This window comes from Schistocerca cancellata, chromosome 2 (genome assembly GCF_023864275.1).
Source record: "Schistocerca cancellata isolate TAMUIC-IGC-003103 chromosome 2, iqSchCanc2.1, whole genome shotgun sequence".
In the NCBI taxonomy this organism is placed as follows: domain Eukaryota; kingdom Metazoa; phylum Arthropoda; class Insecta; order Orthoptera; family Acrididae; genus Schistocerca; species Schistocerca cancellata.
Window position 1 is genome coordinate 138,250,975 of NC_064627.1, and position 144,179 is coordinate 138,395,153.

Consider the following 144,179-nt stretch of genomic DNA (forward strand, 5'->3'; position numbering starts at 1 on the left):
ATGGTGCATCGGAATCTAATACTGCTGTCCCAGGAAAGGCTCAAAGCACGAACTATTACAAGAGTTACTCCTCTTATAAATAAGTCGACATTTTCCCTTTATTATTCAATATCGATGCAATTTCTGTGTTGCATCGTTGAGTTGAATGTCCAAGGGATACAGTAAACCTGCAATGGTGCATCGGAATCCAATACTGCTGCCCAGGAAAGGCTCAAGGCACGAACTATTAGAAGAGTTACTGCTCTTGTAAATAAGTCGACATTTAGCCTTTTGTATTCAATATCGATGCAATTTCTGTGTTTCACCGTTGATTTTAAGATCCAAGGGATACAGTGAACCTGCAATGGTGCATCGGAATCTAATACTACTATCCCAGGAAAGGCTCAAAGCACGAACTATTAGAAGAGTTACTCCTCTGGTAATTAAGTCGACATTATGCCTTTGGAATCCAATATCGATGTCATTTCTGTGTTTCATCGTCGATTTGAAGGTCCAAGGGACACAGTAAGCCTGCAATGGTGCATCGGAATCTAATACTGCTCTCCCAGGAAAGCCTCAGACCACGAACTTTTAGAAGAGTTACTCCTCTTATAAATAAGTCGACATTTTGTCTTTTGTATTCAATATCGATGCAATTTCTGTGTTTCATCGTTGGTTTGAAGGTCCAAGGGATACAGTAAACCTGCAATGGTGCATCGGAATCTAATACTGCTGTCCCAGGAAAGGCTCAAACACGAACTATTATAAGGGTAACTCCTCTTATAAATAAGTCGACATTTTCCCTTTATTATTCAATATCGATGCAATTTCTGTGTTTCATCGTTGAGTTGAAGGTCCAAGAGATACAGTAAACCTGCAATGGTGCATCGGAGCCTAATACTGCTGTCCCAGGAAAGGCTCAAAGCACGAACTATTTGAAGAGTTACTCCTCTTGTAAATAAGCCGTCATATTGAATTTTTTATTCAATATAGGTGCAATTTCTGTGTTTCATCGTTGATTTGGAGGTCCAAGGGACACAGTAAGCCTGCAATGGTGCATCGGAATCTAATACTGCTGTCCCAGGAAAGCCTCAGACCACGTACTATTAGAAGAGTTACTCCTCTTATAAATAAGTCGACATTTTGCCTATTGTACTCAATATCGATGCAATTTCTGTGTTTCATCGTTGATTTGAAGGTCCAAGGGATACAGTAAAACTGCAATGGTGCATCGGAATCTAATACTGCTAACCCAGGAAAGGTTCAAAGCTCGAACTATTACAAGAGTTACTCCTCTTGTAAATACGTCGACATTTAGCCTTTTGTATTCAATATCGATGCAATTTCTGTGTTTCATCGTTGATTTCAAGGTCCAAGGGATACAGTAAACCTGCAATGGTGCATCGGAATCTAATACTGCTGTCCCAGGAATGGCTCAAAGCACGAACTATTAGAAGAGTTACTCCCCTTGTAAATAAGTCGACATTTTGCCTTTTGTGTTCAATATCGATGCAATTTCTGTGTTTCATCGTTGATTTGAAGGTCCAAGGGATACAGTAAACCTGCAATGGTGCATCGGAATCTAATACTGCCGTCCCAGGAAAGGCTCAAAGCACGAACTATTAGAAGAGTTACTCCTCTTATAAATAAGTCGACATTATGACTTTTGTATTCAATATCGATGCAATTTCTGTGTTTCATCGTTGATTTGACGGTCTAATGGATACAATAAACCTGCAATGGTGCATCGGAATCTAATACTGCTGTCCCAGGAAAGGCTCGAAGCACGAACTATTAGAAGAGTTACTGCTCTTGTAAATAAGTCGACATTTTACCTTTTGTATTCAATATCGACGCAATTTCTGTGTTTCATCGTTGATTTGAAGGTCCAAGAGATACAGCAAACCGGCAATGGTGGTTCGGAATCTAATACTGCTGTCCCAGGAAAGGCTCAAAGCACGAACTATTAGAAGACTTACTCCTCTTGTAATTAAGTTGACATTTTGTCTTTTGTATTCAATATCCATGCAATTTCTGTGTTTCATCGTTGATTTGAAGGTCCAAGGGACACAGTATACCTGCAATGGTGCATCGGAATCTAATACTGCTGCCCAGGAAACGCTCAAAGCACGAACTATTAGAAGAGTTACTCCTCTAGTAAATAAGTTGACTTTTTGCCTTCTGTATTCAATATCGATGCAATTTCTGTGTTTCATCGTTGATTTGAAGGTCCAAGGGATACAGTAAACCTGCAATGGCGCATCGGAATCTAACACTGGTGCCCCAGGAAAGGCTCAAAGCACGAACTATTGGAAGAGTTACTCCTCTTGTTAATAAGTCGACATTTTGCCTTTTGTATTCAATATCGATGCAATTTCTGTGTTTCATTGTTGATTTGAAGGTCCAAGGGATACAGTAAATCTGCAATGGTGCATCGGAATCTAATACTGCTGTCCCAGGAAAGGCTCAAAGCACGAACTTTTAGAAGAGTTACTCCTCTTGTAAATAAGTTGACATTTTACCTTTTGTATTCAATATCGATGCAATTTCTGTGTTTCATCGTTGATTTGAAGGTGTAAGGGATACAGTAAACCTGCAATGGTGCACCGGAATCTAATACTGCTGTCCCAGGAAAGGCTCAAATAGCGAACTTTTGGAAGGGTAACTCCTCTTATAAATAAGTCGACATATTGCCTTTTGTATTCAATATCGATGCAATTTCTGTGTTTCATCGTTGTTTTGAAGGTCGAAGGGATACAGTAAACCTGCAATGGTGCATCGGAATATAATACTGCTGTCCCAGGAAAGTGTCTCAGCACGAACTATTAGAAGAGTTACTCCTCTTGTAAATAAGTCGACATTTTGCCTTTTGTATTCAATATCGATGCAATTTCTGTGTTTCATCGTTGATGTGAAGGTCCAAGGGATACAGTAATCCTGCAATGGTGCATCGGAATCTAAAACTGCTGTCCCAGGAAAGGGTCAAATCACGAACTATTAGAAGAGTTACTCCTCAGGTAAATAAGTTGATATTATGAATTTTTAATTCAATATAGACGCAATTTCTGTGTTTCATCGTTGATTTGAAGTTCCAAGGGACACAGTAAACCTGCAATGGTGCATCGGAATCTAATACTGCTGTCCCAGGAATGCCTCAGACCACAAACTATTAGAAGAGTTACTCCTCTTATAAATAGGTCAACATTTTTTCTTTTGTATTCAATATCGATGCAATTTCTGTGTTTCATCGTTGATTTGACGGTCTAATGGATACAATAAACCTGCAATGGTGCATCGGAATCTAATACTGCTGTCCCAGGAAAGGCTCGAAGCACGAACTATTAGAAGAGTTACTGCTCTTGTAAATAAGTCGACATTTTACCTTTTGTATTCAATATCGACGCAATTTCTGTGTTTCATCGTTGATTTGAAGGTCCAAGAGATACAGCAAACCGGCAATGGTGGTTCGGAATCTAATACTGCTGTCCCAGGAAAGGCTCAAAGCACGAACTATTAGAAGACTTACTCCTCTTGTAATTAAGTTGACATTTTGTCTTTTGTATTCAATATCCATGCAATTTCTGTGTTTCATCGTTGATTTGAAGGTCCAAGGGACACAGTATACCTGCAATGGTGCATCGGAATCTAATACTGCTGCCCAGGAAACGCTCAAAGCACGAACTATTAGAAGAGTTACTCCTCTAGTAAATAAGTTGACTTTTTGCCTTCTGTATTCAATATCGATGCAATTTCTGTGTTTCATCGTTGATTTGAAGGTCCAAGGGATACAGTAAACCTGCAATGGCGCATCGGAATCTAACACTGGTGCCCCAGGAAAGGCTCAAAGCACGAACTATTGGAAGAGTTACTCCTCTTGTTAATAAGTCGACATTTTGCCTTTTGTATTCAATATCGATGCAATTTCTGTGTTTCATTGTTGATTTGAAGGTCCAAGGGATACAGTAAATCTGCAATGGTGCATCGGAATCTAATACTGCTGTCCCAGGAAAGGCTCAAAGCACGAACTTTTAGAAGAGTTACTCCTCTTGTAAATAAGTTGACATTTTACCTTTTGTATTCAATATCGATGCAATTTCTGTGTTTCATCGTTGATTTGAAGGTGTAAGGGATACAGTAAACCTGCAATGGTGCACCGGAATCTAATACTGCTGTCCCAGGAAAGGCTCAAATAGCGAACTTTTGGAAGGGTAACTCCTCTTATAAATAAGTCGACATATTGCCTTTTGTATTCAATATCGATGCAATTTCTGTGTTTCATCGTTGTTTTGAAGGTCGAAGGGATACAGTAAACCTGCAATGGTGCATCGGAATATAATACTGCTGTCCCAGGAAAGTGTCTCAGCACGAACTATTAGAAGAGTTACTCCTCTTGTAAATAAGTCGACATTTTGCCTTTTGTATTCAATATCGATGCAATTTCTGTGTTTCATCGTTGATGTGAAGGTCCAAGGGATACAGTAATCCTGCAATGGTGCATCGGAATCTAAAACTGCTGTCCCAGGAAAGGGTCAAATCACGAACTATTAGAAGAGTTACTCCTCAGGTAAATAAGTTGATATTATGAATTTTTAATTCAATATAGACGCAATTTCTGTGTTTCATCGTTGATTTGAAGTTCCAAGGGACACAGTAAACCTGCAATGGTGCATCGGAATCTAATACTGCTGTCCCAGGAATGCCTCAGACCACAAACTATTAGAAGAGTTACTCCTCTTATAAATAGGTCAACATTTTTTCTTTTGTATTCAATATCGATGCAATTTCTGTGTTTCATCGTTGATTTGAAGGCCCAAGGGATATAGTAAACCTGCAATGGTGCATCGGAATCTAATACTTCTGTCCCAGGAAAGGCTCAAAGCACGAACCATTAGAAGAGTTACTCCTCTTGTAAATAAGTCGACATTGTGCCTTTTGTATTCCATATCGATGCAATTTCTGTATTTCATCGTTGATTTGAAGGTCCAAGGGATACAGTTAACCTGCAATGGTGCATCGGAATCTAATACTGCTGTCCCAGGAAAGGTTCAAACACGAACTATTAGAAGAGTTACTCCTGTTATAAATAAGTCGACATTTTGCCTTTTGTATTCAATATCGATGCAATTTCTGTATTTCATCGTTGATTTGAAGGGCCAATGGATACAGTTAACCTGCAATGGTGCATCGGAAATCTAATACTGCTGTCCCAGGAAAGGCTCAAAGCACGAACTATTAGAAGAGTTACTCCTCTTGTAAATAAGTCGACATTTTGCCTTTTGTATTTAATATCGATGCAATTTCTGTGTCTCATCACTGATTTGAAGGTCCAAGGGATACAGTAAATCTGCTATGGTGCATCGGAATCTAATACTGCTGTCCCAGGAAACGCTCAAAGCACGAACTATTAGAAAAGTTACTCCTCTTTTAAATAAGTCGACATTTTGCTTTTGCATTCAATATCGATGCAATTTCTGTGTTTCATCGTTGATTTGAAGGTCCAAGCGATACAGTAAACCTGCAATGGTGCATCGGAATCTAATACTGCTTACCCAGGAAAGGCTCAAAGCACGAAATATTAGAAGAGTTACTCATCTTATAAATAAGTCGACATTTTGCTTTTTGTACTCAATATCGATGCAATTTCTGTGTTTCATCGTTGATGTGAAGGTCAAAGGGATACAGTTAACCTGCAGTGGTGCATCAGAATCTAATACTGCCTTCCCAGGAAAGGCTCAAAGCACGAAGTATTAGAAGAGTTACTCCTCTTGTAAATAAGTCGACATTTTGCCTTTTGTATTCAATATCGATGCGATTTCTGAGTTTCATCGTTGATTTGAAGGTCCAAGGGATACAGTAAACCTGCAATGGTGCATCGGAATCTAATACTGCTGTCCCAGCGAAGGGTCAAATCACGAACTATTAGAAGAGTTACTCCTCTGGTAAATAAGTCGACATTATGAATTTTTAATTCAATATAGACGCAATTTCTGTGTTTCATCGTTGATTTGAAGTTCCAAGGGACACAGTAAACCTGCAATGGTGCATCGGAATCTAATACTGCTGTCCCAGGAAAGCCTCAGACCACAAAATATTAGAAGAGTTACTCCTCTTATAAATAGGTCAACATTTTGTCTTTTGTATTCAATATCGATGCAATTTCTGTGTTTCATCGTTGATTTGAAGGTCCAAGGGATATAGTAAACCTGCAATGGTGCATCGGAATCTAATACTTCTGTCCCAGGAAAGGCTCAAAGCACGAACCATTAGAAGAGTTACTCCTCTTGTAAATAAGTCGACATTTTGCCTTTTGTATTCAATATCGATGCAATTTCTGTGTTTCATCGTTGATTTGAAGATCCAAGGGATACAGTAAACCTGCAATGGTGCATCGGAATCTAATACTGCTGTCCCAGGAGAGGCTTAAATCACGAACTATTAGAAGAGTTACTCCTCTTGTAAATAAGTCGACATTTTACATTTTGTATTCAATATCGATGCAATTTCAGTGTTTCATCGTTGATTTGAAGGTCCAAGAGATACAGCAAACCTGCAATGGTGCATGGGAATCTAATACTGCTGTCCCAGGAAAGGCTCAAAGCACGAACTATTAGAAGAGTTACTCCTCTTATAAATATGTCGACATTTTCCCTTTATTATTCAATATCGATGCAATTTCTGTGTTGCATCGTTGAGTTGAATGTCCAAGGGATACAGTAAACCTGCAATGGTGCATCGGAATCCAATACTGCTGCCCAGGAAAGGCTCAAGGCACGAACTATTAGAAGAGTTACTGCTCTTGTAAATAAGTCGACATTTAGCCTTTTGTATTCAATATCGATGCAATTTCTGTGTTTCACCGTTGATTTTAAGATCCAAGGGATACAGTGAACCTGCAATGGTGCATCGGAATCTAATACTGCTATCCCAGGAAAGGCTCAAAGCACGAACTATTAGAAGAGTTACTCCTCTGGTAATTAAGTCGAAATTATGCCTTTGGAATTCAATATCGATGTCATTTCTGTGTTTCATCGTCGATTTGAAGGTCCAAGGGACACAGTAAGCCTGCAATGGTGCATCGGAATCTAATACTGCTCTCCCAGGAAAGCCTCAGACCACGAACTTTTAGAAGAGTTACTCCTCTTATAAATAAGTCGACATTTTGTCTTTTGTATTCAATATCGATGCAATTTCTGTGTTTCATCGTTGGTTTGAAGGTCAAAGGGATACAGTAAACCTGCAATGGTGCATCGGAATCTAATACTGCTGTCCCAGGAAAGGCTCAAACACGAACTATTATAAGGGTAACTCCTCTTATAAATAAGTCGACATTTTCCCTTTATTATTCAATATCGATGCAATTTCTGTGTTTCATCGTTGATTTGAAGGTCCAAGAGATACAGTAAACCTGCAATGGTGCATCGGAACCTAATACTGCTGTCCCAGGAAAGGCTCAAAGCCCGAACTATTAGAAGAGTTACTCCTCTTGTAAATAAGTCGTCATATTGAATTTTTTATTCAATATAGGTGCAATTTCTGTGTTTCATCGTTGATTTGGAGGTCCAAGGGACACAGTAAGCCTGCAATGGTGCATCGGAATCTAATACTGCTGTCCCAGGAAAGCCTCAGACCACGTACTATTATAAGAGTTACTCCTCTTATAAATAAGTCGACATTTTGCCTATTGTACTCAATATCGATGCAATTTCTGTGTTTCATCGTTGATTTGAAGGTCCAAGGGATACAGTAAACCTGCAATGGTGCATCGGAATCTAATTCTGCTAACACAGGAAAGGCTCAAAGCTCGAACTATTACAAGAGTTACTCCTCTTGTAAATACGTCGACATTTAGCCTTTTGTATTCAATATCGATGCAATTTCTGTGTTTCATCGTTGATTTCAAGGTCCAAGGGATACAGTAAACCTGCAATGGTGCATCGGAATCTAATACTGCTGTCCCAGGAATGGCTCAAAGCACGAACTATTAGAAAGGTTACTCCCCTTGTAAATAAGTCGACATTTTGAATTTTGTGTTCAATATCGATGCAGTTTCTGTGATTCATCGTTGATTTGAAGGTCCAAGGGATACAGTAAACCTGCAATGGTGCATCGGAATCTAATACCGCCGTCCCAGGAAAGGCTCAAAGCACGAACTATTAGAAGAGTTACTCCTCTTATAAATAAGTCGACATTATGACTTTTGTATTCAATATCGATGCAATTTCTGTGTTTCATCGTTGATTTGACGGTCTAATGGATACAATAAACCTGCAATGGTGCATCGGAATCTAATACTGCTGTCCCAGGAAAGGCTCGAAGCACGAACTATTAGAAGAATTACTGCTCTTGTAAATAAGTCTACATTTTACCTTTTCTATTCAATATCGACGCAATTTCTGTGTTTCATCGTTGATTTGAAGGTCCAAGAGATACAGCAAACCGGCAATGGTGCTTCGGAATCTAATACTGCTGTCCCAGGAAAGGCTCAAAGCACGAACTATTAGAAGACTTACTCCTCTTGTAATTAAGTTGACATTTTGTCTTTTGTATTCAATATCGATGCAATTTCTGTGTTTCATCGTTGATTTGAAGGTCCAAGGGATACAGTAAACCTGCAATGGTGCATCGGAATCTAATACTGCTGCCCAGGAAAGGCTCAAAGCACGAACTATTAGAAGAGTTACTCCTCTAGTAAATAAGTTGACATTTTGCCTTTCGTATTCAATATCGATGCAATTTCTGTGTTTCATCGTTGATTTGAAGGTCCAAGGGATACAGTAAACCTGCAATGGTGCATCGGAATCTAACACTGCTGTCCCAGGAAAGACTCAAAGCACGAACTATTAGAAGAGTTACTCCTCTTGTTAATAAGTCGACATTTTGCCTTTTGTATTCAATATCGATGCAATTTCTGTGTTTCATCGTTGATTTGAAGGTCCAAGGGATACAGTAAACCTGCAATGGTGCATCGGAATCTAATACTGCTGTCCCAGGAAAGGCTCAAAGCACGAACTTTTAGAAGAGTTACTCCTCTTGTAAATAAGTTGACATTTTACCTTTTGTATTCAATATCGATGCAATTTCTGTGTTTCATCGTTGATTTGAAGGTGTAAGGGATACAGTAAACCTGCAATGGTGCACCGGAATCTAATACTGCTGTCCCAGGAAAGGCTCAAATAGCGAACTTTTGGAAGGGTAACTCCTCTTATAAATAAGTCGACATATTGCCTTTTGTATTCAATATCGATGCAATTTCTGTGTTTCATCTTTGTTTTGAAGGTCGAAGGGATACAGTAAACCTGCAATGGTGCATCGGAATATAATACTGCTGTCCCAGGAAAGTGTCTCAGCACGAACTATTAGAAGAGTTACTCCTCTTGTAAATAAGTCGACATTTTGCCTTTTGTATTCAATATCGATGCAATTTCTGTATTTCATCGCTGATTTGAAGGTCCAAGGGATACAGTAAACCTGCAATGGTGCATCGGAATCTAATACTGCTATCCCAGGAAAGGCTCAAAACACGAGCTATTAGAAGAGTTACTCCTCTTGTAAATAAGTCGACATTTTGTCTTTTGTATTCAGTATCGATGCAGTTTCTGTGTTTCATCGTTGATTTCAAGGTCCAAGGGATACAGTAAACCTGCAATGGTGCATCGGAATCTAATACTGCTGTCCCAGAAAAGGCTCAAAGCACGAGCTATTAGAAGAATTATTCCCCTTGGAAATAAGTCGACATTTTGCCTTTTGAATTCAATATCAATGCAATTTCTGTGTTTCATCGTTGAATGGAAGGTCCGAGGGATGCAGTAAACCTGCAATGGTGCATCGGAACCTAATACTGCTGTCCCAGGAAAGGCTCAAAGCACGAATTATTAGAAGGGTAAATCCTCTTATAAATAAGTCGACATTTTGCCTTTTGTATTCAATATCGATGCGATTTCTGTGTTTCATCGTTGATGTGAAGGTCCAAGGGATACAGTAATCCTGCAATGGTGCATCGGAATCTAATACTGCTGTCCCAGGAAAGGCTCAAAGCACGAACTATTAGAAGAGTTTCTCCCCTTATAAATAAGTCGACATTTTGCCTTTTGTATTCAATATCGATGCAATTTCTGTGTTTCATCGTTGATTTGAAGGTCAAAGGGATACAGTAAACCTGCAATGGTGCATCGGAATCTAATACTGCTGTCCCAGGAAAGGCTCAAAGCACGAAGTATTAGAAGAGTTACTCCTCTTGTAAATAAGTCGACATTTTGCCTTTTGTATTCAATATCGATGAGATTTCTGAGTTTCATCGTTGATTTGAAGGTCCAAGGGATACAGTAAACCTGCAATGGTGCATCGGAATCTAATACTGCTGTCCCAGGAAAGGGTCAAATCACGAACTATTAGAAGAGTTACTCCTCTGGTAAATAAGTCGACATTATGAATTTTTAATTCAATATAGACGCAATTTCTGTGTTTCATCGTTGATTTGAAGTTCCAAGGGACACAGTAAACCTGCAATGGTGCATCGGAATCTAATACTGCTGTCCCAGGAAAGCCTCAGACCACAAAATATTAGAAGAGTTACTCCTCTTATAAATAGGTCAACATTTTGTCTTTTGTATTCAATATCGATGCAATTTCTGTGTTTCATCGTTGATTTGAAGGTCCAAGGGATATAGTAAACCTGCAATGGTGCATCGGAATCTAATACTTCTGTCCCAGGAAAGGCTCAAAGCACGAACCATTAGAAGAGTTACTCCTCTTGTAAATAAGTCGACATTTTGCCTTTTGTATTTAATATCGATGCAATTTCTGTGTTTCATCGTTGATTTGAAGATCCAAGGGATACAGTAAACCTGCAATGGTGCATCGGAATCTAATACTGCTGTCCCAGGAGAGGCTCAAATCACGAACTATTAGAAGAGTTACTCCTCTTGTAAATAAGTCGACATTTTACATTTTGTATTCAATATCGATGCAATTTCAGTGTTTCATCGTTGATTTGAAGGTCCAAGAGATACAGCAAACCTGCAATGGTGCATGGGAATCTAATACTGCTGTCCCAGGAAAGGCTCAAAGCACGAACTATTAGAAGAGTTACTCCTCTTATAAATAAGCCGACATTTTCCCTTTATTATTCAATATCGATGCAATTTCTGTGTTGCATCGTTGAGTTGAATGTCCAAGGGATACAGTAAACCTGCAATGGTGCATCGGAATCCAATACTGCTGCCCAGGAAAGGCTCAAGGCACGAACTATTAGAAGAGTTACTGCTCTTGTAAATAAGTCGACATTTAGCCTTTTGTATTCAATATCGATGCAATTTCTGTGTTTCACCGTTGATTTTAAGATCCAAGGGATACAGTGAACCTGCAATGGTGCATCGGAATCTAATACTGCTATCCCAGGAAAGGCTCAAAGCACGAACTATTAGAAGAGTTACTCCTCTGGTAATTAAGTCGACATTATGCCTTTGGAATTCAATATCGATGTCATTTCTGTGTTTCATCGTCGATTTGAAGGTCCAAGGGACACAGTAAGCCTGCAATGGTGCATCGGAATCTAATACTGCTCTCCCAGGAAAGCCTCAGACCACGATCTTTTAGAAGAGTTACTCCTCTTATAAATAAGTCGACATTTTGTCTTTTGTATTCAATATCGATGCAATTTCTGTGTTTCATCGTTGGTTTGAAGGTCAAAGGGATACAGTAAACCTGCAATGGTGCATCGGAATCTAATACTGCTGTCCCAGGAAAGGCTCAAACACGAACTATTATAAGGGTAACTCCTCTTATAAATAAGTCGACATTTTCCCTTTATTATTCAATATCGATGCAATTTCTGTGTTTCATCGTTGATTTGAAGGTCCAAGAGATACAGTAAACCTGCAATGGTGCATCGGAACCTAATACTGCTGTCCCAGGAAAGGCTCAAAGCCCGAACTATTAGAAGAGTTACTCCTCTTGTAAATAAGTCGTCATATTGAATTTTTTATTCAATATAGGTGCAATTTCTGTGTTTCATCGTTGATTTGGAGGTCCAAGGGACACAGTAAGCCTGCAATGGTGCATCGGAATCTAATACTGCTGTCCCAGGAAAGCCTCAGACCACGTACTATTAGAAGAGTTACTCCTCTTATAAATAAGTCGACATTTTGCCTATTGTACTCAATATCGATGCAATTTCTGTGTTTCATCGTTGATTTGAAGGTCCAAGGGATACAGTAAACCTGCAATGGTGCATCGGAATCTAATTCTGCTAACACAGGAAAGGCTCAAAGCTCGAACTATTACAAGAGTTACTCCTCTTGTAAATACGTCGACATTGAGCCTTTTGTATTCAATATCGATGCAATTTCTGTGTTTCATCGTTGATTTCAAGGTCCAAGGGATACAGTAAACCTGCAATGGTGCATCGGAATCTAATACTGCTGTCCCAGGAATGGCTCAAAGCACGAACTATTAGAAGAGTTACTCCCCTTGTAAATAAGTCGACATTTTGCCTTTTGTGTTCAATATCGATGCAGTTTCTGTGATTCATCGTTGATTTGAAGGTCCAAGGGATACAGTAAACCTGCAATGGTGCATCGGAATCTAATACTGCTGTCCCAGGAAAGGCTCGAAGCACGAACTATTAGAAGAATTACTGCTCTTGTAAATAAGTTTACATTTTACCTTTTCTATTCAATATCGACGCAATTTCTGTGTTTCATCGTTGATTTGAAGGTCCAAGAGATACAGCAAACAGGCAATGGTGCTTCGGAATCTAATAATGCTGTCCCAGGAAAGGCTCAAAGCACGAACTATTAGAAGACTTACTCCTCTTGTAATTAAGTTGACATTTTGTCTTTTGTATTCAATATCGATGCAATTTCTGTGTTTCATCGTTGATTTGAAGGTCCAAGGGATACAGTAAACCTGCAATGGTGCATCGGAATCTAATACTGCTGCCCAGGAAAGGCTCAAAGCACGAACTATTAGAAGAGTTACTCCTCTAGTAAATAAGTTGACATTTTGCCTTTCGTATTCAATATCGATGCAATTTCTGTGTTTCATCGTTGATTTGAAGGTCCAAGGGATACAGTAAACCTGCAATGGTGCATCGGAATCTAACACTGCTGTCCCAGGAAAGACTCAAAGCACGAACTATTAGAAGAGTTACTCCTCTTGTTAATAAGTCGACATTTTGCCTTTTGTATTCAATATCGATGCAATTTCTGTGTTTCATCGTTGATTTGAAGGTCCAAGGGATAACAGTAAACCTGCAATGGTGCATCGGAATCTAATACTGCTGTCCCAGGAAAGGCTCAAAGCACGAACTTTTAGAAGAGTTACTCCTCTTGTAAATAAGTTGACATTTTACCTTTTGTATTCAGTATCGATGCAATTTCTGTGTTTCATCGTTGATTTGAAGGTGTAAGGGATACAGTAAACCTGCAATGGTGCACCGGAATCTAATACTGCTGTCCCAGGAAAGGCTCAAAGAGCGAACTTTTGGAAGGGTAACTCCTCTTATAAATAAGTCGACATATTGCCTTTTGTATTCAATATCGATGCAATTTCTGTGTTTCATCTTTGTTTTGAAGGTCGAAGGGATACAGTAAACCTGCAATGGTGCATCGGAATATAATACTGCTGTCCCAGGAAAGTGTCTCAGCACGAACTATTAGAAGAGTTACTCCTCTTGTAAATAAGTCGACATTTTGCCTTTTGTATTCAATATCGATGCAATTTCTGTATTTCATCGCTGATTTGAAGGTCCAAGGGATACAGTAAACCTGCAATGGTGCATCGGAATCTAATACTGCTATCCCAGGAAAGGCTCAAAACACGAACTATTAGAAGAGTTACTCCTCTTGTAAATAAGTCGATATTTTAAATTTTTTATTCAATATAGATGCAATTTCTGTGTTTCATCGTTGATTTGAAGGTCCAAGGGATACAGTAAACCTGCAATGGTGCATCGGAATCTAATACTGCTGTCCCAGGAAAGGCTCAAAGCACGAACTATTAGAATGGTAACTCCTCTTATGAATAAATCGACATTTTGCCTATTGTATTTATTTATCGATGCAATTTCTGTGTTTCATCGTTGATTTGAAGGTCCAAGGGATACAGTAAACCTGCAATGGTGCATCGGAATCTAATACTGCTGTCCCAGGAAAGGCTCAAAACACGAACTATTAGAAGAGTTACTCCTCTTATAAATAAGTCGACATTTTGCATTTTGTGTTCAATGTCGATGCAATTTCTGTGTTTCATCGTTTATTTGAAAGTCCAAGGGATACAGTAAACCTGCAATGGTGCATCGGAATCTAATACTGCTGTGCCAGGAAAGGTCAAATCTCGAACTATTACAATATTTACTCCTCTTGTAAATAAGTCGACATTTTGCCTTATGTATTTAATATCGATGCAATTTCTGTGTTTCATCGTTGATTTCAAGGTCCAAGGGATACAGTAAACCTGCAATGGTGCATCGGAATCTAATACTGCTGTCCCAGGAAAGGCTCAAAGCACGAACTATTAGAAGAGTTACTCCTCTTGTAAATAAGTCGACATTTTGTCTTTTGTATTCAGTATCGATGCAGTTTCTGTGTTTCATCGTTGATTTCAAGGTCCAAGGGATACAGTAAACCTGCAATGGTGCATCGGAATCTAATACTGCTGTCCCAGGAAAGGCTCAAAGCACGAACTATTAGAAGAGTTTCTCCCCTTATAAATAAGTCGACATTTTGCCTTTTGTATTCAATATCGATGCAATTTCTGTGTTTCATCGTTGATTTGAAGGTCAAAGGGATACAGTAAACCTGCAATGGTGCATCGGAATCTAATACTGCTGTCCCAGGAAAGGCCCAAAGCACGAACTATTAGAAGAGTTACTCCTCTTGTAAATAAGTCGACATTTTGCCTTTTGTTTTTAATATCGATGCAATTTCTGTGTTTCATCGTTGATTTGAAGGTCCAAGGGATACAGTAAACCTGCAATGGTGCATCGGAATCTAGTACTGCTGTCCCAGGAAAGGCTCAAAACACGAATTATTAGAAGAGTTACTCCCCTTGTAAATAAGTCGACATTTTGCATTTTGTATTCAATATCGATACAATATCTGTGTTTCATCAATGATTTGAAGGTCCAAGGGATACAGTAAACCTGCAATGGTGCATCGGAATCTAATACTGCTGTCCCTGGAAAGGCTCAAACACGAACTATTAGAAGAATTACTCCTCTTCTAATTAGGTCGACATTTTGCCTTTTGTACTCAATATCGATGCAATTTCTGTGTTTCATCGTTGATTTGAAGGTCCAAGGGATGCAGTAAACCTGCAATGGTGCATCGGAATCTAATACTGCTGTCCCAGGAAAGGCTCAAAGCACGAACTATTAGAAGAGTTACTCCTCTTGTAAATAAGTCGACATTTTGCCTTTTGTATTCAATATCGATGCAATTTCTGTGTTTCATCGCTGATTTGAAGGTCCAAGGGATACAGTAAACCTGCAACTGTGCATCGGAATCTAACACTGCTATCTCAGGAAAGGCTCAAAGCACGAACTATTAGAAGAGTTACACCTCTTGTAAATAAGTCGACATTTTGAATTTTTTATTCAATATAGATGCAATTTCTGTGTTTCATCGTTGATTTGAAGGTCCAAGGGATACAGTATACCTGCAATGCTGCATCGGAATCTAATACTGCTGTCCCAGGAAAGGCTCAAAACACGAACTATTAGAAGAGTTACTCCTCTTATAAATAAGTCGACATTATGCCTTTTGTATTCAATATCGATGCAATTTCTGTGTTTCGCCGTTGAGTTGAAGGTCCAAGGGATACAGTAAACCTACAATGGTGCATCGGAATCTAATACTGCTAACCCAGGAAAGGCTCAAATCTCGAACTATTACAAGAGTTACTCCTCTTGTAAATACGTCGACATTTAGCCTTTTGTATTCAATATCGATGCAATTTCTGTGTTTCATCGTTGATTTCAAGGTCCAAGGGATACAGTAAACCTGCAATGGTGCATCGGAATCTAATACTGCTGTCCCAGGAATGGCTCAAAGCACGAACTATTAGAAGAGTTACTCCCCTTGTAAATAAGTCGACATTTTGCCTTTTGTGTTCAATATCGATGCAATTTCTGTGTTTCATCGTTGATTTGAAGGTCCAAGGGATACAGTAAACCTGCAATGGTGCATCGGAATCTAATACTGCCGTCCCAGGAAAGGCTCAAAGCACGAACTATTAGAAGAGTTACTCCTCTTATAAATAAGTCGACATTATGCCTTTTGTATTCAATATCGATGCAATTTCTGTGTTTCGCCGTTGAGTTGAAGGTCCAAGAGATACAGCAAACCGGCAATGGTGCTTCGGAATCTAATACTGCTGTCCCAGGAAAGGCTCAAAGCACGAACTATTAGAAGACTTACTCCTCTTGTAATTAAGTTGACATTTTGTCTTTTGTATTCAATATCGATGCAATTTCTGTGTTTCATCGTTGATTTGAAGGTCCAAGGGATACAGTAAACCTGCAATGGTGCATCGGAATCTAATACTGCTGCCCAGGAAAGGCTCAAAGCACGAACTATTAGAAGAGTTACTCCTCTAGTAAATAAGTTGACATTTTGCCTTTTGTATTCAATATCGATGCAATTTCTGTGTTTCATCGTTGATTTGAAGGTCCAAGGGATACAGTAAACCTGCAATGGTGCATCGGAATCTAACACTGCTGTCCCAGGAAAGGCTCAAAGCACGAACTATTAGAAGAGTTACTCCTCTTGTTAATAAGTCGACATTTTGCCTTTTGCATTCAATATCGATGCAATTTCTGTGTTTCATCGTTGATTTGAAGGTCCAAGGGATACAGTAAACCTGCAATGGTGCATCGGAATCTAATACTGCTGTCGCAGGAAAGGCTCAAAGCACGAACTTTTAGAAGAGTTACTCCTCTTGTAAATAAGTTGACATTTTACCTTTTGCATTCAATATCGATGCAATTTCTGTGTTTCATCGTTGATTTGAAGGTGTAAGGGATACAGTAAACCTGCAATGGTGCACCGGAATCTAATACTGCTGTCCCAGGAAAGGCTCAAATAGCGAACTTTTGGAAGGGTAACTCCTCTTATAAATAAGTCGACATATTGCCTTTTGTATTCAATATCGATGCAATTTCTGTGTTTCATCTTTGTTTTGATGGTCGAAGGGATACAGTAAACCTGCAATGGTGCATCGGAATATAATACTGCTGTCCCAGGAAAGTGTCTCAGCACGAACTATTAGAAGAGTTACTCCTCTTGTAAATAAGTCGACATTTTGCCTTTTGTATTCAATATCGATGCAATTTCTGTGTTTCATCGTTGATTTGAAGGTCCAAGGGATACAGTAAACCTGCAATGGTGCATCGGAATCTAATACTGCTATCCCAGGAAAGGCTCAAAACACAAACTATTAGAAGAGTTACTCTTCTTGTAAATAAGTCGATATTTTAAATTTTTTATTCAATATAGGTGCAATTTTTGTGTTTCATCGTTGATTTGAAGGTCCAAGGGACACAGTAATCCTGCAATGGTGCATCGGAATCTAATACTGCTGTCCCAGGAAAGCCTCAGACCACGAACCATTAGAAGACTTACTCCTCTTATAAATAAGTCGACATTTTGTCTTTTGTATTCAATATCGATGCAATTTCTGTGTTTCATCGTTGATTTGAAGGTCCAAGGGATACAGTAAACCTGCAATGGTGCATCGGAATCTAATACTGCTGTCCCAGGAAAGGCTCAAAGCACGAACTATTAGAATGGTAACTCCTCTTATAAATAAATCGACATTTTGCCTATTGTATTCATTATCGATGCAATTTCTGTGTTTCATCGTTGATTTGAAGGTCCAAGGGATACAGTCAACCTGCAATGGTGCATCGGAATCTAATACTGCTGTCCCAGGAAAGGCTCAAAACACGAACTATTAGAAGAGTTACTCCTCTTATAAATAAGTCGACATTTTGCGTTTTGTGTTCAATGTCGATGCAATTTCTGTATTTCATCGCTGATTTGAAGGTCCAAGGGATACAGTAAACCTGCAATGGTGCATCGGAATCTAATACTGCTATCCCAGGAAAGGCTCAAAACACGAACCATTAGAAGAGTTACTCCTCTTGTAAATAAGTCGATATTTTAAATCTTTTATTCAATATAGATGCAATTTCTGTGTTTCATCGTTGATTTGAAGGTCCAAGGGATACAGTAAACCTGCAATGGTGCATCGGAATCTAATACTGCTGTCTCAGGAAAGGCTCAAAGAACGAACTATTAGATGAGTTACTCCTCTTGTAAATAAGTCGTCATTTTGCTTTTTGTATTCAATATCGATGCAATTTCTGTATTTCATCGCTGATTTGAAGGTCCAAGGGATACAGTAAACCTGCAATGGTGCATCGGAATCTAATACTGCTGCCCAGGAAAGGCTCAAAGCACGAACTATTAGAAGAGTTACTCCTCTAGTAAATAAGTTGACATTTTGCCTTTTGTATTCAATATCGATGCAATTTCTGTGTTTCATCGTTGATTTGAAGGTCCAAGGGATACAGTAAACCTGCAATGGTGCATCGGAATCTAACACTGCTGTCCCAGGAAAGGCTCAAAGCACGAACTATTAGAAGAGTTACTCCTCTTGTTAATAAGTCGACATTTTGCCTTTTGCATTCAATATCGATGCAATTTCTGTGTTTCATCGTTGATTTGAAGGTCCAAGGGATACAGTAAACCTGCAATGGTGCATCGGAATCTAATACTGCTGTCGCAGGAAAGGCTCAAAGCACGAACTTTTAGAAGAGTTACTCCTCTTGTAAATAAGTTGACATTTTACCTTTTGCATTCAATATCGATGCAATTTCTGTGTTTCATCGTTGATTTGAAGGTGTAAGGGATACAGTAAACCTGCAATGGTGCACCGGAATCTAATACTGCTGTCCCAGGAAAGGCTCAAATAGCGAACTTTTGGAAGGGTAACTCCTCTTATAAATAAGTCGACATATTGCCTTTTGTATTCAATATCGATGCAATTTCTGTGTTTCATCTTTGTTTTGATGGTCGAAGGGATACAGTAAACCTGCAATGGTGCATCGGAATATAATACTGCTGTCCCAGGAAAGTGTCTCAGCACGAACTATTAGAAGAGTTACTCCTCTTGTAAATAAGTCGACATTTTGCCTTTTGTATTCAATATCGATGCAAATTCTGTGTTTCATCGTTGATTTGAAGGTCCAAGGGATACAGTAAACCTGCAATGGTGCATCGGAATCTAATACTGCTATCCCAGGAAAGGCTCAAAACACAAACTATTAGAAGAGTTACTCTTCTTGTAAATAAGTCGATATTTTAAATTTTTTATTCAATATAGGTGCAATTTTTGTGTTTCATCGTTGATTTGAAGGTCCAAGGGACACAGTAATCCTGCAATGGTGCATCGGAATCTAATACTGCTGTCCCAGGAAAGCCTCAGACCACGAACTATTAGAAGACTTACTCCTCTTATAAATAAGTCGACATTTTGTCTTTTGTATTCAATATCGATGCAATTTCTGTGTTTCATCGTTGATTTGAAGGTCCAAGGGATACAGTAAACCTGCAATGGTGCATCGGAATCTAATACTGCTGTCCCAGGAAAGGCTCAAAGCACGAACTATTAGAATGGTAACTCCTCTTATAAATAAATCGACATTTTGCCTATTGTATTCATTATCGATGCAATTTCTGTGTTTCATCGTTGATTTGAAGGTCCAAGGGATACAGTCAACCTGCAATGGTGCATCGGAATCTAATACTGCTGTCTCAGGAAAGGCTCAAAGAACGAACTATTAGATGAGTTACTCCTCTTGTAAATAAGTCGTCATTTTGCTTTTTGTATTCAATATCGATGCAATTTCTGTATTTCATCGCTGATTTGAAGGTCCAAGGGATACAGTAAACCTGCAATGGTGCATCGGAATCTAATACTGCAGTCCCAGGAAAGCCTCAGACCACGAACTATTAGAAGACTTACTCCTCTTATAAATAAGTCGACATTTTGTCTTTTGTATTCAATATCGATGCAATTTCTGTGTTTCATCGTTTATTTGAAAGTCCAAGGGATACAGTAAACCTGCAATGGTGCATCGGTATCTAATACTGCTGGGCCAGGAAAGGCTCAAATCTCGAACTATTACAATATTTACTCCTCTTGTAAATAAGTCGACATTTTGCCTTTTGTATTCAATATCGATGCAATTTCTGTGTTTCATCGTTGATTTCAAGGTCCAAGGGATACAGTAAACCTGCAATGGTGCATCGGAATCTAATACTGCTGTCCCAGGAAAGGCTCAAAGCACGAACTATTAGAAGAGTTACTCCTCTTGTATATAAGTCGACATTTTGTCTTTTGTATTCAGTATCGATGCAGTTTCTGTGTTTCATCGTTGATTTCAAGGTCCAAGGGATACAGTAAACCTGCAATGGTGCATCGGAATCTAATACTGCTGTCCCAGAAAAGGCTCAATGCACGAGCTATTAGAAGAATTATTCCCCTTGGAAATAAGTCGACATTTTGCTTTTTGAATTCAATATCAATGCAATTTCTGTGATTCATCGTTGAATGGAAGGTCCGAGGGATGCAGTAAACCTGCAATGGTGCATCGGAATCTAATACTGCTGTCCCAGGAAAGGCTCAAAGCACGAATTATTAGAAGGGTAAATCCTCTTATAAATAAGTCGACATTTTGCCTTTTGTATTCAATATCGATGCGATTTCTGTGTTTCATCGTTGATGTGAAGGTCCAAGGGATACAGTAATCCTGCAATGGTGCATCGGAATCTAATACTGCTGTCCCAGGAAAGGCTCAAAGCACGAACTATTAGAAGAGTTTCTCCCCTTATAAATAAGTCGACATTTTGCCTTTTGTATTCAATATCGATGCAATTTCTGTGTTTCATCGTTGATTTGAAGGTCAAAGGGATACAGTAAACCTGCAATGGTGCATCGGAATCTAATACTGCTGTCCCAGGAAAGGCTCAAAGCACGAACTATTAGAAGAGTTTCTCCCCTTATAAATAAGTCGACATTTTGCCTTTTGTATTCAATATCGATGCAATTTCTGTGTTTCATCGTTGATTTGAAGGTCAAAGGGATACAGTAAACCTGCAATGGTGCATCGGAATCTAATACTGCTGTCCCAGGAAAGGCTCAAAGCACGAACTATTAGAAGAGTTACTCCTCTTGTAAATAAGTCGACATTTTGCCTTTTGTTTTTAATATCGATGCAATTTCTGTGTTTCATCGTTGATTTGAAGGTCCAAGGGATACAGTAAACCTGCAATGGTGCATCGGAATCTAGTACTGCTGTCCCAGGAAAGGCTCAAAACACGAATTATTAGAAGAGTTACTCCCCTTGTAAATAAGTCGACATTTTGCCTTTTGTATTCAATATCGATACAATATCTGTGTTTCATCAATGATTTGAAGGTCCAAGGGATACAGTAAACCTGCAATGGTGCATCGGAATCTAATACTGCTGTCCCTGGAAAGGCTCAAAGCACGAACTATTAGAAGAATTACTCCTCTTCTAAATAGGTCGACATTTTCCCTTTTGTACTCAATATCGATGCAATTTCTGTGTTTCATCGTTGATTTGAAGGTCCAAGGGATGCAGTAAACCTGCAATGGTGCATCGAAATCTCATACTGCTATCCCAGGAAAGGCTCAAAGCACGAACTATTAGAAGAGTTACTCCTCTTGTAAATAAGTCGACATTTTGCCTTTTGTATTCAATATCGATGCAATTTCTGTGTTTCATCGCTGATTTGAAGGTCCAAGGGATACAGTAAACCTGCAACTGTGCATAGGAATCTAACATTGCTATCCCAGGAAAGGCTCAAAGCACGAACTATTAGAAGAGTTACACCTCTTGTAAATAAGTTGACATTTTGAATTTTTTATTCAATATAGATGCAATTTCTGTGTTTCATCGTTGATTTGAAGGTCCAAGGGATACAGTATACCTGCAATGCTGCATCGGAATCTAATACTGCTTTCCCAGGAAAGGCTCAAAACACGAACTATTAGAAGAGTTACTCCTCTTATAAATAAGTCGACATTATGCCTTTTGTATTCAATATCGATGCAATTTCTGTGTTTCGCCGTTGAGTTGAAGGTCCAAGGGATACAGTAAACCTGCAATGGTGCATCGGAATCTAATACTGCTAACCCAGGAAAGGCTCAAATCTCGAACTATTACAAGAGTTACTCCTCTTGTAAATACGTCGACATTTAGCCTTTTGTATTCAATATCGATGCAATTTCTGTGTTTCATCGTTGATTTCAAGGTCCAAGGGATACAGTAAACCTGCAATGGTGCATCGGAATCTAATACTGCTGTCCCAGGAATGGCTCAAAGCACGAACTATTAGAAGAGTTACTCCCCTTGTAAATAAGTCGACATTTTGCCTTTTGTGTTCAATATCGATGCAATTTCTGTGTTTCATCGTTGATTTGAAGGTCCAAGGGATACAGTAAACCTGCAATGGTGCATCGGAATCTAATACTGCCGTCCCAGGAAAGGCTCAAAGCACGAACTATTAGAAGAGTTACTCCTCTTATAAATAAGTCGACATTATGCCTTTTGTATTCAATATCGATGCAATTTCTGTGTTTCGCCGTTGAGTTGAAGGTCCAAGAGATACAGCAAACCGGCAATGGTGCTTCGGAATCTAATACTGCTGTCCCAGGAAAGGCTCAAAGCACGAACTATTAGAAGACTTACTCCTCTTGTAATTAAGTTGACATTTTGTCTTTTGTATTCAATATCGATGCAATTTCTGTGTTTCATCGTTGATTTGAAGGTGTAAGGGATACAGTAAACCTGCAATGGTGCACCGGAATCTAATACTGCTGTCCCAGGAAAGGCTCAAATAGCGAACTTTTGGAAGGGTAACTCCTCTTATAAATAAGTCGACATATTGCCTTTTGTATTCAATATCGATGCAATTTCTGTGTTTCATCTTTGTTTTGAAGGTCGAAGGGATACAGTAAACCTGCAATGGTGCATCGGAATATAATACTGCTGTCCCAGGAAAGTGTCTCAGCACGAACTATTAGAAGAGTTACTCCTCTTGTAAATAAGTCGACATTTTGCCTTTTGTATTCAATATCGATGCAATTTCTGTGTTTCATCGTTGATTTGAAGGTCCAAGGGATACAGTAAACCTGCAATGGTGCATCGGAATCTAATACTGCTGTCTCAGGAAAGGCTCAAAGAACGAACTATTAGAAGAGTTACTCCTCTTGTAAATAAGTCGTCATTTTGCTTTTTGTATTCAATATCGATGCAATTTCTGTATTTCATCGCTGATTTGAAGGTCCAAGGGATACAGTAAACCTGCAATGGTGCATCGGAATCTAATACTGCTATCCCAGGAAAGGCTCAAAACACGAACTATTAGAAGAGTTACTCTTCTTGTAAATAAGTCGATATTTTAAATTTTTTATTCAATATAGATGCAATTTCTGTGTTTCATCGTTGATTTGAAGGTCCAAGGGACACAGTAATCCTGTAATGGTGCATCGGAATCTAATACTGCAGTCCCAGGAAAGCCTCAGACCACGAACTATTAGAAGACTTACTCCTCTTATAAATAAGTCGACATTTTGTCTTTTGTATTCAATATCGATGCAATTTCTGTGTTTCATCGTTGATTTGAAGGTCCAAGGGATACAGTAAACCTGCAATGGTGCATCGGAATCTAATACTGCTGTCCCAGGATAGGCTCAAAACACGAACTATTAGAAGAGTTACTCCTCTTATAAATAAGTCGACATTATGCGTTTTGTGTTCAATGTCGATGCAATTTCTGTGTTTCATCGTTTATTTGAAAGTCCAAGGGATACAGTAAACCTGCAATGGTGCATCGGTATCTAATACTGCTGTGCCAGGAAAGGCTCAAATCTCGAACTATTACAATATTTACTCCTCTTGTAAATAAGTCGACATTTTGCCTTTTGTATTCAATATCGATGCAATTTCTGTGTTTCATCGTTGATTTCAAGGTCCAAGGGATACAGTAAACCTGCAATGGTGCATCGGAATCTAATACTGCTGTCCCAGAAAAGGCTCAAAGCACGAGCTATTAGAAGAATTATTCCCCTTGGAAATAAGTCGATATTTTGCCTTTTGAATTCAATATCAATGCAATTTCTGTGTTTCATCGTTGAATGGAAGGTCCGAGGGATGCAGTAAACCTGCAATGGTGCATCGGAATCTAATACTGCTGTCCCAGGAAAGGCTCAAAGCACGAATTATTAGAAGGGTAAATCCTCTTATAAATAAGTCGACATTTTGCCTTTTGTATTCAATATCGATGCGATTTCTGTGTTTCATCGTTGATGTGAAGGTCCAAGGGATACAGTAATCCTGCAATGGTGCATCGGAATCTAATACTGCTGTCCCAGGAAAGGCTCAAAGCACGAACTATTAAAAGAGTTTCTCCCCTTATAAATAAGTCGACATTTTGCCTTTTGTATTCAATATCGATGCAATTTCTGTGTTTCATCGTTGATTTGAAGGTCAAAGGGATACAGTAAACCTGCAATGGTGCATCGGAATCTAATACTGCTGTCCCAGGAAAGGCTCAAAGCACGAACTATTAGAAGAGTTACTCCTCTTGTAAATAAGTCGAAATTTTGCCTTTTGTTTTTAATATCGATGCAATTTCTGTGTTTCATCGTTGATTTGAAGGTCCAAGGGATACAGTAAACCTGCAATGGTGCATCGGAATCTAGTACTGCTGTCCCAGGAAAGGCTCAAATCACGAAATATTAGAAGAGTTACTCCCCTTGTAAATAAGTCGACATTTTGCCTTTTGTATTCAATATCGATACAATATCTGTGTTTCATCAATGATTTGAAGGTCCAAGGGATACAGTAAACCTGCAATGGTGCATCGGAATCTAATACTGCTGTCCCTGGAAAGGCTCAAAGCACGAACTATTAGAAGAATTACTCCACTTCTAAATAGGTCGACATTTTGCCTTTTGTACTCAATATCGATGCAATTTCTGTGTTTCATCGTTGATTTGAAGGTCCAAGGGATGCAGTAAACCTGCAATGGTGCATCGGAATCTAATACTGCTATCCCAGGAAAGGCTCAAAGCACGAACTATTAGAAGAGTTACTCCTCTTGTAAATAAGTCGACATTTTGCCTTTTGTATTCAATATCGATGCAATTTCTGTGTTTCATCGCTGATTTGAAGGTCCAAGGGATACAGTAAACCTGCAACTGTGCATCGGAATCTAACACTGCTATCCCAGGAAAGGCTCAAAGCACGAACTATTAGAAGAGTTACACCTCTTGTAAATAAGTCGACATTTTGAATTTTTTATTCAATATAGATGCAATTTCTGTGTTTCATCGTTGATTTCAAGGTCCAAGGGATACAGTAAACCTGCAATGGTGCATCGGAATCTAATACTGCTGTCCCAGGAAAGGCTCAAAGCACGAACTATTAGAAGAGTTACTCCTCTTATAAATAAGTCGACATTATGCCTTTTGTATTCAATATCGATGCAATTTCTGTGTTTCATCGTTGATTTGACGGTCCAATGGATACAGTAAACCTGCAATGGTGCATCGGAATCTAATACTGCTGTCCCAGGAAAGGCTCAAAGCACGATCTATTAGAAGAGTTACTCCTCTTGTAAATAAGTTCACATTTTGCCTTTTGTATTCAATATAGATGCAATTTCTGTGTTTCATCGTTGATTTGAAGGTCCAAGGGATACGGTAAACCTGCAATGGTGCATCGGAATCTAATACTGCTGTCCCAGGAAAGGCTCAAAGCACGAACTATTAGAAGAGTTACTCCTCTTGTAAATAAGTTGACATTTTGTCTTTTGTATTCAATATCGATGCAATTTCTGTGTTTCATCGTTGATTTAAATGTCCAAGGGATACAGTAAACCTGCAATGGTGCATCGGAGTCTAATACTGCTGTCACAGGAAAGGCACAAAACACGAACTATTAGAAGAGTTACTCCTCTTGTTAATAAGTCGGTATTTTGCATTTGTATTCAATATCGATGCAATTTCTGCAATGGTGCATCGGAATCTAATACTGATGTCCCAGGAAAGGCTCAAAGCACGAACTATTAGAAGAGTTACTCCTCTTGCAAATAAGTTGACATTTGGCTTTTTGTATTCAATATCGATGCAATTTCAGTGTTTCATCGTTGATTTCAAACTTCAAGGGATACAGTTAACCTGCAATGGTGCATTGTAATCTAATACTGCTGTCCGAGGAGAGGCTCAAATCACGAACTATTAGAAGAGTTGCTCCCTTTGTAAATAAGTCGACATTTTGCCTTTTGTATTCAATATCGATGCAATATCTGTGTTTCATCGATGATTTGAAGGTCCAAGGGATACAGTTAACCTGCAATGGTGCATCGGAATCTAATACTGCTGTCCCAGGAAAGGCTCAAAGCACGAACTATTAGAAGGGTGATTCCTCTTATAAATAAGTCGATATTTTGCCTTTTGTATTCAATATCGATGCAATTTCTGTGTTTCATCGTTGATATGAAGGTCCAAGGGATACAGTAAACCTGCAATGGTGCATCGGAATCTAATACTGCTGTCCCAGGGAAGGCTCAAAGCACGAACTATTAGAAGAGTTACTCCCCTTGTAAATAAGTCGACATTTTGCCTTTTGTATTCAATATCGATGCAATTTCTGTGTTTCATCGTTGATCTGAAGGTCCAAGGGATACAGTAATTCTGCAATGGTGCATCGGAATCTAATACTGCTGTCCCAGGAAAGGCTCAGAGCACGAACTATTAAAAGAGTTACTCCTCTTGTAAATAAGTTGACATTTTGCCATTTGTATTCAATATCGATGCAATTTCTGTGTTTCATCGTTTATTTGAAGGTCCTAGGGATACAGTAAACCTGCAATGGTGCATCGAAATCTAATACTGCTGTCCCAGGAAAGGCTCAAAACACGAACTATTAGAAGAGTTACTCCTCTTGTATATAAGTCGACATTTTGCCTTTTGTATTCAATATCGTTGCAATATCTGTGTTTCATCGATGATTTGAAGGTGCAAGGGATACAGTAAACCTGCAATGGTGCATCGGAATCTAATACTGCTGTCCCAGGGAAGGCTCAAAGCACGAACTATTAAAAGGGTGACTCCTCTTATAAATAAGTCGACATTTTGCCTTTTGTATTCAATATCGATGCAATTTCTGTGTTTCATCGTTGATGTGAAGGTCCAAGGGATACGGTAAACCTGCAATGGTGCATCGGAATCTAATACTGCTGACCCAGGAAAGGCTCAAAGCACGACTTTTAGAAGAGTTAATCCCCTTGTAAATAAATCGACATTTTGCCTTTTGTATTCAATATCGATGCAATTTCTGTGTTTCATCGTTGTTTTGAAGGTCTAAGGGATACAGTAAACCTGCAATGGTGCATCGGAATCTAATACTGCTGTCCCAGGAAAGGCTCAAATCACGAACTATTAGAAGAGTTACTCCTCTTGTAAAAAAGTCGACATTTTGCTTTTGTACTCAATATCGAAGCAATTTCTGTGTTTCATCGTTGATTTGAAGGTCCAAGGGATACAGTAAACCTGCAATGGTGCATCGGAATCTAATACTGCTGTCCCAGGAAAGGCTCAAAGCACGAACTATTAGTAGAGTTACTCCTCTTGTAAATAAGTCGACATTTTGCCTTTTGTATTCAATATCGATGCAATTTCTGTGTTTTATCGTTCATTTGAAGTTCCAAGGGATACAGTAAACCTGCAATGGTGCATCGGAATCTAATAAGGCTGTCCCAGAAAGGGCTCAAAGAACGAACATTTAGAGGGGTATATCCTCTTATAAATAAGTCGACATTTTGCATTTTGTACTCAATATCGATGCAATTTCTGTGTTTCATCGCTGATTTGAAGGTCCAAGGGATACAGTAAACCTGCAATGGTGCATCAGAATCTAATACTGCTATCCCAGGAAAGGCTCAAAGCATGAACTATTAGAAGAGTTACTCCACTTGTAAATAAGTCTACATTTCGAATTTTCTATTCAATATAGATGCAATTTCTGTGTTTCATCGTTGATTTGAAGGTCCAAATGATACAGTAAACCTGCAATGGTGCATCGGAATCTAATACTGCTGTCACAGGAAAGGCTCAAAGCTCGATCTATTACAAGAGTTACTCCTCTTGTAAATAAGTCGACATTTTGCCTTTTGTATTCAATATCGATGCAATTTCTGTGTTTCATCGTTGATTTGACGGTCCAATGGATACAGTAAACCTGCAATGGTGCATCGGAATCTAATACTGCTGTCCCAGGAAAGGCTCAAAGCACGAATTATTAGTAGAGTTACTCATCTTATAAATAAGTCTACATTTTGCCTTTTGTATTCAATATCGATGCAATTTCTGTGTTTCATCGTTGATTTCAAGGTCCAAGGGATACAGTAAACTTGCAATGCTGCATCGGAATCTAATACTGCTGTCCCAGGAAAGGCTCAAAGCACGAACTATTAGAAGAGTTACTCCCCTTGTAAATAAGTCGACATTTTGCCTTTTGTATTCAATATCGATGCAATTTCTGTGTTTCATCGTTGATTTGAAGGTCCAAGGGATGCAGTAATCCTGCAATGGTGCATCGGAATCTAATACTGCTGTCCCAGGAAAGGCTCAAAGCACGAACTATTAAAAGAGTTACTCCTCTTGTAAGTAAGTTGACATTTTGCCATTTGTATTCAATATCGATGCAATTTCTGTGTTTCATCGTTGATTTGAAGGTCCTAGGGATACAGTAAACCTGCAATGGTGCATCGAAATCTAATACTGCTGTCCCAGGAAAGGCTCAAAGCACGAACTATTAGAAGAGTTACTCCCCTTGTATATAAGTCGACATTTTGCCTTTTGTATTCAATATCGATGCAATATCTGTGTTTCATCGATGATTTGAAGGTCCAAATGATACAGTAAACCTGCAATGGTGCATCGGAATCTAATACTGCTGTCCCAGGGAAGGCTCAAAGCATGAACTATTAGAAGGGTGACTCCTCTTATAAATAAGTCGACATTTTGCCTTTTGTATTCAATATCGATGCAATTTCTGTGTTTCATCGTTGATGTGAAGGTCCAAGGGATACAGTAAACCTGCAATGGTGCATCGGAATCTAATACTGCTGTCCCAGGAAAGGCTCAAAGCACGAACTATTAGAAGAGTTACTCCACTTGTAAATAAGTCGACATTTCGAATTTTCTATTCATATCGATGCAACTTCTGTGTTTCATCGTTGATTTGAAGGTCCAAATGATACAGTAAACCTGCAATGGTGCATCGGAATCTAATACTGCTGTCACAGGAAAGACTCAAAGCTCGAACTATTACAAGAGTTACTCCTCTTGTAAATAAGTCGACAATTTGCCTTTTGTATTCAATATCGATGCGATTTCTGTGTTTCATCGTTGATTTCAAGGTCCAAGGGATACAGTAAACCTGCAATGGTGCATCGGAATCTAATACTGCTGTCCCAGGAAAGGCTCAAAGCACGAAGTATTAGAAGAGTTACTCCCCTTGTAAATAAGTCGACTTTTTGCCTTTTGTATTCAATATCGATGCAATTTCTGTGTTTCATCGTTGATTTGAAGGTCCAAGGGATACAGTAAACCTGCAATGGTGCATCGTAATCTAATACTGCTGTCCCAGGAAAGGCTCAAAGCACGAACTATTAGAAGAGTTACTCCTCTTATAAATAAGTCGACATTATGCCTTTTGTATTCAATATCGATGCAATTTCTGTATTTCATCGTTGATTTGACGGTCCAATGGATACAGTAAACCTGCAATGGTGCATCGGAATCTAATACTGCTGTCCCAGGAAAGGCTCAAAGCACGAATTATTAGTAGAGTTACTCATCTTATAAATAAGTCTACATTTTGCCTTTTGTATTCAATATCGATGCAATTTCTGTGTTTCATCGTTGATGTGAAGGTCCAAGGGATACAGTAAACCTGCAATGGTGCATCTGAATCTAATACTGCTGTCACAGGAAAGGCTAAAATCACGAACTATTAGAAGCGTTACTCCTCTTGTTAATAAGTCGAAATTTTGCCTTTTGTATTCCATATCGATGCAATTTCTGTGTTTCATCGTTGATTTGAAGGTCCAAGGGATACAGTAAACCTGCAATGCTGCATCGGAATCTAATACTGCTGTCCCAGGATAGGCTCAAAGCACGAACTATTAGAAGAGTTACTCCTATTGTAAATAAGTTGACATTTGGCTTTTTGTATTCAATATCGATCCAATTTCTGTGTTTCATCGTTGATTTGAAGGTCCAAGGGATACAGTAAACCTGCAATGGTGTATCGGAATCTAATACTGCTGTCAGGAAAGTTTAAAAGCACGAACTATTAGAAGAGTTTCTCCTCTTATAAATAAGTCGACATTTTGCCTTTTGTATACAATATTGATGCAATTTCTGTGTTTCATCGTTGATTTGAAGGTCCAAGGGATACAGTCAACCTGCAATGGTGCATCGGAATCTAATACTGCTGTCAGGAAAGTTTCAAAGCACGAACTATTAGAAGAGTTTCTCCTCTTATAAATAAGTCGACATTTTGCCTTTTGTATTCAATATCGATGCAATTTCTGTGTTTCATCGTTGAGTTTAAGGTCCAAGGGATACAGTAAACCTGCAATGGTGCATCGGAATCTAATACTGCTGTCCCAGGAAAGGCTCAAAGCACGGTCTATTAGAAGAGTTACTGCTCTTGTAAATAAGTTGACAATTTGCCTTTTGTATTCAATATCGATGAGATTACTGTGTTTCATCGTTGATTTGAAGGTTCAAGGGATACAGTAAACCTGCAATGGTGCATCGGAATCTAATACTGCTGTCCAAGGAAAGGCTCAAAGCACGAACTATTATAAGAGTTAGTCCTCTTGTAAATAAGTCGAAATTTTGCCTTTTGTATTCAATATCGATGCAATTTACAGTGTTTCATCTTTCATTTGAAGGTGCAAGGGATACAGTAAACCTGCAATGGTGCATCGGACTCTAATACTGCTGTCCCAGGAAAGGCTCAAAGCACGAACTATTAGAAGGGTTACTCATCTTATAAATAAGTCTACATTTTGCATTTTGTATTCAATATCGATGCAATTTCTGTGTTTCATCGTTGATGTGAAGGTCCAAGCGATACAGTAAATCTGCTATGGTGCATCGGAATCTAATACTGCTGTCCCAGGAAAGGCTCAAAGCACTTACAATTAGAAGAGTTACTCCTCTTCTAAATAAACCGACAATTGGCATTTTGTATTCAATACCGATGCAATTTCTGTGTTTCATCGTTGAGTTCAAGGTCCAAGGGATACAGTAAACCTGCAATGGTGCATCGGAATCTAATACTGCTGTCCCAGGAAAGGCTCAAAGCACGAACTATTAGAAGAGTTACTCCTCTTGTAAATAAGTTCACATTTTGCGTTTTGTATTCAATATCGATGCAATTTCTGTGTTTCATCGTTGACTTGAAGGTCCAAGGGATACGGTAAACCTGCAATGGTGCATCGGAATCTAATACTGCTGTCCCAGAAAAGGCTCAAAGCACGAACTATTAGAAGAGTTACTCCTCTTGTTAATATGTCGACATTTTGCCTTTTTTATACAATATAGATGCAATTTCTGTGTTTCATCGTTGATTTGAAGGTCCCAGGGATACAGTAAACCTGCAATGGTGCATCGGAATCTAATACTGCTGTCCCGGGGAAGGCTCAAAGCACGAACTATTAGAAGGGTGACTCCTCTTATAAATAAGTCGACATTTTGCCTTTTATATTCAATATCGATGCAATTTCTGTGTTTCATCGTTGATGTGAAAGTCCAAGGGATACAGTAAACCTGCAATGGTGCATCGGAATCTAATACTGCTGTCCCAGGAAAGGCTCAAAGCACGAACTATTAGAAGAGTTGCTCCCCTTGTAAATAAGTCGACATTTTGCCTTTTGTATTCAATGTCGATGCAATATCCGTGTTTCATCGATGATTTGAAGGTCCAAGGGATACAGTTAACCTGCAATGGTGCATCGGAATCTAATACTGCTGTCCCAGGAAAGGCTCAAAGCATGAACAATTAGAAGGGTGACTCCCCTTATAAATAAGTCGACATTTTGCCTTTTGTATTCAATATCGATGCAATTTCTGTGTTTCATCGTTGATGTGAAGGTCCAAGGGATACAGTAAACCTGCAATGGTGCATCGGAATCTAATACTGCTGTCCCAGGAAAGGCTCAAAGCACGAACTATTAGAAGAGTTACTCCCCTTGTAAATAAGTCGACATTTTGCCTTTTGTATTCAATATCGATGCAATTTCTCTGTTTCATCGTTGATTGGAAGGTCCAAGGGATACAGTAAACCTGCAATGGTGCATCGGAATCTAATACTGCTGTCCCAGGAAAGGCTCAAAACACGAACTATTAAAAGAGTTACTCCTCTTGTAAATAAGTTGACATTTTGCCTATTGTATTCAATATCGATGCAATTTCTGTGTTTCATCGTTGATTTGAAGGTCCAAGGGATACAGTAAACCTGCAATGGTGCATCGAAATCTAATACTGCTGTCCCAGGAAAGGCTCAAAGCACGAACTATTAGAAGAGTTACTCCCCTTGTAAATAAGTCGACATTTTGCCTTTTGTATTCAATATCGATACAATATCTGTGTTTCATCAATGATTTGAAGGTCCAAGGGATACAGTAAATCTGCAATGGTGCATCGGAATCTAATACTGCTGTCCCAGGAAAGGCTCAAAGCACGAACTATTAGAAGAATTACTCCTCTTCTAAATAAGTCGACATTTTGCCTTTTGTACTCAATATCGATGCAATTTCTGTGTTTCATCGTTGATTTGAAGGTCCAAGGGATACAGTAAACCTGCAATGGTGCATCGGAATCTAATACTGCTATCCCAGGAAAGGCTCAAAACACGAACTATTAGAAGAGTTACTCCTCTTGTAAATAAGTCGACATTTTGCCTTTTGTATTCAATATCGATGCTATTTCTGTGTTTCATCGCTGATTTGAAGGTCCAAGGGATACAGTAAACCTGCAACTGTGCATCGGAATTTAACACTGCTATCCCAGGAAAGGCTCAAAGCACGAACTATTAGAAGAGTTACACCTCTTGTAAATAAGTCGACATTTTGAATTTTTTATTCAATATAGATGCAATTTCTGTGTTTCATCGTTGATTTGAAGGTCCAAGGGATACAGTATACCTGCAATGCTGCATCGGAATCTAATACTGCTGTCCCAGGAAAGGCTCAAAACACGAACTATTAGAAGAGTTACTCCTCTTATAAATAAGTCGACATTATGCCTTTTGTATTCAATATCGATGCAATTTCTGTGTTTCATCGTTGATTTGACGGTCCAATGGATACAGTAAACGTGCAATGGTGCATCGGAATCTTATACTGCTGTCCCAGGAAAGGCTCAAAGCACGAAATATTAGAAGAGTTACTCATCTTGTAAATAAGTTCACATTTTGCCTTTTGTATTCAATATCGATGCAATTTCTGTGTTTCATCGTTGATTTAAGGTCCAAGGGATACGGTAAACCTGCAATGGTGCATCGGAATCTAATACTGCTGTCCCAGGAAAGGCTCAAAGCACGATCTATTAGAAGAGTTACTCCTCTTGTAAATAAGTTGACATTTTGTCTTTTGTATTCAATATCGATGCAATTTCTGTGTTTCATCGTTGATTTAAATGTCCAAGGGATACAGTAAACCTGCAATGGTGCATCGGAGTCTAATACTGCTGTCACAGGAAAGGCACAAAGCACGAACTATTAGAAGAGTTACTCCTCTTGTTAATAAGTCGACATTTTGCATTTGTATTCAATATCGATGCAATTTCTGCAATGGTGCATCGGAATCTAATACTGCTGTCCCAGGATAGGCTCAAAGCACGAACTATTAGAAGAGTTACTCCTCTTGTAAATAAATTGACATTTGGCTTTTTGTATTCAATATCGATGCAATTTCTGTGTTTCATCGTTGATTTCAAAGTTCAAGGGATACAGTTAACCTGCAATGGTGCATTGTAATCTAATACTGCTGTCCCAGGAAAGGCTCAAATCACGAACTATTAGAAGAGTTGCTCCCTTTGTAAATAAGTCGACATTTTGCCTTTTGTATTCAATATCGATGCAATATCTGTGTTTCATCGATGATTTGAAGGTCCAAGGGATACAGTTAACCTGCAATGGTGCATCGGAATCTAATACTGCTGTCCCAGGAAAGGCTCAAAGCACGAACTATTAGAAGAGTTACTCCTCTTATAAATAAGTCGACATTTTGCCTTTTGTATTCAATATCGATGCAACTTCTGTGTTTCATCGTTGATTTGAAAGTCCAAATGATACAGTAAACCTGTAATGGTGCATCTGAATCTAATACTGCTGTCACAGGAAAGGCTCAAAGCTCGAACTATTACAAGAGTTACTCCTCTTGTAAATAAGTCGACATTTTGCATTTTGTATTCAATATCGATGCGATTTCTGTGTTTCATCGTTAATTTCAAGGTCCAAGGGATACAGTAAACCTGCAATGGTGCATCGGAATCTAATACTGCTGTCCCAGGAAAGGCTCAAAGCACGAACAATTAGAAGAGTTATTCCTCTTGTAAATAAGTCGACATTTTGCCTTTTATATTCAATATCGATGCAATTTCTGTGTTTTATCGTTCATTTGAAGTTCCAAGGGATACAGTAAACCTGCAATGGTGCATCGGAATCTAATACTGCTGTCCCAGAAAGATCTCAAAGAACGAACATTTAGAGGGATATATCCTCTTATAAATAAGTCGACATTTTGCATTTTGTACTCAATATCGATGCAATTTCTGTGTTTCATCGCTGATTTGAAGGTCCAAGGGATACAGTAAACCTGCAATGGTGCATCGGAATCTAATACTGCTATCCCAGGAAAGGCTCAAGCACGAACTATTAGAAGAGTTACTCCACTTGTAAATAAGTCGACATTTCGAATTTTTTATTCAATATAGATGCAATTTCTGTGTTTCATCGTTGATTTGAAGGTCCAAGGGACACAGTAAACCTGCAATGGTGCATAGGAATCTAATACTGCTGTCCCAGGAAAGGCTCAAAGCACGAACTATTAGAAGATTTACTCCTCTTATAAATAAGTCGATATTTTGGCTTTTGTATTCAATATCGATGCAACATCTGTGTTTCATCGTTGATTTGAAGGTCCAAATGATACAGTAAACCTGCGATGGTGCATCGGAATCTAATACTGCTGTCACAGGAAAGGCTCAAACACGAACTATTACAAGAGTTACTCCCCTTGTAAATGAGTCGACATTTTGCCTTTTGTATTCAATATCGATGCAATATCTGTGTTTCATCGTTGATTTGAAGGTCCAAGGGATACAGTAAATCTGCAATGGTGCATCGGAATCTAATACTGCTGTCCCAGGAAAGGCTCAAAGCACGACTATTAGAAGTGTTACTCCTCTTATAAATAAGTCGACATTATGCCTTTTGTATTCAATATCGAAACAATTTCTGTGTTTCAACGTTGATTTGACGGTCCAATGGATACAGTAAACCTGCAATGGTGCATCGGAATCTAATACTGCTGTCCCAGGAAAGGATCAAAGCACGAATTATTAGAAGAGTTACTCATCTTATAAATAAGTCTACATTTTGCCTTTTGTATTCAATATCGATGCAATTTCTGTGTTTCATCTTTGATGTGAAGGTCCAAGGGATACAGTAAACCTGCAATGGTGCATGTGAATCTAATACTGCTGTCACAGGAAAGGCTAAAAACACGAACTATTAGAAGAGGTACTCCTCTTGTTAATTAGTCGAAATTTTGCCTTTTGTATTCAATATCGATGCAATTTCTGTGTTTCATCGTTGATTTGAAGGTCCAAGGGATACAGTAAACCTGCAATGGTGCATCGGAATCTAATACTGCTGTCCCAGGATAGGCTCAAAGCACGAACTATTAGAATAGTTACTCCTATTGTAAATAAGTTGACATTTGGCTTTTTGTATTCAATGTCGATGCAACTTCTATTTTTCATCGTTGATTTCAAAGTCCAAGGGATACAGTTAACCTGCAATGGTGCATCGGAATCTAATACTGCTGTCCCAGGTAAGGCTCAAATCACGAACTATTAGAAGAGTTGCTCCCCTTGTAAATAAGTCGATATTTTGCCTTTTGTATTCAATATCGATGCAATATCTGTGTTTCATCGTGGATTTGAATGTCCAAGGGATACAGTTAACCTGCAATGGTACATCGGAATCTAATACTGCTGTCCCAGGAAAGGCTCAAAGCACGAACTATTAGAAGGGTGACTCCTCTTGTAAATAAGTCGACATTTTGCTTTTTGTACTCAATATCGATGCAATTTCTGTGTTTCATCGTTGATTTGAAGGTCCAAGGGATACAGTAAACCTGCAATGGTGCATCGGAATCTAATACTGCTATCCCAGGAAAGGCTCAAAGCACGAACAAATAGAAGAGTTACTCCACTTGTAAATAAGTCGACATTTCGAATTTTCTATTCAATATTGATGCAATTTCTGTGTTTCATCGTTGATTTGAAGGTCCAAGGGATACAGTAAACCTGCAATGGTGCATCGGAATCTAATACTGCTGTCCCAGGAAAGGCTCAAAGCACGAACTATTAGAAGAGTTACTCCTCTTATAAATAAGTCGACATTTTGCCTTTTGTATTCAATATCGATGCAACTTCTGTGTTTTATCGTTGATTTGAAAATCCAAATGATACAGTAAACCTGTAATGGTGCATCTGAATCTAATTCTGCTGTCACAGGAAAGGCTCAAAGCTCGAACTATTACAAGAGTTTCTCCTCTTGTAAATAAGTCGACATTTTGCATTTTGTATTCAATATCGATGCGATTTCTGTGTTTCATCGTTGATTTCAAGGTCCAAGGGATACAGTAAACCTGCAATGGTGCATCGGAATCTAATACCGCTGTCCCAGGAAAGGCTCAAAGCACGAACTATTAGAAGAGTTACTCCTCTTATAAATAAGTCGACATTTTGCCTTTTGTATTCAATATCGATGCAATTTCTGTGTTTCATCGTTGATTTCAAGGTCCAAGGGATACAGTAAACCTGCAATGGTGCATCGGAAACTAATACTGCTGTCCCAGGATAGGCTCAAAGCACGAACTATTAGAAGAGTTACTCCTATTGTAAATAAGTTGACATTTGGCTTTTTGTATTCAATATCGATGCAACTTCTATGTTTCATCGTTGATTTCAAAGTCCAAGGGATACAGTTAACCTGCAATGGTGCATCGGAATCTAATACTGCTGTCCCAGGAAAGGCTCAAATCACGAACTATTAGAAGAGTTGCTCCCCTTGTAAATAAGTCGATATTTTGCCTTTTGTATTCAATATCGATGCAATATCTGTGTTTCATCGATGATTTGAAGGTCCAAGGGATACAGTTAACCTGCAATGGTGCATCGGAATCTAATACTGCTGTCCCAGGAAAGGCTCAAAGCACGAACTATTAGAAGGGTGACTCCTCTTGTAAATAAGTCGACATTTTGCTTTTTGTACTCAATATCGATGCAATTTCTGTGTTTCATCGTTGATTTGAAGGTCCAAGGGATACAGTAAACCTGCAATGGTGCATCGGAATCTAATACTGCTATCCCAGGAAAGGCTCAAAGCACGAACTATTAGAAGAGTTACTCCACTTGTAAATAAGTCGACATTTCGAATTTTCTATTCAATATAGATGCAATTTCTGTGTTTCATCGTTGATTTGAAGGTCCAAGGGATACAGTAAACCTGCAATGGTGCATCGGAATCTAATACTGCTGTCCCAGGAAAGGCTCAAAGCACGAACTATTAGAAGAGTTACTCCTCTTATAAATAAGTCGACATTTTGCCTTTTGTATTCAATATCGATGCAACTTCTGTGTTTCATCGTTGATTTGAAAATCCAAATGATACAGTAAACCTGTAATGGTGCATCTGAATCTAATTCTGCTGTCACAGGAAAGGCTCAAAGCTCGAACTATTACAAGAGTTACTCCTCTTGTAAATAAGTCGACATTTTGCATTTTGTATTCAATATCGATGCGATTTCTGTGTTTCATCGTTGATTTCAAGGTCCAAGGGATACAGTAAACCTGCAATGGTGCATCGGAATCTAATACTGCTGTCCCAGGAAAGGCTCAAAGCACGAACTATTAGAAGAGTTACTCCTCTTATAAATAAGTCGACATTTTGCCTTTTGTATTCAATATCGATGCAATTTCTGTGTTTCATCGTTGATTTCAAGGTCCAAGGGATACAGTAAATCTGCAATGGTGCATCGGAATCTAATACTGCTGTCCCAGGATAGGCTCAAAGCACGAACTATTAGAAGAGTTACTCCTATTGTAAATAAGTTGACATTTTGCTTTTTGTATTCAATATCGATGCAACTTCTATGTTTCATCGTTGATTTCAAAGTCCAAGGGATACAGTTAACCTGCAATGGTGCATCGGAATCTAATACTGCTGTCCCAGGAAAGGCTCAAATCACGAACTATTAGAAGAGTTGCTCCCCTTGTAAATAAGTCGATATTTTGCCTTTTGTATTCAATATCGATGCAATATCTGTGTTTCATCGATCATTTGAAGGTCCAAGGGATACAGTTAACCTGCAATGGTGCATCTGAATCTAATACTGCTGTCCCAGGAAAGGCTCAAAGCACGAACTATTAGAAGGGTGACTCCTCTTGTAAATAAGTCGACATTTTGCTTTTTGTACTCAATATCGATGCAATTTCTGTGTTTCATCGTTGATTTGAAGGTCCAAGGGATACAGTAAACCTGCAATGGTGCATCGGAATCTAATACTGCTATCCCAGGAAAGGCTCAAAGCACGAACTATTAGAAGAGTTACTCCACTTGTAAATAAGTCGACATTTCGAATTTTCTATTCAATATAGATGCAATTTGTGTGTTTCGCGTTGATTTGAAGGTCCAAGGGATACAGTAAACCTGCAATGGTGCATCGGAATCTAATACTGCTGTCCCAGGAAAGGCTCGAAGCACGAACTATTAGAAGAGTTACTCCTCTTATAAATAAGTCAACATTTTGCCTTTTGTATTCAATATCGATGCAACTTCTGTGTTTCATCGTTGATTTGAAAGTCCAAATGATACAGTAAACCTGTAATGGTGCATCTGAATCTAATTCTGCTGTCACAGGAAAGGCTCAAAGCTCGAACTCTTACAAGAGTTACTCCTCTTGTAAATAAGTCGACATTTTGCATTTTGTATTCAATATCGATGCGATTTCTGTGTTTCATCATTGATTTCAAGGTCCAAGGGATACAGTAAACCTGCAATGGTGCATCGGAATCTAATACTGCTGTCCCAGGAAAGGCTCAAAGCACGAACTATTAGAAGAGTTACTCCCCTTGCAAATAAGTCGACATTTTGCCTTTTGTATTCAATATCGATGCAATTTCTGTGTTTCATCGTTGATTTGAAGGTCCAAGGGATACAGTAAACCTGCAATGGTGCATCGGAATCTAATACTGCTGTCCCAGGAAAGGCTCAAAGCACGAACTATTAGAAGAGTTACTCCTCTTATAAATAAGTCGACATTATGCCTTTTGTATTCAATATCGATGCAATTTCTGTGTTTCATCGTTGATTTGACGGTCCAATGGATACAGTAAACCTGCAATGGTGCATCGGAATCTAATACTGCTGTCCCAGGAAAGGCTCAAAGCACGAACTATTAGAAGTGTTCTCCTCTTGTAAATAAGTCGACATTTTAGCTTTTGAATTCAATATCGATGCAATTTCTGTGTTTCATCGTTGATTTGAAGGTCCAAGAGATACAGCAAACCTGCAATGGTGCATCGGAATCTAATACTGCTGTCCCAGGAAAGGCTCAAAGCACGAATTATTAGAAGAGTTACTCATCTTATAAATAAGTCTACATTTTGCCTTTTGTATTCAATATCGATGCAATTTCTGTGTTTCATCGTTGATGTGAAGGTCCAAGCGATACAGTAAATCTGCTATGGTGCATCGGAATCTAATTCTGCTGTCCCAGGAAAGGCTCAATGCACTAACAATTAGAAGAGGTACTCCTCTTGTAAATAAAACGACAATATGGCTTTTTGTATTCAAAATCGATGCAATTTCTGTGTTTCATCGTTGAGTTGAAGGTCCAAGGGATACAGTAAACCTGCAATGGTGCATCGGAATCTAATACTGCTGTCCCAGGAAAGGCTCAAAGCACTAACTATTAGAAGAGTTACTCCTCTTGTAAATAAGTTCACATTTTGCCTTATGTATTCAATATCGATGCCATTTCTGTGTTTCATCGTTGATTTGAAGGTCCAAGGGATACGGTAAACCTGCAATGGTGACTCGGAATCTAATACTGCTGTCCCAGGAAAGGCTCAAAGCACGAACTATTAGATGAGTTACTCCTCTTGTAAATAAGTTGACATTTTGCCTTTTGTATTCAATATCGATGCAATTTCTGTGTTTCATCGTGGATTTGAATGTCCAAGGGATACAGTAAACCTGCAATGGTGCATCTGAATCTAATACTGCTGTCGCAGGAAAGGCTCAAAACACGAACTATTAGAAGAGTTACTCCTGTTGTTAATAAGTCGAAATTTTGCCTTTTGTATTCAATATCGATGCAATTTCTGTGTTTCATCGTCGATTTGAAGGTCCAAGGGATACAGTAAACCTGCAATGGTGCATCGGAATCTAATACTGCTGTCCCAGGATAGGCTCAAAGCACGAACTATTAGAAGAGTTACTCCTATTGTAAATAAGTTGACATTTGGATTTTTGTATTCAATATCGATGCAATTTCTGTGTTTCATCGTTGATTTCAAAGTCCAAGGCATACAGTTAACCTGCAATGGTGCATCGGAATCTAATACTGCTGTCCCAGGAAAGGCTCAAAGCACGAACTATTAGAAGGGTGACTCCTCTTATAAATAAGTCGACATTTTGCCTTTTGTATTCAATATCGATGCAATTTCTGTGTTTCATCGTTGTTTTGAAGGTCGAAGTGATACAGTAAACCTGCAATGGTGCATCGGAATCTAATACTGCTGTCCCAGGAAAGGCTCAAAGCACGAACTATTAGAAGAGTTACTCCTCTTGTAAATAAGTCGACATTTTGCCTTTTGTATTCAATATCGATGCAATTTCTGTGTTTCATCGTTGATTTGAAGGTCCAAGGGGTACAGTAATCCTGCAATGGTGCATCGGAATCTAATACTGCTGTCCCAGGAAAGGCTCAATGCACGAACTATTAGAAGAGTTCTCCTCTTATAAATAAGTCGACATTTTAGCTTTTGAATTCAATGTCGATGAAATTTCTGTGTTTCATCGTTGATTTGAAGGTCCAAGAGATACAGCAAACCTGCAATGGTGCATAGGAATCTAATACTGCTGTCCCAGGAAAGGCTCAAAGCACGAATTATTAGAAGAGTTACTCATCTTATAAATAAGTCTACATTTTGCCTTTTGTATTCAATATCGATGCAATTTCTGTGTTTCATCGTTGATGTGAAGGTCCAAGCGATACAGTAAATCTGCTATGGTGCATCGGAATCTAATTCTGCTGTCCCAGGAAAGGCTAAATGCACTAACAATTAGAAGAGGTACTCCTCTTGTAAATAAAACGACAATTGGCTCTTTGTATTCAAAATCGATGCAATTTCTGTGTTTCATCGTTGAGTTGAAGGTCCAAGGGATACAGTAAACCTGCAATGGTGCATCGGAATCTAATACTGCTGTCCCAGGAAAGGCTCAAAGCACGAACTATTAGAAGAGTTACTCCTCTTATAAATAAGTTCACATTTTGCCTTTTGTATTCAATATCGATGCCATTTCTGTGTTTCATCGTTGATTTGAAGGTCCAAGGGATACGGTAAACCTGCAATGGTGCCTCGGAATCTAATACTGCTGTCCCAGGAAAGGCTCAAAGCACGAACTATTAGAAGAGTTACTCCTCTTGTAAATAAGTTGACATTTTGCCTTTTGTATTCAATATCGATGCAATTTCTGTGTTTCATCGTGGATTTGAATGTCCAAGGGATACAGTAAACCTGCAATGGTGCATCTGAATCTAATACTGCTGTCACAGGAAAGGCTCAAAACACGAACTATTAGAAGAGTTACTCCTGTTGTTAATAAGTCGAAATTTTGCCTTTTGTATTCAATATCGATGCAATTTCTGTGTTTCATCGTTGATTTGAATGTCCAAGGGATACAGTAAACCTGCAATGGTGCATCGGAATCTAATACTGCTGTCCCAGGATAGGCTCAAAGCACGAACCATTAGAAGAGTTACTCCTATTGTAAATAAGTTGACATTTGGATTTTTGTATTCAATATCGATGCAATTTCTGTGTTACATCGTTGATTTCAAAGTCCAAGGGATACAGTTAACCTGCAATGGTGCATCGGAATCTAATACTGCTGTCCCAGGAAAGGCTCAAAGCACGAACTATTAGAAGGGTGACTCCTCTTATAAATAAGTCGACATTTTGCCTTTTGTATTCAATATCGATGCAATTTCTGTGTTTCATCGTTGTTTTGAAGGTCGAAGCGATACAGTAAACCTGCAATGGTGCATCGGAATCTAATACTGCTGTCCCAGGAAAGGCTCAAAGCACGAACTATTAGAAGAGTTACTCCTCTTGTAAATAAGTCGACATTTTGCCTTTTGTATTCAATATCGATGCAATTTCTGTGTTTCATCGTTGATTTGAAGGTCCAAGGGATACAGTAATCCTGCTATGGTGCATCGGAATCTAATACTGCTGTCCCAGGAAAGGCTCAAAGCACGAACTATTAGAAGGGTGACTCCTCTTGTAAATAAGTCGACATTTTGCTTTTTGTACTCAATATCGATGCAATTTCTGTGTTTCATCGTTGATTTGAATGTCCAAGAGATACAGCAAACCTGCAATGGTGCATCGGAATCTAATACTGCTGTCCCAGGAAAGGCTCAAAGAACGAACTATTAGAAGAGTTACTCCTCTTCTAAATAAGTCGACATTTTGCCTATTGTATTCAATATCGATGCAATTTCTGTGTTTCATCGTTGATTTGTAGGTCCAAGGGATACAGTAATCCTGCAATGGTGCATCGGAATCTAACACTGCTGTCCCAGGAAAGGCTCAAAGCACGAACTATTAGAAAAGTTACTCCGCTTATAAATAAGTCGACATTTTGCCTTTTGTATTCAATATCGATGCAATTTCTGTGTTTCATCGTTGATTTGAAGGTCAAAGGGATGCAGTTAACCTGCAATGGTGCATCGGAATCTAATACTGCTGTCCAAGGAAAGGCTCAAAACACGAAATATTAGAAGAGGTGCTCCCCTTGTAAATAATTCGACAATTCTCTTTTTGTATTCAATATCGATGCAATTTCTGTGTTTCATCGTTGATTTGACGGTCCGAAGGATACAGTAAACCTGCATTGGTGCATCGGAATGTAATACTGATGGTCCCAGGAAAGGCTCACAGCACGAACTATTAGATGGGTAAATCCTCTTATAAAGAAGTCGACATTTTGCTTTTTGTATTCAATATCGTTGCAGTTTCTGTGCTTCATCGTTGATTTGAAGGTCCAAGGGATACAGTAAACCTGCAATGGTGCATCGGAATGTAATACTGCTGTCCCAGGAAAGGCTCAAAGCACGAAATATTAGAAGAGTTACTCCTCTTGTTAATAAGTCGACATTTCAACTTTTGTATTCAATATCGATGCAATTTCTGTGTTTCATCGTTGATTTGAAGGTCCAAGGGATATAGTAATCCTGCAATGGTGCATCGGAATCTAATACTGCTGTCCCATTAAAGGCTCAAAGCACGAACTATTAGAAGAGTTACTCCTCTTATAAATAAGTCGACATTTTGCCTTTTGTATTCAATATCGATGCAATTTCTATGTTTCATCGTTGATTTGAGGGTCCAAGGGATACAATAAACCTGCAATGGTGCATCGGAATCTAATACTGCTGTCCCAGGAAAGGCTCAAAGCACGAACTATTAGACGAGTTTCTCCTCTTATAAATAAGTCGTCATTTTGCCTTTTGTATTCAATATCGATGCAATTTCTGTGTTTCATCGATCATTTGAGGGTCCAAGGGATACAGTAAACCTGCAATGGTGCATCGGAATCTAATACTGCTGTCCCATGAAGGCTCAAAGCACGAACTATTAGAAGGGTTACTCATCTTATTAATAAGTGTACATTTTGCCTTTTGTATTCAATATCGATGCAATTTCTGTGTTTCATCGTTGATGTGAAGGTCCAAGCGATACAGTAAATCGGCTATGGTGCATCGGAATCTAATACTGCTGTCCCAGGATATGCTCAAAGCACTAACAATTAGAAGAGTTACTCCCCTTGTACATAAAACGACAATTGGCTTTTTCTATTCAATATCGATGCAATTTCTGTGTTTCATCGTTGAGTTGAAGGTCCAAGGGATACAGTAAACCTGCAATGGTGCATCGGAATCTAATACTGCTGTCCCAGAAAAGGCTCAAAGCACGAACTATTAGAAGAGTTACTCCTCTTGTAAATAAGTTCACATTTTGCGTTTTGAATTCAATATCGATGCAATTTCTGTGTTTCATCGTTGATTTGAAGGTCCAAGGGATACGGTAAACTTGCAATGGTGCATCGGAATCTAATACTGCTGTCCCAGGAAAGGCTCAAAACACGAACTATTAGAAGAGTTACTCCTCTTGCTAAGAAGTCGAAATTTTGCCTTTTGTATACAATATAGATGCAATTTTTGTGTTTCATCGTTGTTTTGAAAGTTCAAATGATACAGTAAACCTGTAATGGTGCATCTGAATCTAATACTGCTGTCACAGGAAAGGCCCAAAGCTCGAACTATTACAAGAGTTACTCCTCTTGTAAATAAGTCGACATTTTGCTTTTTGTACTCAATAGCGATGCAATTTCTGTGTTTCATCGTTGATTTGAAAGTTCAAATGATACAGTAAACCTGTAATGGTGCATCTGAATCTAATACTGCTGTCACAGGAAAGGCCCGAAGCTCGAACTATTACAAGAGTTACTCCTCTTGTAAATAAGTCGACATTTTGCAATTTGTACTCAATATCGATGCAATGTCTGTGTTTCATCGCTGATTTGAAGGTCCAAGGGATACAGTAAACCTGCAATGGTGCTTCGGAATCTAATACTGCTATCCCAGGAAAGGCTCAAAGCACGAACTACTAGAGGAGTTACTCCACTTGTAAATAAGTCGACATTTCGAATTTTCTATTCAATATAGATGAAATTTCTGTGTTTCATGGTTGATGTGAAGGTCCAAGCGATACAGTAAATCGGCTATGGTGCATCGGAATCTAATACTGCTGTCCCAGGAAATGCTCAAAGCACTAACAATTAGAAGAGTTACTCCTCTTGTACATAAAACGACAATTGGCTTTTTCTATTCAATATCGATGCAATTTCTGTGTTTCATCGTTGAGTTGAAGGTCCAAGGGATACAGTAAACCGGCAATGGTGCATCGGAATCTAATACTGCTGTCCCAGGATAGGCTCAAAGCACGAGCTATTAGAAGGGTGACTCCTCTTGTAAATAATTCGACATTTTGCATTTTGTACTCAATATCGATGCAATTTCTGTGTTTCATCGTTGATTTGAAAGTTCAAATGATACAGTAAACCTGTAATGGTGCATCTGAATCTAATACTGCTGTCACAGGAAAGGCCCAAAGCTCGAACTATTACAAGAGTTACTCCTCTTGTAAATAAGTCGACATTTTGCTTTTTGTACTCAATAGCGATGCAATTTCTGTGTTTCATCGTTGATTTGAAAGTTCAAATGATACAGTAAACCTGTAATGGTGCATCTGAATCTAATACTGCTGTCACAGGAAAGGCCCAAAGCTCGAACTATTACAAGAGTTACTCCTCTTGTAAATAAGTCGACATTTTGCAATTTGTACTCAATATCGATGCAATGTCTGTGTTTCATCGCTGATTTGAAGGTCCAAGGGATACAGTAAACCTGCAATGGTGCATCGGAATCTAATACTGCTGTCCCAGGAAAGGCTCAAAGCACGAACTATTAGAAGAGTTACTCCTCTTATAAATAAGTCGATATTTTGCCTTTTGTATTCAATATCGATGCAACTTCTGTGTTTCATCGTTGATTTGAAGGTCCAAATGATACAGTAAACCTGCGATGGTGCATCGGAATCTAATACTGCTGTCACAGGAAAGGCTCAAAGCACGAACTATTACAAGAGTTACTCCTCTTGTAAATAAGTCGACATTTTGCCTTTTGTATTCAATATCGATGCGATTTCTGTGTTTCATCGTTGATTTCAAGGTCCAAGGGGTACAGTAAACCTGCAATGGTGCATCGGAATCTAATACTGCTGTCCCAGGAAAGGCTCAAAACACGAACTATTAGAAGAGTTACTCCCCTTGTAAATAAGTCGACATTTTGCCATTTGTATTCAATATCGATGCAATTTCTGTGTTTCATCGTTGATTTGAAGGTCCAAGGGATACAGTAAACCTGCAATGGTGCATCGGAATCTAATACTGCTGTCCCAGGAAAGGCTCAAAGCACGAACTATTAGAAGAGTTACTCCTCTTATAAATAAGTCGACATTATGCCTTTTGTATTCAATATCGATGCAATTTCTGTGTTTCATCGTTGATTTGACGGTCCAATGGATACAGTAAACCTGCAATGGTGCAACGGAATCTAATACTGCTGTCCCAGGAAAGGCTCAAAGCACGAATTATTAGAAGAGTTACTCATCTTATAAATAAGTCTACATTTTGCCTTTTGTATTCAATATCGATGCAATTTCTGTGTTTCATCGTTGATGTGAAGGTCCAAGGGATACAGTAAACCTGCAATGGTGCATCTGAATCTAATACTGCTGTCACAGGAAAGGCTAAAAACACGAACTATTAGAAGAGTTACTCCTCTTGTTAATAACTCGAAATTTTGCTTTTTGTATTCCATATCGATGCAATTTCTGTGTTTCATCGTTGATTTGAAGGTCCAAGGGATACAGTAAACCTGCAATGGTGCATCGGAATCTAATACTGCTGTCCCAGGATAGGCTCAAAGCACGAACTATTAGAAGCGTTACTCCTATTGTAAATAAGTTGACATTTGGCTTTTTGTATTCAATATCGATGCAACTTCTATGTTTCATCGTTTATTTCAAAGTCCAAGGGATACAGTTAACCTGCAATGGTGCATCGGAATCTAATACTGCTGTCCCAGGAAAGGCTCAAATCACGAACTATTAGAAGAGTTGCTCCCTTTGTAAATAAGTCGATATTTTGCCTTTTGTATTCAATATCGATGCAATATCTGTGTTTCATCGATGATTTGAAGGTCCAAGGGATACAGTTAACCTGCAATGGTGCATCGGAATCTAATACTGCTGTCCCAGGAAAGGCTCAAAGTACGAACTATTAGAAGAGTTACTCCTCTTGTAAACAAGTCGACATTTTGCCTTTTGTATTCAATATCGATGCAATTTCTGTGTTTCATCGTTGTTTTGAAGGTCCAAGGGATACAGTAAACCTGCAATGGTGCATCGGAATCTAATACTGGTGTAACAGGAAAGGCTCAAAGCACGAACTATTAGAAGAGTTACTCCTGTTATAGATAAGTCGACATTTTGTCTTTTGTATTCGATATCGATGCAATTTCTGTGTTTCATCGTTGATTTGAAGGTCCAAGGATACAATAAAGCTGCAATGGTGCATCGGAATCTAATACTGCTGTCCCAGGAAAGGCTCAAAGCACGAAGTATTAGACGAGTTACTCCTCTTATAGATAAGTCGACATTTTGCCTTTTGTATTCAATATCGATGCAATTTCTGTGTTTCATCGTTGATTTGAAGGTCAAAGGGATGCAGTAATCCTGAAATGGTGCATCGGAATCTAATACTGCTGTCCCAGGATAGGCTCAAAGCACGAACTATTAGAAGAGTTACTCCTATTGTAAATAAGTTGACATTTGGCTTTTTGTATTCAATATCGATGCAACTTCTATGTTTCATCGTTGATTTCAAAGTCCTAGGGATACAGTTAACCTGCAATGGTGCATCGGAATCTAATACTGCTGTCCCAGGAAAGGCTCAAATCATGAACTATTAGAAGAGTTGCTCCCCTTGTAAATAAGTAGATATTTTGCCTTTTGTATTCAATATCGATGCAATATCTGTGTTTCATCGATGATTTGAAGGTCCAAGGGATACAGTTAACCTGCAATGGTGCATCGGAATCTAATACTGCTGTCCCAGGAAAGGCTCAAAGCACGAACTATTAGAAGGGTGACTCCTCTTGTAAATAAGTCGACATTTTGCTTTTTGTACTCAATATCGATGCAATTTCTGTGTTTCATCGTTGATTTGAAGGTCCAAGGGATACAGTAAACCTGCAATGGTGCATCGGAATCTAATACTGCTATCCCGGGAAAGGCTCAAAGCACGAACTATTAGAAGAGTTACTCCACTTGTAAATAAGTCGACATTTCGAATTTTCTATTCAATATAGATGCAATTTCTGTGTTTCATCGTTGATTTGAAGGTCCAAGGGATACAGTGAACCTGTAATGGTGCATCGGAATCTAATACTGCTGTCCCAGGAAAGGCTCAAAACACGAACTATTAGAAGAGTTACTCCTCTTATAAATAAGTCGACATTTTGCCTTTTGTATTCAATATCGATGCAATTTCTGTGTTTCATCGTTGATTTGAAGGTCCAAGGGATACAGTAATCCTACAATGGTGCATCGGAATCTAATACTGCTGTCCCAGGAAACGCTCAAAGAACGAACTATTAGAAGAGTTACTCCTCTTCTAAATAAGTCGACATTTTGCCTATTGTATTCAATATCGATGCAATTTTTGTGTTTCATCGTTGATTTGAAGGTCCAAGGGATACAGTAATCCTGCAATGGTGCATCGGAATCTAACACTGCTGTCCCAGGAAAGGCTCAAAGCACGAACTATTAGAAGACTTACTCCGCTTATAAATAAGTCGACATTTTGCCTTTTGTATTCAATATCGATGCAATTACTGTGTTTCATCGTTGATTTGAAGGTCAAAGGGATGCAGTAAACCTGAAATGGTGCATCGGAATCTAATACTGCTCTCCCAGGAAAGGCTCAAATCACGAACTATTGGAAGAGTTACTCCTCTTGGAAATAAGTCGACATTTTGCCTTTTGTATTCAATATCGATGCAATTTCTGTGTTTCATGGTTGATTTCAAGGTCCAAGGGATACAGTAAACCTGCAATGGTGCATCGGAATCTAATACTGCTGTCCAAGGAAAGGCTCAAAGCACGAAATATTAGAAGAGGTGCTCCCCTTCTAAATAATTCGACAATTCTCTTTTTGTATTCAATATCGATGCAATTTCTGTGTTTCATCGTGGATTTGACGGTCCGAAGGATACAGTAAACCTGCATTGGTGCATCGGAATGTAATACTGCTGGTCCCAGGAAAGGCTCACAGCACGAACTATTAGATGGGTAAATCCTCTTATAAAGAAGTCGACATTTTGCTTTTTGTATTCAATATCGTTGCAGTTTCTGTGCTTCATCGTTGATTTGAAGGTCCAAGGGATACAGTAAACCTGCATTGGTGCATCGGAATCTAATACTGCTGTCCCAGGAAAGGCTCAAAGCACGAAATATTAGAAGAGTTACTCCTCTTGTAAATAAGTCGACATTTCAACTTTTGTTTTCAATATCGATGCAATTTCTGTGTTTCATCGTTGATTTGAAGGTCCAAGGGATATAGTAATCCTGCAATGGTGCATCGGAATCTAATACTGCTGTCCCAGGAAAGGCTCAAAGCACGAACTATTAGAAGAGTTACTCCTCTTATAAATAAGTCGACATTTTGCCTTTTGTATTCAATATCGATGCAATTTCTAAGTTTCATCGTTGATTGGAGGGTCCAAGGGATACAATAAACCTGCAATGGTGCATCGGAATCTAATACTGCTGTCCCAGGAAAAGCTCAAAGCACGAACTATTAGAAGAGTTACTCCTCTTGTAAATAAGTCGACATTTTACCTTTTGTATTCAATATCGATGCAGTTTCTGTGTTTCATCGTTGATTTCAAGGTCCAAGGGATACAGTAAACCTGCAATGGTGCATCGGAATCTAATACTGCTGTCCCATGAAGGCTCAAAGCACGAACTATTAGAAGGGTTACTCATCTTATTAATAAGTGTACATTTTGCCTTTTGTATTCAATATCGATGCAATTTCTGTGTTTCATCGTTGATGTGAAGGTCCAAGCGATACAGTAAATCGGCTATGATGCATCGGAATCTAATACTGCTGTCCCAGGAAAGACTCAAAACACTAACAATTAGAAGAGTTACTCCTCTTGTACATAAAACGACAATTGGCTTTTTCTATTCAATATCGATGCAATTTCTGTGTTTCATCGTTGAGTTGAAGGTCCAAGGGATACAGTAAACCTGCAATGGTGCATCGGAATCTAATACTGCTGTCCCAGAAAAGGCTCAAAGCACGAACTATTAGAAGAGTTACTCCTCTTGTAAATAAGTTCACGTTTTGCGTTTTGTATTCAATATCGATGCAATTTCTCTGTTTCATCGTTGATTTGATGGTCCAAGGGATACGGTAAACCTGCAATGGTGCATCGGAATCTAATACTGCTGTCCCAGGAAAGGCTCAAAACACGAACTATTAGAAGAGTTACTCCTCTTGCTAAGAAGTCGAAATTTTGCGTTTTGTATACAATATAGATGCAATTTCTGTGTTTCATCGTTGATTTGAAGGTCCAAGGGATACAGTAAACCTGCAATGGTGCATCGGAATCTAATACTGCTGTCCCAGGATAGGCTCAAAGCACGAACTGTTAGAAGGGTGACTCCTCTTGTAAATAAGTCGACATTTTGCTTTTTGTACTCAATATCGATGCAATTTCTGTGTTTCATCGTTGATTTGAAAGTCCAAGGGATACAGTAAACCTGCAATGGTGCATCGGAATCTAATACTGCTATCCCAGGAAAGGCTCAAAGCACGAACTATTAGAAGAGTTACTCCACTTGTATATAAGTCGACATTTCGAATTTTCTATTCAATATAGATGCAATTTCTGTGTTTCATCGTTGATTTGAAGGTCCAAGGGATACAGTAAACCTGCAATGGTGCATCGGAATCTAATACTGCTGTCCCAGGAAAGGCTCAAAGCACGAACTATTAGAAGAGTTACTCCTCTTATAAATAAGTCGACATTTTGCCTTTTGAATTCAATATCGATGCAACTTCTGTGTTTCATCGTTGATTTGAAAGTCCAAATGATACAGTAAACCTGTAATGGTGCATCTGAATCTAATACTGCTGTCACAGGAAAGGCTCAAATCTCGAACTATTACAAGAGTTACTCCTCTTGTAAATAAGTCGACATTTTGCATTTTGTATTCAATATCGATGCGATTTCTGTGTTTCATCGTTGATTTCAAGGTCCAAGGGATACAGTAAACCTGCAATGGTGCATCGGAATCTAATACTGCTGTCCCAGGAAAGGTTCAAAGCACGAACTATTAGAAGAGTTACTCCTCTTATAAATAAGTCGACATTTTGCCTTTTGTATTCAATATCGATGCAATTTCTGTGTTTCATCGTTCATTTGAGGGTCCAAGGGATACAGTAAACCTGCAATGGTGCATCGGAATCTAATACTGCTGTCCCATGAAGGCTCAAAGCACGAACTATTAGAAGGATTACTCATCTTATTAATAAGTGTACATTTTGCCTTTTGTATTCAATATCGATGCAATTTCTATGTTTCATCGTTGATGTGAAGGTCAAGCGATACAGTAAATCGGCTATGATGCATCGGAATCTAATACCGCTGTCCCAGGAAAGGCTCAAAGCACTAACAATTAGAAGAGTTACTCCACTTGCACGTAAAACGACAATTGGCTTTTTCTATTCAATATCCATGCAATTTCTGTGTTTCATCGTTGAGTTGAAGGTCCAAGGGATACAGTAAACCTGCAATGGTGCATCGGAATCTAATACTGCTGTCCCAGAAAAGGCTCAAAGCACGAACTATTAGAAGAGTTACTCCTCTTGTAAATAAGTTCACATTTTGCGTTTTGTATTCAATATCGATGCAATTTCTGTGTTTCATCGTTGATTTGAAGGTCCAAGGGATACGTAAACCTGCAATGGTGCATCGGAATCTAATACTGCTGTCCCAGGAAAGGCTCAAAACACGAACTATTAGAAGAGTTCCTCCTCTTGCTAAGAAGTCGAAATTTTGCCTTTTGTATACAATATAGATGCAATTTCTGTGTTTCATCGTTGATTTGAAGGTCCAAGGGATACAGTAAATCTGCAATGGTGCATCGGAATCTAATACTGCTGTCCCAGGATAGGCTTAAAGCACGAACTATTAGAAGGGTGACTCCTCTTGTAAATAAGTCGACATTTTGCTTTTTGTACTCAATATCGATGCAATTTCTGTGTTTCATCGTTGATTTGAAGGTCCAAGGGATACAGTAAACCTGCAATGGTGCATCGGAATCTAATACTGCTGTCCCAGGAAAGGCTCAAAGCACGAACTATTAGAAGAGTTACTCCTCTTATAAATAAGTCGACATTTTGCCTTTTGTATTCAATATCGATGCAACTTCTGTGTTTCATCGTTGATTTGAAGGTCCAAATGATACAGTAAACCTGCGATGGTGCATCGGAATCTAATACTGCTGTCACAGGAAAGGCTCAAATCTCGAACTATTACAAGAGTTACTCCTTTTGTAAATAAGTCGACATTTTTCATTTTGTATTCTATATCGATGTGATTTCTGTGTTTCATCGTTGATTTCAAGGTCCAAGGGATACAGTAAACCTGCAATGGTTCATCTGAATCTAATACTGCTGTCCCAGAAAGGGCTCAAAAAATGAACATTTAGAGGGGTATATCCTCTTATAAATAAGTCGACATTTTGCAATTTGTACTCAATATCGATGCAATTTCTGTGTTTCATCGCTGATTTGAAGGTCCAAGGGATACAGTAAACCTGCAATGGTGCATCGGAATCTAATACTGCTATCCCAGGAAAGGCTCAAAGCACGAAATATTATAAGAGTTACTCCACTTGTAAATAAGTCGACATTTCGAATTTTCTATTCAATATAGATGCAATTTCTGTGTTTCATAGTTGATTTGAAGGTCCAAGGGATACAGTAAACCTGCAATGGTGCATCGGAATCTAATACTGCTGTCCCAGGAAAGGCTCAAAGCACGAACTATTAGAAGAGTTACTCCTCTTATAAATAAGTCGATATTTTGCCTTTTGTATTCAATATCGATGCAACTTCTGTGTTTCATCGTTGATTTGAAGGTCCAAATGATACAGTAAACCTGCGATGGTGCATCGGAATCTAATACTGCTGTCACAGGAAAGGCTCAAAGCACGAACTATTACAAGAGTTACTCCTCTTGTAAATAAGTCGACATTTTGCCTTTTGTATTTAATATCGATGCGATTTCTGTGTTTCATCGTTGAATTCAAGGTCCAAGGGATACAGTAAACCTGCAATGGTGCATTGGAATCTAATACTGCTGTCCCAGGAAAGGCTCAAAGCACGAACTACTAGAAGAGTTACTCCCCTTGTAAATAAGTCGACATTTTGCCTTTTGTATTCAATATCGATGCAATTTCTGTGTTTCATCGTTGATTTGAAGGTCCAAGGGATACAGTAAACCTGCAATGGTGCATCGGAATCTAATACTGCTGTCCCAGGAAAGGCTCAAAGCACGAACTATTAGAAGAGTTACTCCTCTTATAAATAAGTCGACATTATGCCTTTTGTATTCAATATCGATGCAATTTCTGTGTTTCATCGTTGATTTGACGGTCCAATGGATACAGTAAACCTGCAATGGTGCATCGGAATCTAATACTGCTGTCCCAGGAAAGGCTCAAAGCACGAATTATTAGAAGAGTTACTCATCTTATAAATAAGTCTACATTTTGCCTTTTGTATTCAATATCGATGCAATTTGTGTGTTTCATCGTTGATGTGAAGGTCCAAGGGATACAGTAAACCTGCAATGGTGCATCTGAATCTAATACCGCTGTCACAGGAAAGGCTAAAAACACGAACTATTAGAAGAGTTACTCCTCTTGTTAATAAGTCGAAATTTTGCCTTTTGTATTCCATATCGATGCAATTTCTGTGTTTCATCGTTGATTTGAAGGTCCAAAGGATACAGTAAACCTGCAATGGTGCATCGGAATCTAATACTGCTGTCCCAGGATAGGCTCAAAGCACGAACTATTAGAAGAGTTACTCCTATTGTAAATAAGTTGACATTTGGCTTTTTGTATTCAATATCGATGCAACTTCCATGTTTCATCGTTGATTTCAAAGTCCAAGGGATACAGTTAACCTGCAATGGTGCATCGGAATCTAATACTGCTGTCCCAGGAAAGGCTCAAATCACGAACTACTAGAAGAGTTGCTCCCCTTGTAAATAAGTCGATATTTTGCCTTTTGTATTCAATATCGATTCAATATCTGTGTTTCATCGATGATTTTAAGGTCCAAGGGATACAGTTAACCTGCAATGTTGCATCGGAATCTAATACTGCTGTCCCAGGAAATTCTCAAAGCACGAACTATTAGAAGGGTGACTCCTCTTGTAAATAAGTCGACATTTTGCTTTTTGTACTCAATATCGATGCAATTTCTGTGTTTCATCGTTGATTTGAAGGTCCAAGTGATACAGTAAACCTGCAATGGTGCTTCGGAATCTAATACTGCTATCCCAGGAAAGGCTCAAAGCACGAACTATTAGAAGAGTTAATCCACTTGTAAATAAGTCGACATTTCGAATTTTCTATTCAATATAGATGCAATTTCTGTGTTTCATCGTTGATTTGAAGGTCCAAGGGATACAGTAAACCTGCAATGGTGCATCGGAATCTAATACTGCTGTCCCAGGAAAGGCTCAAAGCACGAACTATTAGAAGAGTTACTCCTCTTATAAATAAGTCGACATTTTGCCTTTTCTATTCAATATCGATGCAACTTCTGAGTTTCATCGTTGATTTGAAAGTCCAAATGATACTGTAAACCTGTAATGGTGCATCTGAATCTATTTCTGCCGTCACAGGAAAGGCTCAAAGCTCGAACTATTACAAGAGTTACTCCACTTGTAAATAAGTCGACATTTTGCATTTTGTATTCAATATCGATGCGATTTCTGTGTTTCATCGTTGATTTCAAGGTCCAAGGGATACAGTAAACCTGCAATGGTGCATCGGAATCTAATACTGCTGTCCCAGGAAAGGCTCAAAGCACGAACTATTAGAAGAGTTACTCCCCTTGTAAATAAGTCGACATTTTGCCTTTTGTATTCAATATCGATGCAATTTCTGTGTTTCATCGTTGATTTGAAGGTCCAAGGGATACAGTAAACCTGCAATGGTGCATCGGAATCTAATACTGCTATCCCAGGAAAGGCTCAAAACACGAACTATTAGAAGAGTTCTCCTCTTGTAAATAAGTCGACATTTTAGCTTTTGTATTCAATATCGATGCAATTTCTGTGTTTCATCGTTGATTTGAAGGTCCAAGAGATACAGCAAACCTGCAATGGTGCATCGGAATCTAATACTGCTGTCCCGGGAAAGGCTCAAAGCACGAATTATTAGAAGAGTTTCTCATCTTATAAATAGGTCTACATTTTGCCTTTTGTATTCAATATCGATGCAATTTCTGTGTTTCATCGTTGATGCGAAGGTCCAAGCGATACAGTAAATCTGCTATGGTGCATCGGAATCTAATTCTGCTGTCCCAGGAAAGGCTCAATGCACTAACAATTAGAAGAGTTACTCCTCTTGTAAATAAAACGACAATTGGCTTTTTGTATTCAAAATCGATGCAATTTCTGTGTTTCATCGTTGAGTTGAAGGTCCAAGGGATACAGTAAACCTGCAATGGTGCACCGGAATCTAATACTGCTGTCCCAGGAAAGGCTCAAAGCACGAACTATTAGAAGAGTTACTCCTCCTGTAAATAAGTTAACATTTTGCCTTTTGCATTCAATATCGATGCCATTTGTGTTTCATCGTTGATTTGAAGGTCCAAGGGATACAGTAAACCTGCAATGGTGCATCTGAATCTAATACTGCTGTCACAGGAAAGGCTCAAAACACGAACTATTAGAAGAGTTACTCCTGTTGTTAATAAGTCGAAATTTTGCCTTTTGTGTTCAATATCGATGCAATTTCTGTGTTTCATCGTTGATTTGAAGGTCCAAGGGATACAGTAAACCTGCAATGGTGCATCGGAATCTAATACTGCTGTCCCAGGATAGGCTCAAAACACGAACTATTAGAAGAGTTACTCCTATTGTAAATAAGTTGACATTTGGCTTTTTGTATTCAATATCGATGCAATTTCTGTGTTTCATCGTTGATTTCAAAGTCCAAGGGATACTGTTAACTTGCAATGGTGCATCGGAATCTAATACTGCTGTCCCAGGAAAGGCTCAAATCACGAACTATTAGAAGAGTTGCTCCCCTTGTAAATAAGTCGACATTTTGCCTTTTGTATTCAATATCGATGCAATATCTGTGTTTCATCGATGATTTGAAGGTCCAAGGGATACAGTTAACCTGCAATGGTGCATCGGAATCTAATACTGCTGTCCCAGGAAAGGCTCAAAGCACGAACTATTAGAAGGGTGACTCCTCTTATAAATAAGTCGATATTTTGCCTTTTGTATTCAATATCGATGCAATTTCTGTGTTTCATCGTTGATGTTAAGGTCCAAGGGATACAGTAAACCTGCAATGGTGCATCGGAATCTAATACTGCTGTCCCAGGGAAGGCTCAAAGCACGAACTATTAGAAAAGTTACTCCCCTTGTAAATAAGTCGACATTTTGCCTTTTGCATTCAATATCGATGCAATTTCTGTGTTTCATCGTTGATGTGAAGGTCCAAGGGATACAGTAAACCTGCAATGGTGCATCGGAATCTAACACTGCTGTCCCAGGAAAGGCTCAAAGCACGAACTATTAGAAAAGTTACTCCCCTTGTAAATAAGTCGACATTTTGCATTTTGTATTCAATATCGATGCAATATATGTGTTTCATCGATGATTTGAAGGTCCAAGGGATACAGTAAACCTGCAATGGTGCATCGGAATCTAATACTGCTGTCCCAGGGAAGGCTCAAAGCACAAACTATTAGAAGGGTGACTCCTCTTATAAATAAGTCGACATTTTGCCTTTTGTATTCAATATCGATGCAATTTCTGTGTTTCATCGTTGTTTTGAAGGTCGAAGGGATACAGTTAACCTGCAATGGTGCATCGGAATCTAATACTGCTGTCCCAGGAAAGGCTCAAAGCACGAACTATTAGAAGAGTTACTCCTCTTGTAAATAAGTCGACATTTTGCCTTTTGTATTCAATGTCGATGCAATTTCTGTGTTTCATCGTTGATTTGAAGGTCCAAGGGATACAGTAATCCTGCAATGGTGCATCGGAATCTAATACTGCTGTCCAAGGAAAGGCTCGAATCACGAAATATTAGAAGAGGTGCTCCCTTTGTAAATAATTCGACAATTCTCTTATTGTATTCAATATCGATGCAATTTCTGTGTTTCATCGTTGATTTGACGGTCCGAAGGAAACAGTAAACCTGCATTGGTGCATCGGAATGTAATACTGCTGTCCCAGGAAAGGCTCAAAGCACGAAATATTAGAAGAGTTACTCCTCTTGTAAATAAGTCGACATTTCAACTTTTGTATTCAATATCGATTCAATTTCTGTGTTTCATCGTTGATTTGAAGGTCCAAGGGATATCGTAATCCTGCAATGGTGCATCGGAATCTAATACTGCTGTCCCAGGAAAAGCTCAAAGCACGAACTATTACAAGAGTTACTCCTCTTGTAAATAAGTCGACATTTTCCTTTTGTATTCAATATCTATGCAGTTTCTGTGTTTCATCGTTGATTTCAAGGTCCAAGGGATACAGTAAACCTGCAATGGTGCATCGGAATCTAATACTGCTGTCCCAGGAAAGGCTCAAAGCACGAACTATTAGAAGAGTTTCTCCTCTTATAAATAAGTCGACATTTTGCCTTTTGTATTCAATATCGATGCAATTTCTGTGTTTCATCGTTCATTTGAGGGTCCAAGGGATACAGTAAACCTGCAATGGTGCATCGGAATCTAATGCTGCTGTCCCATGAAAGGCTCAAAGCACGAACTATTAGAAGGGTTACTCATCTTATTAATAAGTGTACATTTTGCCTTTTGTATTCAATATCGATGCAATTTCTGTGTTTCATCGTTGATGTGAAGGTCCAAGCGATACAGTAAATCGGCTATGGTGCATCGGAATCTAATACTGCTGTCCCAGGAAAGGCTCAAAGCACTAACAATTAGAAGAGTTACTCCCCTTGTACATAAAACGACAATTGGCTTTTTCAATTCAATATCGATGCAATTTCTGTGTTTCATCGTTGAGTTGAAGGTCCAAGGGATACAGTAAACCTGCAATGGTGCATCGGAATCTAATACTGCTGTCCCAGAAAAGGCTCAAAGCACGAACTATTAGAAGAGTTACTCCTCTTGTAAATAAGTTCACATTTTGCGTTTTGTATTCAATATCGATGCAATTTCTGTGTTTCATCGTTGATTTGAAGGTCCAAGGGATACGGTAAACCTGCAATGGTGCATCGGAATCTAATACTGCTGTCCCAGGAAAGGCTCAAAACACGAACTATTAGAAGAGTTACTCCTCTTGCTAAGAAGTCGAAATTTTGCCTTTTGTATACAATATAGATGCAATTTCTGTGTTTCATCGTTGATTTGAAGGTCCAAGGGATACAGTAAACCTGCAATGGTGCATCGGAATCTAATACTGCTGTCCCAGGAAAGGCTCAAAACACGAACTATTAGAAGAGTTACTCCTCTTGCTAAGAAGTCGACATTTTGCCTTTTGTATTTAATATCGATGCGATTTCTGTGTTTCATCGTTGATTTCAAGGTCCAAGGGATACAGTAAACCTGCAATGGTGCATTGGAATCTAATACTGCTGTCCCAGGAAAGGCTCAAAGCACGAACTACTAGAAGAGTTACTCCCCTTGTAAATAAGTCGACATTTTGCCTTTTGTATTCAATATCGATGCAATTTCTGTGTTTCATCGTTGATTTGAAGGTCCAAGGGATACAGTAAACCTGCAATGGTGCATCGGAATCTAATACTGCTGTCCCAGGAAAGGCTCAAAGCACGAACTATTAGAAGAGTTACTCCTCTTATAAATAAGTCGATATTTTGCCTTTTGTATTCAATATCAATGCAATTTCTGTGTTTCATCGTTGATTTGACGGTCCAATGGATACAGTAAACCTGCAATGGTGCATCGGAATCTAATACTGCTGTCCCAGGAAAGGCTCAAAGCACGAATTATTAGAAGAGTTACTCATCTTATAAATAAGTCTACATTTTGCCTTTTGTATTCAATATCGATGCAATTTGTGTGTTTCATCGTTGATGTGAAGGTCCAAGGGATACAGTAAACCTGCAATGGTGCATCTGAATCTAATACCGCTGTCACAGGAAAGGCTAAAAACACGAACTATTAGAAGAGTTACTCCTCTTGTTAATAAGTCGAAATTTTGCCTTTTGTATTCCATATCGATGCAATTTCTGTGTTTCATCGTTGATTTGAAGGTCCAAGGGATACAGTAAACCTGCAATGGTGCATCGGAATCTAATACTGCTGTCCCAGGATAGGCTCAAAGCACGAACTATTAGAAGAGTTACTCCTATTGTAAATAAGTTGACATTTGGCTTTTTGTATTCAATATCGATGCAACTTCCATGTTTCATCGTTGATTTCAAAGTCCAAGGGATACAGTTAACCTGCAATGGTGCATCGGAATCTAATACTGCTGTCCCAGGAAAGGCTCAAATCACGAACTATTAGAAGAGTTGCTCCCCTTGTAAATAAGTCGATATTTTGCCTTTTGTATTCAATATCGATGCAATATCTGTGTTTCATCGATGATTTTAAGGTCCAAGGGATACAGTTAACCTGCAATGTTGCATCGGAATCTAATACTGCTGTCCCAGGAAATTCTCAAAGCACGAACTATTAGAAGGGTGACTCCTCTTGTAAATAAGTCGACATTTTGCTTTTTGTACTCAATATCGATGCAATTTCTGTGTTTCATCGTTGATTTGAAGGTCCAAGTGATACAGTAAACCTGCAATGGTGCTTCGGAATCTAATACTGCTATCCCAGGAAAGGCTCAAAGCACGAACTATTAGAAGAGTTAATCCACTTGTAAATAAGTCGACATTTCGAATTTTCTATTCAATATAGATGCAATTTCTGTGTTTCATCGTTGATTTGAAGGTCCAAGGGATACAGTAAACCTGCAATGGTGCATCGGAATCTAATACTGCTGTCCCAGGAAAGGCTCAAAGCACGAACTATTAGAAGAGTTACTCCTCTTATAAATAAGTCGACATTTTGCCTTTTCTATTCAATATCGATGCAACTTCTGAGTTTCATCGTTGATTTGAAAGTCCAAATGATACTGTAAACCTGTAATGGTGCATCTGAATCTATTTCTGCTGTCACAGGAAAGGCTCAAAGCTCGAACTATTACAAGAGTTACTCCACTTGTAAATAAGTCGACATTTTGCATTTTGTATTCAATATCGATGCGATTTCTGTGTTTCATCGTTGATTTCAAGGTCCAAGGGATACAGTAAACCTGCAATGGTGCATCGGAATCTAATACTGCTGTCCCAGGAAAGGCTCAAAGCACGAACTATTAGAAGAGTTACTCCCCTTGTAAATAAGTCGACATTTTGCCTTTTGTATTCAATATCGATGCAATTTCTGTGTTTCATCGTTGATTTGAAGGTCCAAGGGATACAGTAAACCTGCAATGGTGCATCGGAATCTAATACTGCTATCCCAGGAAAGGCTCAAAACACGAACTATTAGAAGAGTTCTCCTCTTGTAAATAAGTCGACATTTTAGCTTTTGTATTCAATATCGATGCAATTTCTGTGTTTCATCGTTGATTTGAAGGTCCAAGAGATACAGCAAACCTGCAATGGTGCATCGGAATCTAATACTGCTGTCCCGGGAAAGGCTCAAAGCACGAATTATTAGAAGAGTTACTCATCTTATAAATAGGTCTACATTTTGCCTTTTGTATTCAATATCGATGCAATTTCTGTGTTTCATCGTTGATGCGAAGGTCCAAGCGATACAGTAAATCTGCTATGGTGCATCGGAATCTAATTCTGCTGTCCCAGGAAAGGCTCAATGCACTAACAATTAGAAGAGTTACTCCTCTTGTAAATAAAACGACAATTGGCTTTTTGTATTCAAAATCGATGCAATTTCTGTGTTTCATCGTTGAGTTGAAGGTCCAAGGGATACAGTAAACCTGCAATGGTGCACCGGAATCTAATACTGCTGTCCCAGGAAAGGCTCAAAGCACGAACTATTAGAAGAGTTACTCCTCTTGTAAATAAGTTAACATTTTGCCTTTTGCATTCAATATCGATGCCATTTCTGTGTTTCATCGTTGATTTGAAGGTCCAAGGGATACAGTAAACCTGCAATGGTGCATCTGAATCTAATACTGCTGTCACAGGAACGGCTCAAAACACGAACTATTAGAAGAGTTACTCCTGTTGTTAATAAGTCGAAATTTTGCCTTTTGTGTTCAATATCGATGCAATTTCTGTGTTTCATCGTTGATTTGAAGGTCCAAGGGATACAGTAAACCTGCAATGGTGCATCGGAATCTAATACTGCTGTCCCAGGATAGGCTCAAAACACGAACTATTAGAAGAGTTACTCCTATTGTAAATAAGTTGACATTTGGCTTTTTGTATTCAATATCGATGCAATTTCTGTGTTTCATCGTTGATTTCAAAGTCCAAGGGATACTGTTAACTTGCAATGGTGCATCGGAATCTAATACTGCTGTCCCAGGAAAGGCTCAAATCACGAACTATTAGAAGAGTTGCTCCCCTTGTAAATAAGTCGACATTTTGCCTTTTGTATTCAATATCGATGCAATATCTGTGTTTCATCGATGATTTGAAGGTCCAAGGGATACAGTTAACCTGCAATGGTGCATCGGAATCTAATACTGCTGTCCCAGGAAAGGCTCAAAGCACGAACTATTAGAAGGGTGACTCCTCTTATAAATAAGTCGATATTTTGCCTTTTGTATTCAATATCGATGCAATTTCTGTGTTTCATCGTTGATGTTAAGGTCCAAGGGATACAGTAAACCTGCAATGGTGCATCGGAATCTAATACTGCTGTCCCAGGGAAGGCTCAAAGCACGAACTATTAGAAAAGTTACTCCCCTTGTAAATAAGTCGACATTTTGCCTTTTGCATTCAATATCGATGCAATTTCTGTGTTTCATCGTTGATGTGAAGGTCCAAGGGATACAGTAAACCTGCAATGGTGCATCGGAATCTAATACTGCTGTCCCAGGAAAGGCTCAAAGCACGAACTATTAGAAAAGTTACTCCCCTTGTAAATAAGTCGACATTTTGCATTTTGTATTCAATATCGATGCAATATATGTGTTTCATCGATGATTTGAAGGTCCAAGGGATACAGTAAACCTGCAATGGTGCATCGGAATCTAATACTGCTGTCCCAGGGAAGGCTCAAAGCACGAACTATTAGAAGAGTTTCTCCTCTTATAAATAAGTCGACATTTTGCCTTTTGTATTCAATATCGATGCAATTTCTGTGTTTCATCGTTCATTTGAGGGTCCAAGGGATACAGTAAACCTGCAATGGTGCATCGGAATCTAATACTGCTGTCCCATGAAAGGCTCAAAGCACGAACTATTAGAAGGGTTACTCATCTTATTAATAAGTGTACATTTTGCCTTTTGTATTCAATATCGATGCAATTTCTGTGTTTCATCGTTGATGTGAAGGTCCAAGCGATACAGTAAATCGGCTATGGTGCATCGGAATCTAATACTGCTGTCCCAGGAAAGGCTCAAAGCACTAACAATTAGAAGAGTTACTCCCCTTGTACATAAAACGACAATTGGCTTTTTCAATTCAATATCGATGCAATTTCTGTGTTTCATCGTTGAGTTGAAGTTCCAAGGGATACAGTAAACCTGCAATGGTGCATCGGAATCTAATACTGCTGTCCCAGAAAAGGCTCAAAGCACGAACTATTAGAAGAGTTACTCCTCTTGTAAATAAGTTCACATTTTGCGTTTTGTATTCAATATCGATGCAATTTCTGTGTTTCATCGTTGATTTGAAGGTCCAAGGGATACGGTAAACCTGCAATGGTGCATCGGAATCTAATACTGCTGTCCCAGGAAAGGCTCAAAACACGAACTATTAGAAGAGTTACTCCTCTTGCTAAGAAGTCGAAATTTTGCCTTTTGTATACAATATAGATGCAATTTCTGTGTTTCATCGTTGATTTGAAGGTCCAAGGGATACAGTAAACCTGCAATGGTGCATCGGAATCTAATACTGCTGTCCCAGGAAAGGCTCAAAGCACGAAATATTAGAAGAGTTACTCCTCTTGTAAATAAGTCGACATTTCAACTTTTGTATTCAATATCGATTCAATTTCTGTGTTTCATCGTTGATTTGAAGGTCCAAGGGATATCGTAATCCTGCAATGGTGCATCGGAATTTAATACTGCTGTCCCAGGAAAGGCTCAAAGCACGAACTATTAGAAGAGTTACTCCTCTTATAAATAAGTCGACATTTTGCCTTTTGTAAACAATATCGATGCAATTTCTATGTTTCATCGTTGATTTGAGGGTCCAAGGGATACAGTAAACCTGCAATGGTGCATCGGAATCTAATACTGCTGTCCCAGGAAAAGCTCAAAGCACGAACTATTACAAGAGTTACTCCTCTTGTAAATAAGTCGACATTTTCCTTTTGTATTCAATATCTATGCAGTTTCTGTGTTTCATCGTTGATTTCAAGGTCCAAGGGATACAGTAAACCTGCAATGGTGCATCGGAATCTAATACTGCTGTCCCAGGAAAGGCTCAAAGCACGAACTATTAGAAGAGTTTCTCCTCTTATAAATAAGTCGACATTTTGCCTTTTGTATTCAATATCGATGCAATTTCTGTGTTTCATCGTTCATTTGAGGGTCCAAGGGATACAGTAAACCTGCAATGGTGCATCGGAATCTAATACTGCTGTCCCATGAAAGGCTCAAAGCACGAACTATTAGAAGGGTTACTCATCTTATTAATAAGTGTACATTTTGCCTTTTGTATTCAATATCGATGCAATTTCTGTGTTTCATCGTTGATGTGAAGGTCCAAGCGATACAGTAAATCGGCTATGGTGCATCGGAATCTAATACTGCTGTCCCAGGAAAGGCTCAAAGCACTAACAATTAGAAGAGTTACTCCTCTTGTACATAAAACGACAATTGGCTTTTTCAATTCAATATCGATGCAATTTCTGTGTTTCATCGTTGAGTTGAAGGTCCAAGGGATACAGTAAACCTGCAATGGTGCATCGGAATCTAATACTGCTGTCCCAGAAAAGGCTCAAAGCACGAACTATTAGAAGAGTTACTCCTCTTGTAAATAAGTTCACATTTTGCGTTTTGTATTCAATATCGATGCAATTTCTGTGTTTCATCGTTGATTTGAAGGTCCAAGGGATACGGTAAACCTGCAATGGTGCATCGGAATCTAATACTGCTGTCCCAGGAAAGGCTCAAAACACGAACTATTAGAAGAGTTACTCCTCTTGCTAAGAAGTCGAAATTTTGCCTTTTGTATTCAATATCGATGCAATTTCTGTGTTTCATCGTTCATTTGAAGGTCCAAGGGATACAGTAAACCTGCAGTGGTGCATCGGAATCTAATACTGCTGTCCCAGGAGAGGCTCAAAGAACGAACTTTTAGAAGGGTATATCCTCTTATAAAGAAGTCGACATTTTGCCTTTTTTATTCAATATCGATGCAATTTCTGTGTTTCATCGCTTATTTGAAGGTCCAAGGGATACAGTAAACCTGCAATGGTGCATCGGAATCTAATACTGCTATCCCAGGAAAGGCTCAAAGCATGAACTGTTAGAAGAGTTACTCCTCTTGTAAATAAGTCGAAATTTTGAATTTTTTATTCAATATAGATGCAGTTTCTGTGTTTCATCGTTGATTTGAAGGTCCAAGGGATACAGTAAACCTGCAATGGTGCATCGGAATCTAATACTGCTGTCCCAGGAAAGGCTCAAAGCACGAAATATTAGAAGAGTTACTCCTCTTATAAATAAGTCGACATTTTGCCTTTTGTATTCAATATCGATGCTATTTCTGTAATTCATCGTTGATTTGAAGGTCCAAGGGATACAGTAAACCTGCAATGGTGCATCGGAATCTAATACTGCCGTCACAGGAAAGGCTCAAAGCTCGAACTATTACAAGAGTTACTCCTCTTGTAAATAAGTCGACATTTTGCCTTTTGTATTCAATATCGATGCAATTTCTGTTTCATCGTAGATTTCAAGGTCCAAGGGATACAGTAAACCTGCAATGGTGCATCGGAATCTAATACTGCTGTCCCAGGAAAGGCTCAAAGCACGAACTATTAGAAGAGTTACTCCCCTTGTAAATAAGTCGACATTTTGCCCTTTGTATTCAATATCGATGCAATTTCTGTGTTTCATCGTTGATTTGAAGGTCCAATTCATACAGTAAACCTGCAATGGTGCATCAGAATCTAATACTGCTGTCCCAGGAAAGGCTCAAAGCACGAACTATTAGAAGAGTTACTCCTCTTATAAAAAAGTCGACATTATGCCTTTTGTAGTCAATATCGATGCAATTTCTGTGTTTCATCGCTGATTTGACGGTCCAGTGGATACAGTAAACCTGCAATGGTGCATCGGAATCTAATACTGCTGTCCCAGGAAAGGCTCAAAGCACGAACTATTAGAAGAGTTACTCCTCTTATAAATAAGTGTACATTTTGCCTTTTGTATTCAATATCGATGCAATTTCTGTGTTTCATCGTTGATGTGAAGGTCCAAGCGATACAGTAAATCTGCTATGGTGCATCGGAATCTAATACTGCTGTCCCAGGAAAGGCTCAAAGCACTAACAATTAGAAGAGTTACTCCTCTTGTACATAAAACGACAATTGGCTTTTTGTATTCAATATCGATGCAATTTCTGTGTTTCATCGTTGAGTTGAAGGTCCAAGGGATACAGTAAACCTGCAATGGTGCATCGGAATCTAATACTGCTGTCCCAGGAAAGGCTCAAATCACGAACTATTAGAAGAGTTACTCCTCTTGTAAATTAGTTCACATTTTGCGTTTTGTATTCAATATCGATGCAAATTCTGTGATTCATCGTTGATTTGAAGGTCTAAGGGATACGGTAAACCTGCAATGGTGCATCGGAATCTAATACTGCTGTCCCAGGAAAGGCTCAAAGCAAGAACTATTAGAAGAGTTACTCCTCTTGCTAAGAAGTCGAAATTTTGCCTTTTGTATTCAATATCGATGCAATTTCTGTGTTTCATCGTTGATTTGAATGTCCAAGGGATACTGTAAACCTACAATGGTGCATCGGAATCTAATACTGCTGTCACAGGAATGGCTCAAAACACGAACTATTAGAAGAGTTACTCCTCTTGTTAATAAGTCGAAATTTTGCCTTTTGTATACAATATAGATGCAATTTCTGTGTTTCATCGTTGATTTGAAGGTCCAAGGGATACAGTAAATCTGCAATGGTGCATCGGAATGTAATACTGCTGTCCCAGGATAGGCTCAAAGCACGAACTATTAGAAGAGTAACTCCTCTTGTAAATAAGTTAACATTTGGCTTTTTGTATACTATATCGATGCAATTTCTGTGTTTCATCGTTGATGTGAAGGTCCAAGGGTACAGTAAACCTGCAATGGTGCATCGGAATCTTATACTGCTGTCCCAGGAAAGGCTCAAAGCACGACCTATTAGAAGAGTTGCTCCCCTTGTAAATAAGTCGACATTTTGCCTTTTGTATTCAATATCGATGCCATTTCTGTGTTTCATCGTAAATTGGAAGGTCCAAGGGACACAGTAAACCTGCAATGGTACATCGGAATCTAATACTGTTATCCCAGGAAAGGCTCAAAGCACGAACTATTAAAAGAGTTACTCCTCTTGTAAATAAGTTGACATTTTGCCTTTTGTATTCAATATCTATGCAAATTCTGTGTTTCATCGCTGATTTGAAGGTCCAAGGGATACAGTAAACCTGCAATGGTGCATCGAAATCTAATACTGCTGTCCCAGGAAAGGCTCAAAGCACGAATTATTAGAAGAGTTACTCCCCTTGTAAATAAGTCGACATTTTGCGTTTTGTATCCAATATCGATGCAATATCTGTGTTTCATCGATGATTTGAAGGTCCAAGGGATACAGTACACCTGCAATGGTGCATCGGAATCTAATACTGCTGTCCCAGGGAAGGCTCAGAGCACGAACTATTAGAAGGGTGACTCCTCTTATAAATAAGTCGACATTTAGCCTTTTGTATTCAATATCGATGCAATTTCTGTGTCTCATCGTTGATGTGAAGGTCCAAGGGATACAGTAAACCTGCAATGGTGCATCGGAATCTATTACTGCTGTCACAGGAAAGGCTCAAAGCACGAACTATTAGAAGAGTTACTCCCCTTGTAAATAAGTCGAAATTTTTCCTTTTGTATTCAATATCGATGCAATTTCTGTGTTTCGTCGTTGATGTGAAGGTCCAAGCGATACAGTAAATCTGCTATGGTGCATCGGAATCTAATACTGCTGTCCCAGGAAAGGCTCAAAGCACTATCAATTAGAAGAGTTACTCCTCTTGTAAATAAAACGACAATTGGCTTTTTGTATTCAATATCGATGCAATATCTGTGTTTCATCGTTGATGTGAAGGTCCAAGCGATACAGTAAATCTTCTATGGTGCATCGGAATCTAATACTGCTGTCCCAGGAAAGGCTCAAAGCACTAACAATTAGAAGAGTTACTCCTCTTGTAAATAAAACGACAATTGGCTTTTTGTATTCAATATCGATGCAATTTCTGTGTTTCATCGTTGAGTTGAAGGTCCAAGGGATACAGTTAACCTGCAATGGTGCATCGGAATCTAATACTGCTGTCCCAGGAAAGGCTCAAATCACGAACTATTAGAAGAGTTGCTCCCCTTGTAAAAAAGTTGACATTTTGCCTTTTGTATTCAATATCGATGCAATTTCTGTGTTTCATAGTTGATGTGAAGGTCCAAGGGATACAGTAAACCTGCAATGGTGCATCGGAATCTAATACTGCTGTCCCAGGAAAGGCTCAAAGCACGATCTATTAGAAGAGTTGCTCCCCTTGTAAAAAAGTTGACATTTTGCCTTTTGTATTCAATATCGATGCAATTTCTGTGTTTCATAGTTGATGTGAAGGTCCAAGGGATACAGTAAACCTGCAATGGTGCATCGGAATCTAATACTGCTGTCCCTGGAAAGGCTCAAAGCACGAACTATTAGAAGAGTTACTCCCCTTGTAAATAAGTCGACATTTTGCCTTTTGTATTCAATATCGATGCAATTTCTGTGTTTCTTCGTTGATTTGAAGGTTTAAGGGATACAGTAAACCTGCAATGGTGCATCGGAATCTAATACTTTTGTCCCAGGGAAGGCTCAAAACACGAACTATTAGAAGGGTGACTCCTCTTATAAATTAAGTGGACATTTTGCCTTTTGTATTCAATATCGATGCAATTTCTGTGTTTCATCGTTGATGTGAAGGTCCAAGGGATACAGTAAACCTGCAATGGTGCATCGGAATCAAATACTGCTGTCCCAGGAAAGGCTCAAAGCACGAACTATTAGAAGAGTTACTCCCCTTGTAAATAAGTCGACATTTTGCCTTTTGTATTCAATATCGATGCAATTTCTGTGTTTCATCGTTGAGTTGAAGGTCCAAGGGATACAGTTAACCTGCAATGGTGCATCGGAATCTAATACTGCCTTCCCAGGAAAGGCTCAAAGGACGAACTATTAGAAGAGTTGCTACCCTTGTAAAAAAATTGACATTTTGCCTTTTGTATTCAATATCGATGCAATATCTGTGTTTCATCGATGATTTGAAGGTCCAAGGGATACAGTTAACCTGCAATGGTGCATCGGAATCTAATACTGCCTTCCCAGGAAAGGCTCAAAGCACGCACTATTGGAAGGGTGACTCCTCTTATAAATAAGTCGATATTTTGCCTTTTGTATTCAATATCGATGCAATTTCTGTGTTTCATCGTTGATGTGAAGGTCCAAGGGATACAGTAAACCTGCAATGGTGCATCGGAATCTAATACTGCTGTCCCAGGAAAGGCTCAAAGCACGAACTATTAGAAGAGTTACTCCTCTTGTAAATAAGTTGACATTTTGCCTTTTGTATTCAATATCGATGCAATTTCTGTGTTTCATCGTTGATTTGAATGTCCAAGGGATACTGTAAACCTACAATGGTGCATCGGAATCTAATACTGCTGTCACAGGAATGGCTCAAAACACGAACTATTAGTAGAGTTACTCCTCTTGTTAATAAGTCGAAATTTTGCCTTTTGTATACAATATAGATGCAATTTCTGTGTTTCATCGTTGATTTGAAGGTCCAAGGGATACAGTAAATCTGCAATGGTGCATCGGAATGTAATACTGCTGTCCCAGGATAGGCTCAAAGCACGAACTATTAGAAGAGTTACTCCTCTTGTAAATAAGTTAACATTTGGCTTTTTGTATACTATATCGATGCAATATCTGTGTTTCATCGTTGATGTGAAGGTCCAAGGGTACAGTAAACCTGCAATGGTGCATCGGAAACTTATACTGCTGTCCCAGGAAAGGCTCAAAGCACGACCTATTAGAAGAGTTGCTCCCCTTGTAAATAAGTCGACATTTTGCATTTTGTATTCAATATCGATGCCATTTCTGTGTTTCATCGTTGATTTGAAGGTCCAAGGGATACAGTAAACCTGCAATGGTACATCGGAATCTAATACTGTTATCCCAGGAAAGGCTCAAAGCACGAACTATTAAAAGAGTTACTCCTCTTGTAAATAAGTTGACATTTTGCCTTTTGTATTCAATATCGATGCAATTTCTGTGTTTCATCGCTGATTTGAAGGTCCAAGGGATACAGTAAACCTGCAATGGTGCATCGAAATCTAATACTGCTGTCCCAGGAAAGGCTCAAAACACGAACTATTAGAAGAGTTACTCCCCTTGTAAATAAGTCGACATTTTGCCTTTTGTATCCAATATCGATGCAATATCTGTGTTTCATCGATGATTTGAAGGTCCAAGGGGTACAGTACACCTGCAATGGTGCATCGGAATCTAATACTGCTGTCCCAGGGAAGGCTCAGAGCACGAACTATTAGAAGGGTAACTCCTCTTATAAATAAGTCGACTTTTAGCCTTTTGTATTCAATATCGATGCAATTTCTGTGTCTCATCGTTGATGTGAAGGTCCAAGGGATACAGTAAACCTGCAATGGTGCATCGGAATCTATTACTGCTGTCACAGGAAAGGCTCAAAGCACGAACTATTAGAAGAGTTACTCCCCTTGTAAATAAGTCGAAATTTTGCCTTTTGTATTCAATATCGATGCAATTTCTGTGTTTCATCGTTGATGTGAAGGTCCAAGCGATACAGTAAATCTGCTATGGTGCATCGGAATCTAATACTGCTGTCCCAGGAAAGGCTCAAAGCACTATCAATTAGAAGAGTTACTCCTCTTGTAAATAAAACGACAATTGGCTTTTTGTATTCAATATCGATGCAATATCTGTGTTTCATCGTTGATGTGAAGGTCCAAGCGATACAGTTAACCTGCAATGGTGCATCGGAATCTAATACTGCTGTCCCAGGAAAGGCGCAAATCACGAACTATTAGAAGAGTTGCTCCCCTTGTAAAAAAGTTGACATTTTGCCTTTTGTATTCAATATCGATGCAATATCTGTGTTTCATCGATGATTTGAAGGTCCAAGGGATACAGTTAACCTGCAATGGTGCATCGGAATCTAATACTGCCTTCCCAGGAAAGGCTCAAAGCACGAACTATTGGAAGGGTGACTCCTCTTATAAATAAGTCGATATTTGGCCTTTTGTATTCAATATCGATGCAATTTCTGTGTTTCATAGTTGATGTGAAGGTCCAAGGGATACAGTAAACCTGCAATGGTGCATCGGAATCTAATACTGCTGTCCCAGGAAAGGCTCAAAGCACGATCTATTAGAAGAGTTACTCCCCTTGTAAATAAGTCGACATTTTGCCTTTTGTATTCAATATCGATGCAATTTCTGTGTTTCATCGTTGATGTGAAGGTCCAAGGGATACAGTAAACCTGCAATGGTGCATCGGAATCTAATACTGCTGTCCCTGGAAAGGCTCAAAGCACGAACTATTAGAAGAGTTACTCCCCTTGTAAATAAGTCGACATTTTGCCTTTAGTATTCAATATCGATGCAATTTCTGTGTTTCTTCGTTGATTTGAAGGTTTAAGGGATACAGTAAACCTGCAATGGTGCATCGGAATCTAATACTTTTGTCCCAGGGAAGGCTCAATGCACGAACTATTAGAAGGGTGACTCCTCTTATAAATTAAGTGGACATTTTGCCTTTTGTATTCAATATCGATGCAATTTCTCTGTTTCATCGTTGATGTGAAGGTCCAAGGGATACAGTAAACCTGCAATGGTGCATCGGAATCAAATACTGCTGTCCCAGGAAAGGCTCAAATCACGAACTATTAGAAGAGTTACTCCCCTTGTAAATAAGTCGACATTTTGCCTTTTGTATTCAATATCGATGCAATTTCTGTGTTTCATCGTTGAGTTGAAGGTCCAAGGGATACAGTTAACCTGCAATGGTGCATCGGAATCTAATACTGCCTTCCCAGGAAAGGCTCAAAGCACGAACTATTAGAAGAGTTGCTACCCTTGTAAAAAAATTGACATTTTGCCTTTTGTATTCAATATCGATGCAATATCTGTGTTTCATCGATGATTTGAAGGTCCAAGGGATACAGTTAACCTGCAATGGTGCATCGGAATCTAATACTGCCTTCCCAGGAAAGGCTCAAAGCACGCACTATTGGAAGGGTGACTCCTCTTATAAATAAGTCGATATTTTGCCTTTTGTATTCAATATCGATGCAATTTCTGTGTTTCATCGTTGATGTGAAGGTCCAAGGGATACAGTAAACCTGCAATGGTGCATCGGAATCTAATACTGCTGTCCCAGGAAAGGCTCAAAGCACGAACTATTAGAAGAGTTACTCCTCTTGTAAATAAGTTGACATTTTGCTTTTTGTATTCAATATCGATGCAATTTCTGTGTTTCATCGTTGATTTGAATGTCCAAGGGATACTGTAAACCTACAATGGTGCATCGGAATCTAATACTGCTGTCACAGGAATGGCTCAAAACACGAACTATTAGAAGAGTTACTCCTCTTGTTAATAAGTCGAAATTTTGCCTTTTGTATACAATATAGATGCAATTTCTGTGTTTCATCGTTGATTTGAAGGTCCAAGGGATACAGTAAATCTGCAATGGTGCATCGGAATGTAATACTGCTGTCCCAGGATAGGCTCAAAGCACGAACTATTAGAAGAGTTACTCCTCTTGTAAATAAGTTAACATTTGGCTTTTTGTATACTATATCGATGCAATTTCTGTGTTTCATCGTTGATGTGAAGGTCCAAGGGTACAGTAAACCTGCAATGGTGCATCGGAATCTTATACTGCTGTCCCAGGAAAGGCTCAAAGCACGACCTATTAGAAGAGTTGCTCCCCTTGTAAATAAGTCGACATTTTGCCTTTTGTATTCAATATCGATGCCATTTCTGTGTTTCATCGTTTATTTGAAGGTCCAAGGGACACAGTAAACCTGCAATGGTACATCGGAATCTAATACTGTTATCCCAGGAAAGGCTCAAAGCACGAACTATTAAAAGAGTTACTCCTCTTGTAAATAAGTTGACATTTTGCCTTTTGTATTCAATATCGATGCAATTTCTGTGTTTCATCGCTGATTTGAAGGTCCAAGGGATACAGTAAACCTGCAATGGTGCATCGAAATCTAATACTGCTGTCCCAGGAAAGGCTCAAACACGAACTATTAGAAGAGTTACTCCCCTTGTAAATAAGTCGACATTTTGCCTTTTGTATCCAATATCGATGCAATATCTGTGTTTCATCGATGATTTGAAGGTCCAAGGGATACAGTACACCTGCAATGGTGCATCGGAATCTAATACTGCTGTCCCAGGGAAGGCTCAGAGCACGAACTATTAGAAGGGTGACTCCTCTTATAAATAAGTCAACATTTTTCCTTTTGTATTCAATATCGATGCAATTTCTGTGTTTCTTCGTTGATTTGAAGGTTTAAGGGATACAGTAAACCTGCAATGGTGCATCGGAATCTAATACTTTTGTCCCAGGGAAGGCTCAATGCACGAACTATTAGAAGGGTGAATCCTCTTATAAATTAAGTGGACATTTTGCCTTTTGTATTCAATATCGATGCAATTTCTGTGTTTCATCGTTGATGTGAAGGTCCAAGGGATACAGTAAACCCGCAATGGTGCATCGGAATCAAATACTGCTGTCCCAGGAAAGGCTCAAAGCACGAACTATTAGAAGAGTTACTCCCCTTGTAAATAAGTCGACATTTTGCCTTTTGTATTCAATAAGAGTTACTCCCCTTGTAAATAAGTCGACATTTTGCCTTTTGTATTCAATATCGATGCAATTTCTGTGTTTCATCGTTGAGTTGAAGGTCCAAGGGATACAGTTAACCTGCAATGGTGCATCGGAATCTAATACTGCCTTCCCAGGAAAGGCTCAAAGCACGAACTATTAGAAGAGTTGCTACCCTTGTAAAAAAGTTGACATTTTGCCTTTTGTATTCAATATCGATGCAATATCTGTGTTTCATCGATGATTTGAAGGTCCAAGGGATACAGTTAACCTGCAATGGTGCATCGGAATCTAATACTGCCTTCCCAGGAAAGGCTCAAAGCACGCACTATTGGAAGGGTGACTCCTCTTATAAATAAGTCGATATTTTGCCTTTTGTATTCAATATCGATGCAATTTCTGTGTTTCATCGTTGATGTGAAGGTCCAAGGGATACAGTAAACCTGCAATGGTGCATCGGAATCTAATACTGCTGTCCCAGGAAAGGCTCAAAGCACGATCTATTAGAAGAGTTACTCCCCTTGTAAATAAGTCGACATTTTGCCTTTTGTATTCAATATCGATGCAATTTCTGTGTTTCATCGTTGATGTGAAGGTCCAAGGGATACAGTAAACCTGCAATGGTGCATCGGAATCTAATACTGCTGTCCCTGGAAAGGCTCAAAGCACGAACTATTAGAAGAGTTACTCCCCTTGTAAATAAGTCGACATTTTTCCTTTTGTATTCAATATCGATGCAATTTCTGTGTTTCATCGTTGAGTTGAAGGTCCAAGGGATACAGTTAACCTGCAATGGTGCATCGGAATCTAATACTGCCTTCCCAGGAAAGGCTCAAAGCACGAACTATTGGAAGGGTGACTCCTCTTATAAATAAGTCGATATTTTGCCTTTTGTATTCAATATCGATGCAATTTCTGTGTTTCATCGTTGATGTGAAGGTCCAAGGGATACAGTAAACCTGCAATGGTGCATCGGAATCTAATACTGCTGTCCCAGGAAAGGCTCAAAGCACGAACTATTAGAAGTGTTACTCTTCTTGTAAATAAGTCGACATTTTGCCTTTTGTACTCAATATCGTTGCAATTTCTGTGTTTCATCGTTGATTTCAAGGTCCAAGGGATACAGTAAACCTGCAATGGTGTATCGGAATCTAATACTGCTGTCCCAGGAAAGGCTCAAAGCACGAACTAATAGAAGAGTTACTCCTCTTGTAAATAAGTCGACATTTTACCTTTTGTAGTCAATATCGATTCAATTTCTGTGTTTCATCGTTGATTTGAAGGTCCAATTCATACAGTAAACCTGCAATGGTGTATCGGAATCTAATACTGCTGTCCCAGGAAAGGCTCAAAGCACGAACTATTAGAAGAGTTACTCCTCTTATAAATAAACCGACATTATGCCTTTTGTAGTCAATATCGATGCAATTTCTCTGTTTCATCGCTGATTTGACGGTCCAATGGATACAGTAAACCTGCAATTGTGCATCGGAATCTAATACTGCTGTCCCAGGAAAGGCTCAAAGCACGAACTATTAGAAGAGTTACTACTCTTATAAATAAGTGTACATTTTGCCTTTTGTATTCAATATCGATGCAATTTCTGTGTTTCATCGTTGATGTGAAGGTCCAAGGGATACAGTAAATCTGCTATGGTGCATCGGAATCTAATACTGTTGTCCCAGGAAAGGCTCAAAGCACTAACAATTAGAAGAGTTACTCCTCTTGTACATAAAACGACAATTGGCTTTTTGTATTCAATATCGATGCAATTTCTGTGTTTCATCGTTGAGTTGAAGGTCCAAGGGATACAGTAAACCTGCAATGGTGCATCGGAATCTAATACTGCTGTCCCAGGAAAGGCTCAAAGCACGAACTATTAGAAGAGTTACTCCTCTTGTAAATTAGTTCACATTTTGCGTTTTGTATTCAATATCGATGCAAATTCTGTGATTCATCGTTGATTTGAAGGTCTAAGGGATACGGTAAACCTGCAATGGTGCATCGGAATCTAATACTGCTGTCCCAGGAAAGGCTCAAAGCACGAACTATTAGAAGAGTTACTCCTCTTGTAAATAAGTTGACATTTTGCCTTTTGTATTCAATATCGATGCAATTTCTGTGTTTCATCGTTGATTTGAATGTCCAAGGGATACTGTAAACCTACAATGGTGCATCGGAATCTAATACTGCTGTCACAGGAATGGCTCAAAACACGAACTATTAGAAGAGTTACTCCTCTTGTTAATAAGTCGAAATTTTGCCATTTGTATACAATATAGATGCAATTTCTGTGTTTCATCGTTGATTTGAAGGTCCTAGGGATACAGTAAATCTGCAATGGTGCATCGGAATGTAATACTGCTGTCCCAGGATAGGCTCAAAGCACGAACTATTAGAAGAGTTACTCCTCTTGTAAATAAGTTAACATTTGGCTTTTTGTATACTATATCGATGCAATTTCTGTGTTTCATCGTTGATTTGAAGGTCCAAGGGATACAGTAAACCTGCAATGGTGCATCGAAATCTAATACTGCTGTCCCAGGAAAGGCTCAAAACACGAACTATTAGAAGAGTTACTCCCCTTGTAAATAAGTCGACATTTTGCCTTTTGTATTCAATATCGATGCAATATCTGTGTTTCATTGATGATTTGAAGGTCCAAGGGATACAGTAAACCTGCAATGGTGCATCGGAATCTAATACTGCTGTCCCAGGAAAGGCTCAAAGCACGAAATATTAGAAGAGTTACTCCTCTTGTAAATAAGTCGACATTTTAACTTTTGTATTCAATACCGATGCAATTTCTGTGTTTCATTGTTGATTTGAAGGTCCAAGGGATACAGTAATCCTGCAATGGTGCATCGGAATCTAATACTGCTGTCCCAGGAAAGGCTCAAAGCACGAACTATTAGAAGAGTTACTCCTCTTATAAATAAGTCGACCTTTTGCCTTTTGTATTCAATATCGATGCAATTTCTATGTTTCATCGTTGATTTGAGGGTCCAAGGGATACAGTAAACCTGCAATGGTGCATCGGAATCTAATACTGTTGTCCCAGGAAAAGCTCAAAGCACGAACTATTAGAAGAGTTACTCCTCTTGTAAATAAGTCGACATTTTCCTTTTGTATTCAATATCGATGCAGTTTCTGTGTTTCATCGTTGATTTCAAGGTCCAAGGGATACATAAAACCTGCAATGGTGCATCGGAATCTAATACTGCTGTCCCAGGAAAGGCTCAAAGCACGAACTATTAGAAGAGTTACTCCTCTTGTAAATAAGTCGACATTTTGCCTTTTGTATTCAATATCGATGCAATTTCTGTGTTTCATCGTTCATTTGAGGGTCCAAGGGATACAGTAAACCTGCAATGGTGCATCGGAATCTAATACTGCTGTCCCAGGAAAGGCTCAAACACGAACTATTAGAAGGGTTACTCATCTTATAAATAAGTGTACATTTTGCCTTTTGTATTCAATATCGATGCAATTTCTGTGTTTCATCGTTGATGTGAAGGTCCAAGCGATACAGTAAATCTGCTATGGTGCATCGGAATCTAATACTGCTGTCCCAGGAAAGTCTCAAAGCACTAACAATTAGAAGAGTTACTCCTCTTGTACATAAAACGACAATTGGTTTTTTCTATTAAATATCGATGCAATTTCTGTGTTTCATCGTTGAGTTGAAGTTCCAAGGGATACAGTAAACCTGCAATGGTGCATCGGAATCTAATACTGCTGTCCCAGAACATTCTCAAAGCACGAACTATTAGAAGAGTTACTCCTCTTGTAAATAAGTTCACATTTTGCGTTTTGTATTCAATATCGATGCAATTTCTGTGTTTCAACGTTGATTTGAAGGTCCAAGGGATACGGTAAAATTGCAATGATGCATCGGAATCTAATACTGCTGTCCCAGGAAAGGCTCAAAACACGAACTATTAGAAGAGTTACTCCTCTTGCTAAGAAGTCGAAATTTTGCCTTTTGTATACAATATAGATGCAATTTCTGTGTTTCATCTTTGATTTGAAGGTCCAAGGGATACAGTAAACCTGCAATGGTGCATCGAAATCTAATACTGCTGTCCCAGGATAGGCTCAAAGCACGAACTATTAGAAAAGTTACTCCTTTTGTATATAAGTTGACATTTGGCTTATTGTATTCTATATATATGCAATTTTTGTGTTTCATCGTTGATTTCAAAGTCCAAGGGTACAGTTAACCTTCAATGGTGCATCGGAATCTAATACTGCTGTCCCAGGAAAGGCTCAAAGCACGAACTATTAGAACAGTTGCTCCCCTTGTAAATAAGTCGACATTTTGCCTTTTGTATTCAATATCGATGCAATATCTGTGTTTCATCGATGATTTGAAGGTCCAAGGGATACAGTTAACCTGCAATGGTGAATCAGAATCTAATACTGCTGTCCCAGGGAAGGCTCAAAGCACGAACTATTAGAAGGTTGATTCCCCTTATAAATAAGTCGACATTTTGCCTTTTGTATTCAATATCGATGCAATTTCTGTGTTTCATCGTTGATGTGAAGGTCCAAGGGTACAGTAAACCTGCAATGGTGCATCGGAATCTAATACTGCTGTCCCAGGAAAGGCTCAAAGCACGAACTATTAGAAGAGTTGCTCCGCTTGTAAATAAGTCGACATTTTGCCTTTTGTATTCAATATCGATGCCATTTCTGTGTTTCATCGTTGATTTGAAGATCCAAGGGATACAGTAAACCTGCAATGGTGCATCGGAATCTAATACTGCTGTCCCAGGAAAGGCTCAAAGCACGAACTATTAAAAGAGTTACTCTTCTTGTAAATAAGTTGACATTTTGCCTTTTGTATTCAATATCGATGCAATTTCTGTGTTTCATCGTTGATTTGAAGGTCCAAGGGATACAGTAAACCTGCAATGGTGCATCGAAATCTAATACTGCTGTCCCAGGAAAGGCTCAAAGGACGAATTATTAGAAGAGTTACTCCCCTTGTAAATAAGTCGACATTTTGCCTTTTGTATTCAATATCGATGCAATATCTGTGTTTCATCGATGATTTGAAGGTCCAAGGGATACAGTAAACCTGCAATGGTGCATCGGAATCTAATACTGCTGTCCCAGGGAAGGCTCAAAGCACGAACTATTAGAAGGGTGACTCCTCTTATAAATAAGTCGACATTTTGCCTTTTGTATTCAATATCGATGCAATTTCTGTGTTTGATCGTTGATGTGAAGGTCCAAGGGATACAGTAAACCTGCAATGGTGCATCGGAATCTAATACTGCTGTCACAGGAAAGGCTCAAAGCACGAACTATTAGAAGAGTTACTCCCCTTGTAAATAAGTCGAAATTTTGTCTTTTGTATTCAATATCGATGCAATATCTGTGTTTCATCGTTGTTTTGAAGGTCGAAGGGATACAGTAAACCTGCAATGGTGCATCGGAATCTAATACTGCTGTCCCAGGAAAGGCTCAAATCACGAACTATTAGAAGAGTTACTCCTCTTGTAAATAAGTCGACATTTTGCCTTTTGTACTCAGTATCGATGCAATTTCTGTGTTTCATCGTTGATTTGAAGGTCCAAGGGATACAGTAAACCTGCAATGGTGCATCGGAATCTAATACTGCTGTCCCAGGAAAGGCTCAAACACGAACTATTAGAAGAGTTACTTCTCTTGTAAATAAGTCGACATTTTGCCTTTTGTATTCAATATCGATGCCATTTCTGTGTTTCATCGTTCATTTGAAGGTCCAAGGGATACAGTAAACCTGCAATGGTGCATCGGAATCTAATACTGCTGTCCCAGGAGAGGCTCAAAGAACGAACTTTTAGAAGGGTATATCCTCTTATAAAGAAGTCGACATTTTGCCTTTTTTATTCAATATCGATGCAATTTCTGTGTTTCATCGCTTATTTGAAGGTCCAAGGGATACAGTAAACCTGCAATGGTGCATCGGAATCTAATACTGCTATCCCAGGAAAGGCTGAAAGCATGAACTATTAGAAGAGTTACTCCTCTTGTAAATAAGTCGAAATTTTGAATTTTTTATTCAATATAGATGCAGTTTCTGTGTTTCATCGTTGATTTGAAGGTCCAAGGGATACAGTAAACCTGCAATGGTGCATCGGAATCTAATACTGCTGTCCCAGGAAAGGCTCAAAGCACGAAATATTAGAAGAGTTACTCCTCTTATAAATAAGTCGACATTTTGCCTTTTGTATTCAATATCGATGCTATTTCTGTAATTCATCGTTGATTTGAAGGTCCAAGGGATACAGTAAACCTGCAATGGTGCATCGGAATCTAATACTGCCGTCACAGGAAAGGCTCAAAGCTCGAACTATTACAAGAGTTACTCCTCTTGTAAATAAGTCGACATTTTGCCTTTTGTATTCAATATCGATGCAATTTCTGTTTCATCGTAGATTTCAAGGTCCAAGGGATACAGTAAACCTGCAATGGTGCATCGGAATCTAATACTGCTGTCCCAGGAAAGGCTCAAAGCACGAACTATTAGAAGAGTTACTCCCCTTGTAAATAAGTCGACATTTTGCCCTTTGTATTCAATATCGATGCAATTTCTGTGTTTCATCGTTGATTTGAAGGTCCAATTCATACAGTAAACCTGCAATGGTGCATCAGAATCTAATACTGCTGTCCCAGGAAAGGCTCAAAGCACGAACTATTAGAAGAGTTACTCCTCTTATAAAAAAGTCGACATTATGCCTTTTGTAGTCAATATCGATGCAATTTCTGTGTTTCATCGCTGATTTGACGGTCCAGTGGATACAGTAAACCTGCAATGGTGCATCGGAATCTAATACTGCTGTCCCAGGAAAGGCTCAAAGCACGAACTATTAGAGGGGTTACTCCTCTTATAAATAAGTGTACATTTTGCCTTTTGTATTCAATATCGATGCAATTTCTGTGTTTCATCGTTGATGTGAAGGTCCAAGCGATACAGTAAATCTGCTATGGTGCATCGGAATCTAATACTGCTGTCCCAGGAAAGGCTCAAAGCACTAACAATTAGAAGAGTTACTCCTCTTGTACATAAAACGACAATTGGCTTTTTGTATTCAATATCGATGCAATTTCTGTGTTTCATCGTTGAGTTGAAGGTCCAAGGGATACAGTAAACCTGCAATGGTGCATCGGAATCTAATACTGCTGTCCCAGGAAAGGCTCAAAGCACGAACTATTAGAAGAGTTACTCCTCTTGTAAATTAGTTCACATTTTGCGTTTTGTATTCAATATCGATGCAAATTCTGTGATTCATCGTTGATTTGAAGGTCTAAGGGATACGGTAAACCTGCAATGGTGCATCGGAATCTAATACTGCTGTCCCAGGAAAGGCTCAAAGCACGAACTATTAGAAGAGTTACTCCTCTTGTAAATAAGTTGACATTTTGCCTTTTGTATTCAATATCGATGCAATTTCTGTGTTTCATCGTTGATTTGAATGTCCAAGGGATACTGTAAACCTACAATGGTGCATCGGAATCTAATACTGCTGTCACAGGAATGGCTCAAAACACGAACTATTAGAAGAGTTACTCCTCTTGTTAATAAGTCGAAATTTTGCCTTTTGTATACAATATAGATGCAATTTCTGTGTTTCATCGTTGATTTGAAGGTCCAAGGGATACAGTAAATCTGCAATGGTGCATCGGAATGTAATACTGCTGTCCCAGGATAGGCTCAAAGCACGAACTATTAGAAGAGTTACTCCTCTTGTAAATAAGTTAACATTTGGCTTTTTGTATACTATATCGATGCAATTTCTGTGTTTCATCGTTGATGTGAAGGTCCAAGGGTACAGTAAACCTGCAATGGTGCATCGGAATCTTATACTGCTGTCCCAGGAAAGGCTCAAAGCACGAACTATTAGAAGAGTTGCTCCCCTTGTAAATAAGTCGACATTTTGCCTTTTGTATTCAATATCGATGCCATTTCTGTGTTTCATCGTTGATTTGAAGGTCCAAGGGACACAGTAAACCTGCAATGGTACATCGGAATCTAATACTGTTATCCCAGGAAAGGCTCAAAGCACGAACTATTAAAAGAGTTACTCCTCTTGTAAATAAGTTGACATTTTGCCTTTTGTATTCAATATCGATGCAATTTCTGTGTTTCATCGCTGATTTGAAGGTCCAAGGGATACAGTAAACCTGCAATGGTGCATCGAAATCTAATACTGCTGTCCCAGGAAAGGCTCAAAGCACGAACTATTAGAAGAGTTACTCCCCTTGTAAATAAGTCGACATTTTGCCTTTTGTATCCAATATCGATGCAATATCTGTGTTTCATCGATGATTTGAAGGTCCAAGGGATACAGTACACCTGCAATGGTGCATCGGAATCTAATACTGCTGTCCCAGGGAAGGCTCAGAGCACGAACTATTAGAAGGGTGACTCCTCTTATAAATAAGTCGACATTTAGCCTTTTGTATTCAATATCGATGCAATTTCTGTGTCTCATCGTTGATGTGAAGGTCCAAGGGATACAGTAAACCTGCAATGGTGCATCGGAATCTATTACTGCTGTCACAGGAAAGGCTCAAAGCACGAACTATTAGAAGAGTTACTCCCCTTGTAAATAAGTCGAAATTTTGCCTTTTGTATTCAATATCGATGCAATTTCTGTGTTTCATCGTTGATGTGAAGGTCCAAGCGATACAGTAAATCTGCTATGGTGCATCGGAATCTAATACTGCTGTCCCAGGAAAGGCTCAAAGCACTATCAATTAGAAGAGTTACTCCTCTTGTAAATAAAACGACAATTGGCTTTTTGTATTCAATATCGATGCAATATCTGTGTTTCATCGTTGATGTGAAGGTCCAAGCGATACAGTAAATCTTCTATGGTGCATCGGAATCTAATACTGCTGTCCCAGGAAAGGCTCAAAGCACTAACAATTAGAAGAGTTACTCCTCTTGTAAATAAAACGACAATTGGCTTTTTGTATTCAATATCGATGCAATTTCTGTGTTTCATCGTTGAGTTGAAGGTCCAAGGGATACAGTTAACCTGCAATGGTGCATCGGAATCTAATACTGCTGTCCCAGGAAAGGCTCAAATCACGAACTATTAGAAGAGTTGCTCCCCTTGTAAAAAAGTTGACATTTTGCCTTTTGTATTCAATATCGATGCAATATCTGTGTTTCATCGATGATTTGAAGGTCCAAGGGATACAGTTAACCTGCAATGGTGCATCGGAATCTAATACTGCCTTCCCAGGAAAGGCTCAAAGCACGAACTATTGGAAGGGTGACTCCTCTTATAAATAAGTCGATATTTTGCCTTTTGTATTCAATATCGATGCAATTTCTGTGTTTCATAGTTGATGTGAAGGTCCAAGGGATACAGTAAACCTGCAATGGTGCATCGGAATCTAATACTGCTGTCCCAGGAAAGGCTCAAAGCACGATCTATTAGAAGAGTTACTCCCCTTGTAAATAAGTCGACATTTTGCCTTTTGTATTCAATATCGATGCAATTTCTGTGTTTCATCGTTGATGTGAAGGTCCAAGGGATACAGTAAACCTGCAATGGTGCATCGGAATCTAATACTGCTGTCCCTGGAAAGGCTCAAAGCACGAACTATTAGAAGAGTTAGTCCCCTTGTAAATAAGTCGACATTTTGCCTTTTGTATTCAATATCGATGCAATTTCTGTGTTTCTTCGTTGATTTGAAGGTTTAAGGGATACAGTAAACCTGCAATGGTGCATCGGAATCTAATACTTTTGTCCCAGGGAAGGCTCAATGCACGAACTATTAGAAGGGTGACTCCTCTTATAAATTAAGTGGACATTTTGCCTTTTGTATTCAATATCGATGCAATTTCTGTGTTTCATCGTTGATGTGAAGGTCCAAGGGATACAGTAAACCTGCAATGGTGCATCGGAATCAAATACTGCTGTCCCAGGAAAGGCTCAAAGCACGAACTATTAGAAGAGTTACTCCCCTTGTAAATAAGTCGACATTTTGCCTTTTGTATTCAATATCGATGCAATTTCTGTGTTTCATCGTTGAGTTGAAGGTCCAAGGGATACAGTTAACCTGCAATGGTGCATCGGAATCTAATACTGCCTTCCCAGGAAAGGCTCAAAGCACGAACTATTAGAAGAGTTGCTACCCTTGTAAAAAAATTGACATTTTGCCTTTTGTATTCAATATCGATGCAATATCTGTGTTTCATCGATGATTTGAAGGTCCAAGGGATACAGTTAACCTGCAATGGTGAATCGGAATGTAATACTGCTGTCCCAGGATAGGCTCAAAGCACGAGCTATTAGAAGAGTTACTCCTCTTGTAAATAAGTTAACATTTGGCTTTTTGTATACTATATCGATGCAATTTCTGTGTTTCATCGTTGATGTGAAGGTCCAAGGGTACAGTAAACCTGCAATGGTGCATCGGAATCTTATACTGCTGTCCCAGGAAAGGCTCAAAGCACGACCTATTAGAAGAGTTGCTCCCCTTGTAAATAAGTCGACATTTTGCCTTTTGTATTCAATATCGATGCCATTTCTGTGTTTCATCGTTGATTTGAAGGTCCAAGGGACACAGTAAACCTGCAATGGTACATCGGAATCTAATACTGTTATCCCAGGAAAGGCTCAAAGCACGAACTATTAAAAGAGTTACTCCTCTTGTAAATAAGTTGACATTTTGCCTTTTGTATTCAATATCGATGCAATTTCTGTGTTTCATCGCTGATTTGAAGGTCCAAGGGATACAGTAAACCTGCAATGGTGCATCGAAATCTAATACTGCTGTCCCAGGAAAGGCTCAAAGCACGAACTATTAGAAGAGTTACTCCCCTTGTAAATAAGTCGACATTTTGCCTTTTGTATCCAATATCGATGCAATATCTGTGTTTCATCGATGATTTGAAGGTCCAAGGGATACAGTACACCTGCAATGGTGCATCGGAATCTAATACTGCTGTCCCAGGGAAGGCTCAGAGCACGAACTATTAGAAGGGTGACTCCTCTTATAAATAAGTCGACATTTAGCCTTTTGTATTCAATATCGATGCAATTTCTGTGTCTCATCGTTGATGTGAAGGTCCAAGGGATACAGTAAACCTGCAATGGTGCATCGGAATCTATTACTGCTGTCACAGGAAAGGCTCAAAGCACGAACTATTAGAAGAGTTTCTCCCCTTGTAAATAAGTCGAAATTTTGCCTTTTGTATTCAATATCGATGCAATTTCTGTGTTTCATCGTTGATGTGAAGGTCCAAGCGATACAGTAAATCTGCTATGGTGCATCGGAATCTAATACTGCTGTCCCAGGAAAGGCTCAAAGCACTATCAATTAGAAGAGTTACTCCTCTTGTAAATAAAACGACAATTGGCTTTTTGTATTCAATATCGATGCAATATCTGTGTTTTATCGTTGATGTGAAGGTCCAAGCGATACAGTAAATCTTCTATGGTGCATCGGAATCTAATACTGCTGTCCCAGGAAAGGCTCAAAGCACTAACAATTAGAAGAGTTACTCCTCTTGTAAATAAAACGACAATTGGCTTTTTGTATTCAATATCGATGCAATTTCTGTGTTTCATCGTTGAGTTGAAGGTCCAAGGGATACAGTAAACCTGCAATGGTGCATCGGAATCTAATACTGCTGTCCCAGGAAAGGCTCAAATCACGAACTATTAGAAGAGTTGCTCCCCTTGTAAAAAGTTGACATTTTGCCTTTTGTATTCAATATCAATGCAATATCTGTGTTTCATCGATGATTTGAAGGTCCAAGGGATACAGTTAACCTGCAATGGTGCATCGGAATGTAATACTGCCTTCCCAGGAAAGGCTCAAAGCACGAACTAGTGGAAGGGTGACTCCTCTTATAAATAAGTCGATATTTTGCCTTTTGTATTCAATATCGATGCAATTTCTGTGTTTCATCGTTGATGTGAAGGTCCAAGGGATACAGTAAACCTGCAATGGTGCATCGGAATCTAATACTGCTGTCCCAGGAAAGGCTCAAAGCACGATCTATTAGAAGAGTTACTCCCCTTGTAAATAAGTCGACATTTTGCCTTTTGTATTCAATATCGATGCAATTTCTGTGTTTCATCGTTGATGTGAAGGTCCAAGGGATACAGTAAACCTGCAATGGTGCATCGGAATCTAATACTGCCTTCCCTGGAAAGGCTCAAAGCACGAACTATTAGAAGAGTTACTCCCCTTGTAAATAAGTCGACATTTTGCCTTTTGTATTCAATATCGATGCAATTTCTGTGTTTCTTCGTTGATTTGAAGGTTTAAGGGATACAGTAAACCTGCAATGGTGCATCGGAATCTAATACTTTTGTCCCAGGGAAGGCTCAATGCACGAACTATTAGAAGGGTGACTCCTCTTATAAATTAAGTGGACATTTTGCCTTTTGTATTCAATATCGATGCAATTTCTGTGTTTCATCGTTGATGAGAAGGTCCAAGGGATACAGTAAACCTGCAATGGTGCATCGGAATCTAATACTGCCTTCCCAGGAAAGGCTCAAAGCACGAACTATTAGAAGAGTTGCTACCCTTGTAAAAAGGTTGATATTTTGCCTTTTGTATTCAATATCGATGCAATATCTGTGTTTCATCGATGATTTGAAGGTCCAAGGGATACAGTAAACCTGCAATGGTGCATCGGAATCAAATACTGCTGTCCCAGGAAAGGCTCAAAGCACGATCTATTAGAAGAGTTACTCCCCTTATAAATAAGTCGATATTTTGCCTTTTGTATTCAATATCGATGCAATTTCTGTGTTTCATCGTTGATGTGAAGGTCCAAGGGATACAGTAAACCTGCAATGGTGCATCGGAATCTAATACTGCTGTCCCAGGAAAGGCTCAATGCACGAACTATTAGAAGGGTGACTCCTCTTATAAATTAAGTGGACATTTTGCCTTTTGTATTCAATATCGATGCAATTTCTGTGTTTCATCGTTGATGTGAAGGTCCAAGGGATACAGTAAACCTGCAATGGTGCATCGGAATCAAATACTGCTGTCCCAGGAAAGGCTCAAAGCACGAACTATTAGAAGAGTTACTCCCCTTGTAAATAAGTCGACATTTTGCCTTTTGTATTCAATATCGATGCAATTTCTGTGTTTCATCGTTGAGTTGAAGGTCCAAGGGATACAGTTAACCTGCAATGGTGCATCGGAATCTAATACTGCCTTCCCAGGAAAGGCTCAAAGCACGAACTATTAGAAGAGTTGCTACCCTTGTAAAAAAGTTGACATTTTGCCTTTTGTATTCAATATCGATGCAATATCTGTGTTTCATCGATGATTTGAAGGTCCAAGGGATACAGTTAACCTGCAATGGTGCATCGGAATCTAATACTGCCTTCCCAGGAAAGGCTCAAAGCACGCACTATTGGAAGGGTGACTCCTCTTATAAATAAGTCGATATTTTGCCTTTTGTATTCAATATCGATGCAATTTCTGTGTTTCATCGTTGATGTGAAGGTCCAAGGGATACAGTAAACCTGCAATGGTGCATCGGAATCTAATACTGCTGTCCCAGGAAAGGCTCAAAGCACGATCTATTAGAAGAGTTACTCCCCTTGTAAATAAGTCGACATTTTGCCTTTTGTATTCAATATCGATGCAATTTCTGTGTTTCATCGTTGATGTGAAGGTCCAAGGGATACAGTAAACCTGCAATGGTGCATCGGAATCTAATACTGCTGTCCCTGGAAAGGCTCAAAGCACGAACTATTAGAAGAGTTACTCCCCTTGTAAATAAGTCGACATTTTTCCTTTTGTATTCAATATCGATGCAATTTCTGTGTTTCATCGTTGAGTTGAAGGTCCAAGGGATACAGTTAACCTGCAATGGTGCATCGGAATCTAATACTGCCTTCCCAGGAAAGGCTCAAAGCACGAACTATTGGAAGGGTGACTCCTCTTATAAATAAGTCGATATTTTGCCTTTTGTATTCAATATCGATGCAATTTCTGTGTTTCATCGTTGATGTGAAGGTCCAAGGGATACAGTAAACCTGCAATGGTGCATCGGAATCTAATACTGCTGTCCCAGGAAAGGCTCAAAGCACGAACTATTAGAAGTGTTACTCTTCTTGTAAATAAGTCGACATTTTGCCTTTTGTACTCAATATCGTTGCAATTTCTGTGTTTCATCGTTGATTTCAAGGTCCAAGGGATACAGTAAACCTGCAATGGTGTATCGGAATCTAATACTGCTGTCCCAGGAAAGGCTCAAAGCACGAACTAATAGAAGAGTTCCTCCTCTAGTAAATAAGTCGACATTTTACCTTTTGTATTCAATATCGATTCAATTTCTGTGTTTCATCGTTGATTTGAAGGTCCAATTCATACAGTAAACCTGCAATGGTGTATCGGAATCTAATACTGCTGTCCCAGGAAAGGCTCAAAGCACGAACTATTAGAAGAGTTACTCCTCTTATAAATAAACCGACATTATGCCTTTTGTAGTCAATATCGATGCAATTTCTCTGTTTCATCGCTGATTTGACGGTCCAATGGATACAGTAAACCTGCAATTGTGCATCGGAATCTAATACTGCTGTCCCAGGAAAGGCTCAAAGCACGAACTATTAGAAGAGTTACTACTCTTATAAATAAGTGTACATTTTGCCTTTTGTATTCAATATCGATGCAATTTCTGTGTTTCATCGTTGATGTGAAGGTCCAAGGGATACAGTAAATCTGCTATGGTGCATCGGAATCTAATACTGCTGTCCCAGGAAAGGCTCAAAGCACTAACAATTAGAAGAGTTACTCCTCTTGTACATAAAACGACAATTGGCTTTTTGTATTCAATATCGATGCAATTTCTGTGTTTCATCGTTGGGTTGAAGGTCCAAGGGATACAGTAAACCTGCAATGGTGCATCGGAATCTAATACTGCTGTCCCAGGAAAGGCTCAAAGCACGAACTATTAGAAGAGTTACTCCTCTTGTAAATTAGTTCACATTTTGCGTTTTGTATTCAATATCGATGCAAATTCTGTGATTCATCGTTGATTTGAAGGTCCAAGGGATACAGTAAATCTGCTATGGTGCATCGGAATCTAATACTGCTGTCCCAGGAAAGGCGCAAAGCACTAACAATTAGAAGAGTTACTCCTCTTGTACATAAAACGACAACTGGCTTTTTGTATTCAATATCGATGCAATTTCTGTGTTTCATCGTTGATTTGAATGTCCAAGGGATACTGTAAACCTACAATGGTGCATCGGAATCTAATACTGCTGTCACAGGAATGGCTCAAAACACGAACTATTAGAAGAGTTACTCCTCTTGTTAATAAGTCGAAATTTTGCCTTTTGTATACAATATAGATGCAATTTCTGTGTTTCATCGTTGATTTGAAGGTCCAAGGGATACAGTAAATCTGCAATGGTGCATCGGAATGTAATACTGCTGTCCCAGGATAGGCTCAAAGCACGAACTATTAGAAGAGTTACTCCTCTTGTAAATAAGTTAACATTTGGCTTTTTGTATACTATATCGATGCAATTTCTGTGTTTCATCGTTGATGTGAAGGTCCAAGGGTACAGTAAACCTGCAATGGTGCATCGGAATCTTATACTGCTGTCCCAGGAAAGGCTCAAAGCACGACCTATTAGAAGAGTTGCTCCCCTTGTAAATAAGTCGACATTTTGCCTTTTGTATTCAATATCGATGCCATTTCTGTGTTTCATCGTTGATTTGAAGGTCCAAGGGACACAGTAAACCTGCAATGGTACATCGGAATCTAATACTGTTATCCCAGGAAAGGCTCAAAGCACGAACTATTAAAAGAGTTACTCCTCTTGTAAATAAGTTGACATTTTGCCTTTTGCATTCAATATCGATGCCATTTCTGTGTTTCATCGCTGATTTGAAGGTCCAAGGGATACAGTAAACCTGCAATGGTGCATCGAAATCTAATACTGCTGTCCCAGGAAAGGCTCAAAGCACGAACTATTAGAAGAGTTACTCCCCTTGTAAATAAGTCGACATTTTGCCTTTTGTATCCAATATCGATGCAATATCTGTGTTTCATCGATGATTTGAAGGTCCAAGGGATACAGTACACTTGCAATGGTGCATCGGAATCTAATACTGCTGTCCCAGGGAAGGCTCAGAGCACGAACTATTAGAAGGGTGACTCCTCTTATAAATAAGTCGACATTTAGCCTTTTGTATTCAATATCGATGCAATTTCTGTGTTTCATCGTTGATGTGAAGGTCCAAGCGATACAGTAAATCTGCTATGGTGCATCGGAATCTAATACTGCTGTCCCAGGAAAGGCTCAAAGCACTATCAATTAGAAGAGTTACTCCTCTTGTAAATAAAACGACAATTGGCTTTTTGTATTCAATATCGATGCAATATCTGTGTTTCATCGTTGATGTGAAGGTCCAAGCGATACAGTAAATCTTCTATGGTGCATCGGAATCTAATACTGCTGTCCCAGGAAAGGCTCAAACTTTAACAATTAGAAGAGTTACTCCTCTTGTAAATAAAACGACAATTGGCCTTTTGTATTCAATATCGATGCAATTTCTGTGTTTCATCGTTGAGTTGAAGGTCCAAGGGATACAGTAAACCTGCAATGGTGCATCGGAATCTAATACTGCTGTCCCAGGAAAGGCTCAAATCACGAACTATTAGAAGAGTTACTCCCCTTGTAAAAAAGTTGACATTTTGCCTTTTGTATTCAATATCGATGCAATATCTGTGTTTCATCGATGATTTGAAGGTCCAAGGGATACAGTTAACCTGCAATGGTGCATCGGAATCTAATACTGCCTTCCCAGGAAAGGCTCAAAGCACGAACTATTGGAAGGGTGACTCCTCTTATAAATAAGTCGATATTTTGCCTTTTGTATTCAATATCGATGCAATTTCTGTGTTTCATCGTTGATGTGAAGGTCCAAGGGATACAGTAAACCTGCAATGGTGCATCGGAATCTAATACTGCTGTCCCAGGAAAGGCTCAAAGCACGATCTATTAGAAGAGTTACTCCCCTTGTAAATAAGTCGACATTTTGCCTTTTGTATTCAATATCGATGCAATTTCTGTGTTTCATCGTTGATGTGAAGGTCCAAGGGATACAGTAAACCTGCAATGGTGCATCGGAATCAAATACTGCTGTCCCAGGAAAGGCTCAAAGCACGAACTATTAGAAGAGTTACTCCCCTTGTAAATAAGTCGACATTTTGCCTTTTGTATTCAATATCGATGCAATTTCTGTGTTTCATCGTTGAGTTGAAGGTCCAAGGGATACAGTTAACCTGCAATGGTGCATCGGAATCTAATACTGCCTTCCCAGGAAAGGCTCAAAGCACGAACTATTAGAAGAGTTGCTACCCTTGTAAAAAAGTTGACATTTTGCCTTTTGTATTCAATATCGATACAATATCTGTGTTTCATCGATGATTTGAAGGTCCAAGGGATACAGTTAACCTGCAATGGTGCATCGGAATCTAATACTGCCTTCCCAGGAAAGGCTCAAAGCACGCACTATTGGAAGGGTGACTCCTCTTATAAATAAGTCGATATTTTGATTTTTGTATTCAATATCGATGCAATTTCTGTGTTTCATCGTTGATGTGAAGGTCCAAGGGATACAGTAAACCTGCAATGGTGCATCGGAATCTAATACTGCTGTCCCAGGAAAGGCTCAAAGCACGATCTATTAGAAGAGTTACTCCCCTTGTAAATAAGTCGACATTTTGCCTTTTGTATTCAATATCGATGCAATTTCTGTGTTTCATCGATGATTTGAAGGTCCAAGGGATACAGTACACCTGCAATGGTGCATCGGAATCTAATACTGCTGTCCCAGGGAAGGCTCAGAGCACGAACTATTAGAAGGGTGACTCCTCTTATAAATAAGTCGACATTTAGCCTTTTGTATTCAATATCGATGCAATTTCTGTGTTTCATCGTTGATGTGAAGGTCCAAGCGATACAGTAAATCTGCTATGGTGCATCGGAATCTAATACTGCTGTCCCAGGAAAGGCTCAAAGCACTATCAATTAGAAGAGTTACTCCTCTTGTAAATAAAACGACAATTGGCTTTTTGTATTCAATATCGATGCAATATCTGTGTTTCATCGTTGATGTGAAGGTCCAAGCGATACAGTAAATCTTCTATGGTGCATCGGAATCTAATACTGCTGTCCCAGGAAAGGCTCAAAGCTTTAACAATTAGAAGAGTTACTCCTCTTGTAAATAAAACGACAATTGGCCTTTTGTATTCAATATCGATGCAATTTCTGTGTTTCATCGTTGAGTTGAAGGTCCAAGGGATACAGTAAACCTGCAATGGTGCATCGGAATCTAATACTGCTGTCCCAGGAAAGGCTCAAATCACGAACTATTAGAAGAGTTGCTCCCCTTGTAAAAAAGTTGACATTTTGCCTTTTGTATTCAATATCGATGCAATATCTGTGTTTCATCGATGATTTGAAGGTCCAAGGGATACAGTTAACCTGCAATGGTGCATCGGAATCTAATACTGCCTTCCCAGGAAAGGCTCAAAGCACGAACTATTGGAAGGGTGACTCATCTTATAAATAAGTCGATATTTTGCCTTTTGTATTCAATATCGATGCAATTTCTGTGTTTCATCGTTGATGTGAAGGTCCAAGGGATACAGTAAACCTGCAATGGTGCATCGGAATCTAATACTGCTGTCCCAGGAAAGGCTCAAAGCACGATCTATTAGAAGAGTTACTCCCCTTGTAAATAAGTCGACATTTTGCCTTTTGTATTCAATATCGATGCAATTTCTGTGTTTCATCGTTGATGTGAAGGTCCAAGGGATACAGTAAACCTGCAATGGTGCATCGGAATCAAATACTGCTGTCCCAGGAAAGGCTCAAAGCACGAACTATTAGAAGAGTTACTCCCCTTGTAAATAAGTCGACATTTTGCCTTTTGTATTCAATATCGATGCAATTTCTGTGTTTCATCGTTGAGTTGAAGGTCCAAGGGATACAGTTAACCTGCAATGGTGCATCGGAATCTAATACTGCCTTCCCAGGAAAGGCTCAAAGCACGAACTATTAGAAGAGTTGCTACCCTTGTAAAAAAGTTGACATTTTGCCTTTTGTATTCAATATCGATACAATATCTGTGTTTCATCGATGATTTGAAGGTCCAAGGGATACAGTTAACCTGCAATGGTGCATCGGAATCTAATACTGCCTTCCCAGGAAAGGCTCAAAGCACGCACTATTGGAAGGGTGACTCCTCTTATAAATAAGTCGATATTTTGCCTTTTGTATTCAATATCGATGCAATTTCTGTGTTTCATCGTTGATGTGAAGGTCCAAGGGATACAGTAAACCTGCAATGGTGCATCGGAATCTAATACTGCTGTCCCAGGAAAGGCTCAAAGCACGATCTATTAGAAGAGTTACTCCCCTTGTAAATAAGTCGACATTTTGCCTTTTGTATTCAATATCGATGCAATTTCTGTGTTTCATCGTTGATGTGAAGGTCCAAGGGATACAGTAAACCTGCAATGGTGCATCGGAATCTAATACTGCTGTCCCTGGAAAGGCTCAAAGCACGAACTATTAGAAGAGTTACTCCCCTTGTAAATAAGTCGACATTTTTCCTTTTGTATTCAATATCGATGCAATTTCTGTGTTTCATCGTTGAGTTGAAGGTCCAAGGGATACAGTTAACCTGCAATGGTGCATCGGAATCTAATACTGCCTTCCCAGGAAAGGCTCAAAGCACGAACTATTGGAAGGGTGACTCCTCTTATAAATAAGTCGATATTTTGCCTTTTGTATTCAATATCGATGCAATTTCTGTGTTTCATCGTTGATGTGAAGGTCCAAGGGATACAGTAAACCTGCAATGGTGCATCGGAATCTAATACTGCTGTCCCAGGAAAGGCTCAAAGCACGAACTATTAGAAGTGTTACTCTTCTTGTTAATAAGTCGACATTTTGCCTTTTGTACTCAATATCGTTGCAATTTCTGTGTTTCATCGTTGATTTCAAGGTCCAAGGGATACAGTAAACCTGCAATGGTGTATCGGAATCTAATACTGCTGTCCCAGGAAAGGCTCAAAGCACGAACTAATAGAAGAGTTACTCCTCTTGTAAATAAGTCGACATTTTACCTTTTGTATTCAATATCGATTCAATTTCTGTGTTTCATCGTTGATTTGAAGGTCCAATTCATACAGTAAACCTGCAATGCTGTATCGGAATCTAATACTGCTGTCCCAGGAAAGGCTCAAAGCACGTACTATTAGAAGAGTTACTCCTCTTATAAATAAACCGACATTATGCCTTTTGTAGTCAATATCGATGCAATTTCTCTGTTTCATCGCTGATTTGACGGTCCAATGGATACAGTAAACCTGCAATTGTGCATCGGAATCTAATACTGCTGTCCCAGGAAAGGCTCAAAGCACGAACTATTAGAAGAGTTACTACTCTTATAAATAAGTGTACATTTTGCCTTTTGTATTCAATATCGATGCAATTTCTGTGTTTCATCGTTGATGTGAAGGTCCAAGGGATACAGTAAATCTGCTATGGTGCATCGGAATCTAATACTGCTGTCCCAGGAAAGGCTCAAAGCACTAACAATTAGAAGAGTTACTCCTCTTGTACATAAAACGACAATTGGCTTTTTGTATTCAATATCGATGCAATTTCTGTGTTTCATCGTTGAGTTGAAGGTCCAAGGGATACAGTAAACCTGCAATGGTGCATCGGAATCTAATACTGCTGTCCCAGGAAAGGCTCAAAGCACGAACTATTAGAAGAGTTACTCCTCTTGTAAATTAGTTCACATTTTGCGTTTTGTATTCAATATCGATGCAAATTCTGTGATTCATCGTTGATTTGAAGGTCTAAGGGATACGGTAAACCTGCAATGGTGCATCGGAATCTAATACTGCTGTCCCAGGAAAGGCTCAAAGCACGAACTATTAGAAGAGTTACTCCTCTTGTAATTAAGTTGACATTTTGCCTTTTGTATTCAATATCGATGCAATTTCTGTGTTTCATCGTTGATTTGAATGTCCAAGGGATACAGTACACCTGCAATGGTGCATCGGAATCTAATACTGCTGTCCCAGGGAAGGCTCAGAGCACGAACTATTAGAAGGGTGACTCCTCTTATAAATAAGTCGACATTTAGCCTTTTGTATTCAATATCGATGCAATTTCTGTGTCTCATCGTTGATGTGAAGGTCCAAGGGATACAGTTAACCTGCAATGGTGCATCGGAATCTATTACTGCTGTCACAGGAAAGGCTCAAAGCACGAACTATTAGAAGAGTTACTCCCCTTGTAAATAAGTCGAAATTTTGCCTTTTGTATTCAATATCGATGCAATTTCTGTGTTTCATCGTTGATGTGAAGGTCCAAGCGATACAGTAAATCTGCTATGGTGCATCGGAATCTAATACTGCTGTCCCAGGAAAGGCTCAAAGCACTATCAATTAGAAGAGTTACTCCTCTTGTAAATGAAACGACAATTGGCTTTTTGTATTCAATATCGATGCAATATCTGTGTTTCATCGTTGATGTGAAGGTCCAAGCGATACAGTAAATCTTCTATGGTGCATCGGAATCTAATACTGCTGTCCCAGGAAAGGCTCAAAGCACTAACAATTAGAAGAGTTACTCCTCTTGTAAATAAAACGACAATTGGCTTTTTGTATTCAATATCGATGCAATTTCTGTGTTTCATCGTTGAGTTGAAGGTCCAAGGGATACAGTTAACCTGCAATGGTGCATCGGAATCTAATACTGCTGTCCCAGGAAAGGCTCAAATCACGAACTATTAGAAGAGTTGCTCCCCTTGTAAAAAAGTTGACATTTTGCCTTTTGTATTCAATAACGATGCAATATCTGTGTTTCATCGATGATTTGAAGATCCAAGGGATACAGTTAACCTGCAATGGTGCATCGGAATCTAATACTGCCTTCCCAGGAAAGGCTCAAAGCACGAACTATTGGAAGGGTGACTCCTCTTATAAATAAGTCGATATTTTGCCTTTTGTATTCAATATCGATGCAATTTCTGTGTTTCATCGTTGATGTGAAGGTCCAAGGGATACAGTAAACCTGCAATGGTGCATCGGAATCTAATACTGCAGTCCCAGGAAAGGCTCAAAGCACGATCTATTAGAAGAGTTACTCCCCTTGTAAATAAGTCGACATTTTGCCTTTTGTATTCAATATCGATGCAATTTCTGTGTTTCATCGTTGATGTGAAGGTCCAAGGGATACAGTAAACCTGCAATGGTGCATCGGAATCTAATACTGCTGTCCCTGGAAAGGCTCAAAGCACGAACTATTAGAAGAGTTACTCCCCTTGTAAATAAGTCGACATTTTGCCTTTTGTATTCAATATCGATCGAATTTCTGTGTTTCTTCGTTGATTTGAAGGTTTAAGGGATACAGTAAACCTGCAATGGTGCATCGGAATCCAATACTTTTGTCCCAGGGAAGGCTCAATGCACGAACTATTAGAAGGGTGACTCCTCTTATAAATTAAGTGGACATTTTGCCTTTTGTATTCAATATCGATGCAATTTCTGTGTTTCATCGTTGATGTGAAGGTCCAAGGGATACAGTAAACCTGCAATGGTGCATCGGAATCAAATACTGCTGTCCCAGGAAAGGCTCAAAGCACGAACTATTAGAAGAGTTACTCCCCTTGTAAGTAAGTCGACATTTTGCCTTTTGTATTCAATATCGATGCAATTTCTGTGTTTCATCGTTGAGTTGAAGGTCCAAGGGATACAGTTAACCTGCAATGGTGCATCGGAATCTAATACTGCCTTCCCAGGAAAGGCTCAAAGCACGAACTATTAGAAGAGTTGCTACCCTTGTAAAAAAGTTGACATTTTGCCTTTTGTATTCAATATCGATGCAATATCTGTGTTTCATCGATGATTTGAAGGTCCAAGGGATACAGTTAACCTGCAATGGTGCATCGGAATCTAATACTGCCTTCCCAGGAAAGGCTCAAAGCACGCACTATTGGAAGGGTGACTCCTCTTATAAATAAGTCGATATTTTGCCTTTTGTATTCAATATCGATGCAATTTCTGTGTTTCATCGTTGATGTGAAGGTCCAAGGGATACAGTAAACCTGCAATGGTGCATCGGAATCTAATACTGCTGTCCCAGGAAAGGCTCAAAGCACGATCTATTAGAAGAGTTACTCGCCTTGTAAATAAGTCGACATTTTGCCTTTTGTATTCAATATCGATGCAATTTCTGTGTTTCATCGTTGATGTGAAGGTCCAAGGGATACAGTAAACCTGCAATGGTGCATCGGAATCTAATACTGCTGTCCCTGGAAAGGCTCAAAGCACGAACTATTAGAAGGGTTACTCCCCTTGTAAATAAGTCGACATTTTTCCTTTTGTATTCAATATCGATGCAATTTCTGTGTTTCATCGTTGAGTTGAAGGTCCAAGGGATACAGTTAACCTGCAATGGTGCATCGGAATCTAATACTGCCTTCCCAGGAAAGGCTCAAAGCATGAACTATTGGAAGGGTGACTCCTCTTATAAATAAGTCGATATTTTGCCTTTTGTATTCAATATCGATGCAATTTCTGTGTCTCATCGTTGATGTGAAGGTCCAAGGGATACAGTAAACCTGCAATGGTGCATCGGAATCTAATACTGCTGTCCCAGGAAAGGCTCAAAGCACGAACTATTAGAAGTGTTACTCTTCTTGTAAATAAGTCGACATTTTGCCTTTTGTACTCAATATCGTTGCAATTTCTGTGTTTCATCGTTGATTTCAAGGTCCAAGGGATACAGTAAACCTGCAATGGTGTATCGGAATCCAATACTGCTGTCCCAGGAAAGGCTCAAAGCACGAACTAATAGAAGAGTTACTCCTCTTGTAAATAAGTCGACATTTTACCTTTTGTATTCATTATCGATTCAATTTCTGTGTTTCATCGTTGATTTGAAGGTCCAATTCATACAGTAAACCTGCAATGGTGTATCGGAATCTAATACTGCTGTCCCAGGAAAGGCTCAAAGCACGACCTATTAGAAGAGTTACTCCTCTTATAAATAAACCGACATTATGCCTTTTGTAGTCAATATCGATGCAATTTCTGTGTTTCATCGCTGATTTGACGGTCCAATGGATACAGTAAACCTGCAATTGTGCATCGGAATCTAATACTGCTGTCCCAGGAAAGGCTCAAAGCACGAACTATTAGAAGAGTTACTACTCTTATAAATAAGTGTACATTTTGCCTTTTGTATTCAATATCGATGCAATTTCTGTGTTTCATCGTTGATGTGAAGGTCCAAGGGATACAGTAAATCTGCTATGGTGCATCGGAATCTAATACTGCTGTCCCAGGAAAGGCTCAAAGCACTAACAATTAGAAGAGTTACTCCTCTTGTACATAAAACGACAATTGGCTTTTTGTATTCAATATCGATGCAATTTCTGTGTTTCATCGTTGAGTTGAAGGTCCAAGGGATACAGTAAACCTGCAATGGTGCATCGGAATCTAATACTGCTGTCCCAGGAAAGGCTCAAAGCACGAACTATTAGAAGAGTTACTCCTCTTGTAAATAAGTTCACATTTTGCGTTTTGTATTCAATATCGATGCAAATTCTGTGATTCATCGTTGATTTGAAGGTCTAAGGGATACGGTAAACCTGCAATGGTGCATCGGAATCTAATACTGCTGTCCCAGGAAAGGCTCAAAGCACGAACTATTAGAAGAGTTACTCCTCTTGTAATTAAGTTGACATTTGGCTTTTTGTATTCTATATCGATGCAATTTCTGTGTTTCATCGTTGATGTGAAGGTCCAAGGGTACAGTAAACCTGCAATGGTGCATCGGAATCTTATACTGCTGTCCCAGGAAATGCTCAAAGCACGAACTATTAGAAGAGTTACTCCCCTTGTAAGTAAGTCGACATTTTGCCTTTTGTATTCAATATCGATGCAATTTCTGTGTTTCATCGTTGAGTTGAAGGTCCAAGGGATACAGTTAACCTGCAATGGTGCATCGGAATCTAATACTGCCTTCCCAGGAAAGGCTCAAAGCACGAACTATTAGAAGAGTTGCTACCCTTGTAAAAAAGTTGACATTTTGCCTTTTGTATTCAATATCGATGCAATATCTGTGTTTCATCGATGATTTGAAGGTCCAAGGGATACAGTTAACCTGCAATGGTGCATCGGAATCTAATACTGCCTTCCCAGGAAAGGCTCAAAGCACGCACTATTGGAAGGGTGACTCCTCTTATAAATAAGTCGATATTTTGCCTTTTGTATTCAATATCGATGCAATTTCTGTGTTTCATCGTTGATGTGAAGGTCTAAGGGATACAGTAAACCTGCAATGGTGCATCGGAATCTAATACTGCTGTCCCAGGAAAGGCTCAAAGCACGATCTATTAGAAGAGTTACTCGCCTTGTAAATAAGTCGACATTTTGCCTTTTGTATTCAATATCGATGCAATTTCTGTGTTTCATCGTTGATGTGAAGGTCCAAGGGATACAGTAAACCTGCAATGGTGCATCGGAATCTAATACTGCTGTCCCTGGAAAGGCTCAAAGCACGAACTATTAGAAGAGTTACTCCCCTTGTAAATAAGTCGACATTTTTCCTTTTGTATTCAATATCGATGCAATTTCTGTGTTTCATCGTTGAGTTGAAGGTCCAAGGGATACAGTTAACCTGCAATGGTGCATCGGAATCTAATACTGCCTTCCCAGGAAAGGCTCAAAGCACGAACTATTGGAAGGGTGACTCCTCTTATAAATAAGTCGATATTTTGCCTTTTGTATTCAATATCGATGCAATTTCTGTGTCTCATCGTTGATGTGAAGGTCCAAGGGATACAGTAAACCTGCAATGGTGCATCGGAATCTAATACTGCTGTCCCAGGAAAGGCTCAAAGCACGAACTATTAGAAGTGTTACTCTTCTTGTAAATAAGTCGACATTTTGCCTTTTGTACTCAATATCGTTGCAATTTCTGTGTTTCATCGTTGATTTCAAGGTCCAAGGGATACAGTAAACCTGCAATGGTGTATCGGAATCTAATACTGCTGTCCCAGGAAAGGCTCAAAGCACGAACTAATAGAAGAGTTACTCCTCTTGTAAATAAGTCGACATTTTACCTTTTGTATTCAATATCGATTCAATTTCTGTGTTTCATCGTTGATTTGAAGGTCCAATTCATACAGTAAACCTGCAATGGTGTATCGGAATCTAATACTGCTGTCCCAGGAAAGGCTCAAAGCGCGACCTATTAGAAGAGTTACTCCTCTTATAAATAAACCGACATTATGCCTTTTGTAGTCAGTATCGATGCAATTTCTGTGTTTCATCGCTGATTTGACGGTCCAATGGATACAGTAAACCTGCAATTGTGCATCGGAATCTAATACTGCTGTCCCAGGAATGGCTCAAAGCACGAACTATTAGAAGAGTTACTACTCTTATAAATAAGTGTACATTTTGCCTTTTGTATTCAATATCGATGCAATTTCTGTGTTTCATCGTTGATGTGAAGGTCCAAGGGATACAGTAAATCTGCTATGGTGCATCGGAATCTAATACTGCTGTCCCAGGAAAGGCTCAAAGCACTAACAATTAGAAGAGTTACTCCTCTTGTACATAAAACGACAATTGGCTTTTTGTATTCAATATCGATGCAATTTCTGTGTTTCATCGTTGAGTTGAAGGTCCAAGGGATACAGTAAACCTGCAATGGTGCATCGGAATCTAATACTGCTGTCCCAGGAAAGGCTCAAAGCACGAACTATTAGAAGAGTTACTCCTCTTGTAAATAAGTTCACATTTTGCGTTTTGTATTCAATATCGATGCAAATTCTGTGATTCATCGTTGATTTGAAGGTCTAAGGGATACGGTAAACCTGCAATGGTGCATCGGAATCTAATACTGCTGTCCCAGGAAAGGCTCAAAGCACGAACTATTAGAAGAGTTACTCCTCTTGTAATTAAGTTGACATTTGGCTTTTTGTATTCTATATCGATGCAATTTCTGTGTTTCATCGTTGATGTGAAGGTCCAAGGGTACAGTAAACCTGCAATGGTGCATCGGAATCTTATACTGCTGTCCCAGGAAATGCTCAAAGCACGAACTATTAGAAGAGGTACTCCCCTTGTAAATAAGTCGACATTTTTCCTTTTGTATTCAATATCGATGCAATTTCTGTGTTTCATCGTTGAGTTGAAGGTCCAAGGGATACAGTTAACCTGCAATGGTGCATCGGAATCTAATACTGCCTTCCCAGGGAAGGCTCAAAGCACGAACTATTGGAAGGGTGACTCCTCTTATAAATAAGTCGATATTTTGCCTTTTGTATTCAATATCGATGCAATTTCTGTGTTTCATCGTTGATGTGAAGGTCCAAGGGATACAGTAAACCTGCAATGGTGCATCGGAATCTAATACTGCTGTCCCAGGAAAGGCTCAAAGCACGATCTATTAGAAGAGTTACTCCCCTTGTAAATAAGTCGACATTTTGCCTTTTGTATTCAATATCGATGCAATTTCTGTGTTTCATCGTTGATGTGAAGGTCCAAGGGATACAGTAAACCTGCAATGGTGCATCGGAATCTAATACTGCTGTCCCTGGAAAGGGTCAAAGCACGAACTATTAGAAGAGTTACTCCCCTTGTAAATAAGTCGACATTTTTCCTTTTGTATTCAATATCGATGCAATTTCTGTGTTTCATCGTTGAGTTGAAGGTCCAAGGGATACAGTTAACCTGCAATGGTGCATCGGAATCTAATACTGCCTTCCCAGGAAAGGCTCAAAGCACGAACTATTGGAAGGGTGACTCCTCTTATAAATAAGTCGATATTTTGCCTTTTGTATTCAATATCGATGCAATTTCTGTGTTTCATCGTTGATGTGAAGGTCCAAGGGATACAGTAAACCTGCAATGGTGCATCGGAATCTAATACTGCTGTCCCAGGAAAGGCTCAAAGCACGAACTATTAGAAGTGTTACTCTTCTTGTTAATAAGTCGACATTTTGCCTTTTGTACTCAATATCGTTGCAATTTCTGTGTTTCATCGTTGATTTCAAGGTCCAAGGGATACAGTAAACCTGCAATGGTGTATCGGAATCTAATACTGCTGTCCCAGGAAAGGCTCAAAGCACGAACTAATAGAAGAGTTACTCCTCTTGTAAATAAGTCGACATTTTACCTTTTGTATTCAATATCGATTCAATTTCTGTGTTTCATCGTTGATTTGAAGGTCCAATTCATACAGTAAACCTGCAATGGTGTATCGGAATCTAATACTGCTGTCCCAGGAAAGGCTCAAAGCACGTACTATTAGAAGAGTTACTCCTCTTATAAATAAACCGACATTATGCCTTTTGTAGTCAATATCGATGCAATTTCTCTGTTTCATCGCTGATTTGACGGTCCAATGGATACAGTAAACCTGCAATTGTGCATCGGAATCTAATACTGCTGTCCCAGGAAAGGCTCAAAGCACGAACTATTAGAAGAGTTACTACTCTTATAAATAAGTGTACATTTTGCCTTTTGTATTCAATATCGATGCAATTTCTGTGTTTCATCGTTGATGTGAAGGTCCAAGGGATACAGTAAATCTGCTATGGTGCATCGGAATCTAATACTGCTGTCCCAGGAAAGGCTCAAAGCACTAACAATTAGAAGAGTTACTCCTCTTGTACATGAAAAGACAATTGGCTTTTTGTATTCAATATCGATGCAATTTCTGTGTTTCATCGTTGAGTTGAAGGTCCAAGGGATACAGTAAACCTGCAATGGTGCATCGGAATCTAATACTGCTGTCCCAGGAAAGGCTCAAAGCACGAACTATTAGAAGAGTTACTCCCCTTGTAAATAAGTCGACATTTTTCCTTTTGTATTCAATATCGATGCAATTTCTGTGTTTCATCGTTGAGTTGAAGGTCCAAGGGATACAGTTAACCTGCAATGGTGCATCGGAATCTAATACTGCCTTCCCAGGAAAGGCTCAAAGCACGAACTATTGGAAGGGTGACTCCTCTTATAAATAAGTCGATATTTTGCCTTTTGTATTCAATATCGATGCAATTTCTGTGTCTCATCGTTGATGTGAAGGTCCAAGGGATACAGTAAACCTGCAATGGTGCATCGGAATCTAATACTGCTGTCCCAGGAAAGGCTCAAAGCACGAACTATTAGAAGTGTTACTCTTCTTGTAAATAAGTCGACATTTTGCCTTTTGTACTCAATATCGTTGCAATTTCTGTGTTTCATCGTTGATTTCAAGGTCCAAGGGATACAGTAAACCTGCAATGGTGTATCGGAATCTAATACTGCTGTCCCAGGAAAGGCTCAAAGCACGAACTAATAGAAGAGTTACTCCTCTTGTAAATAAGTCGACATTTTACCTTTTGTATTCAATATCGATTCAATTTCTGTGTTTCATCGTTGATTTGAAGGTCCAATTCATACAGTAAACCTGCAATGGTGTATCGGAATCTAATACTGCTGTCCCAGGAAAGGCTCAAAGCACGACCTATTAGAAGAGTTACTCCTCTTATAAATAAACCGACATTATGCCTTTTGTAGTCAGTATCGATGCAATTTCTGTGTTTCATCGCTGATTTGACGGTCCAATGGATACAGTAAACCTGCAATTGTGCATCGGAATCTAATACTGCTGTCCCAGGAATGGCTCAAAGCACGAACTATTAGAAGAGTTACTACTCTTATAAATAAGTGTACATTTTGCCTTTTGTATTCAATATCGATGCAATTTCTGTGTTTCATCGTTGATGTGAAGGTCCAAGGGATACAGTAAATCTGCTATGGTGCATCGGAATCTAATACTGCTGTCCCAGGAAAGGCTCAAAGCACTAACAATTAGAAGAGTTACTCCTCTTGTACATAAAACGACAATTGGCTTTTTGTATTCAATATCGATGCAATTTCTGTGTTTCATCGTTGAGTTGAAGGTCCAAGGGATACAGTAAACCTGCAATGGTGCATCGGAATCTAATACTGCTGTCCCAGGAAAGGCTCAAAGCACGAACTATTAGAAGAGTTACTCCTCTTGTAAATAAGTTCACATTTTGCGTTTTGTATTCAATATCGATGCAAATTCTGTGATTCATCGTTGATTTGAAGGTCTAAGGGATACGGTAAACCTGCAATGGTGCATCGGAATCTAATACTGCTGTCCCAGGAAAGGCTCAAAGCACGAACTATTAGAAGAGTTACTCCTCTTGTAATTAAGTTGACATTTGGCTTTTTGTATTCTATATCGATGCAATTTCTGTGTTTCATCGTTGATGTGAAGGTCCAAGGGTACAGTAAACCTGCAATGGTGCATCGGAATCTTATACTGCTGTCCCAGGAAATGCTCAAAGCACGAACTATTAGAAGAGGTACTCCCCTTGTAAATAAGTCGACATTTTTCCTTTTGTATTCAATATCGATGCAATTTCTGTGTTTCATCGTTGAGTTGAAGGTCCAAGGGATACAGTTAACCTGCAATGGTGCATCGGAATCTAATACTGCCTTCCCAGGGAAGGCTCAAAGCACGAACTATTGGAAGGGTGACTCCTCTTATAAATAAGTCGATATTTTGCCTTTTGTATTCAATATCGATGCAATTTCTGTGTTTCATCGTTGATGTGAAGGTCCAAGGGATACAGTAAACCTGCAATGGTGCATCGGAATCTAATACTGCTGTCCCAGGAAAGGCTCAAAGCACGATCTATTAGAAGAGTTACTCCCCTTGTAAATAAGTCGACATTTTGCCTTTTGTATTCAATATCGATGCAATTTCTGTGTTTCATCGTTGATGTGAAGGTCCAAGGGATACAGTAAACCTGCAATGGTGCATCGGAATCTAATACTGCTGTCCCTGGAAAGGCTCAAAGCACGAACTATTAGAAGAGTTACTCCCCTTGTAAATAAGTCGACATTTTTCCTTTTGTATTCAATATCGATGCAATTTCTGTGTTTCATCGTTGAGTTGAAGGTCCAAGGGATACAGTTAACCTGCAATGGTGCATCGGAATCTAATACTGCCTTCCCAGGAAAGGCTCAAAGCACGAACTATTGGAAGGGTGACTCCTCTTATAAATAAGTCGATATTTTGCCTTTTGTATTCAATATCGATGCAATTTCTGTGTTTCATCGTTGATGTGAAGGTCCAAGGGATACAGTAAACCTGCAATGGTGCATCGGAATCTAATACTGCTGTCCCAGGAAAGGCTCAAAGCACGAACTATTAGAAGTGTTACTCTTCTTGTTAATAAGTCGACATTTTGCCTTTTGTACTCAATATCGTTGCAATTTCTGTGTTTCATCGTTGATTTCAAGGTCCAAGGGATACAGTAAACCTGCAATGGTGTATCGGAATCTAATACTGCTGTCCCAGGAAAGGCTCAAAGCACGAACTAATAGAAGAGTTACTCCTCTTGTAAATAAGTCGACATTTTACCTTTTGTATTCAATATCGATTCAATTTCTGTGTTTCATCGTTGATTTGAAGGTCCAATTCATACAGTAAACCTGCAATGGTGTATCGGAATCTAATACTGCTGTCCCAGGAAAGGCTCAAAGCACGTACTATTAGAAGAGTTACTCCTCTTATAAATAAACCGACATTATGCCTTTTGTAGTCAATATCGATGCAATTTCTCTGTTTCATCGCTGATTTGACGGTCCAATGGATACAGTAAACCTGCAATTGTGCATCGGAATCTAATACTGCTGTCCCAGGAAAGGCTCAAAGCACGAACTATTAGAAGAGTTACTACTCTTATAAATAAGTGTACATTTTGCCTTTTGTATTCAATATCGATGCAATTTCTGTGTTTCATCGTTGATGTGAAGGTCCAAGGGATACAGTAAATCTGCTATGGTGCATCTGAATCTAATACTGCTGTCCCAGGAAAGGCTCAAAGCACTAACAATTAGAAGAGTTACTCCTCTTGTACATGAAAAGACAATTGGCTTTTTGTATTCAATATCGATGCAATTTCTGTGTTTCATCGTTGAGTTGAAGGTCCAAGGGATACAGTAAACCTGCAATGGTGCATCGGAATCTAATACTGCTGTCCCAGGAAAGGCTCAAAGCACGAACTATTAGAAGAGTTACTCCTCTTGTAAATTAGTTCACATTTTGCGTTTTGTATTCAATATCGATGCAAATTCTGTGATTCATCGTTGATTTGAAGGTCTAAGGGATACGGTAAACCTGCAATGGTGCATCGGAATCTAATACTGCTGTCCCAGGAAAGGCTCAAAGCACGAACTATTAGAAGAGTTACTCCTCTTGTAAATAAGTTGACATTTTGCCTTTTGTATTCAATATCGATACAATTTCTGTGTTTCATCGTTGATTTGAATGTCCAAGGGATACTGTAAACCTACAATGGTGCATCGGAATCTAATACTGCTGTCACAGGAATGGCTCAAAACACGAACTATTAGAAGAGTTACTCCTCTTGTTAATAAGTCGAAATTTTGCCATTTGTATACAATATAGATGCAATTTCTGTGTTTCATCGTTGATTTGAAGGTCCAAGGGATACAGTAAATCTGCAATGGTGCATCGGAATGTAATACTGCTGTCCCAGGATAGGCTCAAAGCACGAACTATTAGAAGAGTTACTCCTCTTGTAAATAAGTTAACATTTGGCTTTTTGTATACTATATCGATGCAATTTCTGTGTTTCATCGTTGATGTGAAGGTCCAAGGGTACAGTAAACCTGCAATGGTGCATCGGAATCTTATACTGCTGTCCCAGGAAAGGCTCAAAGCACGACCTATTAGAAGAGTTGCTCCCCTTGTAAATAAGTCGACATTTTGCCTTTTGTATTCAATATCGATGCCATTTCTGTGATTCATCGTTGATTTGAAGGTCCAAGGGACACAGTAAACCTGCAATGGTACATCGGAATCTAATACTGTTATCCCAGGAAAGGCTCAAAGCACGAACTATTAGAAGAGTTACTCCCCTTGTAAATAAGTCGACATTTTGCCTTTTGTATCCAATATCGATGCAATATCTGTGTTTCATCGATGATTTGAAGGTCCAAGGGATACAGAACACCTGCAATGGTGCATCGGAATCTAACACTGCTGTCCCAGGGAAGGCTCAGAGCACGAACTATTAGAAGGGTGACTCCTCTTATAAATAAGTCGACATTTAGCCTTTTGTATTCAATATCGATGCAATTTCTGTGTCTCATCGTTGATGTGAAGGTCCAAGGGATACAGTAAACCTGCAATGGTGCATCGGAATCTATTACTGCTGTCACAGGAAAGGCTCAAAGCACGAACTATTAGAAGAGTTACTCCCCTTGTAAATAAGTCGAAATTTTGCCTTTTGTATTCAATATCGATGCAATTTCTGTGTTTCATCGTTGATGTGAAGGTCCAAGCGATACAGTAAATCTGCTATGGTGCATCGGAATCTAATACTGCTGTCCCAGGAAAGGCTCAAAGTACTATCAATTAGAAGAGTTACTCCTCTTGTAAATAAAACGACAATTGGCTTTTTGTATTCAATATCGATGCAATATCTGTGTTTCATCGTTGATGTGAAGGTCCAAGCGATACAGTAAATCTTCTATGGTGCATCGGAATCTAATACTGCTGTCCCAGGAAAGGCTCAAAGCACTAACAATTAGAAGAGTTACTCCTCTTGTAAATAAAACGACAATTGGCTTTTTGTATTCAATATCGATGCAATTTCTGTGTTTCATCGTTGAGTTGAAGGTCCAAGGGATACAGTTAACCTGCAATGGTGCATCGGAATCTAATACTGCTGTCCCAGGAAAGGCTCAAATCACGAACTATTAGAAGAGTTGCTCCCCTTGTAAAAAAGTTGACATTTTGCCTTTTGTATTCAATATCGATGCAATATCTGTGTTTCATCGATGATTTGAAGATCCAAGGGATACAGTTAACCTGCAATGGTGCATCGGAATCTAATACTGCCTTCCCAGGAAAGGGTCAAAGCACGAACTATTGGAAGGGTGACTCCTCTTATAAATAAGTCGATATTTTGCCTTTTGTATTCAATATCGATGCAATTTCTGTGTTTCATCGTTGATGTGAAGGTCCAAGGGATACAGTAAACCTGCAATGGTGCATCGGAATCTAATACTGCTGTCCCAGGAAAGGCTCAAAGCACGATCTATTAGAAGAGTTACTCCCCTTGTAAATAAGTCGACATTTTGCCTTTTGTATTCAATATCGATGCAATTTCTGTGTTTCATCGTTGATGTGAAGGTCCAAGGGATACAGTAAACCTGCAATGGTGCATCGGAATCTAATACTGCTGTCCCTGGAAAGGCTCAAAGCACGAACTATTAGAAGAGTTACTCCCCTTGTAAATAAGTCGACATTTTGCCTTTTGTATTCAATATCGATGCAATTTCTGTGTTTCTTCGTTGATTTGAAGGTTTAAGAGATACAGTAAACCTGCAATGGTGCATCGGAATCTAATACTTTTGTCCCAGGGAAGGCTCAATGCACGAACTATTAGAAGGGTGACTCCTCTTATAAATTAAGTGGACATTTTGCCTTTTGTATTCAATATCGATGCAATTTCTGTGTTTCATCGTTGATGTGAAGGTCCAAGGGATACAGTAAACCTGCAATGGTGCATCGGAATCAAATACTGCTGTCCCAGGAAAGGCTCAAAGCACGAACTATTAGAAGAGTTACTCCCCTTGTAAGTAAGTCGACATTTTGCCTTTTGTATTCAATATCGATGCAATTTCTGTGTTTCATCGTTGAGTTGAAGGTCCAAGGGATACAGTTAACCTGCAATGGTGCATCGGAATCTAATACTGCCTTCCCAGGAAAGGCTCAAAGCACGAACTATTAGAAGAGTTGCTACCCTTGTAAAAAAGTTGACATTTTGCCTTTTGTATTCAATATCGATGCAATATCTGTGTTTCATCGATGATTTGAAGGTCCAAGGGATACAGTTAACCTGCAATGGTGCATCGGAATCTAATACTGCCTTCCCAGGAAAGGCTCAAAGCACGCACTATTGGAAGGGTGACTCCTCTTATAAATAAGTCGATATTTTGCCTTTTGTATTCAATATCGATGCAATTTCTGTGTTTCATCGTTGATGTGAAGGTCCAAGGGATACAGTAAACCTGCAATGGTGCATCGGAATCTAATACTGCTGTCCCAGGAAAGGCTCAAAGCACGATCTATTAGAAGAGTTACTCGCCCTGTAAATAAGTCGACATTTTGCCTTTTGTATTCAATATCGATGCAATTTCTGTGTTTCATCGTTGATGTGAAGGTCCAAGGGATACAGTAAACCTGCAATGGTGCATCGGAATCTAATACTGCTGTCCCTGGAAAGGCTCAAAGCACGAACTATTAGAAGAGTTACTCCCCTTGTAAATAAGTCGACATTTTTCCTTTTGTATTCAATATCGATGCAATTTCTGTGTTTCATCGTTGAGTTGAAGGTCCAAGGGATACAGTTAACCTGCAATGGTGCATCGGAATCTAATACTGCCTTCCCAGGAAAGGCTCAAAGCACGAACTATTGGAAGGGTGACTCCTCTTATAAATAAGTCGATATTTTGCCTTTTGTATTCAATATCGATGCAATTTCTGTGTCTCATCGTTGATGTGAAGGTCCAAGGGATACAGTAAACCTGCAATGGTGCATCGGAATCTAATACTGCTGTCCCAGGAAAGGCTCAAAGCACGAACTATTAGAAGTGTTACTCTTCTTGTAAATAAGTCGACATTTTGCCTTTTGTACTCAATATCGTTGCAATTTCTGTGTTTCATCGTTGATTTCAAGGTCCAAGGGATACAGTAAACCTGCAATGGTGTATCGGAATCTAATACTGCTGTCCCAGGAAAGGCTCAAAGCACGAACTAATAGAAGAGTTACTCCTCTTGTAAATAAGTCGACATTTTACCTTTTGTATTCAATATCGATTCAATTTCTGTGTTTCATCGTTGATTTGAAGGTCCAATTCATACAGTAAACCTGCAATGGTGTATCGGAATCTAATACTGCTGTCCCAGGAAAGGCTCAAAGCACGAACTATTAGAAGAGTTACTCCTCTTATAAATAAACCGACATTATGCCTTTTGTAGTCAATATCGATGCAATTTCTGTGTTTCATCGCTGATTTGACGGTCCAATGGATACAGTAAACCTGCAATTGTGCATCGGAATCTAATACTGCTGTCCCAGGAAAGGCTCAAAGCACGAACTATTAGAAGAGTTACTACTCTTATAAATAAGTGTACATTTTGCCTTTTGTATCCAATATCGATGAAATATCTGTGTTTCATCGATGATTTGAAGGTCCAAGGGATACAGTACACCTGCAATGGTGCATCGGAATCTAATACTGCTGTCCCAGGGAAGGCTCAGAGCACGAACTATTAGAAGGGTGACTCCTCTTATAAATAAGTCGACATTTAGCCTTTTGTATTCAATATCGATGCAATTTCTGTGTCTCATCGTTGATGTGAAGGTCCAAGGGATACAGTAAACCTGCAATGGTGCATCGGAATCTATTACTGCTGTCACAGGAAAGGCTCAAAGCACGAACTATTAGAAGAGTTACTCCCCTTGTAAATAAGTCGAAATTTTGCCTTTTGTATTCAATATCGATGCAATTTCTGTGTTTCATCGTTGATGTGAAGGTCCAAGCGATACAGTAAATCTGCTATGGTGCATCGGAATCTAATACTGCTGTCCCAGGAAAGGCTCAAAGCACTATCAATTAGAAGAGTTACTCCTCTTGTAAATAAAACGACAATTGGCTTTTTGTATTCAATATCGATGCAATATCTGTGTTTCATCGTTGATGTGAAGGTCCAAGCGATACAGTAAATCTTCTACGGTGCATCGGAATCTAATACTGCTGTCCCAGGAAAGGCTCAAAGCACTAACAATTAGAAGAGTTACTCCTCTTGTAAATAAAACGACAATTGGCTTTTTGTATTCAATATCGATTTAATTTCTGTGTTTCATCGTTGAGTTGAAGGTCCAAGGGATACAGTTAACCTGCAATGGTGCATCGGAATCTAATACTGCTGTCCCAGGAAAGGCTCAAATCACGAACTATTAGAAGAGTTGCTCCCCTTGTAAAAAAGTTGACATTTTGCCTTTTGTATTCAATATCGATGCAATATCTGTGTTTCATCGATGATTTGAAGGTCCAAGGGATACAGTTAACCTGCAATGGTGCATCGGAATCTAATACTGCTGTCCCAGGAAAGGCTCAAAGCACGAACTATTAGAAGAGTTACTCCTCTTATAAATAAACCGACATTATGCCTTTTGTAGTCAATATCGATGCAATTTCTGTGTTTCATCGCTGATTTGACGGTCCAATGGATACAGTAAACCTGCAATTGTGCATCGGAATCTAATACTGCTGTCCCAGGAAAGGCTCAAAGCACGAACTATTAGAAGAGTTACTACTCTTATAAATAAGTGTACATTTTGCCTTTTGTATTCAATATCGATGCAATTTCTGTGTTTCATCGTTGATGTGAAGGTCCAAGGGATACAGTAAATCTGCTATGGTGCATCGGAATCTAATACTGCTGTCCCAGGAAAGGCTCAAAGCACTAACAATTAGAAGAGTTACTCCTCTTGTACATAAAACGACAATTGGCTTTTTGTATTCAATATCGATGCAATTTCTGTGTTTCATCGTTGAGTTGAAGGTCCAAGGGATACAGTAAACCTGCAATGGTGCATCGGAATCTAATACTGCTGTCCCAGGAAAGGCTCAAAGCACGAACTATTAGAAGAGTTACTCCTCTTGTAAATAAGTTCACATTTTGCGTTTTGTATTCAATATCGATGCAAATTCTGTGATTCATCGTTGATTTGAAGGTCTAAGGGATACGGTAAACCTGCAATGGTGCATCGGAATCTAATACTGCTGTCCCAGGAAAGGCTCAAAGCACGAACTATTAGAAGAGTTACTCCTCTTGTAATTAAGTTGACATTTGGCTTTTTGTATTCTATATCGATGCAATTTCTGTGTTTCATCGTTGATGTGAAGGTCCAAGGGTACAGTAAACTTGCAATGGTGCATCGGAATCTTATACTGCTGTCCCAGGAAATGCTCAAAGCACGAACTATTAGAAGAGTTGCTCCCCTTGTAAATAAGTCGACATTTTGCCTTTTGTATTCAATATCGATGCCATTTCTGTGTTTCATTTCAGATTTGAAGGTCCAAGGGATACAGTAAACCTGCAATGGTGCATCGAAATCTAATACTGCTGTCCCAGGAAAGGCTCAAAGCACGAACTATTAGAAGAGTTACTCCCCTTGTAAATAAGTCGACATTTTGCCTTTTGTATCCAATATCGATGCAATATCTGTGTTTCATCGATGATTTGAAGGTCCAAGGGATACAGTACACCTGCAATGGTGCATCGGAATCTAATACTGCTGTCCCAGGGAAGGCTCAGAGCACGAACTATTAGAAGGGTGACTCCTCTTATAAATAAGTCGACATTTAGCCTTTTGTATTCAATATCGATGTAATTTCTGTGTCTCATCGTTGATGTGAAGGGCCAAGGGATACAGTAAACCTGCAATGGTGCATCGGAATCTATTACTGCTGTCACAGGAAAGGCTCAAAGCACGAACTATTAGAAGAGTTACTCCCCTTGTAAATAAGTCGAAATTTTGCCTTTTGTATTCAATATCGATGCAATTTCTGTGTTTCATCGTTGATGTGAAGGTCCAAGCGATACAGTAAATCTGCTATGGTGCATCGGAATCTAATACTGCTGTCCCAGGAAAGGCTCAAAGCACTATCAATTAGAAGAGTTACTCCTCTTGTAAATAAAACGACAATTGGCTTTTTGTATTCAATATCGATGCAATATCTGTGTTTCATCGTTGATGTGAAGGTCCAAGCGATACAGTAAATCTTCTATGGTGCATCGGAATCTAATACTGCTGTCCCAGGAAAGGCTCAAAGCACTAACAATTAGAAGAGTTACTCCTCTTGTAAATAAAACGACAATTGGCTTTTTGTATTCAATATCGATGCAATTTCTGTGTTTCATCGTTGAGTTGAAGGTCCAAGGGATACAGTTAACCTGCAATGGTGCATCGGAATCTAATACTGCTGTCCCAGGAAAGGCTCAAATCACGAACTATTAGAAGAGTTGCTATCCTTGTAAAAAAGTTGACATTTTGCCTTTTGTATTCAATATCGATGCAATATCTGTGTTTCATCGATGATTTGAAGGTCCAAGGGATACAGTTAACCTGCAATGGTGCATCGGAATCTAATACTGCCTTCCCAGGAAAGGCTCAAAGCACGAACTATTGGAAGGGTGACTCCTCTTATAAATAAGTCGATATTTTGCCTTTTGTATTCAATATCGATGCAATTTCTGTGTTTCATCGTTGATGTGAAGGTCCAAGGGATACAGTAAACCTGCAATGGTGCATCGGAATCTAATACTGCTGTCCCAGGAAAGGCTCAAAGCACGATCTATTAGAAGAGTTACTCCCCTTGTACATAAGTCGACATTTTGCCTTTTGTATTCAATATCGATGCAATTTCTGTGTTTCATCGTTGATGTGAAGGTCCAAGGGATACAGTAAACCTGCAATGGTGCATCGGAATCTAATACTGCTGTCCCTGGAAAGGCTCAAAGCACGAACTATTAGAAGAGTTACTCCCCTTGTAAATAAGTCGACATTTTGCCTTTTGTATTCAATATCGATGCAATTTCTGTGTTTCTTCGTTGATTTGAAGGTTTAAGGGATACAGTAAACCTGCAATGGTGCATCGGAATCTAATACTTTTGTCCCAGGGAAGGCTCAATGCACTAACTATTAGAAGGGTGACTCCTCTTATAAATTAAGTGGACATTTTGCCTTTTGTATTCAATATCGATGCAATTTCTGTGTTTCATCGTTGATGTGAAGGTCCAAGGGATACAGTAAACCTGCAATGGTGCATCGGAATCAAATACTGCTGTCCCAGGAAAGGCTCAAAGCACGAACTATTAGAAGAGTTACTCCCCTTGTAAATAAGTCGACATTTTGCCTTTTGTATTCAATATCGATGCAATTTCTGTGTTTCATCGTTGAGTTGAAGGTCCAAGGGATACAGTTAACCTGCAATGGTGCATCGGAATCTAATACTGCCTTCCCAGGAAAGGCTCAAAGCACGAACTATTAGAAGAGTTGCTACCCTTGTAAAAAAGTTGACATTTTGCCTTTTGTATTCAATATCGATGCAATATCTGTGTTTCATCGATGATTTGAAGGTCCAAGGGATACAGTTAACCTGCAATGGTGCATCGGAATCTAATACTGCCTTCCCAGGAAAGGCTCAAAGCACGCACTATTGGAAGGGTGACTCCTCTTATAAATAAGTCGATATTTTGCCTTTTGTATTCAATATCGATGCAATTTCTGTGTTTCATCGTTGATGTGAAGGTCCAAGGGATACAGTAAACCTGCAATGGTGCATCGGAATCTAATACTGCTGTCCCAGGAAAGGCTCAAAGCACGATCTATTAGAAGAGTTACTCCCCTTGTAAATAAGTCGACATTTTGCCTTTTGTATTCAATATCGATGCAATTTCTGTGTTTCATCGTTGATGTGAAGGTCCAAGGGATACAGTAAACCTGCAATGGTGCATCGGAATTACTGCTGTCCCTGGAAAGGCTCAAAGCACGAACTATTAGAAGAGTTACTCCCCTTGTAAATAAGTCGACATTTTTCCTTTTGTATTCAATATCGAAGCAATTTCTGTGTTTCATCGTTGAGTTGAAGGTCCAAGGGATACAGTTAACCTGCAATGGTGCATCGGAATCTAATACTGCCTTCCCAGGAAAGGCTCAAAGCACGAACTATTGGAAGGGTGACTCCTCTTATAAATAAGTCGATATTTTGCCTTTTGTATTCATTATCGATGCAATTTCTGTGTTTCATCGTTGATGTGAAGGTCCAAGGGATACAGTAAACCTGCAATGGTGCATCGGAATCTAATACTGCTGTCCCAGGAAAGGCTCAAAGCACGAACTATTAGAAGTGTTACTCTTCTTGTAAATAAGTCGACATTTTGCCTTTTGTACTCAATATCGTTGCAATTTCTGTGTTTCATCGTTGATTTCAAGGTCCAAGGGATACAGTAAACCTGCAATGGTGTATCGGAATCTAATACTGCTGTCCCAGGAAAGGCTCAAAGCACGAACTAATAGAAGAGTTACTCCTCTTGTAAATAAGTCGACATTTTACCTTTTGTATTCAATATCGATTCAATTTCTGTGTTTCATCGTTGATTTGAAGGTCCAATTCATACAGTAAACCTGCAATGGTGTATCGGAATCTAATACTGCTGTCCCAGGAAAGGCTCAAAGCACGAACTATTAGAAGAGTTACTCCTCTTATAAATAAACCGACATTATGCCTTTTGTAGTCAATATCGATGCAATTTCTGTGTTTCATCGTTGAGTTGAAGGTCCAAGGGATACAGTTAACCTGCAATTGTGCATCGTAATCTAATACTGCTGTCCCAGGAAAGGCTCAAAGCACGAACTATTAGAAGAGTTACTACTCTTATAAATAAGTGTACATTTTGCCTTTTGTATTCAATATCGATGCAATTTCTGTGTTTCATCGTTGATGTGAAGGTCCAAGGGATACAGTAAATCTGCTATGGTGCATCGGAATCTAATACTGCTGTCCCAGGAAAGGCTCAAAGCACTAACAATTAGAAGAGTTACTCCTCTTGTACATAAAACGACAATTGGCTTTTTGTATTCAATATCGATGCAATTTCTGTGTTTCATCGTTGAGTTGAAGGTCCAAGGGATACAGTAAACCTGCAATGGTGCATCGGAATCTAATACTGCTGTCCCAGGAAAGGCTCAAAGCACGAACTATTACAAGAGTTGCTCCCCTTGTAAATAAGTCGACATTTTGCCTTTTTTATTCAATATCGATGCCATTTCTGTGTTTCATCGTTGATTTGAAGGTCCAAGGGATACAGTAAACCTGCAATGGTACATCGGAATCTAATACTGCTGTCCCAGGAAAGGCTCAAAGCACGAACTATTAAAAGAGTTACTCCTCTTGTAAATAAGTCGACATTTTGCCTTTTGTATTCAATATCGATGCAATTACTGTGTTTCATCGTTCATTTGAAGGTCCAAGGGATACAGTAAACCTGCAATGGTGCATCGGAATCTAATACTGCTGTCCCAGGAGAGGCTCAAAGAACGAACATTTAGAAGGGTATATCCTCTTATAAAGAAGACGATATTTTGCCTTTTTTATTCAATATCGATGCAATTTCTGTGTTTCATCGCTTATTTGAAGGTCAAAGGGATACAGTAAACCTGCAATGGTGCATCGGAATCTAATACTGCTATCCCAGGAAAGGCTCAAAGCACGAACTATTAGAAGAGTTACTCCCCTTGTAAATAAGTCGACATTTTGCCTTTTGTATTCAATATCGATGCAATTTCTGTGTTTCATCGTTGAGTTGAAGGTCCAAGGGATACAGTTAACCTGCAATGGTGCATCGGAATCTAATACTGCCTTCCCAGGAAAGGCTCAAAGCACGAACTATTAGAAGAGTTGCTACCCTTGTAAAAAAGTTGACATTTTGCCTTTTGTATTCAATATCGATGCAATATCTGTGTTTCATCGATGATTTGAAGGTCCAAGGGATACAGTTAACCTGCAATGGTGCATCGGAATCTAATACTGCCTTCCCAGGAAAGGCTCAAAGCACGCACTATTGGAAGGGTGACTCCTCTTATAAATAAGTCGATATTTTGCCTTTTGTATTCAATATCGATGCAATTTCTGTGTTTCATCGTTGATGTGAAGGTCCAAGGGATACAGTAAACCTGCAATGGTGCATCGGAATCTAATACTGCTGTCCCAGGAAAGGCTCAAAGCACGATCTATTAGAAGAGTTACTCCCCTTGTAAATAAGTCGACATTTTGCCTTTTGTATTCAATATCGATGCAATTTCTGTGTTTCATCGTTGATGTGAAGGTCCAAGGGATACAGTAAACCTGCAATGGTGCATCGGAATCTAATACTGCTGTCCCTGGAAAGGCTCAAAGCACGAACTATTAGAAGAGTTACTCCCCTTGTAAATAAGTCGACATTTTTCCTTTTGCATTCAATATCGAAGCAATTTCTGTGTTTCATCGTTGAGTTGAAGGTCCAAGGGATACAGTTAACCTGCAATGGTGCATCGGAATCTAATACTGCCTTCCCAGGAAAGGCTCAAATTACAAAATATTAGAAGAGTTACTCCTCTTATAAATAAGTCGACATTTTGCCTTTTGTATTCAATATCGATGCAATTTCTGTGTTTCATCGTTGATGTGAAGGTCCAAGGGATACAGTAAACCTGCAATGGTGCATCGGAATCTAATACTGCTGTCCCTGGAAAGGCTCAAAGCACGAACTATTAGAAGAGTTACTCCCCTTGTAAATAAGTCGACATTTTGCCTTTTGTATTCAATATCGATGCAATTTCTGTGTTTCTTCGTTGATTTGAAGGTTTAAGGGATACAGTAAACCTGCAATGGTGCATCGGAATCTAATACTTTTGTCCCAGGGAAGGCTCAATGCACTAACTATTAGAAGGGTGACTCCTCTTATAAATTAAGTGGACATTTTGCCTTTTGTATTCAATATCGATGCAATTTCTGTGTTTCATCGTTGATGTGAAGGTCCAAGGGATACAGTAAACCTGCAATGGTGCATCGGAATCAAATACTGCTGTCCCAGGAAAGGCTCAAAGCACGAACTATTAGAAGAGTTACTCCCCTTGTAAATAAGTCGACATTTTGCCTTTTGTATTCAATATCGATGCAATTTCTGTGTTTCATCGTTGAGTTGAAGGTCCAAGGGATACAGTTAACCTGCAATGGTGCATCGGAATCTAATACTGCCTTCCCAGGAAAGGCTCAAAGCACGAACTATTAGAAGAGTTGCTACCCTTGTATAAAAGTTGACATTTTGCCTTTTGTATTCAATATCGATGCAATATCTGTGTTTCATCGATGATTTGAAGGTCCAAGGGATACAGTTAACCTGCAATGGTGCATCGGAATCTAATACTGCCTTCCCAGGAAAGGCTCAAAGCACGCACTATTGGAAGGGTGACTCCTCTTATAAATAAGTCGATATTTTGCCTTTTGTATTCAATATCGATGCAATTTCTGTGTTTCATCGTTGATGTGAAGGTCCAAGGGATACAGTAAACCTGCAATGGTGCATCGGGATCTAATACTGCTGTCCCAGGAAAGGCTCAAAGCACGATCTATTAGAAGAGTTACTCCCCTTGTAAATAAGTCGACATTTTGCCTTTTGTATTCAATATCGATTCAATTTCTGTGTTTCATCGTTGATGTGAAGGTCCAAGGGATACAGTAAACCTGCAATGGTGCATCGGAATCTAATACTGCTGTCCCTGGAAAGGCTCAAAGCACGAACTATTAGAAGAGTTACTCCCCTTGTAAATAAGTCGACATTTTTCCTTTTGTATTCAATATCGAAGCAATTTCTGTGTTTCATCGTTGAGTTGAAGGTCCAAGGGATACAGTTAACCTGCAATGGTGCATCGGAATCTAATACTGCCTTCCCAGGAAAGGCTCAAAGCACGAACTATTGGAAGGGTGACTCCTCTTATAAATAAGTCGATATTTTGCCTTTTGTATTCAATATCGATGAAATTTCTGTGTTTCATCGTTGATGTGAAGGTCCAAGGGATACAGTAAACCTGCAATGGTGCATCGGAATCTAATACTGCTGTCCCAGGAAAGGCTCAAAGCACGAACTAATAGAAGAGTTACTCCTCTTGTAAATAAGTCGACATTTTACCTTTTGTATTCAATATCGATTCAATTTCTGTGTTTCATCGTTGATTTGAAGGTCCAATTCATACAGTAAACCTGCAATGGTGTATCGGAATCTAATACTGCTGTCCCAGGAAAGGCTCAAAGCTCGAACTATTAGAAGAGTTACTCCTCTTATAAATAAACCGACATTATGCCTTTTGTAGTCAATATCGATGCAATTTCTGTGTTTCATCGCTGATTTGACGGTCCAATGGATGCAGTAAACCTGCAATTGTGCATCGTAATCTAATACTGCTGTCCCAGGAAAGGCTCAAAGCACGAACTATTAGAAGAGTTACTACTCTTATAAATAAGTGTACATTTTGCCTTTTGTATTCAATATCGATGCAATTTCTGTGTTTCATCGTTGATGTGAAGGTCCAAGGGATACAGTAAATCTGCTATGGTGCATCGGAATCTAATACTGCTGTCCCAGGAAAGGCTCAAAGCACTAACAATTAGAAGAGTTACTCCTCTTGTACATAAAACGACAATTGGCTTTTTGTATTCAATATCGATGCAATTTCTGTGTTTCATCGTTGAGTTGAAGGTCCAAGGGATACAGTAAACCTGCAATGGTGCATCGGAATCTAATACTGCTGTCCCAGGAAAGGCTCAAAGCACGAACTATTAGAAGAGTTACTCCTCTTGTAAATAAGTTCACATTTTGCGTTTTGTATTCAATATCGATGCAAATTCTGTGATTCATCGTTGATTTGAAGGTCTAAGGGATACGGTAAACCTGCAATGGTGCATCGGAATCTAATACTGCTGTCCCAGGAAAGGCTCAAAGCACGAACTATTAGAAGAGTTACTCCTCTTGTAATTAAGTTGACATTTGGCTTTTTGTATTCTATATCGATGCAATTTCTGTGTTTCATCGTTGATGTGAAGGTCCAAGGGATACAGTACACCTGCAATGGTGCATCGGAATCTTATACTGCTGTCCCAGGAAATGCTCAAAGCACGAACTATTAGAAGAGTTGCTCCCCTTGTAAATAAGTCGACATTTTGCCTTTTGTATTCAATATCGATGCCATTTCTGTGTTTCATCGTTGATTTGAAGGTCCAAGGGATACAGTAAACCTGCAATGGTACATCGGAATCTAATACTGCTGTCCCAGGAAAGGCTCAAAGCACGAACTATTAAAAGAGTTACTCCTCTTGTAAATAAGTCGACATTTTGCCTTTTGTATTCAATATCGATGCAATTTCTGTGTTTCATCGTTCATTTGAAGGTCCAAGGGATACAGTAAACCTGCAATGGTGCATCGGAATCTAATACTGCTGTCCCAGGAGAGGCTCAAAGAACGAACTTTTAGAAGGGTATATCCTCTTATAAAGAAGTCGATATTTTGCCTTTTTTATTCAATATCGATGCAATTTCTGTGTTTCATCGCTTATTTGAAGGTCAAAGGGATACAGTAAACCTGCAATGGTGCATCGGAATCTAATACTGCTATCCCAGGAAAGGCTCAAAGCATGAACTATTAGAAGAGTTACTCCTCTTGTAAATAAGTCAAAAATTTTGAATTTTTTATTCAATATAGATGCAGTTTCTGTGTTTCATCGTTGATTTGAAGGTCCAAGGGATACAGTAAACCTGCAATGGTGCATCGGAATCTAATACTGCTGTCCCAGGAAAGGCTCAAAGCACAAAATATTAGAAGAGTTACTCCTCTTATAAATAAGTCGACATTTTGCCTTTTGTATTCAATATCGATGCTATTTCTGTGTTTCATCGTTGATTTGAAGGTCCAAGGGATACAGTAAACCTGCAATGGTGCATCGGAATCTAATACTGCCGTCACAGGAAAGGCTCAAAGCTCGAACTATTACAAGAGTTACTCCTCTTGTAAATAAGTCGACATTTTGCCTTTTGTAGTCAATATTGATGCAATTTCTGTGTTTCATCGCTGATTTGACGGTCCAGTGGATACAGTAAACCTGCAATGGTGCATCGGAATCTAATACTGCTGTCCCAGGAAAGGCTCAAAGCACGAACTATTAGAAGAGTTACTCCTCTTATATATAAGTGTACATTTTGCCTTTTGTATTCAATATCGATGCAATTTCTGTGTTTCATCGTTGATGTGAAGGTCCAAGCGATACAGTAAATGTGCTATGGTGCATCGGAATCTAATACTGCTGTCCCAGGAAAGGCTCAAAGCACTAACAATTAGAAGAGTTACTCCTCTTGTACATAAAACGACAATTGGCTTTTTCTATTCAATATCGATGCAATTTCTGTGTTTCATCGTTGAGTTGAAGGTCCAAGGGATACAGTAAACCTGCAATGGTGCATCGGAATCTAATACTGCTGTCCCAGGAAAGGCTCAAAGCACGAACTATTAGAAGAGTTACTCCTCTTGTAAATAAGTTCACATTTTGCGTTTTGTATTCAATATCGATGCAAATTCTGTGATTCATCGTTGATTTGAAGGTCTAAGGGATACGGTAAACCTGCAATGGTGCATCGGAATCTAATACTGCTGTCCCAGGAAAGGCTCAAAGCACGAACTATTAGAAGAGTTACTCCTCTTGTAAATAAGTTGACATTTTGCGTTTTGTATTCAATATCGATGCAATTTCTGTGTTTCATCGTTGATTTGAATGTCCAAGGGATACAGTAAACCTACAATGGTGCATCGGAATCTAATACTGCTGTCACAGGAATGGCTCAAAACACGAACTATTAGAAGAGTTACTCCTCTTGTTAATAAGTCGAAATTTTGCCTTTTGTATACAATATAGATGCAATTTCTGTGTTTCATCTTTGATTTGAAGGTCCAAGGGATACAGTAAATCTGCAATGGTGCATCGGAATGTAATACTGCTGTCCCAGGATAGGCTCAAATCACGAACTATTAGAAGATTTACTCCTCTTGTAAATAAGTTGACATTTGGCTTTTTGTATTCTATATCGATGCAATTTCTGTGTTTCATCGTTGATGTGAAGGTCCAAGGGTACAGTAAACCTGCAATGGTGCATCGGAATCTTATACTGCTGTCCCAGGAAAGGCTCAAAGCACGAACTAATAGAAGAGTTACTCCTCTTGTAAATAAGTCGACATTTTACCTTTTGTATTCAATATCGATTCAATTTCTGTGTTTCATCGTTGATTTGAAGGTCCAATTCATACAGTAAACCTGCAATGGTGTATCGGAATCTAATACTGCTGTCCCAGGAAAGGCTCAAAGCACGACCTATTAGAAGAGTTACTCCTCTTATAAATAAACCAACATTATGCCTTTTGTATTCAATATCGATGCAATTTCTGTGTTTCATCGTTGATTTGAAGGTCCAAGGGATACAGTAAACCTGCAATGGTGCATCGAAATCTAATACTGCTGTCCCAGGAAAGGCTCAAAGCACGAACTATTAGAAGAGTTACTCCCCTTGTAAATAAGTCGACATTTTGCCTTTTGTATCCAATATCGATGCAATATCTGTGTTTCATCGATGATTTGAAGGTCCAAGGGATACAGTACACCTGCAATGGTGCATCGGAATCTAATACTGCTGTCCCAGGGAAGGCTCAGAGCACGAACTATTAGAAGGGTGACTCCTCTTATAAATAAGTCGACATTTAGCCTTTTGTATTCAATATCGATGCAATTTCTGTGTTTCATCGTTGATGTGAAGGTCCAAGGGATACAGTAAACCTGCAATGGTGCATCGGAATCTATTACTGCTGTCACAGGAAAGGCTCAAAGCACGAACTATTAGAAGAGTTACTCCCCTTGTAAATAAGTCGAAATTTTGCCTTTTGTATTCAATATCGATGCAATTTCTGTGTTTCATCGTTGATGTGAAGGTCCAAGCGATACAGTAAATCTGCTATGGTGCATCGGAATCTAATACTGCTGTCCCAGGAAAGGCTCAAAGCACTAACAATTAGAAGAGTTACTCCTCTTGTAAATAAAACGACAATTGGCTTTTTGTATTCAATATCGATGCAATATCTGTGTTTCATCGTTGAGTTGAAGGTCCAAGAGATACAGTAAACCCTCAATGGTGCATCGGAATCTAATACTGCTGTCCCAGGAAAGGCTCAAACACGAACTATTGGAAGAGTTATTCCTCTTGTAAATAAGTTCACATTTTGCCTTTTGTATTCAATATCGATGCAATTTCTGTGTTTCATCGTTGATTTGAAGGTCCAAGGGATACGGTAAACCTGCAATGGTGCATCGGAATCTAATACTGCTGTCCCAGGAAAGGCTCAAAGCACGAACTATTAGAAGAGTTACTCCTCTTGTAAATAAGTTGAAATTTTGCCTTTTGTATTCAATATCGATGCAATTTCTGTGTTTCATCGTTGATTTGAATGTCCAAGGGATACAGTAAACCTGCAATGGTGCATCGGAATCTAATACTGCTGTCACAGGAAAGGCTCAAAACACGAACTATTAGAAGAGTTACTCCTCTTGTTAATAAGTCGATATTTTGTCTTTTGTATTCAATATCGATGCAATTTCTCTGTTTCATCGTTGATTTGAAGGTCCAAGGGATACAGTAAACCTCCAATGGTGCATCGGAATTTGATACTGCTGTCCCAGGATAGGCTCAAAGCACGAACTATTAGAAGAGTTACTCCTCTTGTAAATAAGTTGACATTTGGCTTTTTGTATTCAATATCGATGCAATATCTGTGTTTCATCGATGATGTGAAGGTCCAAGCGATACAGTAAATCTGCTATGGTGTATCGGAATCTAATACTGCTGTCCCAGGAAAGGCTCAAAGCACTAACAATTAGAAGAGTTACTCCTCTTGTAAATAAAACGACAATTGGCTTTTTGTATTCAATATCGATGCACTATCTGTGTTTCATCGTTGATGTGAAGGTCCAAGCGATACAGTAAATCTGCTATGGTGCATCGGAATCTAATACTGCTGTCCCAGGAAAGGCTCAAAGCACTAACAATTAGAAGAGTTACTCCTCTTGTAAATAAAACGACAATTGGCTTTTTGTATTCAATATCGATGCAATTTCTGTGTTTCATCGTTGAGTTGAAGGTCCAAGGGATACAGTTAACCTGCAATGGTGCATCGGAATCTAATACTGCCTTCCCAGGAAAGGCTCAAAGCACGAATTATTGGAGGGTGACTCCTCTTATAAATAAGTCGATATTTTGCCTTTTGTATTCAATATCGATGCAATTTCTGTGTTTCATCGTTGATGTGAAGGTCCAAGGGATACAGTAAACCTGCAATGGTGCATCGGAATCTAATACTGCTGTCCCTGGAAAGGCTCAAAGCACGAACTATTAGAAGAGTTACTCCCCTTGTAAATAAGTCGACATTTTGCCTTTTGTATTCAATATCGATGCTATTTCTGTGTTTCTTCGTTGATTTGAAGGTTTAAGGGATACAGTAAACCTGCAATGGTGCATCGGAATCTAATACTTTTGTCCCAGGGAAGGCTCAATGCACGAACTATTAGAAGGGTGACTCCTTTTATAAATTAAGTGGACATTTTGCCTTTTGTATTCAATATCGATGCAATTTCTGTGTTTCATCGTTGAGTTGAAGGTCCAAGGGATACAGTTAACCTGCAATGGTGCATCGGAATCTAATACTGCCTTCCCAGGAAAGGCTCAAAGCACGAACTATTAGAAGAGTTGCTACCCTTGTAAAAAAGTTGACATTTTGCCTTTTGTATTCAATATCGATGCAATATCTGTGTTTCATCGATGATTTGAAGGTCCAAGGGATACAGTTAACCTGCAATGGTGCATCGGAATCTAATACTGCCTTCCCAGGAAAGGCTCAAAGCACGAACTATTGGAAGGGTGACTCCTTTTATAAATAAGTCGATATTTTGCCTTTTGTACTCAATATCGATGCAATTTCTGTGTTTCATCGTTGATGTGAAGGTCCAAGGGATACAGTAAACCTGCAATGGTGGATCGGAATCTAATACTGCTGTCCCAGGAAAGGCTCAAAGCACGATCTATTAGAAGAGTTACTCCCCTTGTAAATAAGTCGACATTTTGCCTTTTGTATTCAATATCGATGCAATTTCTGTGTTTCATCGTTGATGTGAAGGTCCAAGGGATACAGTAAACCTGCAATGGTGCATCGGAATCTAATACTGCTGTTCCAGGAAAAGCTCAAAGCGCGAATTATTAGAAGAGTTACTCCTCTTGTAAATAAGTCGACATTTTCCTTTTGTATTCAATATCGATGCAGTTTCTGTGTTTCATCGTTGATTTCAAGGTCCAAGGGATACAGTAAACCTGCAATGGTGCATCGGAATCTAATACTGCTGTCCCAGGAAAGGCTCAAAGCACGAACTATTAGAAGAGTTACTCCTCTTGTAAATAGGTCGACATTTTGCCTTTTGTATTCAATATCGATGCAATTTCTGAGTTTTTCATCCTTCATTTGAGGGTCCAAGGGATACAGTAAACCTGCAATGGTGCATCGGAATCTAATACTGCTGTCCCAGGAAAGGCTCAAACACGAACTATTAGAAGGGTTACTCATCTTATAAATAAGTGTGAATTTTGCCTTTTGTATTCAATATCGATGCAATTTCTGTGTTTCATCGTTGATGTGAAGGTCCAAGCGATACAGTAAATCTGCTATGGTGCATCGGAATCTAATACTGCTGTCCCAGGAAAGTCTCAAAGCACTAACAATTAGAAGAGTTACTCATCTTGTACATAAAACGACAATTGGCTTTTTCTATTCAATATCGATGCAATTTCTGTGTTTCATCGTTGAGTTGAAGTTCCAAGGGATACAGTAAACCTGCAATGGTGCATCGGAATCTAATACTGCTGTCCCAGAACAGGCTCAAAGCACGAACTATTAGAAGAGTTACTCCTCTTGTAAATAAGTTCACATTTTGCGTTTTGTATTCAATATCGATGCAATTTCTGTGTTTCAACGTTGATTTGAAGGTCCAAGGGATACGGTAAAATTGCAATGATGCATCGGAATCTAATACTGCTGTCCCAGGAAAGGCTCAAAACACGAACTATTAGAAGAGTTACTCCTCTTGCTAAGAAGTCGAAATTTTGCCTTTTGTATTCAATATCGATGCCATTTCTGTGTTTCATCGTTGATTTGAAGGTCCAAGGGATACAGTAAACCTGCAATGGTGCATCGGAATCTAATACTGCTGTCCCAGGAAAGGCTCAAACACGAACTATTAGAAGAGTTACTCCTCTTGTAAATAAGTCGACATTTTGCCTTTTGTATTCAATATCGATGCAATTTCTGTGTTTCATCGTTCATTTGAAGGTCCAAGTGATACAGTAAACCTGCAATGGTGCATCGGAATCTAATACTGCTGTCCCAGGAGAGGCTCAAAGAACGAACTTTTAGAAGGGTATATCCTCTTATAAAGAAGTCGACATTTTGCCTTTTTTATTCAATATCGATGCAATTTCTGTGTTTCATCGCTTATTTGAAGGTCCAAGGGATACAGTAAACCTGCAATGGTGCATCGGAATCTAATACTGCTATCCCAGGAAAGGCTCAAAGCATGAAATATTAGAAGAGTTACTCCTCTTGTAAATAAGTCGAAATTTTGAATTTTTTATTCAATATAGATGCAGTTTCTGTGTTTCATCGTTGATTTGAAGGTCCAAGGGATACAGTAAACCTGCAATGGTGCATCGGAATCTAATACTGCTGTCCCAGGAAAGGCTCAAAGCACGAAATATTAGAAGAGTTACTCCTCTTATAAATAAGTCGACATTTTGCCTTTTGTATTCAATATCGATGCTATTTCTGTGTTTCATCGTTGATTTGAAGGTCCAAGGGATACAGTAAACCTGCAATGGTGCATCGGAATCTAATACTGCCGTCACAGGAAAGGCTCAAACTCGAACTATTACAAGAGTTACTCCTCTTGTAAATAAGTCGACATTTTGCCTTTTGTATTCAATATCGATGCAATTTCTGTTTCATCGTAGATTTCAAGGTCCAAGGGATACAGTAAACCTGCAATGGTGCATCGGAATCTAATACTGCTGTCCCAGGAAAGGCTCAAAGCACGAACTATTAGAAGAGTTGCTCCCCTTGTAAATAAGTCGACATTTTGCCCTTTGTATTCAATATCGATGCAATTTCTGTGTTTCATCGTTAATTTGAAGGTCCAATTCATACAGTAAACCTGCAATGGTGCATCAGAATCTAATACTGCTGTCCCAGGAAAGGCTCAAAGCACGAACTATTAGAAGAGTTACTCCTCTTATAAATAAGTCGACATTATGCCTTTTGTAGTCAATATCGATGCAATTTCTGTGTTTCATCGCTGATTTGACGGTCCAGTGGATACAGTAAACCTGCAATGGTGCATCGGAATCTAATACTGCTGTCCCAGGAAAGGCTCAAAGCACGAACTATTAGAAGAGTTACTCCTCTTATAAATAAGTGTACATTTTGCGTTTTGTATTCAATATCGATGCAATTTCTGTGTTTCATCGTTGATGTGAAGGTCCAAGCGATACAGTAAATCTGCTATGGTGCATCGGAATCTAATACTCCTGTCCCAGGAAAGTCTCAAAGCACTAACAATTAGAAGAGTTCTCCTCTTGTACATAAAACGACAATTGGCTTTTTGTATTCAATATCGATGCAATTTCTGTGTTTCATCGTTGAGTTGAAGGTCCAAGGGATACAGTAAACCTGCAATGGTGCATCGGAATCTAATACTGCTGTCCCAGGAAAGGCTCAAAGCACGAATTATTAAAAGAGTTACTCCTCTTGTAAATAAGTTGACATTTTGCCTTTTGTATTCAATATCGATGCAATTTCTGTGTTTCATCGTTGATTTGAAGGTCCAAGGGATACAGTAAACCTGCAATGGTGCATCGAAATCTAATACTGCTGTCCCAGGAAAGGCTCAAAGCACGATCTATTAGAAGAGTTACTCCTCTTGTTAATAAGTCGAAATTTTGCATTTTGTATACAATATAGATGCAATTTCTGTGTTTCATCGTTGATTTGAAGGTCCAAGGGATACAGTAAATCTGCAATGGTGCATCGGAATGTAATACTGCTCTCCCAGGATAGGCTCAAAGAACGAACTATTAGAAGAGTTACTCCTCTTGTAAATAAGTTGACATTTGGCTTTTTGTATTCTATATCGATGCAATTTCTGTGTTTCATCGTTGATGTGAAGGTCCAAGGGTACAGTAAACCTGCAATGGTGCATCGGAATCTTATACTGCTGTCCCAGGAAAGATTCAAAGCACGAACTATTAGAAGAGTTGCTCCCCTTGTAAATAAGTCGACATTTTGCCTTTTGTATTCAATATCGATGCCATTTCTGTGTTTCATCGTTGATTTGAAGGTCCAAGGGATACAGTAAACCTGCAATGGTACATCGGAATCTAATACTGCTGTACCAGGAAAGGCTCAAAGCATCAACTATTAAAAGAGTTACTCCTCTTGTAAATAAGTTGACATTTTGCCTTTTGTATTCAATATCGATGCAATTTCTGTGTTTCATCGTTGATTTGAAGGTCCAAGGGATACAGTAAACCTGCAATGGTGCATCGAAATCTAATACTGCTGTCCCAGGAAAGGCTCAAAGCACGAACTATTAGAAGAGTTACTCCCCTTGTAAATAAGTCGACATTTTGCCTTTTGTATCCAATATCGATGCAATATCTCTCTTTCATCGATGATTTGATGGTCCAAGGGATACAGTACCCCTGCAATGGTGCATCGGAATCTAATACTGCTCTCCCAGGGAAGGCTCAGAGCACGAACTATTAGAAGGGTGACTCCTCTTATAAATAAGTCGACATTTAGCCTTTTGTATTCAATATCGATGCAATTTCTATGTTTCATCGTTGATGTGAAGGTCCAAGGGACACAGTAAACCTGCAATGGTGCATCGGAATCTATTACTGCTGTCACAGGAAAGGCTCAAAGCACTAACTATTAGAAGAGTTACTCCCCTTGTAAATAAGTCGAAATTTTGCCTTTTGTATTCAATATCGATGCAATTTCTGTGTTTCATCGTTGATGTGAAGGTCCAAGCGATACAGTAAATCTGCTATGGTGCATCGGAATCTAATACTGCTGTCCCAGGAAAGGCTCAAAGCACGAACTATTAGAAGAAATGCTCCCCTTGTAAATAAGTCGACATTTTGCCCTTTGTATTCAATATCGATGCAATTTCTGTGTTTCATCGTTAATTTGAAGGTCCAATTCATACAGTAAACCTGCAATGGTGCATCAGAATCTAATACTGCTGTCCCAGGAAAGGCTCAAAGCACGAACTATTAGAAGAGTTACTCCTCTTATAAATAAGTCGACATTATGCCTTTTGTAGTCAATATCGATGCAATTTCTGTGTTTCATCGCTGATTTGACGGTCCAGTGGATACAGTAAACCTGCAATGGTGCATCGGAATCTAATACTGCTGTCCCAGGAAAGGCTCAAAGCACGAACTATTAGAAGAGTTACTCCTCTTATAAATAAGTGTACATTTTGCCTTTTGTATTCAATATCGATGCAATTTCTGTGTTTCATCGTTGATGTGAAGGTCCAAGCGATACAGTAAATCTGCTATGGTGCATCGGAATCTAATACTGCTGTCCCAGGAAAGTCTCAAAGCACTAACAATTAGAAGAGTTACTCCTCTTGTACATAAAACGACAATTGGCTTTTTGTATTCAATATCGATGCAATTTCTGTGTTTCATCGTTGAGTTGAAGGTCCAAGGGATACAGTAAACCTGCAATGGTGCATCGGAATCTAATACTGCTGTCCCAGGAAAGCCTCAAAGCACGAACTATTAGAAGAGTTACTCCTCTTGTAAATAAGTTCACATTTTGCGTTTTGTATTCAATATCGATGCAAATTCTGTGATTCATCGTTGATTTGAAGGTCCAAGGGATACAGTAAATCTGCAATGGTGCATCGGAATGTAATACTGCTCTCCCAGGATAGGCTCAAAGAACGAACTATTAGAAGAGTTACTCCTCTTGTAAATAAGTTGACATTTGGCTTTTTGTATTCTATATCGATGCAATTTCTGTGTTTCATCGTTGATGTGAAGGTCCAAGGGTACAGTAAACCTGCAATGGTGCATCGGAATCTTATACTGCTGTCCCAGGAAAGGCTCAAAGCACGAACTATTAGAAGAGTTGCTCCCCTTGTAAATAAGTCGACATTTTGCCTTTTGTATTCAATATCGATGCCATTTCTGTGTTTCATCGTTGATTTGAAGGTCCAAGGGATACAGTAAACCTGCAATGGTACATCGGAATCTAATACTGCTGTCCCAGGAAAGGCTCAAAGCACGAACTATTAAAAGAGTTACTCCTCTTGTAAATAAGTTGACATTTTGCCTTTTGTATTCAATATCGATGCAATTTCTGTGTTTCATCGTTGATTTGAAGGTCCAAGGGATACAGTAAACCTGCAATGGTGCATCGAAATCTAATACTGCTGTCCCAGGAAAGGCTCAAATCACGAACTATTAGAAGAGTTACTCCCCTTGTAAATAAGTCGACATTTTGCCTTTTGTATCCAATATCGATGCAATATCTCTGTTTCATCGATGATTTGATGGTCCAAGGGATACAGTACCCCTGCAATGGTGCATCGGAATCTAATACTGCTGTCCCAGGGAAGGCTCAAAGCACTATCAATTAGAAGAGTTACTCCTCTTGTAAATAAAACGACAATTGGCTTTTTGTATTCAATATCGATGCAATATCTGTGTTTCATCGTTGATGTGAAGGTCCAAGCGATACAGTAAATCTGCTATGGTGCATCGGAATCTAATTCTGCTGTCCCAGGAAAGGCTCAAAGCACTAACAATTAGAAGAGTTACTCCTCTTGTAAATAAAACGACAATTGGCTTTTTGTATTCAATATCGATGCAATATCTGTGTTTCATCGTTGAGTTGAAGGTCCAAGCGATACAGTTAACCTGCAATGGTGCATCGGAATCTAATACTGCTGTCCCAGGAAAGGCTCAAATCACGAACTATTAGAAGAGTTGCTCCCCTTGTAAAAAAGTTGACATTTTGCCTTTTGTATTCAATATCGATGCAATATCTGTGTTTCATCGATGATTTGAAGGTCCAAGGGATACAGTTAACCTGCAATGGTGCATCGGAATCTAATACTGCCTTCCCAGGAAAGTCTCAGAGCACGAACTATTGGAAGGGTGACTCCTCTTATAAATAAGTCGATATTTTTCCTTTTGTATTCAATATCGATGCAATTTCTGTGTTTCATCGTTGATGTGAAGGTCCAAGGGATACAGTAAACCTGCAATGGTGCATCGGAATCTAATACTGCTGTCCCAGGAAAGGCTCAAAGCACGATCTATTAGAAGAGTTACTCCCCTTGTAAATAAGTCGACATTTTGCCTTTTGTATTCAATATCGATGCAATTTCTGTGTTTCATCGTTGATGTGAAGGTCCAAGGGATACAGTAAACCTGCAATGGTGCATCGGAATCTAATACTGCTGTCCCTGGAAAGGCTCAAAGCACGAACTATTAGAAGAGTTACTCCCCTTGTAAATAAGTCGACATTTTGCCTTTTGTATTCAATATCGATGCAATTTCTGTGTTTCTTCGTTGATTTCAAGGTTTAAGGGATACAGTAAACCTGCAATGGTGCATCGGAATCTAATACTTTTGTCCCAGGGAAGGCTCAATGCACGAACTATTAGAAGGGTGACTCCTCTTATAAATTAAGTGGACATTTTGCCTTTTGTATTCAATATCGATGCAATTTCTGTGTTTCATCGTTGATGTGAAGGTCCAAGGGATACAGTAAACCTGCAATGGTGCATCGGAATCTAATACTGCTGTCCCAGGAAAGGCTCAAAGCACGAACTATTAGAAGAGTTACTCCCCTTGTAAATAAGTCGACATTTTGCCTTTTGTATTCAATATCGATGCAATTTCTGTGTTTCATCGTTGTTTTGAAGGTCGAAGGAATACAGTAAACCTGCAATGGTGCATCGGAATCTAATACTGCTGTCCCAGGAAAGGCTCAAAGCACGAACTATTAGAAGAGTTACTCTTCTTGTAAATAAGTCGACATTTTGCCTTTTGTACTCAATATCGTTGCAATTTCTGTGTTTCATCGTTGATTTCAAGGTCCAAGGGATACAGTAAACCTGCAATGGTGTATCGGAATCTAATACTGCTGTCCCAGGAAAGGCTCAAAGCACGAACTAATAGAAGATATACTCCTCTTGTAAATAAGTCGACATTTTACCTTTTGTATTCAATATCGATTCAATTTCTGTGTTTCATCGTTGATTTGAAGGTCCAATTCATACAGTAAACCTGCAATGGTGCATCGGAATCTAATACTGCTGTCCCAGGAAAGGCTCAAAGCACGAACTATTAGAAGAGTTACTCCTCTTATAAATAAACCAACATTATGCCTTTTGTATTCAATATCGATGCAGTTTCTGTGTTTCATCGTTGATTTGAAGGTCCAAGGGATACAGTAAACCTGCAATGGTGCATCGAAATCTAATACTGCTGTCCCAGGAAAGGCTCAAAGCACGAACTATTAGAAGAGTTACTCCCCTTGTAAATAAGTCGACGTTTTGCCTTTTGTATCCAATATCGATGCAATATCTGTGTTTCATCGATGATTTGAAGGTCCAAGGGATACAGTACACCTGCAATGGTGCATCGGAATCTAATACTGCTGTCCCAGGGAAGGCTCAGAGCACGAACTATTAGAAGGGTGACTCCTCTTATAAATAAGTCGACATTTAGCCTTTTGTATTCAATATCGATGCAATTTCTGTGTTTCATCGTTGATGTGAAGGTCCAAGGGATACAGTAAACCTGCAATGGTGCATCGGAATCTATTACTGCTGTCACAGGAAAGGCTCAAAGCACGAACTATTAGAAGAGTTACTCCCCTTGTAAATAAGTCGAAATTTTGCCTTTTGTATTCAATATCGATGCAATTTCTGTGTTTCATCGTTGATGTGAAGGTCCAAGCGATACAGTAAATCTGCTATGGTGCATCGGAATCTAATACTGCTGTCCCAGGAAAGGCTCAAAGCACTAACAATTAGAAGAGTTACTCCTCTTGTAAATAAAACGACAATTGGCTTTTTGTATTCAATATCGATGCAATATCTGTGTTTCATCGTTGAGTTGAAGGTCCAAGAGATACAGTAAACCCTCAATGGTGCATCGGAATCTAATACTGCTGTCCCAGGAAAGGCTCAAACACGAACTATTGGAAGAGTTATTCCTCTTGTAAATAAGTTCACATTTTGCCTTTTGTATTCAATATCGATGCAATTTCTGTGTTTCATCGTTGATTTGAAGGTCCAAGGGATACGGTAAACCTGCAATGGTGCATCGGAATCTAATACTGCTGTCCCAGGAAAGGCTCAAAGCACGAACTATTAGAAGAGTTACTCCTCTTGTAAATAAGTTGAAATTTTGCCTTTTGTATTCAATATCGATGCAATTTCTGTGTTTCATCGTTGATTTGAATGTCCAAGGGATACAGTAAACCTGCAATGGTGCATCGGAATCTAATACTGCTGTCACAGGAAAGGCTCAAAACACGAACTATTAGAAGAGTTACTCCTCTTGTTAATAAGTCGATATTTTGTCTTTTGTATTCAATATCGATGCAATTTCTCTGTTTCATCGTTGATTTGAAGGTCCAAGGGATACAGTAAACCTCCAATGGTGCATCGGAATTTGATACTGCTGTCCCAGGATAGGCTCAAAGCACGAACTATTAGAAGAGTTACTCCTCTTGTAAATAAGTTGACATTTGGCTTTTTGTATTCAATATCGATGCAATATCTGTGTTTCATCGATGATGTGAAGGTCCAAGCGATACAGTAAATCTGCTATGGTGTATCGGAATCTAATACTGCTGTCCCAGGAAAGGCTCAAAGCACTAACAATTAGAAGAGTTACTCCTCTTGTAAATAAAACGACAATTGGCTTTTTGTATTCAATATCGATGCACTATCTGTGTTTCATCGTTGATGTGAAGGTCCAAGCGATACAGTAAATCTGCTATGGTGCATCGGAATCTAATACTGCTGTCCCAGGAAAGGCTCAAAGCACTAACAATTAGAAGAGTTACTCCTCTTGTAAATAAAACGACAATTGGCTTTTTGTATTCAATATCGATGCAATTTCTGTGTTTCATCGTTGAGTTGAAGGTCCAAGGGATACAGTTAACCTGCAATGGTGCATCGGAATCTAATACTGCCTTCCCAGGAAAGGCTCAAAGCACGAATTATTGGAGGGTGACTCCTCTTATAAATAAGTCGATATTTTGCCTTTTGTATTCAATATCGATGCAATTTCTGTGTTTCATCGTTGATGTGAAGGTCCAAGGGATACAGTAAACCTGCAATGGTGCATCGGAATCTAATACTGCTGTCCCTGGAAAGGCTCAAAGCACGAACTATTAGAAGAGTTACTCCCCTTGTAAATAAGTCGACATTTTGCCTTTTGTATTCAATATCGATGCTATTTCTGTGTTTCTTCGTTGATTTGAAGGTTTAAGGGATACAGTAAACCTGCAATGGTGCATCGGAATCTAATACTTTTGTCCCAGGGAAGGCTCAATGCACGAACTATTAGAAGGGTGACTCCTTTTATAAATTAAGTGGACATTTTGCCTTTTGTATTCAATATCGATGCAATTTCTGTGTTTCATCGTTGAGTTGAAGGTCCAAGGGATACAGTTAACCTGCAATGGTGCATCGGAATCTAATACTGCCTTCCCAGGAAAGGCTCAAAGCACGAACTATTAGAAGAGTTGCTACCCTTGTAAAAAAGTTGACATTTTGCCTTTTGTATTCAATATCGATGCAATATCTGTGTTTCATCGATGATTTGAAGGTCCAAGGGATACAGTTAACCTGCAATGGTGCATCGGAATCTAATACTGCCTTCCCAGGAAAGGCTCAAAGCACGAACTATTGGAAGGGTGACTCCTTTTATAAATAAGTCGATATTTTGCCTTTTGTATTCAATATCGATGCAATTTCTGTGTTTCATCGTTGATGTGAAGGTCCAAGGGATACAGTAAACCTGCAATGGTGGATCGGAATCTAATACTGCTGTCCCAGGAAAGGCTCAAAGCACGATCTATTAGAAGAGTTACTCCCCTTGTAAATAAGTCGACATTTTGCCTTTTGTATTCAATATCGATGCAATTTCTGTGTTTCATCGTTGATGTGAAGGTCCAAGGGATACAGTAAACCTGCAATGGTGCATCGGAATCTAATACTGCTGTTCCAGGAAAAGCTCAAAGCGCGAATTATTAGAAGAGTTACTCCTCTTGTAAATAAGTCGACATTTTCCTTTTGTATTCAATATCGATGCAGTTTCTGTGTTTCATCGTTGATTTCAAGGTCCAAGGGATACAGTAAACCTGCAATGGTGCATCGGAATCTAATACTGCTGTCCCAGGAAAGGCTCAAAGCACGAACTATTAGAAGAGTTACTCCTCTTGTAAATAGGTCGACATTTTGCCTTTTGTATTCAATATCGATGCAATTTCTGAGTTTTTCATCCTTCATTTGAGGGTCCAAGGGATACAGTAAACCTGCAATGGTGCATCGGAATCTAATACTGCTGTCCCAGGAAAGGCTCAAACACGAACTATTAGAAGGGTTACTCATCTTATAAATAAGTGTACATTTTGCCTTTTGTATTCAATATCGATGCAATTTCTGTGTTTCATCGTTGATGTGAAGGTCCAAGCGATACAGTAAATCTGCTATGGTGCATCGGAATCTAATACTGCTGTCCCAGGAAAGTCTCAAAGCACTAACAATTAGAAGAGTTACTCATCTTGTACATAAAACGACAATTGGCTTTTTCTATTCAATATCGATGCAATTTCTGTGTTTCATCGTTGAGTTGAAGTTCCAAGGGATACAGTAAACCTGCAATGGTGCATCGGAATCTAATACTGCTGTCCCAGAACAGGCTCAAAGCACGAACTATTAGAAGAGTTACTCCTCTTGTAAATAAGTTCACATTTTGCGTTTTGTATTCAATATCGATGCAATTTCTGTGTTTCAACGTTGATTTGAAGGTCCAAGGGATACGGTAAAATTGCAATGATGCATCGGAATCTAATACTGCTGTCCCAGGAAAGGCTCAAAACACGAACTATTAGAAGAGTTACTCCTCTTGCTAAGAAGTCGAAATTTTGCCTTTTGTATTCAATATCGATGCCATTTCTGTGTTTCATCGTTGATTTGAAGGTCCAAGGGATACAGTAAACCTGCAATGGTGCATCGGAATCTAATACTGCTGTCCCAGGAAAGGCTCAAACACGAACTATTAGAAGAGTTACTCCTCTTGTAAATAAGTCGAAATTTTGCCTTTTGTATTCAATATCGATGCAATTTCTGTGTTTCATCGTTCATTTGAAGGTCCAAGTGATACAGTAAACCTGCAATGGTGCATCGGAATCTAATACTGCTGTCCCAGGAGAGGCTCAAAGAACGAACTTTTAGAAGGGTATATCCTCTTATAAAGAAGTCGACATTTTGCCTTTTTTATTCAATATCGATGCAATTTCTGTGTTTCATCGCTTATTTGAAGGTCCAAGGGATACAGTAAACCTGCAATGGTGCATCGGAATCTAATACTGCTATCCCAGGAAAGGCTCAAAGCATGAAATATTAGAAGAGTTACTCCTCTTGTAAATAAGTCGAAATTTTGAATTTTTTATTCAATATAGATGCAGTTTCTGTGTTTCATCGTTGATTTGAAGGTCCAAGGGATACAGTAAACCTGCAATGGTGCATCGGAATCTAATACTGCTGTCCCAGGAAAGGCTCAAAGCACGAAATATTAGAAGAGTTACTCCTCTTATAAATAAGTCGACATTTTGCCTTTTGTATTCAATATCGATGCTATTTCTGTGTTTCATCGTTGATTTGAAGGTCCAAGGGATACAGTAAACCTGCAATGGTGCATCGGAATCTAATACTGCCGTCACAGGAAAGGCTCAAACTCGAACTATTACAAGAGTTACTCCTCTTGTAAATAAGTCGACATTTTGCCTTTTGTATTCAATATCGATGCAATTTCTATTTCATCGTAGATTTCAAGGTCCAAGGGATACAGTAAACCTGCAATGGTGCATCGGAATCTAATACTGCTGTCCCAGGAAAGGCTCAAAGCACGAACTATTAGAAGAGTTGCTCCCCTTGTAAATAAGTCGACATTTTGCCCTTTGTATTCAATATCGATGCAATTTCTGTGTTTCATCGTTAATTTGAAGGTCCAATTCATACAGTAAACCTGCAATGGTGCATCAGAATCTAATACTGCTGTCCCAGGAAAGGCTCAAAGCACGAACTATTAGAAGAGTTACTCCTCTTATAAATAAGTCGACATTATGCCTTTTGTAGTCAATATCGATGCAATTTCTGTGTTTCATCGCTGATTTGACGGTCCAGTGGATACAGTAAACCTGCAATGGTGCATCGGAATCTAATACTGCTGTCCCAGGAAAGGCTCAAAGCACGAACTATTAGAAGAGTTACTCCTCTTATAAATAAGTGTACATTTTGCGTTTTGTATTCAATATCGATGCAATTTCTGTGTTTCATCGTTGATGTGAAGGTCCAAGCGATACAGTAAATCTGCTATGGTGCATCGGAATCTAATACTCCTGTCCCAGGAAAGTCTCAAAGCACTAACAATTAGAAGAGTTCTCCTCTTGTACATAAAACGACAATTGGCTTTTTGTATTCAATATCGATGCAATTTCTGTGTTTCATCGTTGAGTTGAAGGTCCAAGGGATACAGTAAACCTGCAATGGTGCATCGGAATCTAATACTGCTGTCCCAGGAAAGGCTCAAAGCACGAATTATTAAAAGAGTTACTCCTCTTGTAAATAAGTTGACATTTTGCCTTTTGTATTCAATATCGATGCAATTTCTGTGTTTCATCGTTGATTTGAAGGTCCAAGGGATACAGTAAACCTGCAATGGTGCATCGAAATCTAATACTGCTGTCCCAGGAAAGGCTCAAAGCACGATCTATTAGAAGAGTTACTCCTCCTGTTAATAAGTCGAAATTTTGCATTTTGTATACAATATAGATGCAATTTCTGTGTTTCATCGTTGATTTGAAGGTCCAAGGGATACAGTAAATCTGCAATGGTGCATCGGAATGTAATACTGCTCTCCCAGGATAGGCTCAAAGAACGAACTATTAGAAGAGTTACTCCTCTTGTAAATAAGTTGACATTTGGCTTTTTGTATTCTATATCGATGCAATTTCTGTGTTTCATCGTTGATGTGAAGGTCCAAGGGTACAGTAAACCTGCAATGGTGCATCGGAATCTTATACTGCTGTCCCAGGAAAGGCTCAAAGCACGAACTATTAGAAGAGTTGCTCCCCTTGTAAATAAGTCGACATTTTGCCTTTTGTATTCAATATCGATGCCATTTCTGTGTTTCATCGTTGATTTGAAGGTCCAAGGGATACAGTAAACCTGCAATGGTACATCGGAATCTAATACTGCTGTCCCAGGAAAGGCTCAAAGCATCAACTATTAAAAGAGTTACTCCTCTTGTAAATAAGTTGACATTTTGCCTTTTGTATTCAATATCGATTCAATTTCTGTGTTTCATCGTTGATTTGAAGGTCCAAGGGATACAGTAAACCTGCAATGGTGCATCGAAATCTAATACTGCTGTCCCAGGAAAGGCTCAAAGCACGAACTATTAGAAGAGTTACTCCCCTTGTAAATAAGTCGACATTTTGCCTTTTGTATCCAATATCGATGCAATATCTCTCTTTCATCGATGATTTGATGGTCCAAGGGATACAGTACCCCTGCAATGGTGCATCGGAATCTAATACTGCTCTCCCAGGGAAGGCTCAGAGCACGAACTATTAGAAGGGTGACTCCTCTTATAAATAAGTCGACATTTAGCCTTTTGTATTCAATATCGATGCAATTTCTATGTTTCATCGTTGATGTGAAGGTCCAAGGGACACAGTAAACCTGCAATGGTGCATCGGAATCTATTACTGCTGTCACAGGAAAGGCTCAAAGCACTAACTATTAGAAGAGTTACTCCCCTTGTAAATAAGTCGAAATTTTGCCTTTTGTATTCAATATCGATGCAATTTCTGTGTTTCATCGTTGATGTGAAGGTCCAAGCGATACAGTAAATCTGCTATGGTGCATCGGAATCTAATACTGCTGTCCCAGGAAAGGCTCAAAGCACGAACTATTAGAAGAGTTGCTCCCCTTGTAAATAAGTCGACATTTTGCACTTTGTATTCAATATCGATGCAATTTCTGTGTTTCATCGTTAATTTGAAGGTCCAATTCATACAGTAAACCTGCAATGGTGCATCAGAATCTAATACTGCTGTCCCAGGAAAGGCTCAAAGCACGAACTATTAGAAGAGTTACTCCTCTTATAAATAAGTCGACATTATGCCTTTTGTAGTCAATATCGATGCAATTTCTGTGTTTCATCGCTGATTTGACGGTCCAGTGGATACAGTAAACCTGCAATGGTGCATCGGAATCTAATACTGCTGTCCCAGGAAAGGCTCAAAGCACGAACTATTAGAAGAGTTACTCCTCTTATAAATAAGTGTACATTTTGCCTTTTGTATTCAATATCGATGCAATTTCTGTGTTTCATCGTTGATGTGAAGGTCCAAGCGATACAGTAAATCTGCTATGGTGCATCGGAATCTAATACTGCTGTCCCAGGAAAGTCTCAAAGCACTAACAATTAGAAGAGTTACTCCTCTTGTACATAAAACGACAATTGGCTTTTTGTATTCAATATCGATGCAATTTCTGTGTTTCATCGTTGAGTTGAAGGTCCAAGGGATACAGTAAACCTGCAATGGTGCATCGGAATCTAATACTGCTGTCCCAGGAAAGCCTCAAAGCACGAACTATTAGAAGAGTTACTCCTCTTGTAAATAAGTTCACATTTTGCGTTTTGTATTCAAAATCGATGCAAATTCTGTGATTCATCGTTGATTTGAAGGTCTAAGGGATACGGTAAACCTGCAATGGTGCATCGGAATGTAATACTGCTGTCCCAGGAAAGGCTCAAAGCACGAACTATTAGAAGAGTTACTCCTCTTGTAAATAAGTTGACATTTTGCCTTTTGTATTCAATATCGATGCAATTTCTGTGTTTCATCGTTGATTTGAATGTCCAAGGGATACAGTAAACCTACAATGGTGCATCGGAATCTAATACTGCTGTCACAGGAATGGCTCAAAACACGAACTATTAGAAGAGTTACTCCTCTTGTTAATAAGTCGAAATTTTGCATTTTGTATACAATATAGATGCAATTTCTGTGTTTCATCGTTGATTTGAAGGTCCAAGGGATACAGTAAATCTGCAATGGTGCATCGGAATGTAATACTGCTCTCCCAGGATAGGCTCAAAGAACGAACTATTAGAAGAGTTACTCCTCTTGTAAATAAGTTGACATTTGGCTTTTTGTATTCTATATCGATGCAATTTCTGTGTTTCATCGTTGATGTGAAGGTCCAAGGGTACAGTAAACCTGCAATGGTGCATCGGAATCTTATACTGCTGTCCCAGAAAAGGCTCAAAGCACGAACTATTAGAAGAGTTGCTCCCCTTGTAAATAAGTCGACATTTTGCCTTTTGTATTCAATATCGATGCCATTTCTGTGTTTCATCGTTGATTTGAAGGTCCAAGGGATACAGTAAACCTGCAATGGTACATCGGAATCTAATACTGCTGTCCCAGGAAAGGCTCAAAGCACGAACTATTAAAAGAGTTACTCCTCTTGTAAATAAGTTGACATTTTGCCTTTTGTATTCAATATCGATGCAATTTCTGTGTTTCATCGTTGATTTGAAGGTCCAAGGGATACAGTAAACCTGCAATGGTGCATCGAAATCTAATACTGCTGTCCCAGGAAAGGCTCAAATCACGAACTATTAGAAGAGTTACTCCCCTTGTAAATAAGTCGACATTTTGCCTTTTGTATCCAATATCGATGCAATATCTCTGTTTCATCGATGATTTGATGGTCCAAGGGATACAGTACCCCTGCAATGGTGCATCGGAATCTAATACTGCTGTCCCAGGGAAGGCTCAAAGCACTATCAATTAGAAGAGTTACTCCTCTTGTAAATAAAACGACAATTGGCTTTTTGTATTCAATATCGATGCAATATCTGTGTTTCATCGTTGATGTGAAGGTCCAAGCGATACAGTAAATCTGCTATGGTGCATCGGAATCTAATTCTGCTGTCCCAGGAAAGGCTCAAAGCACTAACAATTAGAAGAGTTACTCCTCTTGTAAATAAAACGACAATTGGCTTTTTGTATTCAATATCGATGCAATATCTGTGTTTCATCGTTGAGTTGAAGGTCCAAGGGATACAGTTAACCTGCAATGGTGCATCGGAATCTAATACTGCTGTCCCAGGAAAGGCTCAAATCACGAACTATTAGAAGAGTTGCTCCCCTTGTAAAAAAGTTGACATTTTGCCTTTTGTATTCAATATCGATGCAATATCTGTGTTTCATCGATGATTTGAAGGTCCAAGGGATACAGTTAACCTGCAATGGTGCATCGGAATCTAATACTGCCTTCCCAGGAAAGTCTCAGAGCACGAACTATTGGAAGGGTGACTCCTCTTATAAATAAGTCGATATTTTTCCTTTTGTATTCAATATCGATGCAATTTCTGTGTTTCATCGTTGATGTGAAGGTCCAAGGGATACAGTAAACCTGCAATGGTGCATCGGAATCTAATACTGCTGTCCCAGGAAAGGCTCAAAGCACGATCTATTAGAAGAGTTACTCCCCTTGTAAATAAGTCGACATTTTGCCTTTTGTATTCAATATCGATGCAATTTCTGTGTTTCATCGTTGATGTGAAGGTCCAAGGGATACAGTAAACCTGCAATGGTGCATCGGAATCTAATACTGCTGTCCCTGGAAAGGCTCAAAGCACGAACTATTAGAAGAGTTACTCCCCTTGTAAATAAGTCGACATTTTGCCTTTTGTATTCAATATCGATGCAATTTCTGTGTTTCTTCGTTGATTTCAAGGTTTAAGGGATACAGTAAACCTGCAATGGTGCATCGGAATCTAATACTTTTGTCCCAGGGAAGGCTCAATGCACGAACTATTAGAAGGGTGACTCCTCTTATAAATTAAGTGGACATTTTGCCTTTTGTATTCAATATCGATGCAATTTCTGTGTTTCATCGTTGATGTGAAGGTCCAAGGGATACAGTAAACCTGCAATGGTGCATCGGAATCTAATACTGCTGTCCCAGGAAAGGCTCAAAGCACGAACTATTAGAAGAGTTACTCCCCTTGTAAATAAGTCGACATTTTGCCTTTTGTATTCAATATCGATGCAATTTCTGTGTTTCATCGTTGTTTTGAAGGTCGAAGGAATACAGTAAACCTGCAATGGTGCATCGGAATCTAATATTGCTGTCCCAGGAAAGGCTCAAAGCACGAACTATTAGAAGAGTTACTCTTCTTGTAAATAAGTCGACATTTTGCCTTTTGTACTCAATATCGTTGCAATTTCTGTGTTTCATCGTTGATTTCAAGGTCCAAGGGATACAGTAAACCTGCAATGGTGTATCGGAATCTAATACTGCTGTCCCAGGAAAGGCTCAAAGCACGAACTAATAGAAGATATACTCCTCTTGTAAATAAGTCGACATTTTACCTTTTGTATTCAATATCGATTCAATTTCTGTGTTTCATCGTTGATTTGAAGGTCCAATTCATACAGTAAACCTGCAATGGTGCATCGGAATCTAATACTGCTGTCCCAGGAAAGGCTCAAAGCACGAACTATTAGAAGAGTTACTCCTCTTATAAATAAACCGACATTATGCCTTTTGTAGTCAATATCGATGCAATTTCTGTGTTTCATCGATGATTTGACGGTCCAATGGATACAGTAAACCTGCAATGGTGCATCGGAATCTAATACTGCTGTCCCAGGAAAGGCTCAAAGCACGAACTATTAGAAGAATTGCTACTCTTATAAATAAGTGTACATTTTGATTTTTGTATTCAATATCGATGCAATTTCTGTGTTTCATCGTTGATGTGAAGGTCCAAGGGATACAGTAAATCTGCTATGGTGCATCGGAAACTAATACTGCTGTCCCAGGAAAGGCTCAAAGCACTAACAATTAGAAGAGTTACTCCTCTTGTACATAAAACGACAATTGGCTTTTTGTATTCAATATCGATGCAATTTCTGTGTTTCATCGTTGAGTTGAAGGTCCAAGGGATACAGTAAACCTGCAATGGTGCATCGGAATCTAATACTGCTGTCCCAGGAAAGGCTCAAAGCACGAACTATTAGAAGAGTTACTCCTCTTGTAAATAAGTTCACATTTTGCGTTTTGTATTCCATATCGATGCAAATTCTGTGATTCATCGTTGATTTGAAGGTCTAAGGGATACGGTAAACCTGCAATGGTGCATCGGAATCTAATACTGCTGTCCCAGGATAGGCTCAAAGCACGAACTATTAGAAGAGTTACTCCTCTTGTAAATAAGTTGACATTTGGCTTTTTGTATTCTATATCGATGCAATTTCTGTGTTTCATCGTTGATGTGAAGGTCCAAGGGTACAAACCTGCAATGGTGCATCGGAATCTTATACTGCTGTCCCAGGAAAGGCTCAAAGCACGAACTATTAGAAGAGTTGCTCCCCTTGTAAATAAGTCGACATTTTGCCTTTTGTATTCAATATCGATGCCATTTCTGTGTTTCATCGTTGATTTGAAGGTCCAAGGGATACAGTAAACCTGCAATGGTACATCGGAATCTAATACTGCTGTCCCAGGAAAGGCTCAAAGCACGAACTATTAGAAGAGTTACTCCTCTTGTAAATAAGTTCACATTTTGCCTTTTGTATTCAATATCGATGCAATTTCTGTGTTTCATCGTTGATTTGAAGGTCCAAGGGATACAGTAAACCTGCAATGGTGCATCGAAATCTAATACTGCTGTCCCAGGAAAGGCTCAAAGCACGAACTATTAGAAGAGTTACTCCCCTTGTAAATAAGTCGACATTTTGCCTTTTGTATCCAATATCGATGCAATATCTGTGTTTCATCGATGATTTGAAGGTCCAAGGGATACAGTACACCTGCAATGGAGCATCGGAATCTAATACTGCTGTCCCAGGGAAGGCTCAGAGCACGAACTATTAGAAGGGTGACTCCTCTTATAAATAAGTCGACATTTAGCCTTTTGTATTCAATATCGATGCAATTTCTGTGTTTCATCGTTGATGTGAAGGTCCA